The sequence below is a fragment of the Eptesicus fuscus genome, chromosome 9 (genome assembly GCF_027574615.1).
Source record: "Eptesicus fuscus isolate TK198812 chromosome 9, DD_ASM_mEF_20220401, whole genome shotgun sequence".
In the NCBI taxonomy this organism is placed as follows: domain Eukaryota; kingdom Metazoa; phylum Chordata; class Mammalia; order Chiroptera; family Vespertilionidae; genus Eptesicus; species Eptesicus fuscus.
Genome location: NC_072481.1, coordinates 43,850,560 through 43,970,785, shown reverse-complemented (window position 1 = coordinate 43,970,785; position 120,226 = coordinate 43,850,560). Strand labels below are relative to the sequence as shown.

The following is a 120,226-nucleotide window of genomic DNA, read 5'->3' as shown; positions in this document are numbered from 1 at the left end:
AATGCTGCCTTGCAAGGTGTTGGGAAGCTATGTAATGGCACATGGTTATTGTTAACAAATGTAAGGAATTACCTATAATAATAAAAGCGTAATATGCTAATTAGACCAGACAAAGCCGGGGCTGCACCTGCAGGATGGAGGCAGCTGCAGTGGCTTCGAGGGAGGGATCCAGGCAGCCGCAGTGGCTGCGAAGGCCTACTTTTGCATGAATTTCGTGCATCGGGCCTCTAAGTTATAATTATAAAAAATAAAACATCACATTCCTGTGTGTTACCCAAATAGCATTGCCAAGCAATGTAATAATAGCTAAAATGTATTTAAATCTTATTGTATTTTCCGTTTTTACATTATTATTTAATCCAATATACAACCCCCTTAGGTAGGTGCTATTGCTGTTCCCATTGTACAGATATGGAAACAGAAGTTCATAAGAGGTAACTTTCTGAAGAATTTGTAAGTGGCAGAAGCCACATTAGAACTCCAGCCTATTTAATGCTTAATGTATCCAGACTTGGGCCAAATCCTTGCTTCCCCTCTCCCCCGTATTTGTAAGACTTTAAAATGTAAGGTGGAAATATTTTAGATAATATTTGGTGCGACCTCTTTCTCCGGCCTTGTGTTTGTCCTTTCTTCAGTTTTAAACAATACATACAGCTCCAAGCTGATACTACAGAAAGCAAGACATAAAATGTTTTCTGGTTTCTGGTGCTTCCCTTTGACACATGACCAGCCTCACAACACCCCAGGGGCCAGCAGTGTCCCCAATACAGAGGGAATGGAGGCTCAGGCCCATGGAGGGACTTGCCCAAGGCCCCACTGCTTGTTAGTGTTGGAACCAGGAAAGGAGACCAGATCTCTCAACTCCCAAATCAGGTGTGTCCATGTTTCCTCTTGCAAAAGGGGTGAAGGGATGCTGAGAGCCCAATCCTAAATATTAAAAAACAAACAAACAAAAACCTAAAGGGAGGGAAGATGATAATTCAGTTGTATTGAGCATGAAACATTTCTGGGGATTTTAGTGGAGTTTCATATGTTTTAACTTATTTAATAAAGATATTTTGAACAAATAAAATAGCCCATTGATGCTTACCTATACATGCCTGCCACATGCCTAGCACATAGTAGGTGCTCAATATAGTTGTTCAAGGAAGTAAAAGTTGCAGGCTCTCAGAAGAAATTCTGATTTTTTTTTTTTTTTCAGGAAAAAACTAAAAAGAGCACCCAGGATGTTCTCCAAATTATATGAAAATCTTAAAATGTAATGCCGGTAAAAGAAAACATCTGCTTTGTATTAACCTAAACTGGTACTGGTTTTCTAGCCTTCAAGCAACTTCAAACAGAGAAAATGGGCAACAGGGAAGAAAACACAACATACAAGTTTGGAATGGCAAATCTTAGCAAAGATGCTGCCCATGCTTCTATCTTCCAGCGCTTCACCCCGGCAGGCATTGCTAATAGATCATGGCACGATTTCCTGCTGATCCAGGACAGAGCCTCGGGTCCTTAAGCACCTTGCCCCAGGCACTACACTAATCCATCAGAATGGACACTCGTGCTGAAATCTATTTCTCATCCCTGATAGACTTCAAGGCTTTTTCTCTGTGGCCTAGGGGACCGGGGACCCGCTCCGGCTGTTTGTACACCTCTGTGACTTTGCCCAGAGGACAGGAGGGGCGCAATCTATGTTGTTCTTTGGAACCAGGTTTAAAATTTATTGAAGAATTGCTGGCCTGGATTATAGAATCTCTGAATGGGTTACTATGTGAGGCTGTGGAATTTTTAGATACATTTATAAATAAGCTAGATTTCTACTGGTCCAGAATTATTGGGCACAGCCCTGCCTATGGGAAGGATCGAAAGCAAATATCTTCTAGAGATCATCTCTGGTGGTCCTGATATTCTATTTTCTCCCCAGCCAGACTTAATAACGGCATCCCTGAAACAAATGTATGTGTGTTCAAAGGTTCAAAGGAATCTCTAGTTTAAAAATATTCTGACAGGCATTGGAAAAAAATATTTGCCTACAATGAAGGGATATCATACGTGCATTTAAAAATGCTTTCTAAAATATACATTAGTAGCATATCAGAAATTTTAATATGGACTGTTTGTAGTATAAACTGTATAACTCCTGATATGATCCCACATGTCAGGCTCTTAGAAAATACCATAATACATTTCACACCTAGAACTGATTAGTTAACTGATTAAAATTAAATCAAAATCTTATCTTTTTATTAATGCACAATCTAAAGGAAGACAGTTAAAAGGACACTAAAATAGTATGATGGTTAAACCATGTCTCGATTTCATACTGTGTCAAGTTTAAATACAATCATTCATGATTCTGAAATCCATCAAATTTTCCTGAGCAGGTATATACCTAGAAAAAGATGTTTTAATTAAAACTATTAATCAATGTAAGCAGAGCTCTATACCAAAAGCTTGGCTTGGAATGGCAGCAAATTTACATAAGATGTCAATCTAATAAGAGGAGAAGCATCCTACAGGGTCTTGTCCAAGAAAAAGGGGCCTGAAAAATTGAACTGATCCATATGAATTAGGACAGGATGTCACTGTCATTCCACTCGTGGCGAGTGCACGTGAGCAGCACCAATAAGAAAATCAAATGGGAAGGATGTGCTCTGAGGCAGAGCCTAACCCTATGTCAGAAAACCTTCAGTGGGGTAAACAAGGAAAAAAGAGTGAACAGTGAGTTGTTGGTTTTTTAAATACCACACGTACCCAATAAACCAGAATGCTAATAATCTCTGTGAACCCCGAGAATAGAAAAAGTTGTGCTTAGATGAAAATTATATCCGGCATAAATCAAAAGTTTATGAGGCCAATGTATGGGTCATGTTTAACATTTTTGAATGTTTACTCAATGCCAGGCACTTTTTACAAATTTAACCCCACGGTAAGTCTGTGAGGTAAACCCCCCATTTCACAGAGGAAGAAACTAAGGCATAGGAAGGTTGTATAACTTGCCTTAAGTCAGTCAGTGGCAGAGTAGGGGTTCAAACTCAAAGTCCATGGTCTTCATCATCATCCTCTGCTCCTCTTATGTTCACAGATTTTTGTTTTGTTTTGCTTTGTTTTGTTTTGGAAAAGAGAAGAAAGGAAATCATGATCTTTTCCTCTGCCCTTAAGCTGGGATGGGAGGAAATTTTTCATTAGTCTTCTAAAAATCAGATTAAACAATTAGACAATTCTGGTTTTCACACATTTAAAGCAAGGATGGAACTAAACCATCCAGCTGTAATTTTGGAGACTGTATAAATAGAACCTAGTTTTTAAAGAAATCAATTATATATATTTTAATGTCCAAAGTGAAGCCTAGTAATAATGCAGGTGACAAGGAGCCTTACATCATTATTTTGAGGTTGGCTCAAAAAGTGTACAGTCCTATTATAGAAAGAGACACATAAAAAAACAAGTGATGTCTGAAGCCTGGAAGGTCAAGGGCAAGGATCTGACTGTCCCTTCTTCTTATATGGTGGCAGATTCATTCTCCCTGGATGTCTTTACGTTGATTGTTGCTGTCTTGTTTAACTTGTGCCTGCTGGAACTTTTTCTTTGTCAAAAAAACAACAACAACACACCAGCATTTGACTAAATATGGCACAGTGAAGTTTCCATAGTGAAAATTCACACACACACACACACACACACACACACACACCAGACGGGTGTGGACCTCTACCATGAGAACTGCCTGTGTATGTGGTTGGTTTACATATTATTAAACCACCCGTCTGATCTCTAATGGCAGCCCTGCTGACACAGTCTGACCCAGTTTGACAATCTGGATAGAAATCGTAGGGTTGGCTGTTCAATGGCTGTGACTTTTAACAGCACTGCTTTCGGGCCTCAAATCAATTCTCTCTGTTTACAGACCATTTCACAGCCCTTTACCTGCAACATCACTTGTGTCAGTCCCATAAATACTTTGGTGTATATAATGCTTGAATTAGCATAATGGTTTAGGCTCTAAGCTCTTAGGCAAAGAAGGACACGTCAACATGTTCTCTTCACTTAAGCAATTAAGAGCCATTATGCTGCTTCAGTGGAAATATCATCAAGGTTAAAGACAATCCCAAACAGCCCTCTCACCTTTTTATTCTAAGTCTAATAAATGAGGCATAGAAATTGAAATGTTAGTAAACAGTCCGACTTGCAAGCTCTTTTTGCATCATGCTTAATCAGACCCCTATTCACCAGATGTTTGCAAAAAATTCAGAAATGTGTATTAAATTATTCATTTAGTGCAAGGAAATAGTTTGTTGACTTAATTTCAAAGTTATAGTGAGCACTAATTTCTTTTTGCAGATTTGAAAATTTTTAGCATCGCCCTAGCCAGCTTGGCTCAGTGGATAAAGTACCGGCTGGGCCCATGGACTGAAGGGTCCCAGGTTCGATTCTGGTCATAGGTACATACCTCACGGTTGCATGCAGGCCCTGGTCAGGGCACATGCTAGAGGCAACCAATTAATGTTTTCTCTCACATCGATGTTTCTCTCTCTTTGTCTCTCCCCCTCCCTTCCACTCTCTCTAAAAATCAATTGGAAAATATTTTTGGGTGAAGATTAACAACAACAAAAAATGTTAGCATGACCATCATGACTCAGTGGTTGAGCATTGACCTATAAATCAGGAGGTCACAGTTCGATTCCTATTCAGGGTACATGCCCTGCTTGCGGGCTGATCCCCAGTGTGGAGCATGTAGGAGGCAGCTGATCAATGATTCTCTCTTATCATTGATGTTTCTATCTCTCTCTCCCTCTTCCTTCCTCTCTGAACTCAATAAAAATATATTTTTTTTAAATTGTAGCATCAAGTTACATAAAAAATATTTCTATACTTTTATTAATTGATGTGACAAGTTACATGTTGCTGTGACTTCTACATAAAGAGATGGTTCCAAGGTCTTTCTCTATTTTTTTCATTTTAATTTTTTTTAAAATTAGCTTTATAGAAGTATAATCTGCATATAATAAAAATCAATTTCACATATACATTTTGATGAGCTTGGGCAAATGTATGTGCATAACTGCCATTACAATAAAGATGTAGAATCCTATATAATAAAGAGCTAATATGCAAATGGTCATCACACCGTCATGGCTCAGACACTCAACACTGGGGAGAGAGGAATGGGGACCAGCCAGGCACAAATGAGCTCACGAGAGAGGAATAGAGACCAGCCGAGCTGTGGCCCAGGAGAAGGACAAGCCGCCCACCCCGCGGTCTCAGGCACCAGTGGCTGGGGCTGGGGCCCAGGAGATGGACAAGCTGCCTACCCCGCAGTCCCAGGCATCAGCAGCTGTGCCTGCGGTCGAGGCAAAGCCACCCGCCCACGGTCCCCTGCAGCTGGGGCTGGCCTGGGTCCTGGATGCCTACAGCCAGCCAGAGGGAGAGAAGCCTGGGTCCTGAGTGCCTGCAACTGGCTGGAAGAGGAAATCCTGGGTCCCAGGTGCGGGGCGAGGCAGAGGCGGTAAGGAGTGATCAGGCCCGCAGGGGAGCAGTTAGGGGCCATCAGGCCTGTAGGGGAGCAGTTAGGGGTGATCAGGCAGGCAGGCAGAGGTGGTTAGGGGCCATCAGGCAGGCAGGCAGGCAAGCGGTTAGGAGCCAGCAGTCCCGGATTGCGAGAGGCAGTCAGACATCCCCCGAGGGGTGCCGGATTGGAGAGGGTGCAGGCCCAGCTGAAGGACTCTCCCACCCCCACCCCTCACTCTTGTTCCAGAATTTTGTGCACCTAGTACTTCCTCTCGTACTTCCATAACCTGAGAAAGCTCCCTCATGCCCCTTTACAGATAATCCCTCCCCCGCCCCTGACAACCAATCATCTGCTTTTGATCACTAGTTTTGCCTTTTCTAGAACTTCATATAAATAGAATTAGACTATCTGGTCTTTTGTGTTTGGCTTCCCATATTTCTTTATAGCTTTTCCTCTATAGATTAGCAGTGGGAAATACATCGTTTGGGTGGAATTCTGGCTTCACCACTTCTAGCTCAATGACCTTGTGCAAGTTACTTCATTTCTCTGGGCCTTAGTTTCCTCTTCTGCAGAATGGAGATAATACCCACCCCACCCCCCGCCCTGAGGCCTATAGGAGTGTAAAAAAATCTATGCATATACTTCAGTAGGGCATCTAGGAAGTGCTCAATCAATGTTGGTTCCTTAGATTGGCCATGCTTTCCAGCCATTTGATAGCAGGTCACTATAGCTCCCACTACTATGACTGAATCCAGTGACTGCAAAAAGCCCAAGGGGAATTTTTCAGGTTTTGAAAATATTCTATGCCTTTTATTGTTGTTAATACCCAAGGATATTTTTCCATTGATTTTTAGAGAGAGTGGAGGAGAGAGGAGAGAAAAACATCTATGTGAGAGAAACACATCAATTGGTTGCCTCCAGCACATGCCCTGAGAATTGAACCTGAAACCCAGGTACGTGCCCTTGACCAGGAATCAAACAGGTGACCATTCGATGTGCAGGCCAATGCTCTAGTCACTTAGCAACACTGGCTGAGGCTATTCTATACCTTGAATGTAATGGCAATTACACAATTGTATACATTTGTCAAAACTCATCAAGCTGAACACTTAAAATTGAATTTTAGCAATTCAAATTTATATTATAAAAAGCTAACTTTTAAAAATCTAATGATAATAAAGACATATGGAAAGATCTTGGAACTATCTCTTGGTTAAAAGTCACATGGGCCTTAGCTGGTTTGGCTCAGTGGAGAGAGCGTCGGCCTGTGGACTGAAAGGTCCCAGGTTCAATTCCGGTCAAGGGCATGTACCTTGGTTGCAGGCACATCCCCAGTGTGGGGTATGCAGGAGGCAGCTGATTGATATTTCTCTCTCATCGATGTTTCTAACTCTCTATCCCTCTCTCTTCCTCTCTGTAAAAAAAATCAATAAAATATATATTTTTTAAAAGTCACGTGGGATGAGAGATACTCTCAACTCAGAGCTTCACCGTCGGAGTTTGCTGCTTTGGTCAAATAAGGAACACGTTCAAAGCTTTTCCTAAGAACAGCACCTTTGATATTGCCAGCAAAAGCCCTCAAGCAGCAGATGTCTTCACAAACCACTGGCTTTGTGTTGACTTTTTAAGAGAGCAGGTGTTCAATGAGAGAGTAAAAAGTGTGAAAGACAGTGTGTGTGTGTGTGTGTGTGTGTAAGAGAAAAAATGTAGTTAAGTGATAATGTGTTGAACACATTGAACTAACATCTTCAAAATGTCATAAACAGCTTACTGAGTATTGAAAACATACAAGAAAATCTTTACTCAAAATCAATTAATGGAAGTGTCACTTTCTTTGGGGCATTGTCCCCAACTCCCACCAACACCCTCCTGTTTATTCTGAGTTAGGTGCCCCTTCTCTATGTTCTGATATTACTCTGTCCCTACCTCTGTCACATCAGTTATCAGACTGCATTTTAATAATTGGTTTAGGTATTTATTATCTTCACAAGACTATGCAATCCTTGAAGATAAGTACTTTTGGGGGGATATCTTTATATTCCCAACACCCTGACCAGTCCTTAGGAGGGGCTCACTAAATATTTGATGAATAAATGAGGTCTTAATCACATTATCTCCATTGATAACAAACAAAAAACAAACAAACAAAAAACATTTACCCCAGGCTTTCCTTTAATAGTGATTTTAGGTCCAAAGTATAAGAACCTAAAGTAATAGGGGAGCCACTAAAAGGCATGGAGAATATAAGTAATACGAGAGGCCCGGTGCATGAAAATTCATGCACTGGAGAGGGGGATCCCTCAGCCTGGCCTGTCCCCTCTCACAGTCCAGGAGCCCTCAGGAGCGGGAGGCAACCCAGCGATCAGGGGAAGGCGATACTCCATCACAGCTCTGCTGCTGCCACTGCCGGCAGTGCAAGCCTTGGCCAGCCCTGGTTACCCAAGTCTCAGGCAGCCCTGGGTGGCTGGGCAGCCGCCATCCAAGTCTTGCCTGTGCCTCGGGCCAGCCCTGGGCAGCTGGGGAGCGGAGGGAAATGGGGGACTCCTGAGGCAGGCGCAAGGAGCGGCCGGGCCTTGCCGTGTGCCTGCTGCCCCAGCGGGGCTGAGGGGACTGGGTGCCACCATCTTGTGGCTGTTGGCACTGCCATCTTTGAGGGCGTGGCAGCCAATTAGCATATTCCCTCCTTATTGGCTGTGGGCACCGCCATCTTTAAAGGCAGGCAGTCAATTAGCATATTCTCTCCTTATTGGCTGTGGGCGCCGCCATCTTTGAGGGAAGGACAGTCAATTAGCATATTCCCTCCTTATTGGCTGTGGGTGCTGCCATCTTTGCGATGGCATGAGGGTCAATTAGCATATTCTGTCTTTATTAGATAGGATAGTGGGAGAAGAGGGAATAGTTAAGATAAGTGTATTTAGCCCTTCACTCCCAGAATCACTGCTTTGGGCAAACAGTACAGCATGGGAGTTCTGAGTCCTGGTTTCAGAACCAGAGGAGCTGGGTTAGATTCCAGTCTTGCCAAACTGTGTGACCTTGGACTAGTTACTAAACCTTCCTAAGCTTCAGTTCACCTGTGCCTTTGCCTCTCGTCTGTAAAATAGAGGACATAAAAATTATATCTCTTGGCTTTTTGTGAAGAGATACAATTAAATGAGATGATGCATGTATAGCGCTCAGCACAGTGCCTGGCACACTGTGAACACTCACAAAACCTTAATTTTCTAGCATGTTTCAAAAGTGCAGACTCTGGAGTCAAACAGATTAGATTTTCATTTAGCCCATTCTTGTTCAGCCCTCCATTGCCTGTGTGAATCTAAACAGATTACTTATAACCTCAGGTTCCCCAAGTGCAAAATGAGGATAATGAGTGTATCCCCTTCATAGGGCTATTTTGAGAATTAAATGAAATAAAGAGTTTAGCATCATGACTGGCAATAGTAAGTGATCAATAAAAGTTAGTTATTATCCTAGCCTGACAGGATCTAACTCTACTGTTACCATATGAGTCATGCACTTTGGCAAGAAGCCTTCACTTCAATCAAGTAGATTCTCTCATCTGTGTTACCATGGTCATTCCTTTGTCATTCCTTTGTTTATGCTATAGTTACCATAGGGAAGTAGCGGGGGGCGGGCGGAGAACAAAGGTTTGAGGTCAAATGACTTGGGTTTTAAATCTGGCTTTGCCAATCTTCTAATTGTGCACAGTCACCTCACCTCCCTGAATCTATTTTCACCTGTAACATGGAGATGATAATCCTCACCTCACTGGCTTGTTGTGACCATTAAATGAGATCAGATGTAGTAAGGTACCTAATGTATAATAGATATTCTGTTGAATAAATGTTAGTTTCCAATCCACTATATTCTCCCATCAGGCACGCTTGACCTCTCCACACTACCTATTCAGTCATCTTCTATCCTTCAAGACACACCTAAAAATCCCACCTCATTCTGGGAGATGTCTCACACTGACCCACCATGATCTCAGTATTTTACACTGTCCTTGTTTTGTTGATTCTGTAAATTAGTCTTGTCTCTCCAACTGGACCAGTTAATCCTAACCTTGCCTGATAATCAGGTACTTCTTCGACTTATTTCATAGATATTCCCATATATATGCGTGAACATTTGCAAATAATTTCAAGATGCTAATACCCCCTGAAACCTCTGAAACTGATTATGATTTCCCTGAGGGCAGTGAGTGTGTGACATGCTTTGTATCTGCCAGGGAGGAGGATCCAGACTAGGTGACGGGCTGATGGGAGCCTTCTGCCTCAGAAGACAAGTGGTAGCAGCACCTCCACGGGAGAGGGTAGGATGCTGACCAGGACAGAGGGTGAGAAACTCTTCAGCAGCAACTCAGTCTTCAATTTTTCCAGAGCAAAGCAACTTGAAGCTTCATTCTGACCCCTAAGGATGGGATGCAAATATTGGAGCAATAGATAGCAATAGGAACAGGTTATGAAAAAAATTCCATTCCTGCAGCATAGATGTATTCAGACTGAAGAAGCCAAAAGCATCCCCCTCTTCTCTTATCTTCAGACCCACATAATATCATTTCCCGGGGCTTTGCAGCCTCTCATTCCACTCTGGTTGTTTGGGTTGACTGTTTGATTTTTACCTGATGGCCTCTGGGTTTGTGATAAACAGCTCATTTTTGTCCCTGCTCATGCAAAATTCTTTCCTTTTGGTTCACCTGTCATCCCTGATTTCACAAGAGAAGTGCCACATATGGGTATAAGCAAAAGAGCTCTGACCTGAATTCTAGCCATGGCTCTGAGTGACTGCTGTGTGACCTTGAGTAAGTCACCTGTCTTTGTGATCTCAGTTAACTGCTTCAGACAACTTGGTGTTCTCTCCCAGTCCTGACCCTTCATGCTTCTGAGACATTGCAAAGGTTCATGGTTGGAAATAAAGAATTTTCTAAAAGTTTCACTGTCACACACAATAAATATGTAAAGAATGGCTAGGAGGGACAGGTTTCAATGGTTCAATTACTAGAATAAATGATAGTTGCCCTATTTACCCAAAGTTTTCTAAACCATTATACAAAACATAACACTAAACAACAACGAATAGAAGCTTTATTTCTTTGATGGCTCAAAAACCTTATGGATCTTGTAGCCATTATTCAAAGCTAAAAAAAGAAAAATGCAATTTTTCATGCTTCCATGTTGTGGTGATTTGGAAAAATGGGAGTAGTCAGTCTAACCAAAGTGAAATATATTATCTTTAGATCGTCTCTTCTAGCAGCACCTGTATAACAAGGCTAATAAAGAAAGTAAATGACATAATAAAGTCCTTCCTTGCTATGATGGGAGTTCTTTTGGCAGAAAATGATCATCAAAACATCTTAGTGTTCTGATAGTCCAGTAACAACATCAGCCTACAATTTCAAAAACTAGAAGCATGTGAGTAGCTGGCTTCTAATTTTATTCTGCCTACCCGGACTATGCAAGAGGAAAAACGGTGATAAATAGCCAGAGAGATTTTCTTGACATCATGCTTAACTGAAATTTCAAAATAAATCAGTTGGACTCATTTTTAAAGACCTACAACTAAATTATCATTGGGTCGTTTTGTGCGGCTCCCAACTGGGTTTCTGAGGGACTCGGTGGTGAGATACAATGAGATCTGAAAATGGGCCACAGTACGCAAACATTGCAGCTTGGTTTGATTTAGTCTAACTCTTGTGTAATAACTTTCTTTGAAGTGTGGGTTGAGGAGCAGGTTAGAAGCCTGAGGCCACAAGCTCATCTTGTTCTTGTTACAACTCAGATGCCCTGCAGTCCCCACGCTATAGATCAGAGGCCTGGCACTGGAGTCCCCGCTGATCGAGAGTGGAGCCCTCATTCCCTGCACAGCAGAGCGACTGAGAGACAAACAACATGGTTGTGTTTACTTGGGAAAGCCATTCGATAAAAGGACACAGCTGGGTCTTCGAGGAGCCTGTGGGCCAGAGGAAGCCTGCCATTGCTCCCGGGGTAAGGAAAGAGGTTAACAAACCATCCACCTGGTAAAGAGATAAATAGTTCCCCTGACCAAGCAAGAGGCAGAATACAGTTGTGGATTGCTGGCTGGCAATCTTGTCTTTTCCAGCTTTGGGACTGCTACTTCTCTGCCAGTCCTCTGACCCAGGAAAATCTCAAGGCAAGTCCCCTGTCCTCTGTGGTCTGGTTTTCGTCGGCAAAATAAGGGCGATTCTGCCCTGTTGACAGTCTTATAGGCTCCAAAGAATTAACTTTTTTCCTTCCATTGGTTACAACTTTCCCAGCTGCGTGAGTTAGACCCTTAGAGCTGAATTGGACCGAGAATGATTCTAGTAAATAATAATACCTACACAGTTCCTTAGAATGTGTAAAATGAGCCCGGCCAACATGGCTCAGTGGTTGAGCATCGACCTATGAACCAGGAGGTCACAGTTAGATTCCAGGTCAGGGCACATGCCCAGGTTGGGGGATGTGTAGGAGGCAGCCAAGCAATGATTCTCTCTCATCATTGATGTTTCTCCCTCTCCCTTCCTCTCTGAAATCAATAAAAGTACATTTTTAAAAGAATGTGTAAAGTGATTTTACATATAGTATTTCATTGGATCCTTGGAAAAAAAAAAGCCTTTTGAAGAAGGAAAGAATATTATTCTCCGCATTTTATAAAGGAGGGAAGCTACGCTAAGGGAGGTGAAGTCCTAGCTGCCAAGGTGAAAAGGATCTGTAGACTGGGGCCAGGTCTGAACAGAAAAATTTCAAGTGTGAGTTTCTTAGGCTCGATGAAGCAAACACGCTCAATACAAGATGTGATGAGTATCATAGACTGGAGCAGTGAGCATTCTGGAAATCTGCCTCTCGGTCAGGATTATTATAGCCCAATATAGATTCTGCTGTGTGAAGAGGCAGTACTCCAAAAAGAGCAGAGGTTGGAACTGATGTTTGCCTCCAGCACAGGCTCCTGGCCTGACTCTAGGGGACAAGGGTGGTTCTCCAACTCCTTATCCAGCGCTCTGAAAGGCGAGCACAGAGGTGGGATTCCTCTTAGGTAGCTGGTGGAAGAGCATCAGTTCAAGCCAGAGACACTTGGTGGAGGGTTGGTGGGAAGTGATCATTTGGGGTGTGACACTCTGGGCACAGAATACCAAATATATGCCAAACCCTCAACAGAGCAAAGTCCTCACCACTGAAGTGGATTTCAAGTTGAAGCTGGATAATCTTCTGTCTAGAATACTACAGAAATGGTTTGCGCATTCAATAGAAACTTGAACTAAATGACCTCTGAGACTCACTCCAACTCTAAGAGACTGAAATAGAATCCTTGGCCTTGGAAGACAACCATTCAGTTCTGGGCCTGCGGAGTGTACAGTCTGCCATAGCTTTGTTCCTAGAACGCCCCTTCTCAGCAAATAATGAGACTCCAACTTATTTAGAATCTGGGAGTCAGAAATGTACTTTTATGAAGCAAATAGGGTTTTGTTGTCCTCATGCCCCCTAAATGCAATCTATCAAATTAGTTTTGCGTAAGTCTTAAGAATGTCTCAACAGCCCTTTCTTCTTTCCCATCTCCAGTAACCATCTTCCTTAGCCATCGTCCTCTTACCCCAAGATTTTTTCCATAACCTCTTAGTGGTCTCCTTACCTCCACTCTTACCTTCTTCAGTGCACCCTCTAGAGAGCAGGCAGAGTAGTGTTTAGAGCCACACTTCTCTTTTGAAAATCTCCCCACTGGACCACATGGGATAGTACCAGTTCTTAATGTTGCACAGAAACCCTTACAACCGCATGCTCTGGGACTTCCCACACATGTCACCACCCCTAAACACACACACACACACACACACACACACACACACACACACACAGTGCTTCAGTAATACCAAACTATTTGTGATTTTCTGCACACATTATGCTGTTACACATCTTTGTGTCTTTGAATGTGCTGTTCCCTCTATCTAAAATGCCTACCCCTAAAACCGGTTTGGCTCAGTGGATAGAGCGTCGGCCTGCGGACTGAAAGGTCCCAGGTTCGATTCCGGTCAAGGGCATGTACATTGGTTGCGGGCACATCCCCAGTAGGGGGGTGTGCAGGAGGCAGCTGGTCGATGTTTCTCTCTCATCAATGTTTCTGGCTCTCTGTCCCTCTCCCTTCCTCTGTGTAGAAAATCAATAAAATATATTTTTTTAAAAATTAAAAAATAAATAAAATGCCTACCCCTCTCCAGCCTCCAACTTATTTACCAGAATAACTCCTCCAATGACAGCATCTCCCAAAGTTAATCATTCCTTCCTATTTGCTATCTCTATACCTTTGTATATGGTTGTAATACAGCATTTACCACATTGCATTGAAATGCAATTATTTACATATCTGTTTTCTCCACTGTTCTTGGGCTCCTCAAAGACTGAACCAAATAATATCCATCTACAAACCCCTAGCACTTAGCACAGTGCTTGACACATAGCAGATCTTTGTATTTATTAAACTGACCTGTAAAAAGTACCTTCACAAAGGTATCATTTGCTGTGATGTTAAACTTTGTATTACACATGAACTCCAAGTTCTACAATAGAAAACAAAGTTAAACTGTTGAAATTGCCCAATAATTTTAAGTTAAATAAAAAGGACCCAGGGCTAAGAACAAAGACTTAGAATGGAAGAAGGGGAAATGTTAACCTGTAAATTTCTACCTCCCTTGTTGCTTTTGTCTTGAAAAGCTTTATCGGGGAGCTGGTCCCAAAGAACAGTGGATTTCTACTCTTGTCATTCTGTAAGGGAGGTTCTCAGTTCAGAATCTGAACTATTTTTTCATTCAACCAACGTTTACGGAGGATGTTAAAGCAAGGTGCTAAGCACTGTGGTAACCCGAAAGGAATATTTTGAGGCTAAAGTGAAATAACAAACGAGCTTTACTATATAGAGTTACTATTAATATGTACAAGGAGACTCTTTGCTGAGAGCTGTCCTCTACGATGCACAATGACAAGTTTATAATCAGAATAAAATATAGTTTACATTTATTGAGTTCTCATTACATGCTAGGAACTACTTGAAGCACTTCATTCACTCATTCTACAAATGTTTATTGAGGTCTAATATGTTACAGGCACTGATGGAGAATGGAGATAGAGTGAATTGGATGTGAGGGCGTCAGAGAAGACATCAATGGGAAGGTGATGTGTAAGCAAATACCTGAAAGATGCAAGGGAACAAGCTATGAGATTATCCTGTGGAAGGGTTCCAGGCAGAGGACAAAGCAAGTACGGAGACATAAGGCAGGATCCTGCCTGGCATGTTTAAGGAACAAGGAGGCCAAGGTGGCTGAGGAAGACTGAGCAATGGGCAGAGGTGGAGGTGATGAGGTCCGCAGGTAACCAGGGACCAGAATATGAAGGGCCTTGTGAGCCATTGTAAAAACTTTGTTTTCTGCCTGAGTAACTGGGAAACCATATGAGGGTTTTGATGTGATTTTTAAAAGATCACTCTGTTGGCTGTGTTTGAGAATAGACAGTAGGAGGGCAAAGACTGGGGGTCTGGAAGCTATTGCAATAATCCCGGTGTGAAATGACATAGGCTTAGAACAGGATGGTAGCAATGCAGTGTTGAGGAGAGGTATTTTCAACCAACTGTTTTATGTCATTTTCAAAATCAACTCTACCTTTGAGGGAGCATTACCTAGTTAGTAAACTATAAGGCTTTGGGCAGCTGATACTAGTTGATAAGAACTTCTAGGTATCAATCAGTTATTTAAACTTCCAAGACCTCACCCAGAAAATTCGTTCTTCAAATAATCATACTCTGGCTTCTGCCCTGTTATTAGATCTAGAGGCCAAACTCAGTTCTGCTCCATGGATTTATTGTGCATACACATTTGGCAATAATGAGAAATTTATAATAAACTTTATTTTTTATATATTTGTGGGTGGTTTCTTTTAACTTTCACTCTACATGCTGGCTCACTAACTTGGTTACAGTGTTTTGACCACTAGGCAATCTTTGTCAAGCCTGGTTACATCTGAGATTATGCTGATCAGTAGTCTGATATCCCCATACCAATATATAATTAGAACGTATCAGCAGCTCTCTTTGTTCATCTCCCTTTAATCCCCAAATTCCCACAGTTGAATTAACTTTTTATTTTTATTGTAATCAGAGCACCAGACTTCTTACAACCCAAGGGCCACACCACTTGTGGTACTATTCAATTCTCCCTTCATTCCAGGTCATGTCCAAGGCGCGCCCCAATGTTGCCATCTAGGATAAGTGATGACTAGCAACAGACAGAAATGTGAATTTGGTTAGTAGAGATGCTAGGTAGGCACACAGGAAAGGAAGCTTTAGTGAAATATTCTTTCAGGATCTGGCTTTCTTATGCTACCATAGCCAAGTCAGGTTCAGTCGAGGTCATACCCACGTTTTCCTCCAGCTCTACATAGAGGGCCAAGGTGCCATTGTGCCCTTCCAAAAAATCCTTCTTAGGTAATCCTCCTCCCTGTCTCATCGGGCCGAGCATCTGATCGTCAGGATTAAAAACAAACACAAACAAATGCTATCAATGCAAAATTATGTATACTCAGTTTTTCCTTCTTTTATTTTTTAACCATCATGTGTGGGGATAGGAGAAGACAAAAAGCAAATCATGGTCCTAAGGATGTAGCAACAGCTTAATTTTTCCAGATGGATACAAGGCTAGTTCTTATGAACTGGAAAGAAAAATGTGCCCAACAAAAGGAGGGTTCTAATCAGAAGATTATGAACATAAGACTAAATTTCCCTCTGACTAAGGCTCTTTTTTTAGGTTGAAAGGTTTAGAACAGCTTATGGAACATTTCAAAATGATGTCTTCTAAGTATTTTGCCCTTTTAAAATCACACATAGCCCTTAGATATATAAGCAAACAGGCTGGGTGGTTTTAAGTCTGTCCACGGCTGTCAGGAAATGCTGCATTTAGCCACACCCACTGCCACAAAGGTTGACTTCTCCACAAACCTCCCAGCAATACGTGGGTGAACATGTGGACATTTTTTATAAGCAGAGAAGCTTATACACAATCCTATTACTATCCTAGGCACCTATTAAGTATGATTGAAACAATGCCCATTGGAAGTCTTAAAATCTTAACCACCAGTTTTACTTCTAAAATAAAGTAAACTGCCAAAAGTTCTGATAAAAGTGACAATTTATATTTTTAAGTAGTACAACTGGAATTTTCCTATAGCTGTAGACAAAGGAATTCTTACTCGGATAAGTAGAAGAGCACCAATAAATTTAAGGTAGCTTATGCAAGTTAGGCACTAATGAATGTCATCTTCTGTTTTGTCATGAAAAAAGATCTTTCTGCTGCTAAAGGAGACTGATTTAGATTATGAATAGCTGTAGTGATTTGCAAAAATGGCTCCAGAGAGATAGAATGAGACTCCATATACTCATGGCACTTGAGGTTTCTGCCCTTTTTGTTGAAAATTAATTTGTCCTGTGGGTTATTGGATTCTAGCTCAGCCAATGTATATTGCTCAGTCATCACAAATTTACTTAAAATTTAGTGTAGCTGAAGTTCATTCAACAAGACAAAAGTCTACAGTTGAAAGCTTCTAAAAATCTTTTTAAAAAACTGGCTAACAGTGTAATTGAAAGTGCTGGCGTCTAAGTAGATTCACATAATGTTTTGCAGGTATCAATATATACTACATTACCGTGTGAGAAATAGATTTTTCACTTGTTTCCCAAGAAAAAGCAGATCGGGAGGATTTATCATCCTTTGGTAAGAGGACATTTTGGTTGGAGTTTCCATAGTTCCAAAACATATAGAAAGCCTCACATTCAGGCTAGATTCTGTAATACAAACCATATATTCCAATCATTCACACATTTTATTAATTTCAAAGTGAATCTTTTTAAAAAGCAAATAGAGGATACAACTCCTAATACGTTCAAATCCCAAACACATTACAGTAGATAGAAATTAAAAGTACACAAATTCCGGCTCCATGTTTCAGCAACTCTTCCCGCAGGCCCCTCACTTCCTGCCTAGGAAGCTACAGCAGGGAGGCGGGAGAGTCACAGTGGAGAAAGTCATACTCCAGACAGAGCATCAGGATACAAAGCATTTGCTTTGGACAAAAGGAACCCTAGTTTAGTGGCCATGCTCCTTTACCCAACAATAGTGAGAGAAAGAGAAATGGGAGTATTCTTCACAGGGGGCTATTGTGAGATGATACAAAGGAGACATTAAAAATAAAAAAGAGTGAACAACTGATTGTGAGAGCAGTTTTCACTTCATCCTTAAAGTGATTTTCCTTAATATCATCGATAGTTCTCATTTTAATACATTTAAATATGAATATTGAATGCATTAAACAGATTTAAAAATGTGTGTTAGATAGTCTCCCTTCCCTTTGAAAATCTAGATGGATCTGAAAACTTATTTAGAAGTTAAAATCACACTAGAGAACATCATCTGTGATTAGGGCTGCTGGGATAGCTCCTAATTAAATTGATACACAGGAGGCACAAACATTATTTATTCATTTCATTTGTAGTTGAAAGATTACAAGATAAATAAGACCGTTTTCCCCTGCAATGTTATATTACACAGTAATTAAGAGATAAACCTAAATGGTAAAAACATTCGGATATGTCATCCCATGAAGAAAAGAAAGCAAATACATTTGGGGTGACCTAAACCACCGTTTTGGACTCTTTTGATAGAGGCTTTTGTTTTATTCCTTGCATTTAAGATTACAAAAGATAAAGTTCAGACTGAAGCGATCAGCTCTTTGCTTGAGGTACAATTGCACAAAATGAGATACAGAGTGCTAACCAAATCATGACACAATGGACTGGAAATTTTAGATTAATAAGCCGCTTTCAGTGGAGAACTAAATAACTTTTACAGTTTTATCTATGGTTATTTGTTTCTCTGAAGATTTATGGTCCTCGCAACAGATATGCATCTTATCGTTCGCTTTCCAGATTAAAGAGAGATGATTTTAAACAGGCTTCTGACTGGCATAATCCGGAATTGCAGATGATCTCAATTTTTTAAGAAATGCTAAAAGTGAACTTGCAAGTCAAATGAAAATGACTTTGCGCATGTCAGGTGCACAGGGGGAAAAATCTGCATGCATCTTCTGTGACCAATACCAATTCCCTTGCCCTGCCCTGGATCAGCGAGGCGCAATCTATACATGCTTAACCAGGAATTAAAACTCTTCGTGCTGCTGCTGCTTTAATTGATTGATGCTAAAAGTTTAGAAAATAAAACCTAACCAGCTATTACAAAGCGCCTTTAACCAAGCCTTCTCCTTTGAAAGCAGGATCCTCAATTGAAACTGGCAGACCACATTTTTAGGTTTCAAGCAGCTCTGTCATTCTACAAGGAATGTGTCTGCCACTTCACACGATAGCTTGAGCTGAAAGACATGTACTTTGAATCAGAGAATCAATAGAACACTTAATGGACAATTAGGAGAACAGCTGTAGGACTGTCAGAGACCCATCTGTACACGGCTCAAACAGCAAGCCTGGACAGGGCCCGGAAAACAAAGTACACTGCTCCAGGGCACTGGCCCCGGTACAAAACCTCCCTTTCATTTCTCATTTAATGTTAATATAGTGTTCTTTTTCATTACAAATTTTAACACGTGTAGAAAATTATGGAAATTGCTGAAGCCATTTGTCAACTTATATCATGTGAATTGATCAATAAATTTCACTACTTTGTTGTTAATGTAGATAAATTTTGGCATTTAATTAAGCTCCAGTGAAAATGTGGCCACTTTTAATTTCAGCAGATGCTGTCGTTTCATTTGTAATACATAACTACGGGGGTAAATACAACCCAATCATGAATTATCACTAAATATTTATAGACAAACGCAGCAATTCAGAAAGTACACACAAAAGATTTTTACAATGCAACAATTACTGTGGGCAAAACCTGAAATCGGTGGCTGAACGCTAATAGGAGCTGTGAGCAGAATCTCAATATAGCAGCTCCACAGAAGAATCACACGTGTGTATTTGTCTCTCATCATCCCGCTTCCATAGACTGCATCTCTAGTAGGCAGAAATGACTTCACATTCTTTTCACGGAATTGTTCCAAATGTTCAAACACAGCTCCCTAAGTTTGTAGAAGCATATTAGAATTTATCAATTAAAACAACCCATTCGTGTATATTTCTTTTAACTAAAATGATTAGGATACAATTGGGAGGCTTCTCTTATTGGATCAGAGCAAAAATCTAAATGATATGTATTTTACACACATGACTTGGATTTGGGCTATAAGGTTGGTCGAGAGGACATGGGATGGGGAAAGGAGACAGAACACCAGACAATGGAGAAGACAGAATGAACTTTTTCCGCTTCCTCCATGTGGCCTGAGGGGCCCCGAGATGAAATCCTGCTCCTGACAGCCAGAAGCCCTATAGCCTTAACCCTCCCTGGCGCAGGCTGACATGATAAACTGCTGTATCTCATTTGAGAAGGAATAGGCTGCCCTTGGTGATTCCGCTGGTACCTTCAGGGAAAAGGGATTCGAAATCACATCGCTGTCTTTACAGTGAAATCCACTCCCGAACGCCCATCCCCACCGCGGTGTGGATGGAGGTCAGAGGGCCCTGCGGCCTGTGTGGCCACTGCGTTTTCCGCAGAGGAGCAGGCCTGTGCGCTGTGTGTGGTGCCTTCGTGAGTATTACACAAATAAAGTTTAGGGAAATCCAAGCTGATCCCTCATTCCCATTTTTACAACGTCTCCATGTCAAATGGGCCATCGCTGCCGAGGCAGTCTGGCACTTCCTGTGGGTCTGGCAGAAGAGAACGTGGTCAGAGAAGACGATCCTCCAAATTCAGGCTCTATTAGAGAAATCAGAATTAAGCAGCCAACGGGAAAATGAATTGGGTCTTCTTGCCGAACCAAATTACACATCTAAATTTCCAGCCAAATTTCTCCCTTGGCTCACCCTCACAGGTTCATATTTCTTTTTATTTCAAAATTTAAATTTCCTGGGACTGGAGGCCTTATTTTTATACCCCTAAAAAGGTAGAAGCTCTAATACAGATAATTAAAAATCTTTTCATAATCTCTGAAATTTACGATTTCACAAAATCAAAATCTTTGTATTTTCCTGAGTCATGTATGTCTGTGAATTTCTTTGTCTTTGGGGAAAACTGAGGAAAAATACAGGTTATTGCTTGGGCTAAGAAAATACTAGCATTTGTTGAATATTTAATGTGAACATTAAAGTGGCATGAAAGTTAAGAGACAAGATAGAAAGAGAAACAAAAATTGAGATTCTAAAAATTTGAAATTATAGTGGCCACAGTCTTTTCTTTTTTTTTTTTTTTTTTTCCCATTTCTCCCATCTGTCAGTGGAGTCTACCTATGAATCTCGGCTGATCTTATGAGTTATTTTGTCCAATAGAATTTCACGGAAGTGGCTGTGTGAGATCTCAGTCTTCAGAAGGCCTGGAAGCTACTGCTTTGGCTCTCTCCTGGGAGTCAGTTGTCCCGCTGTAAAAAAAATTAGACTAGACCACATAATGATGAGAATTCCCTTGGACAGTGGTCTTGGGAGATAAGAGACCATTTGAATGTTCCAGCCCCAGGCAAACGCCCGACTGAGAGTACTGCAGAAGTGATGCAGCTTCGCCATGTAGAGCAGAAGAACCTCATAGCTGAGCTCAAGCAACCCACTGAACTACCAGAAATAACAAATCCTTATTAGGTTAAGTCATGATGCTTTCAGGTAATATGTTACATGGCAATAGAAACAGATTTTTATCATAAAAATCTCCATTCTTTTTCTTCGCATATCCTACTCTCCTTTTGAAGCTATGCGAACTGGCAATCAAGATTGATTTTCCATGCCCTGACCGGTTTGGCTTAGTGGATAGAGCGTCGGCCTGTGGACTCAAGGGTCCCAGGTTCGATTCCGGTCAAGGACATGTACCTTGGTTGCGGGCATATACCCAGCAGGGAGTGTGCAGGAGGCAGCTGATCGATGTTTCTCTCTCATTGATGTTTCTAGCTCTCTATCTCTCTCCCTTCCTCTCTGTAAAAAATCAATAAAATATTTTTTTTAAAAAAAAAAGATTGATTTTCCAATGCCTCTTGCAAAAGTGACCCAATAACAATAAAACAAAAAGCCAAGGTATAAACTGGCGGGGGTGGCGGGGGTGGTGGTGGGGGGGGTGGGGAAGGGAGGAGGTGGAGGTGTAGAATTATTTTTAAAAGGGAGCTCAGACTCACCTCTGCAATGATTTTTCTATTTTCTCTCTTTAGTTTCACTAATTATCCCAAATCTACATCAATGTTCAAATTGGGCACCAAAGGAAAAGCATTTTCTGTAACAGGAACTCCAACCCTTTCCAGGATTCTACTCTTAAAAGTCAACTGAATGACTCAATTTACTTAAATCTGAATAGATTTTAAAAGACATCAGTAGATATTCTGCTATTTACATTAAAGTTGCCAAACATAAATCCTTTAAATTAAATTTTCTCTCAACTAAACGAATAAACTAGGTTCTAATCATAGCTCTATCGTGTGTAGCTGTGCAACTTGGGCCAGTAATTTTATCTTTTTGGGCCTCAGTTTCCTTATCTGTAAAAAGAAGACAATGGACTATATAATCTTTAAGGTCCCTTAAAACATTGCCACCCTTCAAAGATATATGTCAATATGTCATTTTTCAAGTGATGCCAGCTCACTCTTAATCTCTTATTGTGATTACATTCGTGCCAACTTAAAAAGTCCTTCTCTGTTGCTGAAGGCAGGAATGAATATATCCTTAATCTAATATTCTACCCCTGAATAATTGAGGTGACTGTGTAATTAACTTTCTCTCAGAAAGTATAATCCGAATTTTTTTAACTCCATCATTTTGTAAGAACAAAGAAGTATGACAATTTGTCTTTACCATGCAGGTCTCTAAGTGGCTGCCAATCTTCATAAAGTTCATAAGTAGTTAGTACATATTTAGCTTGTGGCAAAGATCGAGAGGAACTGAGGGTAACAACTTCAAAACTCACTGGTCCCTAGGTTATTTCAGACATTGTAAATGCGGGCACTAAGAAAGCTGTTCTATTTCAGGGGATCTTCATGAACCGTAGCTACCTTCTGGGTTTAGTGACACACAGGATATTAATGTGTCATATAAGTCTAGTTTAAAAACAAACAAGCAAAAATAAAAACTTAGGGCTCTCTAGCTCACTGTATTATTATAGTAAAATGGTAAATATGACAAAGTTAGTTTTCGCTTCTATCTAGAAAAGGAACACTATGGTTCATTAATTCCGCAGACAATTCCAAAATTAAGTGGTTTCAACCATTTATGGAATCAAACAGATCTGCAGTAGAATACCAGCTGGGTAGCCTTGGGCAATTTGATTAATCTCTGAGTCTGAAGTTTCTTCCCTATAAAGCACAGATTTCTGTTTATAGCATAAAAAATGAGATAATGCATATAAAGTGCCTAGAATAATCAGCACTCAGTGAATGGAAGTTACAATTAAATGGGAGCTCCAGGAGAGCAGGAACCTTGCTATCTCATAGACAAGCTGTGAGATTATTACTCTGGCCAACGGCTCCAACTTTTCTCCATGGCCTTGTTACACTGTTTATCAAGTAGAAACCACTTGGTTTGGGCTTTATGGTCTTTAACCTCCTCTGTTCATCACTAATGAAGACTGAACCCTTTAAAAACCAAAACTACATAGATCACCGCTCCCTGGTAAACGAAAAGTCATGAGCATGAACAAAAGAAACCATGGCTCACATGGAATAGCAGAATCCCTGACCACAAAACAGGTACTTGTCAATCTGTGCTCACTACCTTTACAAAGGCCATTACTTCGGTGAGCTTCTGCTTTGGTGAATGTTTTCTCACCAAACAAGAGAACTGGGTTGTGTAGAGCCCCTGTGGAGTGGCCGTAATCCAGTCGGGTAGAGGAATGAAACAGAAAGAGGTTCCAGACAATTTGCTCCAGGTCCATCAGTGACCAAATCAAAATTAGAACTCACATGGCTTTATCTCCCTGTTATTAAAGTATTGACCCCCCTTATTTGCTTCCTATATTGAGAATTTGTTTAGTGGTATGAAGCAAACTCAGAAAACAAGGTATAGAATGTGTGTTCTCAATATTCCTCCAGAGAATTCAGGCTGAATTTGCAGCACACCAGAATAAATCTTAAGAAGATCAATGAGCCGCCCAGGGGTCCTGCTGCCTGGATGGAGAATCAATTCTGGTTCACTTTCATCTGAACACATTCTTTTACTGTGGCAAACAGTGGTTGAGGCTGTTCCATCCCCAAAATTGTACCAAATCTATGCGTCATCAGTTTTCTCCCATGAAATGAGTCAGTTCATTGGGTCTCTACATATGGCAAACACAAAACCATACAAAAAGATTACACCAAAGCACAACTACTGCAGTCCAAGCTTTCTACAGTTACAGAGAGTTAATATAGTTATTGGTAAAGCTAAGGCCAATGAAGACACAAGTATAAAACATAAAAGCAGAAAAGAAGGTTAGAGGAATCTGCCTGAGGGCCAAACTATAAATAAGAAACCTGGTATTCAGTGTTCTAGGTGCCTGATAACTCATGGACGAATAGCAAAACCATACCGATACTTCCATTTTCGCCCACTCCCACTCCTGTGAAAAGAAAGACAGCAGGCAACAGGAAGTGGGAGGAGATCTTTATGAGAAGCATTACCACAGATAAAACTTGGGCTAAAACTTGGGTATCTTGTTCTCTGTACCCAGGGTTGGATATATCGAATTATATAAAACTTCAGACGAGTGGAAACCTTCACCTCTGCTTGCAGCTTTGGATGAGATTTTAAGGTTCTAAGACCTAGTCTATTTAAATATAAACAATGATAAGAATTTTGGCATTTCTTTTCTTTACGTGCCAATATTAAGAAAGCATCCTTGTTTATGCTGTGGAGGGCAGGTAGACCACAGTCAAGGTCTATGTGTGTCTTGAGAAGCTGACTTGAATCAGAAATGTGGGTTTGGGTCCATTTCCAGAGCATACCAATAACTTTAATGGATCACAGCGAGCCCAATCCTAGTTCTTCTTGAGAAGCTGATGTGTACGTGTGCATAAAATATATATTAGAAGTATATTAATACAATTCTATCTCAACAGATTTAATTCTTAAATGCTACATATACTTGTTTAATCTCCCATTTTAAAAGTAGAAAAGGTTAGATTATAACATCAGGTTAGCTCTCTTTGAAGCAGGTAATAATTAAGTTGATTCACTGTTGCAATTACTGTCAAATCCCCCTTAATTACCAGAGATTTTATAGCAGCTTCATTATACGTCTGCTGTAATGCATTGTGGCCCTAAGGAGAAGTGTTGCAGGAAATTCTGCATAGCATGGATAATTCTAACCTGCAGTTACAGCTTCCAGCAAAAGCGCCTGCACTAAATTTATCTTTTTTTGACATTTCTCCCTGTTACTCAAGCAGTTAAATGAGGTAACATTACTAAAATACCTACCTACCTTTAAAAGTTAGAATTGATTTCTCTATAGATATTAAAAACAAAAAAAATAGATGAAGGGATAAATTAGCCTTCAATAATTCCTGAGGATTAAATTATATTTCATAATGAATTTAGATTATGGCATTCAAATAGATATGAGCCTAAATCACAAATATATCTCCTATTTCTTCTTCTTGTGGATATTTCATATACAATAAGCAAGCAAAAATTACTACTGAGTACCAAACAAAAAAATCTTGAAGAGGATAATCAACTGCTTTTTATTTACCAATGATTTTTTTCAAGTACTTTCTGGGGAAAGTAATCATTTTAAAAAGATCATTTTTAAGTCTCCGTATCATCGCTTGTTTTCACTGAAAAGATCTTGACAAATCAGAGCCTATAAACTGAGTAAAGTTCAAAACAGATAACTGAATAATGCCTCTCACAGATCCCTTCTTGAGTGAGGAATTTACTCCATAGAATCTACTTGATTCAGAAAGGGCTGCAGTGTCAATGACACTATTGGCAGCTGTGTTAACAGTTAAGGGCCTGGCTTTGTACAGCAATACTGTTATTAAATTTCTCCAGAGCCCATGACTCATTAATCAAATATTCATACATCTCTGTAAATACACACTGAACAGAGAATACCCTCAGAGCTGAGCATCCCAGTACAAGCGCTCTTTCATGTCACACTGACAAAACCCTGAGAACATGCGGTCATGTTTTGCATTTCTAATGCACTATGTACTCTTTAATACTCCATTTCCTAAAAACAGAACACAAATGATCTTACTGATGGCAAGTGTTAGAAGGTTACAATTAAAATTATTCCACTATTGCTTCATACCATCTTTTTTTAAAAATGAGGACAGTGAATCAATTCTTCTGTTCTTTGTTTACCATCAAACAAGTAATTTTTTCCCAGGCGGATGAAGAAACCCAGGGCCATGCTCCTATTAATACAAGAATTTGTATTAGCATGAAAACAACAAATCACTACTTACACGAGGGAGGCCAAATCACTTAACATATTAGCAGACATGAACTTGCTATATTTTGCAAAGTCCTCCGTCTGTTTTACAGCCCTGGGAGTTTCCCCCCTATTGTACAGCAACAAAAGGTCTTTCTCAATCGCGGTCTCTGGAAAATTGGGGTCTGAAGGCCAGGCAAAGAAGAGAAGGCTCCAAATGCCGCCTCATGAGGCTACTAAGATCAGACTCTTCACCCCAGTGGGGGCAGGATGTACTGTGCAGCGGGAAGAGAGAAAAGGAGCATCTGACATAAACTCCCCATCTATCTGGAACTTTCTGAAACAATGGGAACCTGATTCTCAATGCCAGTGAAGTAGAAATAAGTCTGTGGCATCTCTTCTCTTCTTCAACCTCTCCAGTCTACTAACCAAACTGCCTGTGTCTTTAAGCCTGGTTTTCCAAAATTCTGGTCACAGACTCCCCTTCCACAGCTGCCCCGCTTTCATCCCCACGCAGCTCAGTCCTCCTGCACTCTACGTGCTATTCTGGCCAGTGCCTTTAGAACCTCTAACGCAATGTGATGCAGGGAAAACCAGAAGGGGCTTTGGAATCAGGAGAGGTTTAGATCCCAGACCAGCAAATTGTCAACTGTGCATCTGTAAAATGGGAACTACAAAAAATAGCTATTTTCCCAAGATTTCTTTGAAGATTAAACTAAATAATATTTAAGTACTTAGTAAGTGCCCAATAAATAGCAGTTGTTGCCATTGGTATCATCGTTGCAATCATTAATCCTCTATTTCTTCATGCTGACTCAAATTTTTACTTTTCCTGACAATACTAATTCCCTCCTAAGTTCAACCAGCGAAGACACGCCTTCCATTGAAACCCCTCTGACTCGGAGGAGTAGCTTTGCATGCCCACTGCCACGTGCTGGCTCTATCCTTTTGCACCCTCTCCTGATGCTCTGACCATCTAGTTCCAACACTCAAAATGCCGCGGCTCCTAATGCCAGCCTCAACTTCTTTCTTGCCTACATTCTCACAAGCTTCTATTTCTCCACCTTTCCCACTTTCAATCCTTTGGTGGTCTGGTAAAGTCTACGGACTGATTCTCAATAAAACATATTTAAATGTAAGTGAAAGGCATATGGCTACAAAGGAAACGTCATTTAAATATTTTTATATATTTATATAGTAACTAGAGGCCCGGTGCACGAAATTCGTGCACAGAGGGGGGTTGTCCCTCAGCCCAGCCTGTACCCTCTCCAATCTTGGACCCCTCAAAGGATGTCCAACTGTCCAACTGCAGTCGGACATCCCTCTCATAATCCAGGACTGCTGGCTCCCAACTGCTTGCCTGCCTGCCTTCCTGATTGCCCCTAACTGCTTCTGCCTGCCAGCCTGATCACCCCCTAATCACTCCCATGCCAGCCTGTTTGCCCCCAACTTCCCTCCTCTGCTGGCCTGGTCACCCCTAACTGCCCTCTCCTGCAGGGTTGATCACCTCCAACTGCCCTTCCTTGCAGGCCTGATCCCTCTCAACTGCCCTCCCTTGCAAGCCTGGTCCCTCTCAACTGCCCTCCCTTGCAGGCAGAGTGCCTCCCAACTGCCCTCCCTTGCAGGCCGGGTGCCTCCCAACTGCCCTCTCCTGCTGGCCATCTTGTGGTGGCCATCTTGTGTCCACATGGGGGCAGGATCTTTGACCACATGGGGGCAGCTATATTGTGTGTTGCAGTGATGATCAATCTGCATAGTTCTCTTTTATTAGATAGGATAGAGGCCTGGTATAGGGGTGGAGGCCAGCTGGTTTGCCCTGAAGGGTGTCCCTGATCAGGGTGGGGTTCCCTTGGGGCATGGGGCAGCCTGAGCGAGGGGCCTGTGGTGGTTTGCAGGTGGGCCACGCCCCCTGGGATGCAAGCGGAGACCCTGGTATCTGGAATTTATTTTCCTTCTACAACTGAAACTTTGTAGCCTGGAGCATAGCCAAGCCTGGGGCTCCCTCCGAGGCCCGAATCCATTTGTGTTGGGGTTATAATTGAAAGTTTGTTGCCTTAAGCGGGTGGGCCCGGCCAGGATGTGTGGAAAGCTTTGCTTCCCCTGTTGCCGGCGGCAACCCTGACCTGCTCTCTCAAGCTCCATTCTGCCGCCATTTGTTTGAATTTGTTTACCTTCTATAATTGAAACTTTGTAGCTTGAGTGGAGGCTTAGGCCTGCAACGGCTGGCAGAAAGCTTGGCTTCCTCTGTTACCTAGGGAACCTTGCTCTCTGTGGCTGTAGCCATCTTGGTTTGGGTTAATTTGCATACTCGCTCTGATTGGATGGTGGGCGTGGCTTGTGGGCGTGGCTTCTGGGTGTGTCGGAGGTATGGTCAATTTGCATATTTGTCTATTATTAGATTAGATATATTTGCTTCTTTATGAGTACATTAATAAGTGCTAGCAGCAAGTTCCACCTATAATTTCAATGCAGTGTAAGTATTTTAAGGTAACTGCATTAAGTATGCCATGAAAGTATTTATGATTTTTAGTAATGACAAAATCCTAGGGACTGCTGATAGTGCTATACTTTGGTGCCTGTATTCTTTGTGGAAGGAAATACTATGTTTCAGTTAGCTGTTAGTGAAAATAAAGACGTGATTTTTTTTTCACATTCAAGTTCATGGACCCTTGAATTCTATTCTATTCATGGGTTCATCAGGTTCATCTCCATTAAATGACCGTTCCTCAGCCCCATTTAATTCACTAAGTTCATCCATAGACTCTATAGAATTATATTTAGACAAATCAGACTCTAAGGGTAGTCTGATTGAGAAATCATCTTCCAATTTTAAATCTTCATATTTTAAAATGCTAGAACTAAACCCCAGTAATTCGACTTCGATACCCTTTGTTTCTCCCTTCATGGCATCATTCCTCCTGTGTCTCTTGCCCAGGCATCTACCTACCTATATAAGTATAAATTTCAGTCTGACACTCAGGCCCTCAATAATAAGTGACATACATTTCATCTGTATCACTCATTCCTACCCACATTATTGCAGGATGTTTATCATCATCCCCATATTAAATGCCAGCTGTGCTCCCTAGTCAGTAAAACAACCAAAACCAGACACATGCATTTCAAATGCACCCCAACCCCACTTTCATTTGGGGAACATGGACCCTGTCTCTGGGTTTTTGTGCTGTTTCCTTATTAGCCCAAATACCTAGCTCTTCCCTGCTTATCTATCTACCATCCCAGACTTGGAGGATTCATCTCAGATGCCACCCTCTCCATGAAGACTACCCTAATCCCCATAACCAGATGGGAGCTCTCTTTTGAAAGCAAATATAATTTTATTTTGTACAACTCCTATTATGTCTTCTCTTCCCCTCCCAAGCATGACAGTTTGCGTATTTTCCCCACCATTAAGTAAATTTCTCTGCTCCTTGAGAGAAGTGTCACGTTTTGTGTGTGTGTGTGTGTGTGTGTAAGTTTGTGTGAGTATGTGTGTGTGTTTTAAGTGTCAATTTTTTTTAGATATTTTTAAATATATTTTATTGATTTTTTTACAGAGAGGAAGGGAGAAGGATAGAGAGTTAGAAACATTGATGAGAGAGAAACATCGATCAGCTGCCTCCTGCACACTCCCCAGTGGGTATGTGCCCGCAACCAAGGTACATGCCCTTGACCGGAATCCAACCTGGGACCCTTGAGTCCGCAGGCTGACGCTCTATCCACTGAGCTAAACCGGTTAGGGCTTAAGTGTCAGTTTTTATCACAAAACATTTTAAGAGCCTTGCAGACATTCAATATTGGAATGGAATTAAGAGATTTCATTGTTGTTCTTTTCTTTTTTAATTCTTGTTCTCCAAGGCTAGTTAAAAAAAAAAAAAAAAAGCAAATATTCCCTTAAAGCCTTTTCAAATCTTAAGATAGAGATGAATGAAATTTTGATCATAGTTTTAAGGGCTAAACTTAGTGAGGACTCACGATGTGCCAGGCAACTTTCTAAGTGTTTTTGCATATTTTCTCACTAAATCCTCACAATAGCCCAATGTGATGGTTGCAATATCTGTATTTTATAGATGAAGTTGGTAACTTCTTCAAGCCCATGCAGCTAGTAAGTGCTAACGCGGCTATCCGAGCAGAGCCAGCCTGACTCCACAGGTTAGCCAGTTCACGAATGCCATCTCCACTGTGTGACACTGGAGCTCCACAGAGGAACACTGGTGGTTCCCTAAATGTAAGGATTCATTTTTCCCCCCCAAACTGATAGTACTGAGTGACTATGTAAAGTCTTACCTTTGAAACACTTGTTCAAGCTGATGCGATGGTATAATGTAATATACTATCTAATTTGGTATGTTCTTATAGATTATGACCATTGCAGTACGACCTATGTTTTGCATGTTGTATTCCTTTGGTGTTTGGGGCCAATTTCACACTGTATAAAAATTCAAAAACACTTTATGTTTCAAAAATAAAGACTGACCCTGAATCAAGGCCTGCAATTTGCTTAAGCTGTTAGTTCCAATCAGGAGCCTAAAGAAATGTCTTTCTATGGTCTGTTGGCCATTTCAGGACTTAGGAAATGGAACTGTCAATTCATTTCAAAGAAATATCAAGATAGATAGATAGATAGATAGATAGATAAATAAATAAATACAAAAAATAAAGAAAATTTTTGCAGAATTGACAAGCTGATCTTAAAATACATATTAAAATGCAAGGGATTCAGAATTGGCCAAAATTATCTAGAAAAAGAACAAAGTTGGATGACTCACACTTCCCAATTTCAAAATTTACTGCAAATCTATATAGTAAAAAGTGTGGTACTGGCAAAGGATAGACATATATATGAAATAGAATTGAGAGTCCAGAAATAAAGCCTTACACTTATGGTCAATTGATTTTTGATAAGAAGGTCCCGACCATTCAATGGGGGGAAAAATAGTCTTTTTCAACAAATGGTGCTGGGACAACTAGACTTCCACATGCAAAAGAAGAAATTTGGACACCCATCTCAGACCATCTACAAAAATCAAATCAAAATAAATTTTATTTTATTTTAATTTTTTAATTTTTTTAAATTTATATTTATTGTTGAAAGTATTACAGATATCCCCTTTGGTTTGTTTGTTCTGTGTTTTTTCCCCCATTGATCCCCTCCACCCCACACCCACCCCTCCCCGGCTGTCACCAGACTATTGTCTGTGTCCATGGGCTATGAATATATGGTTAATCTCCCTCCATCCACCCCAAATGAATTTTTAAAAACCTATATGTAAGAGCTAAAGCTATAAAACTCTTAGGAGTAAGTATAAAGTATAAATCTTGGAGACCTCAGATTAAGCAGTAACTTCTTAAATATAATACCAAAAGCATAAGCAAAGAAAGAAAAAATTTAAAAAGTAGACAAATTGGATTTTACCAAAATTAAAACTATTTATGTTTCAAAGGACACCATCAAGAAAGCAAAAAGATAAACCACAGAATAAGAGAAAATGTTTGTGAATCATATAGCTGATAAAAGCCTTATATCCTGAATATGCAAAAAACTCTTACAACTCACTAATATAAAGATAAATAACCCAATTCAAAATGAGGGAAGAATTTGAATACATATTTCTCCAAAGAAGATATACAAATGGCCAACAAGCACATGAAAAGATGCTCAACATAATTTGTCACTAGAAAAATGCACATAAGGTACCACTTTACAAACACTAGATGGCTGAAATAAAAAAGATAATAACCAGGGTTGGTGAGAAAGTAGAAAATTGTAATCCTTATAACATTGATGGTGGATTGTAATATGGTGTAATCACTATGGAAAAGTTTGGCATTTCTTTAAAGGACTAAACACAGAGCTACCATATGACCAGCAATTCCACTCCTAGGTATACAATGAGTGGCCAGATTATTATGATCTCTGAATGCATAATAATCTGGCCACTCAGTGTATATCCTATATAATAAAAAGCTAATATGCAAATTGTCCCCTCGACCAGGAGTTCGACCAGCAGGCAGGCCAGCCAACCGCCCATGTCCCCTCCCCATGGCCAGGCTGGCCGGACCCCACCCATGCACAAATTCATGCACCGAGCCTCTAATATATATATACATACATACACACACACACACACTGAGTGGCCAGATTATTATGCGTTCAGAGATCATAATAATCTGGCCACTCAGTGTATACACAGGAGAAATGAAAACAATGCTCATTACAGAATTATTCAAAACTAGAGGCCCGGTGCACAATTTGTGCGCGAGGGGGGGGGGAAAGAGTGGGGAGGGGGGGCGGACCTCAGCCCGGCCTGCACCCTCTCGCAATCTGGGACCCCTTGGGGGATGTCCGACTGCCAGTTTAGGCCCGATCACACAGGGATTCCGCTGCGAGATTGGGCCTAAACTGGCAGTGGGACATTCCTCTCGCAATCTGGGACCGCTGGCTCCTAACCGCTTGCCTGCCTGATCACCCCCAACTGCTTGCCTGCTTGCCTGATCGCCCCTAACCACTCACCTGCCTGCCTGATCACCCCTACCTGCTTGCCTGCCTGCCTTATTGTCCCTAACTGCCTCTGCCTGCCTACCTGATTGCCCCTAACCACCTCTGCCTGCCTGCCTGCCCCTAACCACTCTGCCTGCTTGCCTGATCACCCCTAACTGCTCGCCTGCCTGCCTGATCACCCCTAACCACCTCTGCCTTGGCCCCCACTGCTGCGGCTTCATCTGGAAGGATGTCTGGAAGGTCGTTCAGCTGTCCGGTCTAATTAGCATATTATGCTATTATTATTATAGATAGCCAAAAAGTGGGAACAACCCATATGTCTATCAACTGATGAATAAAGAGTATGTGGTACGTCCACCTAATGGAATATTATTCAGTTACCCAAAAAAATAAAGTGCTGGTGATACGTGCTATAAATCTTGAAAACATTATGCTAAGTTAAAAGAATCAGACACAAAAGACCACATATTGTGATTCCATTTATATGAAATACCTGGAATCCATGAAAACAGAAAGTAGGTTAATAGATACAGGGTATTTTTTTATTTTATTTTTTTTTTTAGTAATGAAAATGTTCTGGAATTGGACAGTGGTGATCATTGCATAATTCTGTAAAGATATTACAATCCACTGAACTGTAAACTTTAAAAGGATAAATTACAATTCAATAATGCTGTTATTTAAAAAAAAAAACACAAGATACCACTTCACACCCACTAAGATGACTAAAATCAAAGACATTAGAGTTTCAGATGCAATCTGATTTCCTTAAATCACCTTAAATATTATAAAGTTGGGACTTTTGAACATCAGCTGACAAACACTTTGAGCTCTGAGCCGATGCTGCCTGCCAGCAATATCACAATCTTTGTATAGCAGCTTATATACTATTGGGATTTTACACTTCATTTCCCCCTATTTTGTAAACATGACAGAAAAATGGAAAAATGAAAGTGCTAAACCTCATGATAAGAAATGTAGGTCTCATAAATTTAATATAATTAGTATAAAGATAGAAACAATCATTAGTCTCAAAGAAATGCTCACTGGACTGTAAGTCAATAAGCTCTATGACTATAAAAGAACAAAAATAAAGACACCTATGAAATGCCATAACTATATCATCCAAAATCACATCAAGCCTATATAATTTTTTTTAAATTGTAATTAAAAAACATATTTTTAGCCCTGGCTGGTGTGGCTCAGTTGGTTGAGCATCGTCCCATGTACTGAGAGGTCACCAGTTTGATTCCAGGTCAGGGCATAAGCCCAGGTTGTGGATTTGATCCCCAGGAGGGGGCATACAGGAGGCAGCTGCTCAATGTTTCTCTCTAGTTGATGTTTCTCTCTCTCTCAACGTCTCTCTTCCTCTCTCTCTAAAAAAATAAAAATAAAAACATATTTTTAAAAAAATAAACAATAAAGTACCTTTTTAAAAATAGAAGTAAAAAAATAAAATATTTTTATACTCCCTGGGACACTGAAAACAGGTATGGTTCAGTTCCTTCACATTCAACTGTTTTAAGTGTTTCAAAGAACATATTACATATAAAAATAAGAGTCTGTTTAGGTATAGACATGGGCTTGTAGCCACAGAACTGGCCAAGCACAGTAGGTCAGGATTAGGAGCCAGTCATAAGACACAGGAAAAACTACTATGTAAATCAGATGCTTAAGACAATGTCAATATACAAATCAAAATATGAAAGACTGAATGGAAGCCTTCTCCATCAAATAAAATAGCTAAATTTAAACAAGGAGAATCAAAATTCAACCTACTAAGCATGCTTAGAGTAATGTGAACATGAACAAAAAATGGAAGGGAATATAGACAAGGAAAAATAATATGTCGAGGTAGCAGAAATGTGGGGTGGATTTTTTTCTGTACTATCTATTTTAAATATTTTGTAATTAATTAAATAATATATATATATGTATCTCCATTAAAACCCTCTGATTACTAACTAGAATGCTGACCTCAGACTCTCCTTATTTGTTCCATTATGTGTTAATCCAAGTCCCAGGACATATTGTCTCCCTAATCCCATATCCAATTCCCCATCTTAGATTCACTAGCTATAATTTAATAAGTGAATTGATCAGAACAGTGCTAAGTAAGTAACAAGTAGTATGTAAATATTAGTATGCCACACTGTACAACTCCAGGGAGTGACATTCACAGAACACACACTGAAAATTGTGCTCGCTGGCGCTGTGCAACATGGCAGCCCCCTCTCCACTTTCTGGTATTGGTCAGTACTTACTTTCTTCCGATACCTACATCAAATTTTAAATTATCCCAGCCCGCAGCCTTTTTAATTCATATATTTTTATCTGTGTCAGTTTACTAGGGTGTATTTGCCTAGATACACTCAAAACTTGTCAATAATTCTCATCCTTCTGTTATCAGATTTACATTGAAATTCTAACTTTCCTTACCCTTTCTGCTTATAAAGTAACTTATGAATTACTAATTCTTAATGTATATATCTTAGTATAAAATATAAATATAACATGTATATTTATAATTAAATTTTCAATAATTTAAATGAAAAATAATTATTTGCAGAATTTCTTTTTATGAATCACTCTTTTTTTAAAGCATATTTTTAAAATATATTTTATTGAATTTTTTACAGCGAGGAAGGGAGAGGGATGGATAGAGAGTTAGAAACATTGATGAGAGAGAAACCATCGATCAGCTGCCTCCTGCACACCCCCTACTGGGGATGTACCTGCAACCAAGGTACATGCCCTTGACCGGAATCGAACCTGGGACCCTTCAGTCCCCAGGCCGATGCTCTATCCAGTGAACCAAACCAGCTAGGGCTATGAATCACTCTGAGATGACATCTGGTATCTGTATCGTATCATTGACCTAAAATAGGAAAAGACTGAGTTTCTACATTTCTGGAGGAATTGGTTAGAAGATAGCACAGTAATTTTCTACCTAATAACAAACATATACTGTCTACTTTTAACTTATTTTTCTTATTGTGGGAGAATAAGTGAAATTTTATAACTGTAGTTTTGTGAATGTTTTGGGCCATTGCTTGCCACCAACTGTCAAAGAGGATTGTGAAAAAGAAAGGAAAATGCTAATTCAAAAATGTGTCTGCAATACTAACTCTAAATATAATATTTTTCAAAGTTTATAGGCAAGAAGAAAGTCTTTATATAGCCATGAAGAACACACAAAAATGCTTAAGGTTTCTAAATTAATTTAAGACTCAAACGATAAAATAATATAAAATTTATATATTAGAATCAATAAGATATTTCCAATTTTCCTGGTCACATTTTCAATTCATCTCTAGTTTGGTCTTAAAGCTCAATTGAGTAGAGTACTATTGAATTGTGGTTGACTGACAATACTGAGGCTATAATAAATATTACATGATAAATATTCTCCTAAAATTTTTTAAAGGACATTAGCTCTTCTTTTTATAGAAAATAATAATCCCTTATCCTTTCCAAGAAATTGCCTCTATCAATATATTCTGGATATCTTGCTTCTATTTTACTATTATTTTAAATTCTCAGTTTCCTCTTTATGTCTGTTTCAATAGAAATTCTTATCATTATTTAATATTTTTAAATGTTTTTTCACTATTTGTTCTTCCTCTTGTTCCTTCCTTTTTATTTTGAACATCCTTTAAAATGTTTTTCTGGTTGTATAGTTAAAAAGACTTAGATATACAATGTATGCTACAAAGGTGAGCTCTGATAAACCATGAAAATGAAACTTATTCTAGGAGCAAAGTAATTAGCAGATAAAAGAAAAAAAAACAACACCTGGATTAGTATGGTTTGACCAGAAATACAGTGCTTTCTGGCATTGAAAAATAGAAAGAAAATATAGATCTCTAAAAAAGCAGACAGAGATTTCTGACCTAAAATTGGATAGATTAAAGTCATTTTTGTTCCTTTAGTTCTAAAAACAAGAAAGAATTAACATACATACTTTTAGATATGTTTGCCCTTGGACAATGTTAAATCCTAAAGGTTAACAGAACACAAAAGTGACCTAAAATTTTAATCTGCTAAAGTTATATTCTCACTAATACAGATTTAATGTGGTTAGTTTAATGTAAAAAAAGAAAAAAATCAATACTTCAGGGAAATTCTTTTGGACATACTCATACTATAAAGGATCTTTTCATGCACTCATTCGGCAAATGGTAAGTCTCAGGATTGCCTGCTGGTGGTGAATACATTGACAAAAGGGGATTCAAAGTGTCAAGTCTTAGGAAGAAGAGAGAAAAGAAACCTTCACCATCAAAAGTCAGATCAAGCATTTTAAAAATTCATTTCTGAAATGTTAATGGCAAAGTCTATAGTATCTTAATATTGATGTCCAAAAGGAAGATCTGCCTATCCTAAGTCTAACAGAACACCCATCTTTGAAGCTTGTCCTTTTTCACTTTCCTTCATTCCGGGCTCAAAGAGATCCTTAAGCTTTACTGCCCGAGTTTACTGGCTGTCAGAATTTGAAATGAAATCTGTGTTCACAACCAAGTCTGAAACCAGAATACACAGTACCTCTATCCCAATAATAGTGATGCAATTTTGTTGCTGCCTTCCCAAAAGAAGATGATCACAACTTTTTGTCTGGTCCTTAGCTGAAGATGCATTAATAGGCAAGATAAATCCATTAGCCTATCTCTCAATTTTCATGAATGTATACATTCATTCATTCATACATACATATTATTAAATGATTTAAAGGATAATTTCTAATTCTCAACACTTATTCTCAGTCGTGGGGATGATTGTATGGTAGGATTCATTTGTTTTGTCTAGACAATATTCTGAGTATTTTCAATATAATTCAATGGAAAGGAAGTTTCTTCCTCCTCTCACCTCCACTCTGTCTCTGTCCTGGTGTAATTTTATCTCATTCCAATATCCTTCTTAAAAATGATTCCCAAACATGCTGAGGACAGAATGTTATATAAATCGCAGCTTTTACAAAGTTCTTGTAAGAGAACACTTACAATTAGCTCTGATTCACTGGAAGGTATAGGTGCTCTTATTCGATGTGCTTGTAGACTCCTGTGAATTCTGCAGGCATGTAGGAACAACAAATTGCAATAATTTAGATGGGAGGACTGCAGTGTATAAAATCGGGCATACCACTGGCTTCTTGTTCCTGTGCTGCTTTGACCTTCTAGGAAAATTAGTACTGGACTTCATGTGTCCAAATCTTATCTAGGGAAAAGAAAAATTTTAGATTTTAAGCTATTTATTTCAATTCGATAAACTACCCTCACTGGAAAATGCCAAACCTGATTTCTCTCATCAGGCATACGAAAGCAATCTGCCCACCCTCTGTTTCCATTTTGCATGCAACTCCAAACCTAACAAATAGGCTTTCTGATGGGAGAAATCAATGACTTTGAATGATGCACAATTTCCACAGATAAGTCACCTTTCCACAATGAAACATGGAAGCTCCATAAAATAAGTTAATATTTTGCTTTCAGAGCAACAATATTATTTGCCTTATTATAAAGAGAATTCATTAGAGACAATGATTTTTCAAATGAAAGGATTAAAAAAATCCCATTAAAACCAAAACAAAGGCATTTTATGTTCTCACATCTTTATTAAAGTAGTTATTTATAATCCTGGCTCAATAATAACTCGTGTACTTTTATATCACAAATTGGCCTTTAAATAACACATAACACACATAAGGCAGATTTACCTTCTAGATGGCCTCAGCTTCTAAACACCACTACGCTGATTTACACAAATAACAAAAATCACATAGAGGAGCATCTGTTGAAATCTTTCTTGTTACTTATCTTTAGATTTCAAAACTACATAGTAAATAGAGTTCCCCATAAAATTTAATTTTTGAGGTAAGAAACAAATACTATTTCTATCTTAAAATTGCCTTTATCTGATCTGACTAGATGCCATTATTGTGAGTAACATAACCTTTAAGTTTGTGGGGAAAACCAATACTTTATATTTACTCTTCAAAGAAAGCTCAACAGCAAGAAAAACGAGAAGCCATTATAAAATCATATTGCTAAATATTACCTAAATTCACAATTCTGCTTATATAATTGTATGCATATAATAACAGCTAACAATTATTATTTCATGTATCAATATACATCCAATATGGTTGCATTAATATCAGGAGGCCAGGCAGCACAGAAGATGCATTCTCTTGTTCTTCTGGTCATTAGTAGGAACTGAAGCTTTTGAAATCATTTGGTAATCCCAATGTGGGGGCCTGTATCACAAAACCTTCAGGAAACTGGTGGCCTTGGGTGGAAGAATTCAAAAACTGGAAGGCTTAGCAGTTAAGGTGGCATAATTAGAAGGTCTCAGCAGAATAGTGATGCAGCCAGAATCACTTGTTATTTATTAGAAACCAAGACTCATAAATCATTTCTCTCTCAGAAAAATACCTTTAAAACTTGTATATTTCTAAATGTTCTTTTTTTTAAAGAACATATAAAATTAAGATATTTGTGAAAATAAACCAGTTTCGTGTATTCTTGTTTCTCTTCATTTTCCCCCTTCAAAGAGTTCTTCTTATCTTTTAAAGCAAGACAAACTCTTCTGTGCTAAATCTTTTTAATCTTTTATTTTCATCCTCTGAGAAAATGTCTTCCTTATTGGTTGGAGTAGATGTAAAATCATAGTCTCTGGAATGACCATTTACAAAAGTAAATAAGGGATACTTCTCTTTAGAAGAAATTTTCAGCATCTGTAACAGAAAGTACAGAAGAATTCTTTATCCAACAGTGCACAGTAGCACCCCGTGACAAAATCTGATGTTTTAGCCCCGAATCTCTCATTAGCTTTTCTCATTTATATTTATTCAGTGCCAATGCTTTAATGTTCTGGCTAAAAGACAAAACTGTATAGTTTATTTATAGCTAAATAACTGCTTCTCCATTAGGACTCGCCTTCAAAAATTAAGTACCATCTCCCTACCCCCACCAAAGTAAGTCTTCTGGTCACATTAGTTGGAAGGCTTACTCTAAAGGGTTGATATTTATCTCCTTTTAGTAGTAGTAGACAATGACACAAAATGGTTTCATGGACTATAGTCAATATTGTGAAAGACTGCTTGATACTCCAAAAAGAAGCATTAACCTGAGTCAGAAGGTTCATTCTAATAATCCCAGTTCTACAACTTACCTTGATGTCATCTTCAACAAATCACTCTACCTGAGTATCATCTATAAAACAGGTATCCAAGCTCCTTATCTCAGAACATTGTTAAGATGACCAAAATTAAAAATAAAAACTTATTTTAAAAAATTAAGTTTGGTCCTTCTAAAGATCACTATATTTGAAAGAATATTTCTGCAAAAATCTAGTCAAAATAAAAAATAGTAATCTTCTACACAGTAGTAATCCACACTTTACATATTACCTTCTAGAGTTACATTAGATAATTCTGAAGTGAAAAAAGCAATACCTAGAATTTTGTGAGGACAACGGCAACCTTTATAACCTCTATCCATTTGGTATTCGTTGACAAGCCAGCAACACATTCTAAACTATTTTAAATCTTTCTGTTAAACAAGTTTTATTTTAAAAAATATAAACAATTTTCATTTAAAAAATAAATTTAAAATTTTGAATGAAGGATGTTTTAATAGAAACCAATTTTTCTATAGGTAACCTGTAACTATAAGGAAGATTTCAAAACGTTTATGTGAGTCCCAGAGAATGCTGGAAATAATACCAAGAGTACTTATATAGGGTGGTGCAAAAGTAGGCTTACAGCTGCTCATATGGAAAATAATACAATAATTAATAAATAATAATACAAGAGTAAACTCTGTTTCATGTGCTCACAACTGTAAGCCTGCTTTTGCCCCACCTGGTGTATCATTCATCATGATCAATTTAATATAATTTGTTCTTAAAGGATAATTTCTGGGATAAAAACCAAATTCTATCAAATGCCAATATTAAATCAAAGGTTAATCAAATTCTTATGTTACATTTATAGATTCTCTCGAAACCTGGCTAAAATAAATATGTATCCCTGGCATACAGAACAATATTAAATTAAAAGTATTTCAATGAGAGAGTTAATATGAAATACATTTTAATAATACAGCCAAAGATACAGGAAACAGCTTTATTATCTAAAAGGCAAATCATAGATTTCTTTTCAGAAGGTCAAATATTTTATCACATTTTCCCTATGTACTAACTTGACAGGTTTCAGAATTTACAGAGGAGAAAGCTAGAGGACAGAAGTTAAGCAATTTCTTCCATCATAATGCCAGTAGTTGTAAGAACAGAAATAGACCAAGAGATGACCACTTGTCCCCAGGCTGAAACCTTTCCACTAGTCTCTGCCAGCACACATGTAAAACTATACCCAGGACAGAGCAGTCTATACCTATGTGGTCTGTATTCACCATAGTGGAGCTACACTTAATGTAGGGTTTAATTCTAAAGTCAGCCCATAATATGAAAATCAAATAGTCAAAATCAATATAGTCAAAATTAACTTCCATAAGCCTTCAAAATGTTTAAAAAGGTTGTTATGCATAATTTTGTATATACAACCCTATTCAGTACCATGTATAAATGAATAGTACAGTATATAGTAATGTACAGTATATAATAAAGAGTACACATGGAAAAATAATATGTGTTTTATTATGAGTTTGTGTAGTTGAGTTGAAGTTAAATGTGTACGTGATGTTAACTCCACATTATCTCCTATTACTCAATCTTAAATCGCTCTAACCCAACTTTTAACCCTCGCTGTTCTGAAAATTCTCTTCTAGTCCTCAAATAAAAAGGCCTTTTATTAGTTCCTATTCTCTTGATATTTCTATAGCAATCAACACTTCTGGGCATTTCTTTCTTAAAATATTTACTTCCCTTGATTTCTGTAATATTTTGTTTTCCTGTTTCTTCTATTTTCTGGACTATTTCTTCTTTATCTCCTTCATTGACTTCACTTCCTGCATGTAAATATTAATCAATTATTGATCCTTTATCTCCTCTATATATTCTATCTTCTCTCTTAAAAATATTATCTACTCTGAGTTTCAACCACTTCACTATTAGCCTTTATTATCATCCAGGTTTTACAGATGAGGGAACTGAAATATTGAGGGGTTAAGTGACTTGTTATGTTCACATAGTTAGTCAATGATAGAGCCAGAATTTAAGCTTAAGCGGTCTGGTTCTATTATAACCACTGTGTGGGCGAAAAGGGGTCACATGCTGACCTGACTAGCTCATGGAAGGCCTGCATGGCAGCCTTGCAACCACAAAGGATGGGCTGAAATTAAAACTTTTTTAACTATAAAAGCAGCTTATGGTGGGTAGTCATGTCCTATCCTAGGCCGCTATCTTCCCTGACAAAGGTCAATCTTTACCTTAACTGAGCCTGTCTATTGTGTTTTTGCATCTACAATAATATATATTTGGAATGTCAAAGTAATTTTCCTTTCTCCCAACTCCTCAAATCCCTTGAACATTAAACGTCTACCATAAACATCCCATAACATTCTACCCTAATGATTCTGCTCAAGATGTCTCTGTCCTCCATCCACCTCCTCAGGTAAGGATTACAAACATGGACCGTGGATCTTGGACAGTCTCAGTAGAAACCTGGCTGATAACTTACGAGTTGTGTGATCCTGGACAAGTTACTTAACCAGACTGTCTCATTTTTCTTATTGTAAAATGTCAGTATCACAACATCTATTTCACAGTGTTGTTGTGAGGATTAAATCAGTAATATTTGTAAAAATAATTAGAAGATTGCCTGGCATCATACGTGTTGGCTATTATTATTGGCATTATCCTATTAGTCTTCTGGCATTAAGTATACTCTAATTCAGTCATTTTATTATCCATTTCATGTCTTCCCAACTAAATTAGAAGCCCCTGAAGAATTTAAAAGAAATCAGAGTTCCTATCATTAAATCCCAAAGGTAAAAAAAGATCCATATAAATATATATTTATATATATTTAGATCCATATAAATCAATTTCCCTGATTTCACTTGGAAAATACAGATTAGAAGGAGGGGAAATATAATCATGAACATAATAAACGTAAAACACTAAAGTGTTTTGAAAAATACATTTTAGCAAAATAGTGATGGGTATGGGAAATTGTGCACCATTGGAGAAAATGGGACTGTTTGCCCTAGAAGAGGAAGCAAACTTATTCTTTTACTCAATTGAGACAAAGGAGTAAACGCTATGTGCAGACTGATTCCAACTGAATGTGGGGAAGCTTCTTTAATGATAAGGTTCTGTCCAAAATGGAAAAGATTCCCAAGGAAAATAATTCGTTCACCATTACCTGAAATAAAGATTAGATAGCCAACTGTCTAAACCATGGATTGATGTATAAATGGGAGACTGTACAGAATAGTGCTTATAAGCACATGTTCTCAAGTTAAATGTCTGAGGTGTGAATCTCAGCACTACCATTTATTAGTTGTGACCTTTCTGAAAGTTACTAAACCTTTGTAAGTGTAAGATTACTCATCTGTAAAATAAAGATACCTACTTACCTCAGAAGGTTTGTGTAGAATAATTGAGAAAATGTATATATGGTGCTTAATTAGCACAATATGTGACATATGGCAAGGATTCAACAAATGTTAGCTTTGGATTGAAGAATTCCAGATTGGGTGTCTGGAATTCAAGGGCTGTATTATAAATTTTGTTTTATAGCTAGAGGAAACTGGCCATGGGCAATTTGTGTGTGTGTGTGTGTGTTGATATTCATTCTATAATCAAATGATTCGTTTCCTAATACTTACATTTTCATTTCTGGCCTTAAATCCCAGCATTACTAGGTAGTAAGTTTATCACAGGAGTGTTTTATTTGATAACAACCATTAGGCTGGGAACAAGTAAGGTAAGGAAGAAAAGGAGGTGTGAGATCAGACAAAAACAATCAACATCGGGCCCCTTACATTCAGCAGAGCAGAGAAGATACAATCTAAGCTCAGGGGCTGGGAGAGATATGTATCGGAAGAATATCTATGAAAGGTGAGCAAGTTCACCTTGCAGAACTTGGAGAGGAATAATATATAAAGGCACAAAAACAGGGTGAGACACAAAACTGAAAGGGAAAGTGATTGAAAGCCTGCATATAGACTCGATTCCCAGGTCCTTTCTTATAACAACTATCCCTCTTTAGCCTCCCCCACCGGCCATCCCACACATAGGAAAATAAAGATTTATTCTTTGGAAAAAACAAATAAAGCTATAAACTCTAGTACACCAGGCACAGTGATGACTACAGAAGCTGAGGAATTTAGTGACAGTCTAAAATACTGAACTGTAGGGCCCTAGCATCCTTCACTTCCTGCTCCTGGAGCACTGTAGGCAACATATATTCTACAAGCAAATGGCAGAACTTTTCTCTGGAAAAAAATAAAACAACTCTAGAGAAAAGATAACCACTTACCAACATATGGGGGTGGGAGGGGTCACCCAATAAAAAGGCAGGTTTATCACCCAATTACCCTAGGATGAAGGTCACCAGCGAAAAAACCATGCTCAAACACACAGAACCTCCACTCAGCTTTTTAGTCCCTTACTCAAATATAAACAAACACTGAAGAGCACCAGTCATTTGGGGGAAAGCAGCCAGAGGAAAACTGGAAGATTAAAGCAAAAAACAAAAACTAAAACATAACAAAAAGAGTTTGTAATAAATCATATACAGCAAAAGAAGGACAAGAAAACTTCAAAATTACTCTAATTTCCTTTAGGAGAAAAGAAAACTATATTCATATAAAGAAAAAAAGAGAATGTTATGAAAAAGGAGTAATAGAAAAATAAAATAACTCCTAGAAATTTAAATATCATAGTTGAAATTTAAGAACAATAGAAGAGTTAGAAGATAGAGGAAATATCCCATATAAAAATGATAAAGGCATGGAAAATAGAAGGAAAAAAAAGATAGGAAAATTAGTGGAACAATTCAAAAGGTCCAACAACTGTATAATAAGAGTTCCAGAAAGAAAGAATGAAGAAAACAAAAGAGAGGAAATAATGTGGGTTTGTGTTGTTGTTGTTTTTCCTCAAAAAATTTCCCAGAATGGAAGGAAACAGGACAATTGATTAAAAAGAATGTAAACCAAGACACATAATGAAGTGTCAAATACTAGCTACAAGTAACAATAGCTAATACTTTATATCGTACCTACTATAAATTATTCGCCTAGTAAATTGTTTAATCAGACATTCACCTGGTGAATTGTTTAATCTTCATAATGATGCCACAGAGAGAGGTAGCCATTACTATTTTCATTTCTTGAGAAAACTAATGCTCAGAGAAGTTAAGCAATGTGGCTAAGGGTACACAGCAATGGAGTGGTAGTGCTGGGAATCAAACACACAAACTTTTAGAGAGAAAAAAAGTTTACATTTAGAGGAAAAGAAATCAGAATGATATCGAACTTCTCAACAGCAATCCTGGATGTTAGTAGGGAGTAGAGCAATGTCTCCAAAGTTCAGGGATGGGAATTATTTTTAGTCTAGAATTCTATACCAAATCAAATTATCAATAAATTTAAAGATAGAATAAAGATAGTCAGACATGCAAGAATTCAAAACTTTACTGTCTAGCCCTGACCGGTTCGGCTTGGTGGTTAGAGCGTCGGCCTGAGGGACAGAAGGTCCCGGGTTCGATTCCAGTCAAGAGCATGTGCCTTGGTTGCGGGCACATCCCCAGTGGGGGGGGGGGGGGGTGCAGGAGGCAGCTGATCAATGTTTCTCTCTCATTGATGTTTCTAACTCTCCCTTCCTCTCTGTAAAAAATCAATAAAATGTATTTTTTTTAAAACTTTACTGTCTAGGCATCCTTTACTTAGAAAGATACTGAAATCTATGCTTCAGCAAAACAAGAAAATAAACTAAGGAGAGATTTAGAAGACAGGGGGTCCAAGTCAGCAAAGTAGCATTAAGAAGTTCCAAATGGCCGAAACCGGTTTGGCTCAGTGGATAGAGCGTCGGCCTATGGACTGAAGGGTCCCAGGTTCAATTCCGGTCAAGGGCATGAACCTTGGTTAAGGGCACATCCCCAGTTGGGGGGTGTGCAGGAGGCGGCTGATCGATGTTTCTCTCTGATCGATGTTTCTGACTCTCTATCCCTCTCCCTTCCTCTCTGTATAAAATCAATAAAATATATATTTTTTTAAAAAAAGAAGTTTCAAATGAACAACTCTGCATCAGGTCTAGAGAGCAGTTAAGACTGAAGGGAACAGAAAACAGAGAGGAAAGTCTCCAGAAAAGGAGAAAAAAATAGATTTTCTTACATTTGTATTTATGAAAAATTTGCTGCTAGATACGTAACAGATATGAGTCAACATTCGTAAAACTTTTCAATAAGTACAAAGCAAACTAAGGAAATGAAAAGTGGAGAAAGTATTAACTCCGAGAAAATGAAGGCACAGGAAAAAAAGAAATGTAATCATCACACATCATGTGATTAGTAAACAGTATTATGGAGACATAATAATGTGAACACTGAATAGTGATTTAACCAAAATCTGTGAAAGGTGTACAGCTGAGAGAAAGAAAAATGGGGTTAAGAGATATGAGAATAGCTAAATCCTCAAGTATCATTAACAAGAAACTAACAGGTAATGTCTAAAATGGATTATCAAAAAAATGGCAGAATAAACACATTACTTAGAAATGTAGAGGTGAAAACCTAAACAAATAGCTAGAAGAGTTAAAAATGACTACCTCTGAGGAGGTACTCTGTGGAGTGAGGAGTAAGATAACAAGGGACTCCTGTTTTTCAGCATAAGCTTTTTATTATTATTTCATTTTTTAAAATACAAGCATTTATTATATTGATAAAGATGATTTTTTTTTGTCCCAAACAGATATTGAGTTATGTATTAAGTAAATGCACTATTATAAAGTCCTGGCAATTTAAGGAAATTACAATAACAGAAATAGATGAAAATATAATAGATCTGCTATAATTCAATCACTGAACTTCTTGGTAATTTATAAATAAGACAAATTTATAACAAAGTACCTTTAATCCACTTCTTCATTCAACAAGTATTTATTAAACTCCTACAATGTGACAGGCAGCTCTAATCATGGGAGACACAATAATAAACAAAACCAACAAGTATCCCTGCCCTCGTCAAGATTACATTTCAGTGGAGTAGACAGGTGATAAATAAGTTAAATAAGCATAATATGTTTATATATGATATAGCAGCATATATATGTGTGTGTGCGTGCATGCACTTTAATAAACACCCTAGAGAGAAAAATAAAACGGGGGGAGGGGATAATAACAAGTGCAAAAAGGGTGGACAGAGAAGGCCTAAGAAAGAGACACTTGAGTAAAGACCTAAAGGAAGAAAAGGAGAGGGAATCAGGGGAATACCCGCAGGAAGAGACTGCAGGCCCAGGAAACAAAGAGAATCCTTGAAACAGAAGGCACCTAGCATTTTCCAGGAGGAAATTATGTGATTGGCCTTGAGTAAGCTGGGGGAAGAGTGCTAAGGGGTGAGGTCAGAGAGGTCATGGGGCTGAGGGGGTGACGCCATTTAGATAAGAACTTGGGGTAATTTTAAGTATTCTTATATACATTACTAGAGGCCCAGTGCACGAAAATTCGTGCACTTGGGGGATTCCTCAGCTCAGCCTGCGCCCTCTCGCAGTCTGGGAGCCCTCGGGCGATGTCCGACTGACGGCTTAGGCCCGCTCCCTGTGCCGGCAGTCGGACATCTTTAGTGCTGCCGTGGAGACGGGAGAGGCTCACTCCCACCACCGCCGCTGCGCTCGCCAGCTGTAAGCCCAGCTCAGGGCTTCCGGCTCAGGGCGCTCCCCCTGTGGGAGCGCACTGAGCACCAGGGGGAAGCTCCTGCATTGAGCGTCTGCCCCCTGGTGGTCAGTGCACATCATAGCAACCGGTCGTTCCACCATTCGGTCAATTTGCATATTAGCCTCTTATTAGATAGGATTAGTCATTAGAAAATAAAATCAGCTGAATGACCATCAATGAAAGAAAGTTTAAATTGAAAGTAGTATATTATAGAATGTACTACTCACTATTCAGCAGTTTAAATGAATAAGCTAGACCAACATGTATAGAAATAGATAACCTCTAGGTCACTATTACATGAAAACACTAGCTGCAGAGGGGTATATACATCTATATTATAAGCTATATTATAAAGAGGTAATACGCAAATTAAGCTGGGACTCCGTAATGGGTCACGAACAGACAGGAGGAGGTTGCGCGCACAGGTGAGGCCCGGAACGGAGATGGAGACAGAGGCAGCCTTGGAGTGGACACAGGCAGGGGGACCGGGGGACGCTATGAGTCAGGCGAGGGTCCCGGACCCCCGCAGTGCCGGTCCGGCCTCCTGTGGCGCCGATCTGGCCTGACTCCTGCAGCGGCCGGTGCTGCACGAGTCAGGCTTGGGTCCTGGCCCCCCGCGGCACCATCCAACCTGACTCCCACGGTGGCCGGTGCTACGCAAGTCAGGCACAGGTCCCAGCCCCCCGCAGGGTGCCTCTTTGCAGGGCAGGTGGAGTGCCTCCTCACGCAATTGGCCTCTAGTTTTTATATAAATACTAGAGGCCTGGTGCACGAAATTCATGCACTCAGCAGGGTCACTCAACCCGGCTTGCACCCTCTCGCAGTCCAGGAGCCCTCGGGGGATGTCCTACTGATGGCTTAGGCGGACATCTTTAGCACTGCCACCGCTGCTGCGCTCGCCAGCTGTGATCCTGGCTTCTGGCTGAGCGGTGCTCCCTCTGTGGGAGTGCACTGACCACCAGGGGGCAGCCCCTGCGTTGAGCATCTGCCCCTGGTGGTCAGTGCACGTCATAGTGATCAGCCATTCCGCCATTTGGTCAATTTGCATATTAGCCTTTTATTATATAGGATATCATTAATAAAAAGTTTCACAATATCTCAAATAATTTATGTTGTTTATGATTACAGAAGGTACAAGTATTATATAAAATTTAGGATAGTTGTTACTACTGTGAAGAAAGGCCGGGAATAAGATTGGGGATGAATAACACATTCCAATTATACATGTAATTTTTTTTTTCTTAAGCTCAGTGGTAGCACATTATAATAAGGTATTATTATGTTATTCTCTGTATCTCTGTATGCTTGAAATTAATAAAATCAACATATTGTCGAATACAGACTTGGACATTTGTATACCTTTATTTTTGCTGTGTATCCCATCTCTATTATAATTAAGATTTCTCTTTCCACCATTTCAAACTTAAATAGCCTTCTAAAATCAATAATAAATAGGAAATCGCATGTTTGATATTCTGGTTATATTTTTCTAATATGAATATAAATAAATAGTATTAAAATATTTATCCTAGTATTAAAATATTTGTTCCAGTGCCACCTAAAATAATTGAGTATCACACATGGGGTTGCACTGTCTTACACCAGTGGCCCTTGGATTTGATGTGCAAGATTATGTGGGAGACTTGTTAGAAATGGCGAAATCTCCCAGGCCACACCCATACAGATTCAGGCAGCCAGAAGACAGTCCTGCCCTATAGTTATCTTTGGCACCTACCAAAAAGACTATTTGCCATTCCCTTGACAAGCTCTATACTTTCCTTTTCCAATACCTTTCCTCTTTTTATTTCCTCTGCTTGAAACAAATAGCTCTAAAGAAAAATAGGAACACTTTGTGCATTTGGAACACTTTAGTTAGGATTATATTAGGTACACAACATGCATTGCTGTGTCTAACGGTATACATATTTTTAGGTTTGCTAGAATTGTCAAATGTTCTCCTAAGTGATCAGACCAAGTAGTCTGTGGGAATTCCCAATGTTTCACATCCTTATCAACCCTTCCTTCTCCCTAAGCCAACAGAAATTAAGCCTAAACTTTCAAGTTCCAAATTAAATATCACCATCATAATAAAGAACTTTGAGTTGAATGAGACATCCCTCTATTCAACACCCTTTCTTCCCTGTCAACTTATTTCTATTTCTGTATGGACGCTTACAATATTCAATGTAACATACATCTATCCCCACTCCTGAACTACAAATGCTACTTTAGGGCAGAGGCCTTATACTTTGCTCAAAAGCAAGGATTATGTCTTGGTCATTTTATGCTTTCAATGTAATCGTTACCCAGATACTTGCTGAACTGAACTCTCTAAACATAGAATTAATTTAGTAATTTCTATAACATTTTTAAAATCATGTAGTTAAGGCTTTAGAATCTTCATTTATATAGCATTACAAATTCAATATTATAGTTTAGACTCAAAATACATCCTATCTAGAAAAAATAACTTTAAGTTGTTTTTATTTTTAAAGAGAAAAAAATAGCTTTTTTACTAAAAATGCCAAAATCAATTTTTAGGAAGAAAAGGAAAACTGCTTAACTTATAACCTTCCAATCAAAAGTAAATAATCAAATTACTAATTGACAAAGTGAGTTTTTGATACTGCTACAAAATGCTATTAACTTAAGAATAATACTATTAATAAAGCAAAGTTAAATGACTAGCAAAATTCTCAGTACTTCCGAATGATATTTCAATATGGTCTTTTTTTTGCCTCAACATTGTATATTACTCTGATGCATTAAGAGAAATGATTTATAAGTATTTTTCTAATGTAAAAATCCTAATAACTATCAGTATAAAACCACAAAAGAAATCTGTTTTTAATGAGAAAATATCAACATGAAACCCATTTGTGAATCTTGTTTTTCAACTTAGTAATAACAATTTGGTTCGGTTTGCTTTATTATCCTAAACTGACTTGTTTTAACCTGGGTAGAAAAAAAATTAAGAGAAATGGAACTTTTTAATGAAGTATGTTCATTAGTATCAATCTGTATTATAATATCATCTGAATTTGTATATTTTAGCACATATACAATACTTCATAAAGATAGAGAATTGTCAAACTAAAATACACAAATATTTCAAATTTCAAGTAATAAAAGAGGGGGAAATGTAGAATACATATTTTGTTAAGTTCACTTGGCCTTCCAGGTTGAAAACGGAGAGTAAAAAGGCGACAACTATGAGAAATGAAGAATAAGAAGAGGTTCTCACATATCTCATTTTCTCTCCTCATTCATTTTTCTGTCATGGTTTTGTTAAATTTCCTCTTTTACATGGCAGGTCAAGTAAAGTAAACCTAACTTATATGAAACCTTTTATTTAATGTTTTCATTTTATTTTTACAGGATAAAAATAAAATTTCAATCCACTATGTCTATTTTCCTAAAAAAATTAACTGTAAGTCAAGCAGTAATAAGGTATTACTTTATCTGAACTCAAGTTAAGAATTTCCAAAAGTGATCCTAGTATTACCTACCCATAAACTGATAAGCTATAGCTACTGATAGTAATAAACGGTTATGCTTATTTCCCCAATAAGTAAGCTTTTGTATTTCCCAAAGTACTAAATATAGACAATCCATGAGGCTCTATAAATGTTTAGCAGTACTGTACTCAAGGACCAGAAAAATGCAGAAGTTTAAAGGTAATGAGAAGGAGTTAAATAAACCTACTGCACAGATCCTATAAGTCGAATAGACCAGATTAGACAAGCTTATTGGAAGGTAACAACACAGCTCATTTGATAAAGCAGTTCGGAGAAATCCAAAAATACCATTTCTCTTTTTAAAAAAACCAAAGAAGCACTTGGACTAACAAGAAATAATGCACAATTTGGCTTGATCAAATACTTCATTAATTTTTTTCTACCCCCTAAGGTATTGCCCTTTTAAAATCCTCTTCAAATAAAATATAACCTAATTGCTTGCACAGATAACCTAATCCATTTGCAAAGGGATTTTTACTTCAACAGTGCCACCTAGTGGAGCAATCAATACTTTCTACTGTTCACTAGTTGGTTAAGCCAGTATCAAAGCTAGGAATCCCCAAAGTTTTATTTTCTAGTTCAATATTCCTAATAACATTAACATTTGAGAGGCAATTTTACAAAAGTGTAATAATTTACAGATTTTTGTCTTTTCACGGGATATCTCAAATAAAAATTAGGTCATTTACAAATATTATAATAATATTTTAAATAAAAGTACCTTAGTGATTTCTTCAGAAGCTCGTTTGAAGTCCTGAACGTTTCGACAGTAGAATCCTATTGTACAGCTAGGATCCATCTTTCGAAATGACATCTTTTTGGGAGAAGGGCAGTGGAATGTCTGTAATTTTAAAAATTCTTTAGGATTAATTTACTTTTACTGATGGACTTACGTACATACAAGAATATTACTAATTTAAAATTTGTTATCTGGCTTTTCTCAAAACTTAAATATGCTTCTCAAATGGTGTTTTAGTCTATCCAATGCAAAGAGTCCTTCCTACTCTCCAAAGCTGTAAAATATGAGCCAACACTGTGCATATTCAATTCACCAAATCTCCACCTTATGTGGCATTAGTGCCATTCTGCAAAAGAAAGAAAGTGTATCAAAGTGATCTAATTGCGAAAGGGAAGAAAAATGTGCCACTGAAAATGATATAAGCTAATACAAGGTTTAGAATCAAGTTGGCCATTTGGTAAAGCAGTTCACTTTTTCAAATATTCAAAATAAAAATTTCTATTGAAGTGCAATTAAGTCTGTTTTGTTAGAGTTTTTTAATGTTTATAATCCTTTGAATAAGCATATCAAGACTTTTTCAACAAATACATAGATTCATGAATGTTCCATAGTGGTGGGCACACAATGCAATATACACATGATGTATCCTAGAATTGTACATTTGAAACCTATATAATCTTATTAACCAATGTCACCCCAATAAATTTAATTTTTAAAAAATGTTCCACGGTGATATGAAAAGAGGTCAATTTAAGAGTCTTAGCAATTGACACAACCTACACTAATAAGAGAGAAATGTGCTAAATGACCGTACCTTCGCGACACCCATCAGCCAATCAGGAGTGAGTATGCAAATTAACCCAACAAAATTTGAGGGTTAATTTGCATATGCAGGCCCGGAGCAGCTGGGGGTGGGGCGTTCCACACCACCCCCAGCCACTCAGGACCTCTGGGCAGCGTGGGAAGGCAGAAAGGGGGCTCCAGCCAGAGCGAAGACAGTGCTGGCAGCCAGGGGAAGGAAGGCCCATTCTTGCAGGAATCTTTGTGCATCAGGCCTCTAGTTAGTACATAATTGCATATTCTTCCAACCCACTCTTCTACTTGACTTAAGTTCTTGTTTATTCCATAAAAGGCACAGGTGAAAATTGTTCTATTATGGCCCTTGCCTCCTTCTTACCAGTCCTCCTGTCCCTTTAATTCACTTTTCTGAGCAGTCACTGCACCACAGATGTCAATAGGCTGGAGAGACTGCTTTAGCCTCTCTACTCTTGCTAACGGGATGCGGCTATTAGTAGAGAATACAAAAGTAGGAAAGGGATAGAATATAAAGCTAATCATTCCAATCTTTTTCTTCACCACCATATTCTGGTACTTGGTTTAAGATTTTTTTTAAAAAAAAAAAACCTGCTTAAATGCTCTTGCTCTTAAAAATCACTGATGCCACCAATTCCTTTTAGTTGTTGTATATATTTAAAAAGATGTTTCTGGACAAAAGGAAGGCCATAAAATATATATTCATAGTTATTTGTATGTGCATAAATAAATTGTATAAGACATACAAAAATTAGCCCTAACCGGTTTGGCTCAGTGGATAGAGCGTCGGACTGTGGACGGAAGGGTCCCAGGTTCGATTCTGGTCAAGGGCATGTACCTTGGTTGCAGGCACAACCCCAGTGGGGTTGTGCAGGAGGCAGCTGATCGATGTTTCTCTCTCATCGATGTTTCTGGCTCTCTATCCCTCTCCCTTCCTCTCTGTTAAAAAATCAATAAAATATATTTTAAAAAAAAAAAAGACATACAAAAATTACCATGCTAAAGTGAGAGGAAGATGGGACACAGGGGTGGGAATTCTTTGTTGTATATTTTATATTTTTTATTTAATGGTTAAGCTCAATTAAGAAACAAACTATGCTGAATTTGAACTCATAAAATTAAAATTTCCCTATATTTAATGCCTAAAACTAAGGGATTTTACCTTGAAACCATCTCCCAAAATGTGGGGAAATGCAGGCTTTCATATATGTTATGTTCCTGGTAAATCAATCAAAATCCCTCTATTCTTTCCCCCTTCATTTGCATCTACTCAAGCTGCTTTTTTTCCCTTATGAATAGTTCAATCTTATGTAAGATTCAAATACAACATCATGGCAGTAAATACAGACCAAACTATGCCTTTTAAACAATGCTTAGCTAACACTTAACTGTATAGTGAGATCCAATCTAGCTAAACTGGAACTCCCAAGGTACTATCAACACAAGTATTGTCTTAGTTGGACTTCTTCTAACGTTGTTTCATGTGTTTTATTTATAAGGAGACATTAAAAACAGGTCTGGAAAGGCACAGAAGAGCTAAGTAAAAGCTTGTTAGTTAACAATATGCAGGAGTATATAGATATACTAGTGTAAGACACAGAAAGTTCTAGGTCATATTTACAAAAAGTTATTCTACATACAAGGTATCTAAAAATAGTCATATGCCCAACTCCTGCCAACAATAATAATCAAGGTTTGTTTGTTTGTTTGTTTGTTTATTGCTACTTTGGAATAAAGAAGGACCCAAGTTTGTCCAAAGCTCCAAAAAAATATTTTTTAACTCATATACAACAGCGACCTACATTATATTAACGCTTTGATTAAAGTTTTTTTGTTGTTTGTTTTCGTTAATCTTCACCCAAGGATATTTTTCCATTGATTTTTAGGGAGAGTGGAAGAGAGAGGGAAAGAGAAAGAGAAACATCGATATGAGAGAAACATCGATTGGTTGCCTCCTGCACGAGCCCTGACCAGGGCCTGGGCTGGAGAGGAGCCTGCAACCAAGATACGTGCCCTTGACAAGAATCGAACCCAAGACCCTGTCCACAGACCAACGCTCTATCCATTGAGCCAAACTGGCTAGGGCAATTAAAGTTTTTATGTAAGAACCAATAAGACTAAACCAGAATAGACTCAGTGCTATTTCACAATATTGCTTCAATCATCATAGATAATAACACTAAACTGTTATTCATGGCTGTTTTGACATCTGCCAAAAACTAATTATCCACAAAACACTGATATAAATCTCTGATCACTGAAACTGCTATAGGGTGTTACTATATATACATGGACTCATATTACAGTGAGGCATTTTACATCACTTAAATGTAAAATTATATTCTTTTGTTCACCCAAGAGGATTCTGAAGTCAAACCACCATTAATTTATAATTCAGAATCATTTCTGTTTATTGCAGAACAAGATAGATTTTAAAATATTTTCCCAGGTCGTATTGCAAGGCTGTTTATTTTATCATAATTCTTTGAACTATGCACTTATTCTTTTTTTAATTTTTAAAATTCTGACTATTGGTAAGAGTAGCACACACATTTTAGGGAGTGTTCACCTGAAACAATTCTGTGACAATGAAAAATGTTTCTGAAAAAACTGGCCAGGGTGAGTCAATTCTCGTTTATTTAATTTTTTAATACATTATTTATTCATTGCTTCAACAAATATTTATTAGGCATCTACCAAATGCCAGGCACTGTTCTAGGCTTATTATTTGGAATAGTGGATTCTATTACCTAAACATACAAACAATAATGAAACAAATGCTTTTAGGTGAAAATATGCTATTTGGGTGATGTATATGAAGCTTCCCTAGTTAACTAGAGAATACACTTACTAAAAAGCACCTCCTACCAGCTGCAGTTCACATGTGTAATTCATAAAGGGTATATGAGTGATTAATTCACTCATCCGCCTATCTAATCATATCACATCATTCTAATAGCCTTCATACCAGTATTCTCTGAATTACTAGAATAGATTAAACTAGTCACCACTGTATGAACCTAAAACCTGAAACTTGAAGTTGAGGGCCCAGGAATTAAAACAGACTAACATGTGTACTAATATGGTTTTTCTTACCTTATTAATAAAACATTAATATTAAGAAAATAGGATATTCTCTTAATAATAGAATAAGAGTTTGGTATTTATAAGAGTTAGAACTGGTCATTCCAAAAGTATAACATGAAGCTATAGTCTCTGGTTTAGGAAATTTTAACTTACTAAATACACATACATACATACACACACACACACACTCATCCCAACAGTTGAAACTCTTCCCTGAACTAACCATTGACCATGGGAACCCACAATTAAGCATCCCCTCAGTGTCACAAGACCATAATGCAGCAGAAAGAATTACAATGTGCTTCACATAGCACAATTCTCTAGTGCCTCCCCCAGTATCAATTCGTCGACGAGGAATATTTATTAAGGTTTACATACAGATACTGTGAAGGAAGAAAGCAGAAAGCAAACCTGGCTTCAAGAGGCTTGTACTTCAGCTGAGGTAACAGTTTACAAAGGGTGCTAGAATGTTTTATAATGTGTCTTTCTGATCACTGAAAGTTAAAGGTCTTGCCATTTTAATCTTGCAATTGATCAGTTTTCATAATCTTCTCCTTAAATATTTTTAGGTATTATCATTAGCTAGCAAGCTATTACTAAAACAAAGTACTAAACCACATTTGTAACTTGTGGAGCCTTGGAATTAGTGATCCATGCCACTCAAATGATTAAAATTATTTTAAAAGTCTGTAAAAGCATCAACTGGGGAAAAAATATCCAAAACAATGTACTAATTACATGTCTCACTTATGCACTCTCAGATTTTCTGAATTCAAGTGCTGGATCACAAAAGGACTGGCATAAAGGAAAAAAAAGTTGTTGCAAAATCAAACCTAAAACGAAAATTAGAAACCCAACTAAGCTCTTGAAAACTAGAGACTAAGATTTAATTATTAGACTTCAGCAAAATAATTTATCAGGTAGTCTCCTTAAGTCACCTTGTCATTCTCACCCTACTCCATCATCTTCTTTTCCTTTTTTCCCCTTTTTCTTTCTTTGTTTTAAACATGCCTAACATGTTTATGCTTCAGTACTGTTCTGCTGTATATTTACCGAGTTACTGGAGGCTTGCTCAATTATTGTGGCAGGGCTAGGGTGTCTAACAAGTTAGAGACAAGATAAATGAAAACAAAGGTATATCATAAATTAATATTCAGTAAGAAATTATTTAACCTTTGACTATGGTGTGGGTTATGGTTTTATAAATCAGTAAAATATGTATTATTAAGCTGTAATTGTAATACCATAAAAGCTTAGCTGCCTAGTACATCTCTAAATAATTAGAGTTTTCTTCATATAGTAAGAAAACAGCTCTTAATCCATAGTACCTCAAGAGGGAAATCCTTTATGCTGACATCTACAAAAGACTGGCAGTAATGAGGATCCATGTAAATCAAACTGTCATCTACAAGGACAAAACAGAAGACAAGTAATTCAAAAAACACCTTATTATTACACTGCTTACAATCCAATTTCTATGTAGAATAGCTGAAAAAAACCTGGGAGTAACAGCTTGCCAGACTGATATTCATTGACTGAAACATAGGTTTGCACAGGACAGATTAACTTTCGCATAATCAAATATGCTTGTATAAGCAGAATTTTTATAAAGTGATGAGATTGTCATTTAATTTTTGGTGATAAAATTACTTTCACAAACACACAATTATATTCTACAGTTTGCACATGAAAAATGTATCGCACTACTTTATTCTGACAGGAAGAACATATTGCTTGTCATTTTATCATCAACTAGCACCACTAACCCTGGTAAAAAGTAAATATGTAAATAGCAACTGCCAGAATGTGAAAGCAATGTCTTCTGAAGTTTAGTGAAACCAATAAATTATGCCTTGTTTATGCAATAACAGAAATTAAACATACATTTTGCAGAATCCAATTATGTTGTGGACCAAATGACAAATGAGTGGCTATGGTAGGACTGATGAATTTATAAGGTACTCATTTTGCTCTGTTAATCATCCTGCTTCCAGAGGATCTGATATTAACTTACTGACTTTCAAAAGAAAACAAGGAAGAAATACACTTTACTAAATCACTAACCTTGAAATCCAGCAAAGTAATATGACTGTTTTGGTTTGCCACCAATAATCCCCACACAATATTCAAGACTTAAAATACCCTGCCAAAAGAAATTAATTCAGATTTAGAGTCAAGAAACAAATGGTAATTATTCAAAACAACTAAATTTGTATTACCAATATTAGGGTTCCCAAATTTTTCACCACCAGTTTTATTTTTATTACATTTGTCCTCATGTTCTCAAATCATTCTGTCTAAAAAAACTATCTTCCCTTTTCTTTAAATCACTCAACATTAACATGACTAAATCAAGTATTCTGACCAGCATGTCACTCAACAACATGGAACAACTACTGTGTGCCAAATACAGGGACGGACAACGTCACCACGTAAAGACAATAACATTTCCTGCCAAAGCCAGAACACCTTTCTATTGCTGGTGCAGCCTTATTGCAATCAATGTCTTTCCATCGGACTTTTGGAAAGGCTAGAAATTTTTCTTAGATCTTGTTGCTGTTTTCGTTGAACCGTGAATCCCAAACTAAAACCCATTTTCTAACCAATGGCACTTACTTGACAGATATTTTTATACTACTTCATTTGGAATAAATACAATGACTAATGGAAACGTTTTAATCTAAGGAAAATAGTAATTACTATTTTATTTAAAGCTAAATTATTTTACTAACTATAAAATAACCGAGATACCTGAATAAATAATTTGATATGCCCCTCAGCATCTATTCTGAGAACTCTATTTAAGCTGGGCCAAATAACTCTATACCTTAAAAAAAAAAAAAAAGTCCTGTGGGATCAGTTAAAAATATGTCCAGTGGGATCAATAATGTCTTCTCAATAGTTCCTGCATTAATTTTAGCATCTAAAATACTAATACGTTATTTTAAAAAAAGAAAAACAACCCCAAAGTATTAAACAACAGTTAAACTTTCCTTCTCATAAATGAGATGTTTTGAAATCTAGAAGATATAAAAATAAAGAATAAACAAATGCTTCTTTCTCTTTAACAAGTAATCAAACCATAGCATTTTTTAAGCTTAATTATTTTCTTAAAAATATATGGTCATTGTAATAAAAACATACAGTAAAAATTTCCCAAAACCCTTCCACTTAAAGCTCATCTTAATTAACATTTTGGGGGAAATCTTCTTGACATCTATCTATATGACATATATTCACATGTAGATTTACAAATAAAATTTTTATATGTGGCATCATACAATGTATACTGTTATAACTATTGTCTCTCATTATGTCATAAATATTATTTCCTATCAATAAATATAGACCTATATTATTTTTAATGACTACAAAATATTTTATTTCGCCGAAACCGGTTTGGCTCAGTGTATAGAGCATCGGCCTGCGGACTAAAGGGTCCCGGGTTCGATTCCGGTCAACGGGCATGTACCTTGGTTGCAGGCACATCCCCAGTGGGGGGTGTGCAGGAGGCAGCTGATCGATGTTTCTCTCTCATCAATGTTTCTAACTCTCTATCCCTCTCCCTTCCTCTCTGTAAAAAATCAATAAAATATATATTTTTTTTAAATAAATTTTTAATATTTTATTTTATGAAGATAACAAAATGTGCTTTAAAACCCCCATTATGAATATTTAAATTGTTTTCAGGTTCTCACTGTTATAAATAACCTTTTCAGTCTTGTGAAAATATAGAGGATTTTTGGGAAAGGAAAACTATAACTAAAAAATTTAAATATACTAGAGAATGCATATTGGGTTAAAATGTTAGAGCTAACTATAAAATAAGTTAGGATGAAATTATAAAAAAAAAAAAACCAACTTGACAATAATAGTTATTTATCATTAATGAGTCCACTGCTTTCCCTTAAATAAAAATCCTAACACAATTAGATAGTGTCTTACTTTAACTTGAGATCACCTGATCAGCTGAAACACAATGCTATGACATAGGGACCCACGAGGGAGTGGAAGTTCTAAGTCCCTCAGAGCTGAGAAAAAGAAAGAGAAAATATATATAGCAGGACTCATTACCAATTCTTCTCAGAAGAAGAATGAGTCCAAGTAATGGAAGAAAGACTTTGGTTCCTGACATCTATATTCCCTTTACAACATACTGGAGCAGATTTAGCTATTAACACTTAGAAGCAGATTAAGGAGCTCGAATGCCATTACATATAAGGGGCTGTATTTCTGGAAACTTGAAACACTTTTCAGTTCCTAAAAAAACTTCATAGTTATCTAGTGCTGTGAATTTATTGAGCTGTATCCCTGGAGCAATAAATAAGACTGAAGTAATCAGTCAAAAAGGAAAGTCCTAATTTGTCTTGCTGAATAAAGAGAACATATTAGATTTTCCTCATTCCTGGTCCCTTAGAAAATATAAATGAATGAATGAATGAATGAATGAATGAATGAATATAGATGATAGGTAGGTGGGTGGATGGATGGATAGATAGATGATAGATAGATGATAGATAGATAGATAGATAGATAGATAGATAGATAGATAGATAGATAGATAGATAGACAGACAGGCAGGCAGGCAGACTGACTTCCCGTGGTAAGAGCTGATAAAGCACCACACCAAATTTCTTTCTCCTTACAGAATAGTAAAGGAGAAGGTACCATCTCTGAAATACTGTGGAATTACTAATGAAAACATTTGAAAAACACAACTGAATGGCGAATTTTAGAGGGCAAACTATACAATGGCCTGCTAGGAAAAAATACAACTGCTGATGAAGAAGGAAGAGGAAGCAGAGGGGGAGGGAAGGGAAGGCAAAAGATGAATACAGGTGGAAGAGGAGGTAGAGGAAAAGAAAGGAGAAGAAGAGGAAGATAATTTTTCTTTTAGGGCTATTAGGTACTTTTTTTCAATTGTAAGTGAATGCCTCTTTACATGATTTCATTTTGGCTTCTGACCCAACCACCCGCTCTGATCAAGCATAAAACCTAGCATATGATCTACTTCACTTGGCCACTTCAGCTCTTTTTACCTGATAATTGAAAAATTAAAATGTGTCAATAGTCACTGCTCTCTCATTTTAGTGGACTATAGTATGAATTAATTTAGTAAAAACTCAAAAAACTGTTACACTTTTAAAAGTCCATGTTTTAAGGAAAACCAACCAAAAGTTCTAGTCTCTCTTACCAATTTGCTATCTGAATTTGACCATAGCACTTAACTTCTGTCTTTTCTGTTTTATAAAGACAATCCAGTTCCTGACTGTGAGGGCAAAATGAGATTAACCTGTATTGAAAGTGTTATACAAATAGGAGAGTTTACAAATATTTGTTGAGCAACTCCTATATGCCAACCAGGGTTCATTTCACCACAATTCAGGCTCCAATGAATCACTCAGGAACATTAGGCAGTCCCGCCATCTGAGAGATACTGTCAATACCTCTAAGTAGCAAAGCCCTCGGCCAGAGATAACATTCCTCAAAGCCAACTGCAGCCCACTCCACCAGCAATGGGGTTGTGGCTAAAGGAGTCAGTTCTAAGATTGGATCAGTTTCTAATCTTTTCATGGTAGTGGGAAAAGGAGAGGGAATCCAGTTCAGATTTTGTTAGAACCTACTGAGACATGACAAGATGCCCCAAGTCTTAAAATCTTCAAAGGACTCTCTAAATAAAATGGTTTATAACTTCGCACATTCTACCAATAACTCCATTAAAGAACCCACATGTTAGAAATCAAAACCCCATTTCTACCTAAAGGATTAATATGTTATTAATATATGATATTATTGGCATTATTAGTAACAAGTGTACCTACAAAATTTTAGTAACTGTTAGGAGAGCCAATATGCCAGCTAAAAGATTTCCATATACCACATACTGAAAAGAATTGGTCTAGGTTTTTAGAATCAGTACAATTTAACCTGAAGATATATTTCCCAACATATACTTAGGGACCACAATATGGGATTAATGCTTCATGTGGGGGAAAAATTATTATGAGTCATAAAACACAAATCTAGACTTTATTTCAAGATCACTATATCTCATAACACTCCATTCAAAAAGGAATTTGATCTCTGCCTTTGGAAAAATGAGAAAATTTATTAAAACTATGCAAATAATATAAATATAATACTAACCAGCAACTAAGTATTTCAAAAGTTAAAGTTGGTGCCCAAATAAAGATTAGGTTATTTAGGAAAAAAGAATTATGAAATAGAACAGATTTTTAACTGGTTATTATGAAGAAAACAAAGTTGGAACCTCTCTACAGTGTATCTTCATCATTTCTGTCTATATAAATAATCATCCTAACTTCTTATGGACCTCATGGTGACACAGGAAACAAATTAATAGATAATGCAGCCATAATAGAAAAGTCAGTTTATTTCAATAACTACTTGACATAATTTAATGTGGGTTTTATGAATAAATAAAGGTACATACCTTTAAAAATCACAAATAACAATAATGAGAAATGTAGACATATTACAAATTAGAGGCCCAGTGCACGAATTTGTGCACCAGTGGGGTCCCTCAGCCTGGTCTGCGGGACTGGGCCAAAACCAACTCTCTAACATCCCCCGAGGGTTCCCGGATTGCAAAAGGGCGCAGGCCAGGCAGAGGGACCCCACTGGTGCATGATCAGGGCCGGGGAGAGATGCGGGAGATTGGCTAGCCGGGGAGGGACCGCGGGAGGGCTCCGGGGCATGTCCAGACCATCTCGCTCAGTCCTGATCAGCCAGACCCCAACAGCAAGCTAACCTACCGGTTGGAGCATCTGCCACCTGGTGGTCAGTGCACGTCATAGCAAGCAGTTGAGTGGCCTTAGCATATCATACTTTGATTGGTTGAACGGCCAACCAGTCGACCAGACCCTTAGCATATTAGGCTTTTATTACATAGAATTATGATTTTTGCTGCATCTGTGTCTCCTTGACTAGCTACACAGATTAAAAGGCTTTTCATCTTGTCATAGAACACTGCCCCCTTCAAATCACATCTGATCTTTAATGAAATTTGAAATCTCTGTCAGCCCTGGCCCGTGTGGCTCAGTTGTTTGGGCGTCATCCATGCACCGAAACACTGAAAGGCTGTCAATTCAATTCCCAATCAGGGCACATGCCAGTTTGCAGGCTTGATCCCTGGTAGGGTGCATGCAGGAGGCAGACTATTCATGTTTTGCTCTCACATTGATGTTTCTCTCTCTCCTCCTCCCATCCTCTTTCTTTAAAACTTAATTTTTTAATATTTTTTTTAAATATCTAATGTCAAACTTTATGATCTACAACTATAAAATCATCACTATTCATTTCATAGAAAAATATTGCAAACCTTCTATATTTTTCATATGAGCTATTATTGCCTTAAAAAAATAAACAGCTCTCATCTCTTACCTTTATAAACTCTAAGTAGTCGGTGTTGGTTCTTTCTCCACCAAGTCTAACAGGAACTAGAATAATAACAGCTTTGTCATCTGTATTACCAGAGGCCACGGAAGCACACTGTTTATCAATTACATCTGAACTGTAAACTGAAAAAAAACACACAATGAATATGTATTAAATGGCCCTAACCGGTTTGGCTCAGTGGATAGAGCGTTGGCCTGCGGACTCAAGGGTCCCAGGTTCGATTCCAGTCAAGGGCATGTACCTTGGTTGCGGGCACATCCCCAGTAGGGAGTGTGCAGGAGGCAGCTGATTGATGTTTCTCTCTCATCGATGTTTCTAACTCTCTATCCCTCTCTCTTCCTCTCTGTAAAAAAACAATAAAATATATATTTTTTAAAAATATGTATTAAATGTTCTCAGAAACATTTTTACCCTAATTCCCCCACACTGGCCAGTCACCTGATCTCTGACGTCACTATCAAAGTCTCAATGAGTTAAAAATACCTACCTCATTTATGCACTCAACAGATACTTATTGAGTAGCTACTACATCGCACTGGGGCTTCAAGAGTGAGCAAAATGGAGAAAAGTCCCTCTAAAAGAGCATACACTCTATACAGGGAAATGGGCAATAAATAAATAAAATATATGTCAGATGGTGCTTCAAAGAAAAACAAGGGGAGAAAGATGGATAGGAAATGCTGGGGGCAGGGTCAATTTAAAATCAGATGGTGGGCAAGATCTTGTGAGAAACTTAAAGTAAGAAACCAAGTAATGCAGATACCTAGGAGAAGAGCATTCCAGGCAGAAAGATCACCAAGTGCAAATGCCTTAGGGTAGAAGCACAGCTAGCATGTACCAGGAATAAGAGGCGGGTGCCTCTGAAGGGAAGTGAGCAAGGGGTACAGGAGATAAAGCATGAGGTAAGGAGATAAAGTTACCGACTAGGAGAGAGTGAAGACAGACTGTGTGCACTCTTAAAGGCCACTGTAAAGACTTCAGCTTTTACTTGAAATGAGATGGGAAGCCATTGAGGAGTTTTTTTAGGAAAGGAATGTCCTGCTCTGACTTACACTTCACCAGTCTGGTTCACGTGTTGAAGGCAGACTATAGGCAAGGGCTGAAGCCCAGAGAACAGCTAGAAAGCCCCTGCAGTAATTCAGCAAGAGAGGATGATGGCTTGAACAAAGGCAGTAATTATGAAGACTGGGGATGGTGACAGCATGGTCCTGTGGAGGCAGGGAAAAGTGATCAGTTTGAAGATAAATAATTCTCTAATACATTAAACGTAAAGTGTGAGAGATGAAAACGGAGTCATGGGTGATTTGAAGGTATCAGCAAGGGGAGGGAGGCAAATATAAGAGGGAGGATTGGAAACTCGGTTTTTAGACACGCTAAGTTTGAGATGCCTATTAGACATGCAAGCAAAGAGGAAGGCAGTCATGGACACAAAAGCCTGGATTTGGGGAGAGGCCCAGGGTAGACCTATAAATTCGGGTACTGACCGCAGACAGATGGTCCTGTAAAGCCAAACCCATGTTCACGGAAAAAGACATGGAGTCTAAAGGCTGAGCACAGCACACCAACTATTTTAGAGATCGGGGACATAAGGAAAAACCAGCAAAGGAGACGGAGGAGTTGGATGGACAGGAGATAGAGGGAACCTGAGAGTAGTGTTCTGGAAACTAAGCAAACAAAATGTTACAAAGAAAAGGAGCGCCGAAACCGGTTTGGTTCAGTGGATAGAGCGTCGGCCTGCGGACTCAAGGGTCCCAGGTTCGATTCCGGTCAAGGGCATGTACCTTGGTTGCGGGCACATCCCCAGTAGGGAGTGTGCAAGAGGCAGCTGATCGATGTTTCTAACTCTCTATCCCTCTCCCTTCCTCTCTGTAAAAAATCAATAAAAAATATATATTAAAAAAAAAAAAAAAAAAAGGAGCAAGTGGTCGACAGTGTCAGCTGCTACTGACAGACTGTGTGATGTAAAGACTGAGAAGGGACCACTGGATTCAGCAAGATTAAATTATTGATAAGGGTAGTTTTGGTGGAATGATGGGTGGGAGAGCCTAAGTGGAATAATTCAAGAGAAAATGAGAGAATTCGGTAGAAGCAAATACAGACAAAACTTTATTTTGTTTTGTCCAACATAAAATAGTTTTATTCAAAACTTACTTACACCCACACTCCCTGTCAGTTTAACCAAACTCTTCTGCTCTTCCAGTGAACTGCTTAACAAATTCTGTCTCTTGTGCCCCAGTTCTTCCCTTTAAATTCCAAATTTAGACTTATGAGCTATCAGAATCTTTGGACGCAAGCTTCCCAATTTCCACTAGTCAGTCTAAATCAGCGATTTTGAACCTTTTTGTCTTATGGTACATATAAACTAATTACTCACATTCTGTGGCACACCAAAAATATATACTTTTTTGGCCAATCTGACCAAAAAAAAAAAAAACAACAACAAAAAAACAGGTATAATTTTGAATAATTCACAGTGGACAGCTATTATTATGTTGGCTGTTGTTATTTTTTATTTAACAATCTAAGGGAAAAGAAGTCACTGCCCCTAACTAAATAGTCAGGTATTGCATGTTTTAAAAATTCTCGCCCTAGCTGGTTTGCTCAGTGGATAGAGCATTGGACTGTGGACTGGAAGGACCCAGGTTCGATTCTGGTCAAGGGCACATGCTCGGATTGCGGGCTCGATCCCCAGTAGGGGGCGTGCAGGAGGCAGCTGATCAATGATACTCTCTCATCATTGACGTTTCTATCTCTCTCTCCCTCTCCCTTCCTCTCTGAAATCAATAAAAATTTATTTTAAAAAAAAATAACAAAATAAAAAATTCTTGCAGCACACTGGTTGAAAGTCACTGGTTGAAACCAAAGCTACAAAAATGCCACAACAGTTCTTTCCATTTGTTTCAATGGAAACAACTTTCTCCAAACAACTCAGTAGTGGCTTCTGACTATAGACCTTTAAATTCTCTCACTTTTCTAAGGCAGTGTACACATGACCATCTCCTATCTCTCACTTCTCTGAACTAATACACACGCGATTCAAATGAAGTTTCCCTTCAGAGAGGTCTACTTCCTCCAGAAGCAAATATTGCCACAGTAAGACAAAGTAATAATATTTCCACTGGCCTGTAAAACAACTCCTCCCTTATCAAATGCCTCTTACCCGTCATTTTTTGAGGGCCTCCTACTTACTGAGGTGTTCAATGCTAGAGGGGTATAATAGCAAATAAGACCCTGATTTCAGCGTGTCTGGTTCAATCGTCCAGATGTTTTTCCACCACTTCTAACATATGTAAGGACTATGAAATAGTCTAATTCCATAACAAGCTCACTCCAGCAGATTCCCAACCAAATAATTCGGATGCCTTTCCCCTACCCCTGCTACCTTAACAATCATTGATCTACGGGGAGAAACAGATCATCATAAGGTGATATTACAAGTGATTTCAAGTGCAACATTTAATAGAGATATTTCCAAAATGTTATAGAGCACAGAAAAATCAACTAACTCTGCCTGACGGGAGTAGGAAAGACTTCACCGAAGATGTAAACTTTGAGAATGTTCTTAAAGAATAAGTTAAACAAGAGGCCTTTTAATAATAAGGGACATTCTAAGCAGAGGCAATATGTGCAAAGGCATGAGAAAACATAATAGTATGTGCAAGGAATGGCCTGAAGGTTGAAAGAACTCTGGTGTATCAACATGGAAGACAGTGTTGGGAGGTGATGCTGGAAATGCAGGTCAGAACAAATTTATAAAGGACGTCGTGTGCTTCATATGCTAAATAATGAGGCCAGAGTAAATGGAGAGTCATAGGTTTTTAAATTAAGGGACATGATCAGTTTCTGTTGATCAGATAGATCGAAAAGAGGAGAGACACAAGGAAATCAAGTTAAAGTCCAAGTTATAGATAAGGGTCTGATCTAAATCAATGAGAGTAGAGAAGTGAGAAGAGATTTCAGAAAGAAATTTTTTAAGTGCAATTGGTAAGCTTTGGTTGAGGAGAGTCAAGAATAAGTAAGTGTATGCATATGGACATGATACTATTAGTAAAGTAAAAATAGAAAGGAAGGAGTGGGGTAGAGGGAAGTGATGAGTTTAATCTTAAACATGCTGAATTTGAAGTGTTTGAAAACATCTAGGTAGAAATATTTGAAGGGCAGAAGAAAACATAAGTTACCTCATATTAGCACAAGCAACATTGAAAATGTAGTTTCAAACGTCCAATTTATAAAGGACATTGTACTGTAGTATATACAGTGCAGAGTCTTAACTACTTTAAGCCATAGAAAGAGATGCAATTACAAATGAAGAGAATACCGAATAAGAAGAGGATGAAATGAAAGGAAAATGGAGCCTTTTAAAATACTAATGATGGCAGAGGGGGGAAATTATTGATAAAATCTGGCTTCACCTAATTCCTAACCCTATAATTTATCAAAATACACTACACTAATATAAACTCTTCCTTTAGGATTCTGAAACATCAGTGTTAAAGATTTTAAAAACTACTTGAAAATAAACAAACCATTTACTAGTATATAATGAGGAACTTTGTGTTGTTTAATTAACAATATGTAACATTTAAAGACCAAGGCTGTTTGTTAGCAATAAAAGCACAAAAGGCAAATTCATAAATTTATTTAATGATTAACTATTTAAGTACATCCTTTGGCTAATTAGCACTCATAACACATCAAATTTTATTTGCAAGTATTCCTAGCTAAAACAAATATATAGTACCTGCAAAAATCATACTCATCTGAAAATTTACAATTTTCATTTTCATATGGCTATCAGCCTTTCTTAAAAACAACAATTAACCTTAACAAAAAAACAAAGTGCATGTGTACTTAGTTACCATTCTTTCCACATTATAAACACTACTTAGTTATTAGGGTATCCTTTACAAAATAAAGCATTTTGCAAATACCTTCATATTAAACTAGAGGCCCAGTGCACAAAAATATGTGCACGGAGGTGGGGGGGGGGGGGCTAAGTCCAGCCTGACCCCTCTCAGAGTCCAGGAGCCCTCAGGGGATGGCCTCCCTCTGCTGGAGATGACCGGCCAATCAGGGGAAGGCAACGCCCCCGTCACGCCTCTGCTGCTGCCACTGTTGGCCACCATGGCTGCCTGAACCTCAGCCCTCGCAGCCACCACGGCTTGCCTGAGCCTCGGGCCGGCCCTGGCAGTGGCAGCCACCATCATCAGCTTGCCTGAGACTCAAGCAGCCGCTGCGGCTTTGTCCGGAAGGACGTCCGGAAAATATCCGCTCTAATTAGCATATTACCCTTTTATTAGTATAGATATGATTGAAGTACATTTAACTTTCCCCAAACATTAACATATTTTATCCTGATAATAGCATTTCTATAAAAAGTAAATTTAACAGTATGTGATGGCTTATTTAAAGGCACTTTTATTTTATCAGCAAATTAAAGTCTCTATTTTACTCCCAACAGAGTTTAACATTATTATAGATATTGGTGCCCTGGCCAGTGTGGCTGAGTTGGTTGGAGCATCATCCCCAACACTGAAAGGTGGCGGGTCCAATTCCTGGTCAGGGCACATGCCCAGGTTTCAGTTTCAATCCTGGTCAAAGCACATTCGGTAGATAGCCGGTCAATATTTCTCTCTCTCATTGATGTTTCTCTCTCTCTCTCCCTTCCTCTAAAATCAATAATACATACATACATACATACATACATACATACATACATAAATATTGGTCATTAAACAGAAGAACCAAAACAATAAAACAAGGCAAAATTCTGGACAATAGCTGCAACATTAGATGATGTACTGAAGCACTATTGCAAAACAAATCCAAACGAAGAATTTTACCTCCTGGAAACATAACCATTGATGAGAAGGTACTTGGCACACACTCGGCCCAAATATATATCTTTGTTAAATTTTCCCATCTAGCTTTTTCTAAAGTAGTCATTTTAAATATTGGAATTTTCTTTAATAGCTTATTTTAGTATTGCAACTAAGAATTCATAGTATATTAAGAAATATTTAATAAGTGCCTACTATGTGTAGGGGGTTATATAGGAATACAAATGTGTAAGACATGGTCCCTACCTTCATAATCATCTATACTAATAATAGAGGAATATGCAAATTGGCTGGGACGCCGTAACATAACGACCGAACAGCAGGGACCTGAGGCTGCATGGCTCCTGGCCGGGGCAAAGGACCTCAGGTCGCGCCCCCTACCCTGGTACCGGGCCTGGGGACCTGAGGCTGTGCCCCCCCACCCAGCGGAGCTTGACGGGGGACCTCAGGCTGTGCCCCCTGCCCTGGCACCAGGTTGAGGGACCTGAAGCTGCACCAAGGGACTTGAGGCTGCACCCCCCCACCCAGCGGGGCTTGACAGGGGACCTGAGGCTGCACCCCCGGCCCGGCGGGGCTTGACGGGGGTGGGGCCAGCTGGGTCTGAGTCTCACCCAATGGGGGTGGGGCCAGCCAGGTCTGGGTCTCACCCAATGGGGTTGGGGCCAGCCGGGTCTGGGTCTCCTGCATTTTCAAAGTGCGTGCACAGCTGCGCCGAAACTGGTTTGGCTCAGTGGATAGAGCGTCGGCCTGAGGACTCAAGGGTCCCAGGTTCGATTCTGGTCAAGGGCATGTACCTTGGTTGCGGGCACATCCCCAGTAGGGGGTGTGCAAGAGGCAGCTGATCGATGTTTCTCTCTCATCGATGTTTCTAACTCTCTATCCCTCTCTCTTCCTCTCTGTAAAAAATCAATAAAATATATTTTAAAAAAACAAAAAAAAAAACAAAGTGTGTGCAGGTGGTGGGCAGGGGCTTGACTCTAAGTCCCACAGTGCACCCCAGATTCTGACAGGAGGGAGATTTTCATATACATTTTAATAATTTTCTTTCATCTCTGACACTTCTATTATAGAGAAAGGGCAAATAGCAATATTAAAATATTTCCTCTAATTAATTCCCTTTTAATGTGCACGAATTTCATGCACCAGGCCACTAGTTTAGAATATAATTGGGATAACCTAAACACATATGAAAAAGTCTGAACAACTGAACAGTTGAAAATTAAAATTATTTATATTCCTTACCTGTACAATCTTGCGCAACATAAATAGTTATTCCTCGTAAATCAGGGTGTTTTGCTTCTTCAACTGCTTTTCTAAGAAATAACAAGTACATCCTTTAAAATCCTAGCTGTTCTTTTCAGTTGGTAAGTAAAGAGTTACGAGGAAAGAAATCCATCATTTCCCTGACATTCTCTTAACTTGTAATGTCTGCTTTCAAAACTATCCTCTGAGTGGTATCAAAAATCAGTTCAATTTTTTCAAAGTTGATTATTACACTAAATTACTCTAAGAACATTAAACACTTGCTAACCAATGGTATTACAATATGCTTCAAGGTTTGCTTCATATTAACTTACAATACTGACTAGCAGTGAATTTCTATTTGTCCACTGGTACACTTATGAAAGTCTTTTTCTTTTCTTTAAACAATAGCATGACTTTTTTTTCTTCATTCAAAAACCTGTATGGCATGAACAAATAAATTTCCTAATTTCAAGTCTTAGAATTCTATAGACCTAACTGAAAATTGAAATATATTTCTAAGTGAGTATAATGTTCTCAAAGGTGCACAATATAGCCCTGGTTGTTGTGGCTCAGTTGGTTGAGTGTCATTCCATGCACCAAAAGGTCATCAGTTCGATTCCCGGTCAGGACACATGCCTGGGTTGCAGGCTCAGCTCAATCCCCAGTAGGGGGCATGAAGCAGGAGGCAGTGGATCCCATGTTTCTCTTTCCCTATTCCTTCATCTCTAAAATTAATAAAAGCATTTTTTTTAAAGGTGCATGATAGTTTTTAAAAATCACAATATCTTGCCCTAGCTGGTTTTGCTCAGTGGATAGAGCATCAGCCTGAGGACTGAAGGGTCCCAGGTTCAATTCCGGTCAGGGGCACATGCCCAGGTTGCATGCTAGATCCCCAGTGGAGGGCGTGCAGGAGGCAGCTGGTCAATGACTCTCTCTCATCATTGATGTTTCTAGCTATCACTCTCCATTTCTTTCTGAAATAAATAAAAATATATTTTTTTAAAAATCACAATATCTTGTAAAAGGAAATTACACAAGTTATAAAAATATAAATATTTTTACTTAACTATATCTTTATAATCTTTAACTTAACATGCATGTTAACTTATTATACATGTTTGTTTAATAGTACAGAAGGGTCAATAACTATAGGCCATAAGACAAGTATGACCTACGGTCTGGGTTTGTTTTTTTTTATAAGAATGGTTTTTACCGTGTAAAGGCTTGTTTTTAAAAAGAAAGCAAGAAAGAAAAAAATAGAAAAGAAAAATGAGCAATAGAGACCTTATAAGGCCTGCAAAGACTAAAATATTTACTATCAGGCCTTTTACAAAAAAGTCTTCTGCACCTTGAAGAGTAGAAGCTAAGCATTTATGCTTATGCTTTTATAAATGCCATACCAAGCTGAACTTGATATTATTAACAATCCATTTAATAACATTATGCAAATACTTTTTCAATTGTAAGCATCTGACCTATAAAATATAACAGTAATTTAATATAGTATGCAAAAAATTTGGTAATAATTTCCAAATTTATATATGACTGTAAATGGAATAAATTTACTACAACATACTATACCTGGATGACATATTAATAATTCCATTTATCTACACTAATAAAAGCATAAGATGCAAATTGACCATACCTTCGCGATGCCCACCAGCCAATCAGGAGTGAGTATGCAAATTAACACAACAAAGATGGTGTGTTAATTTGTATACACAGGCGCCGAGTGGCTGGGGGTGGGGTGGGGCGGGATGCTTGCGTAGTCGGCAACGACACAGGCGTTCCACACCGCCCCAGCCGCTCCAGGCCTCTGGGCAGTGTGGGAAGGCGGAAAGGCGGCTCCAGCCAGAGCGAAGGCGGTGCCGGCAGCCAGGGGAAGGAAGGCCCATTCTTGCACGAATCTTCGTGCATCGGGCCTCTAGTAGTAATAATAATGGGACATACAACAAATAAGACTATTTTTAAAAAACTTAAGTAGTATCCAAATAAATGGCACACAAAAAAATGAGGTATAGAGAAATTTGACCTTAGACTTTTTTTTTTTTTTTTTTTTTTCAGAGAGGAAGGAAGAGGGAGAGAGAGAAACACAGATGATGAGAGAGAATCACTGATCAGCTGCCTCCTGCATGCCCCCTATTGGGGGATCAAGCCCGCAACCTGGGCAGTGCCCTTGACCAGAATTGAACCTGGGACTCTTCAGTCCACAGGTCGACACTCTATCCACTGAGCCAAACTGGCTAAGGCGACTTTCGATTTTTTTCTAACTATTCTGTCACAAACTATTTTACTAAGATAAAATTATAATATTAATAGTCCCATACAAGAATTTGATAAATGCAAAGAAATGCTGAAAACATCCATTTTAGTTCTTGACATTTCATTACACTATCAGTACATTACAGCCCCCAAGTTATACTAAAAAAAAAACACACAAAAAACCTGTAATGTTATGTATGTTCCAAAGTTTAGTTGTTAGTATTTAGAATAATTCAATAAGGTAGTTTAATGAAAACCTGGTTAGAAAGAGACTTAGATATCTATATCTGTGAGCAAATTAAGAAAACTGTCAGTAAATGAAATGTAACTACAGTTGCAAAATGTTTCAAATAAAAGCTCCTTTATGAATATTCACACATAGTTAGACTTTAAAAGTTCTAATGACGTATATACCCTGCAAAAATCAGTATCTCTGAGCCTGAGAACCTCTGCCATGAGATCAAAGATTGTAAGACATTTTACCTTAAAATGTGAGCCACCACAGCTGGTCCATACCAATCTCCAGCTTTTTTCCCAGACTTCTTTCCATATTCTATCAGTCGATGTAAGCCAAAGAGAGCCAAGGGGGAGTCACCAAACCAAGAGACGATTTTCCTGTGATAAATTTCATTTCGCATTTCATGATCATCAGAGTACCTCCCAATTGTGTCCTTCAGAGAAATTGTTGGGGTTTTGAGTTCTCTTTCCCCTGACAGCGATGCTTCAAATGATGCAGTAAATTTTTTTACAGTGTGGGAAGTCCATGATTCAGAGTCTGAATTTTCAATGTTCAAAGCATCAGGCCAGGTCCAAGCTATAGTAGTTCCAAAGCAAGGTGTTCAGATCTTTTAAATAGTTAGACTTTAACAATTCTACTAAAATAAGTATGCAGCATTTAAACTCAGATGGGTTACTAAACTAAAATAGTAAGCTCAGAAGAGGTAAATTTATAGAGACAGAAAGTAGATTAATAATTGCTTATGGAACAGGAGTGTATTGGGAGTAAATACTAATAGATATGAGGTTTCTTTTGGGGATGATGAAATTATCCTAAAATTAGATTATGGTGATGGTTACAGAACTTTGTAAATATACTAAAAATCACTGAATTGTTCACTTTAAATGAGTGAGTTTATGATATGTAGATTATATCTCAATAAAGTTGATTTAAAAAAGAGAGGGCAATGGAGGAAAAAAAGGGATATATGTAATACTTTCAAATAAAGATTTAAAAAAAAAAAAGCAAATAAAATGCAGCCAGTTTGGCTCAGGTCTTGAGTGTTAGTTAACCTATGAACCAGAAGGTCATGATTAGATTCCCAGTCAGGGCACATGATCAGGGCACATGCCCCAGGATGCGGGCTTGATCGATCCCCAGTAGGGGGCGTGCAGGAGGCATCCGATCAATGATTCTCTCTCATCATTGATGTTTCTATCTCTCTCCCTTTCCTTTCCTCTCTGAAATCAATAAAAATATATTATAAATAAATAAATAAGTACACTTTTTTTAAAAAAAAGAAGCAAATAAAGGTATGAGTGGAGAAATAGGTCAATATATCGATAATGCTTACTTTTGAGTAGCAATATTATTCTCTGGACTCTTCTATAGTTTCTATAATTTCTAAAATTGGACTGTATTACATAAAAACAGGGGGGAAAATCACAAAATGAAAGACCCCCTCCAAAAAAAGAAAGTGAGAGAGAGAGAGAAATAGCAAACTCAGGCACACATAGACTATTCTGGATATGCTTTTTTTCTTTTCTTTGACAGCACTGAGATGGGATAAAGTCTTTTGTATTCCATTACCTGTACTGCTTATCAGATATCCAGTCTTGACCACCCAAAGGCACAGTGAACATATTCACTAACATTCAGAGGATTTATGAGAGAATAACTTCAGAAAACAAGTTTGTTTTGGTTATGTGTTAAAATAGAAGTCTGACTATGGCAATTTTAAATATTTTTAAATGTTTTTTTCTCATACAATCCTTTCAGAATAACATAATCATTGTTTAAGGAGTAATATGAATTTGCTAGTAAATGAAAAGGTATAATAAAGTCATTATAGATCAGAGTTCTTTAAAAAAGTCAATTTTTCCACAATGTCACTGTTTTTAATAACAATACAGTCCCCAAACATAGATGTAATTTCAAGTTAACAAAATGAGTCCTAGATTCAGAGATCTAGTCAAGACTATGAAAAATATTCCAATTCTTGCCCCTGATTTCACAAGACTACAAATAAATCCATCCCAGAGTTTAAAAATTCTCCTTCCTTGCATTATTAACACTACTTTTGAATAAACATTCTCTACATGATCTCATCAATAATCCCTATAGAAAGGTTACTAAATATTTGCCATGCATTCAGAAAAACTAACAAAAAATGACAGCACTTAGTAACCATATATGATAGCGTAAAATGATAAACTAAAACCCTCCTACAAATGTACATATTATTAAAAAATGTACTAATAGGAAGGGTAAGGAAGGTAGCAAACTAGAAAAAAAAGATATATGTAAGTTAGGTATCAATGACATTTTTGAGAGTCTAAAAGACTAAGTATGATGACCTTATTAAGAAATGCCTAATCAGCCGAAACCGGTTTGGCTCAGTGGATAGAGCGTTGGCCTGCGGACTGAAAGGTCCCAGGTTCAATTCTGGTCAAGGGCATGTACCTTGGTTGTGGGCACATCCCCATTAGGGGGTGTGCAGGAGGCAGCTGATCAGTGTTTCTCTCTCATTGATATTTCTAACTCTCTATCCCTCTCCCTTCCCCTCTGTAAAAAATCAATAAAATATATTTTTAAAAAAAAGAAATGCCTAATCAGTTTAACTGATTACAGTCATATCTATAAAGATAAAAATAATTTTAAAGCATTATTGATATGTAGAGAGAAAATAAAGAAAGCAGTGTAAAATTTGTTACAATAATGTAAATTTAAATAATGTAAAAATATTAACTATCTGCTCAAAGTCACTGCTATTGACCTGCCCAGGATTTACTGAACTGGAGATAATCCAGAGAGTTCAATAAAATATATATATATATATATATACCTAAGCAACTGGCTGACAGGCCAACCAGCCAGTAGCTATGACACGCACTGACCACCAGGGGGCAGACACTTAATGCAGGAGCGGAAACCACAGGCATGGAAACATGGAACAGACTGATGAATCTCAGAGGGAAAGGGGGAGAGGGGAGGGCGGAAAGAGATTAACCAAAGGTCTTATATGCTAACTAAAGGCCCAGTGCACGGATTCATGCACCGGTGGGGTCCCTCGTCCTGACCTGTGGGGATTGGGCTGAAACCAGCTCTCTGACATCCCCCGAGGGGTCCTGGATTGCAAGAGGGTGCAGGCCAGGCCAAGGGATCCCACTGGTAAATGAATCCGTGCACCGGGCCTCTAGTAAATAAGTAATAACCACACCAAAACAAAGGCTACTAAAAACTGAACTTACTTAATTCATGGTAGTAGCCAAGAATAATAGGTTATGTGTCACATGTGTTTTTGAAAGGGGAATCATGAAAGTTTATATATAAGTCATACCTGACCCAATTCAATAAGGATGCAATATGTTAGATTAGTTTCAACTTTAGAAGACATTAGGGAGTCAAGAAATTAACCACAGGGAATTATATGCAGTTTAAAAGCTGGCGTTCAAATTTAAAAAAAAGACAACAGAGATTTGATTTACCTCTACCAAGAAAGTGTAGTATGAGTCCTTGAGCCAATAGCATCTGGCTAGTTCGTAATGTACAGCCCCAACCACAGTCTGTTGTCAGAGATGAGCCTTCTATTTGAGGAAATTCTTCCCTGTAGGTCAGCCATATTCTTGAAATAAAATCTTTACGAAATTCGTCTACATTTCCCGAAATCACATGATCTTCTATTGTACATCCAGATCTTGCAGGTAACATTTTATTTTCATCTACAAAATAAAAATATAAATTATAGTCTAAATATATGCTGAGTATGTCACAATTTTCCTAATCTTTTTTTCTATTTAAATGAAGATAAATCTTATTCATCCTAATCAGACTATTCTGAAAATCAAATGAGAATGAACTTTGAATGTTTTGTATACTCTAGCACTAATATAAGATATTATCAGTAATATTTTTGTTAATAATAATATCCTATAGTCCAAACATAATTGACTCTTTTATGAGGGGATAATATAAATATATCTTTTCTTTTTGCCTCATTTGGCTCAGGAAATAGATATTAGTACTCTCTAAATTGAGATCTGCAATAAAAATATCATCATTATCAATACATAAAAATGTATTTGAACTTAAAATCAAATAAAATGTGCACACTGTATTCATTGTCATGAATATTTAACTCAAATTATAAAATCAAAACCAAGATAAAGAGTAAAAATATAAAATTCTTATAGTTATCCTTTTATGTGGAAATAAAAATTTTTAAAAATTATTGCAACCCATATATATCATTTTTAAAAACTTTTTCAAATTGATTACCTCTAATATAATTTCTATGTGAAAACTATGGTCACTGTTTTCCCAATCTATACTAATAAAAGGGTAATATGCTAATTAGACTGGATCAACCAGCCATCTTCCAGACTCCAACTTCCTTCCGGACAAAGCCATGGTGATGGGGGCCAAGGCAGAGGCAGTTAGGGGCGAAATCAGGCCGCAGGGGAGGGCAGTTGGGGACAAGATCAGGCCAGCAGGGGAGGGCTGTTGGGGCAAGATCAGGCCGGCTGGGGAGGGCAGTTGTGGGCAAGATCAGGCTGGCAGGGGAAGTAGTTAGGGGCGATCAGGCAAGCAGAGGCAGTTAGGGGTGATCAGGCCAGCAGGGGAGGGCCGTTGGGGGCAAGATAACCAGCAGAGGAGGGCAGTTGGGGGCGAGATCAAGCTGGCAGGGGAGGGCAGTTAGGGGCGATCAGGCAGGCAGGCAGAGGGGTTAGGGGCAATCAGGCAGGCAGAGGATCAGGCAGGCAGGCAGGTGAGCGGTTGGGAGCCAGCAGTCCCAGATTGTGAGAGGGATATCCAACTGGAGAGGGTGCAGGCTGGGCTGAGGGAACCTTCCTTCCCCCCCCCCCACCGTGCACGAATTTCATGCACCGAGCCACTAGTATTTTATAAAACACTAGTGCTAAAAATGAACTAACATCCCTTGATTACTCCGAGAGAGGGTCTTAATAATCTTTACAACCTCAAAATGCAGCACAATACCTAACATAAGTAGATCCTAATAAATGTTGGTTGGTTTGGGTGGGTGGATGGTGGGTAGGTAAATCTGCCTACAACTCTCAATTCCAAGAAGTTCAATTTCTAATACCCTTCGAGAGGATGCTCAAGCAGTTTTATCATGCTTTTATTCCTCATCCTTCCTGCACCTATTCTTCTTCAAGGCCATTTTGAAAAAATTACAATCACCCAACAATAAAAGCCCAGCGACCAAACAGCGGAATGACCAAAACAACTGGTCAACCAGTCGCTATGATGCGCACTGACCACCAAGGGGCAGAAGCTCAACACAGGAGCTGCCCCCTGGTGTCAGTGCGCTCCCACAGTGGGAGCACCACTCAGCTGACAGGGATGAGCAGCGCTACCACAGCGGACAGATCCCCACAGGCCACACCCACCACCAGTGCACAAATCCCGTGCAATGGGCCTCTAGTATATCCTATCTAATAAAGAGCTAATATGCCAATTAGACCAAACAGCAGAACAAGCGTCCAGACGACCTTCCAGACAACCTTCCAGACAAAGCCGGGGCTGCAAGGCCGGCCAAGGCAGCCAGGGCTGTGAGGGCTGAGCCTCTTGCACGAATTTCATGCATCAGGCCTCTAATATATATGTATTCAGCTTATTGGAGCTAAGTTGCAGCATATAGTTTCAACAATAATAAAAAGAATAAAAGCCAAGCCCCATTATCAATGAATATCTCTCAATGTTAGAGGTTAAAGTTAATTAAAAATAAAATGCCTGGAAATTGAACATAGCACTAAAAATATGTCCAAAACTTCCACTTTAGAGACATTTAACTTTAAAACTTGATATAATAGTTTCTAGTAACTCTCACACCTCATCCTGTGGCTTGCCAAACATATAGTTCCTAACCTCCTACTTAGAAGTAGTTATTTCCTTATTATCTTAAGATCTAGACTCCTCTTAATATTTACTCTAAATATTATTGGAAAACTGCTAGTACTAAATGAACTTAGTTGTCCTGTTAACTTCCCACTATCTGACTGATTTGCCTTTGTCAAAACTTTAATTAATTATATCTGCAGTCGTGCATGGAACACATTCTTAGAAGTGTGTTGTTAGGTGATTTTGTAGTTGTGCAAACATCAGAGTACACTTACACAAACCTAGATGATATAGCCTACTACATACCTAGGCTAAATGGTATAGCCCAGTGGTCAGCAAACTCATTAGTCAACAGAGCCAAATATCAACAGTACAACGATTGAAATTTCTTTTGAGAGCCAAACTTTTTAAACTTAAACTTCTTCTAACGCCACTTCTTCAAAATAGACTTGCCCAGGCCTTGGTATTTTGTGGAAGAGCCACACTGTGGCTCACAAGCCACAGTTTGCTGACCATGGGTATAGCCTATTGCTCCTTGGCTACAAACTTGTACAGCACATTACTTTACAAAACTACACATGAGGTCAAATCAAGCATGAGAAAATAATGCAATCAAGAGATGTATATAAGCATAACCAATGGACGCAAAACACTGGGGTGTGAGGGCATGCATGGGAGTGGGGTGGGGGGGCAATGGTAAGATATGTACACGTATAATACCTTAATAAAAAAATGGAAAAAAAAAGAGAGAGATGTAGTAAACACAAGATGTATAAGGCTTCTGGTAGCCTAACATGATATCGTTTTACAGCAAAAAATTTTTATAAGTAGAAAGAGTATTCTCTAAAATAACAAAAATATAATACAGGAAATACAGAAACCAGTAACATAGTCATTTATTATCACTATCAAGTATTCTGTATTGTACATAATGGTATGTTATACTTTAATACAATTTACAATAGGGATTTTTCAGTTCCATTATAATCTTACTAGTGGCCTGGTGCAAGAAATTTGTGCACATTAAAAGGGGATTAATTAGAGGAAATATTTTAATATTGCTATTTGCCCTTTCTCTATAATAGAAGTGTCAGAGATTAAAGAAAATTAGTAAAATGTATATGAAAATCTTCCTCCTGTCAGAGTCTGGGGCACACCGCGGGACTCAGAGTCAAGTCCCCGCCCACCCGCAGCGCCTCAAAATCGCACGGACCCAGACCCAGCTGGCCCCACCCCCATTGGGCGAGACCCAGACCCGGCCGGCCCCACCCTAGTCAAGCCCCGCCAGGCAGGGGGCGCAGCCTCAGGTCCCGTCAAGCCCCACTGGGTGGGGTGCGCAGCCTCTGGGCCCCCGTCAAGCCCTGCAGGGTGGGGGGCGCAGCCTCAAGTCCTCTGGCACACACCAGGCAGGGGGTCGCAGCCTCAGGTCCCCCAGCGCACCCTCAAGTCCCCCGGCCCAGCACCGAGGCAGGGGGCACGGCCTGAAGTTCATCGGCCTGGCACCAGGGCGGGCGGCATGGCCTGAGGTCCCCCAGCCCGGTACCAGGGTGGGGGCATGGCCTGAGGTCCCCTGGCCTGGCTCCAGGGCCGGGGGCACAGCCTGAGGTCCCCCAGCCTGAGCCGGGGCGGGGGACATGCCTTGAGGTCCCCCATCAAGCCCCACCAGGTGGGGGACGCGGCCTGAGATCCCGTCAACCTCCGCCAGGCAGGGGGGCACGGCCTGAGGTCCCCCGTCAAGCCCCACCGGGCAGAGGGTGCAGTCTGAGATCCCCTGTCAAGCACTGCCGGGTGGGGGCGGCGCAGCCTCAGGTCCCCCGGCCCGGCGCCAGGAGGGGGGCGCAGCCTCAGGTCCCCTATCAAGCCCTGCCAGGTGAGGGGCACGGCCTGAGGTCCCCCGGCCTGGCATTGGGGCGGGGGACACAGTCTGAGATCCCCTGTCAAGCCCCATCAGTCGGTGGGGCGCAGCCTCACGTCCCTGCTGATTGCTCATTAAGGCTCGTTATGGGAACTCGGCCTCTGCTATGGGTGCAGCCATCTTGTGTTACGGAAACCCTGCCTCCGCTGTGGGCGCCGCCATCTTTGTGATGGCATGACGGTCAATTTGCATATTCCCTCTTTATTAGATAGGAAAAGGGACCACCATGTTCTAGGTATATGAGGTCCATCACTGACTGGAACATCATTATGCAAGGCATAACTATATACTGTTTTTTTAAATCTACTTCAGCATCCCTCCAGATTTCAAGTACACTAGAATAGAAGGAATATATATTTTTAAATTTTTTATGTATTGATTTGAGAGAGAAATTTGTTGTTCCACTTATTTAGGCATTCACTAGTTGTTTTCTGTATGTGCCTTGATCAGATTTCAAACCCACAACCTTGGCTTATCGGGACAATGCTCTAACCAACTGAGCTACCTGGCCAGGGCCAAAGAGAAGGAGTATGTTTATTTTGTGCTGCCCTGAATCTTCAGCACCTGCCACAGAGTTCAGTCCATAGTAGATGTGCAATAAACATTTGTCAGATGAATGTAAAATATATGGAACCAAAAGAAAAACCCATTTTTTTTGTTTGCTTTGTTTTTGTTTTTTTTGTTTTTTATGACAGAAGAGACTGGAGAACTTTATGAAGGATAAGAATGTCTGACAAAAATCTATTACAAAAAAACTGGAAAGTTGATAAAGCAAATAGAAGAGAATTTCTGGTAATATTGAGGGCTTAGTCAAGGCTGATTATCACAATCAGAAATCACAACTAGACAAGCTAATATGAGAAATAATCAGAATTTAAGCAAATTACAAAACAAAACCTCAGGAGCACAGTTATTTAGCAGATGTGGGGTAAATTAAATATGCATATGTTTAAAAAATGGGAAGGTATTAAAAGTTGGACAAATAACAGAAAAGATACTATTAAAACTGACCAGGCACATAGGAAAGAAAACCCAATGGAATTACTAGAAATGAAAAAATATAATAACTATAATAACTAAAAACAGGAGCTTAGTGTAGGATTAATTACACACAGCTCAGGAGATAATTAAAGAACCAGAAGTAAGAACTAAATAAATTATTCAAGACATAGCACTGAGAGACAAAGTAATAGTAAATATGACCAAAAGAATTTCAGAGACATGAGAAAAATCTAACAGAGCGATTTATCAGAGATACAAAAAGAGAGAATAGAAAGAATGGGGATGGCTGTAATTAAAAGTGCTGAAAATTTTTCAGATTTTAGAAAAAATATGTCAAAGCAATCACTTCTATACCCATGGCTTCAATAACTTTTTTATATACTCTAATAACAATACAACTTTAAATGTTTTTATTTAACAGTTTTATTTTACATAAAATGCCTCATTTACTAAAACCAGATTCCAAATTGCTCTGTGAAAACAATCACAAAAAAATGTGATATTAGTATGTTAACTTTAAGACATTTCTCTAATTGCTTTATTTGTGTGTTTGATTTAATGTGTGCTGTTTTTGAAAATGTAAGTTGGGATGTCACCTAACAAACTTAGCCAAAATAAATTTATAACAAACTTTCAACCAGCAAGCTCCACTTGGATGTTCCACATAACAGAGCCAAAAGTCACCTTCCTCCACAAACCTACTCCTCCTGCTGCGTTCCCCCTCCAGGAGGAAGTCAGTGCTCTCTAACCACTCGGGATCCTTGCCTGCAGCTGGCTTTCCCAGGGCAGGGCCAGGGACCAACACAGGCTATGCCTGGCATTCCCACCCCTAATTCCTTCCCCGCCATGTCTAGCCAGTTTCTTAACTACCTGAAAGCCCAGTTCTTTTCCCTATTTTCATTTTTCAAACCTGCCTGAGACCCTCCAGTCCTCAGTCTTTCCTATTTATAGCTCTATTTAAGGTCTTGTGGGACTATATGACGACTTTGGGGTATATATTTTTTCCTTTCTCAATAAAAACTTTAATATCCCAACATTGGAGTATTTATCCATTGTTACCTATCCAGATGGTACCTAAGTGAAGGAATCAAGTTAAGGGCTTGGTGGTACCCGTGCTCCCGCCTGTTAAGCGAGTCGATAGGACAATTCACGTGAAAACAATTTAGGGTTTGTAATTTAAGTTCAAAATAGAGACTGACATGGGAGAGGCTGTATGGCGTTCAGTGAGCTGCTTTCAGAGTCTCAGACGGAAGCTGCCTATTTGTTCCAACTATAATTTGAACACAGAAGGAAAGAAAATTGTGGGAAAGAAAACATAAAGTAACTGAACGATGTGACATGTGCCTGCCAGTGCTGCAGAACATAGTTTTTTGTTTGCTTGCTTGTTTTTTACCCAAAGGAGAACCCACAGAGTTCTGATTACTTTAAAATTTCCACTTTTAAACAAGTATGTTTTAGTCTTACTTCAGTGATTTAACAGACTCCTCTTTTACATTCACCGTTCTAAAAGAGAGGTGTTGTAAAAAATAAATAAATAAATAAATAAATAAATAAATAAATAAATAAATAAAATAAAAGAGAGGTGTTGTGTTCATGAGACTATTGGTGTAAAAAAAATTTTTTTTTCAAAAAAGAAAACAAATTTAGACTTTAATTTGTAGTATAAAGTTTGGGGCATTAAGATGCCAGATCCTGCACAAGAATGCTTGTCTCCATGGCTCCCTCTCTCCTCTCCCCTCCTGTTGATAGAATCCTGTTCAACTTCAAGAGTGTTGAGGTAAGCCCAGCCGGTTTGGCTCAAGGCGACAACCTATGAACCAAGAGGTCACAGTTTGATTCCCGGTCAGGGCACATGCCTGGTTTGCGGGCTTGATCCCCAGTAGGGGGCGTGCAAGAGGCAGCCAGTCAATGATTCTCTCTCACCATTGATGTTTCTTTCTCTTCTCTCTCTCTCTCTCTCTCTCTCTCTCTCTCTCTCTCTCTCTCTCTCTCCTTCTGCCATCCTCTCTCTCAAATCAGTAAAAAAAAAATTTTTTTTAAAAAAGAGTGTTGAGGTAAAAGTTCTAAAGTGTTGGGGGGGAGAAGAGAGAAGAGAGGGAGGAGAGAGGAAAAAGAGAGGAAATGTTTGATTAAAATAATTATGGGTAACAACGTGGCTAATGAAGACTGTGTTCTTTTAAGTAAAAAACATTCTGTCATAAAGATGTTAAAGCCCCATTTGTCTCACTTAAATGCCAGAGATTATTTGATTTCATAGAGGAAATGTATTATAGTTCTTATTCTATTTAAACTTTAGTTAAGCTCTTCATTTCATTAAAAGTTAGATTAAGCCTATGAGTTCACCCAGATGGGACGTGGCTTTGTAAATGGGAAGTACTCTTTTTTTCAGAATTTTTTAAGACAGTATTGTGAAAAAATAAACAAATTATGAGAATTAATTGTGCCTTTAAACAAAAAGCAAATAATTATTTGTAAAAACTTCTGCTCTGCGTGGTTCTGTACGGTAAGCCTCTGAGTGATTTTACAAACCAGTTAGTAGATGATAGTGATAAAAACCAAAATAGGGCCTTTATATAATTTTTTAAAAAGATTTACAACTCACTTTCATGTATATCTCATTTGGCCCTTCTAACTACAAATAAGGCCCATGTATATTCTCCCTCTATTGCTAATGAAGAAGCCGAGACTTAGAGATAGATCTCAAATGACTGTGTAACACAGCTACTGAACAGAAGCTGACATGGAGGTGATAGATATGCCAAATTCAGTTCTTGTGATGCTTTAAAAGCTCTTTAGAATGCAGCTCATGTTTTACAATTCCTCCACAAAGTGGGTCTATCTTAACTTACCCCGATTTTGAACATTTCCATTCAAAATTATTGTATATACCTCAGAGGCAACACCTACCTCTCAATCCTATGTCCATAAATTCATTATAATGAGTAAGAATAAAAAACGACGTCATAAAATAGCATGAATTTACCAGGCAAACAAGCTGATATATGTTAAAGAGTTTGTCCCAATGACTTTGAATTGCCCTGGACAGAACTTTAGGAGAAGCTGGTAAGAAAGCAGGTAAGGATTAAGCATTCTGATAAGAAGTGTTAAATCAGAATAGTTAACAGAGTTTGTGAGTACATAATTTACCTTTTTATGTTCAACATGATAGTAAAACTTTCATTTCAATTTGTTTTTAATTTGGGGGAGACATTCAATAAAGGGATATAAGAAACCTCAATTTCAGCATTTGCCTATTATCAAGTTTCCATAGAAACAAGGTCATAGCACTAAAATATAAAGTACAAGCACAATGAAAGTTTGCTTTTAATGTCTTTATTTCAGACAATTTTCTATCAGTTATCCTGGAAACTAAGAAATACCTACTTATGTGTAAAACATTTTGGCTTTTCTATAATGGAGAATTGAATTATTTGGTTACACAAAATTATATATGAATGATGCTCTGCCTTGTTCTTCTAAGACTGCAACATGATTTCTTCTAAGTCATTTTAAAGAGCTATTCCTAAGAACCTAGTATAGATTTCAGTCAAACTTAAAAGGAGTTTTCTACTACCTTGCCTTTACCTATCAATATATCTAACTGATGGTAGTATCCATAACACAATAAAGACACTAAAGTACTGTGATACAATTTTATGATTGCTCATCAACTTCATACAACCTTTTATGTTATGACCCTATGAGCTTTCCTAATTTTCTGGCTAAAGATTCTCTCTCAAGTTACCCCTTCCTCCCCCTCCCCCTAAGGAGTGAGTAGGGAAGGAATTGGCAATATTATGTGGAAAAATCTCTGAGCAACATCTTTCCTCTGCTTTTTCTGGTAAGAATGTTAATAATCATTTGATGGAAAAGATTTAGAAAATATAGAAAAGTCATAAAGAGAAGTAATGACATAAAACTCCTGAAACTGTGCTTGACATCTAGCGAGCGCTCCAGGATGTACTTCCATGCACTGCATGGAGCTCTACTGCATGACTCTGGTAGCTGTTCAGTGAACCATCAAATGGTTGGAGCATCATTCATTTACCCACCCTTTATGGTTGGCCCTCTTCTAAAGTGAAACTGTATATAACCCTATATAAGAAAAGACTAATATGCTAAGTGTCCGGTCGTCAGGCCGTCCGTTCAATCAATCAAAGCGTAATATGCTAATGATATGCTAAGGCCGCTCAACCATTCGCTATGACATGCACTGACCATCAGGGGCAGACAGGTGACCAGCCGACCAGTCACTATGATATGCACTGACCACCGGGGGCAGACACTTCAACCAGTAGGTTAACTTGCTGCTAGGGTCCGGCCGATGGGGACTGAGTGAGACGGGCTGGACACACCCTGGAGCCTTCCCACAGTCCCTCCCCGGCCCCGATCGTGCACTGGTGGGGTCCCTCAGCCTGGCCTGCACCCTCTTGCAATCCAGGACCCCTCGGGGGATGTCAAAGGGCCAGTTTCGGCCCCATGGCAGAACGACCAGTCGCTATGATGTGCACTGATCACCAGGGGGCAGATGCTCAATGCAGGAGCTGCCCCCTGCTTAGCCAGAGGTCTGGCTCACAGCTGGCAAGCATAGAAGCATGGCGGTAGCCTCTCCCACCTCCGTGGCAGCACTAAGGATGTCCAACTGAAGGCTTAGGCCCGTCAGTCGGACATCCCCCGAGGGCTCCCAGACTGCGAGAAGGCGCAGGCCAGGCTGAGGAGCCACCCCGAGTTCATGAATTTCGTGCACTGAGCCTCTAGTCCCATTATAATGTGTTATTCTAAGGACTCATAAAAACGGATGCATTGTACCTCCCTATGGAATTTAGGATGTCATTTCATAGTTAAAGTATTTTAACATTAAATGTTCTTATCCCAAATTAAAGTTGCTATTGGTTTCTCACTGAACATTACAACGCATCTTTTAAATTATTTTTGTTTGTTTTTGTTTAAAGTATTACATATGTCTCCTTTTTCCCCCATTGACCCCTCCCCAGCCACTCCCACCCCCCAGGACAAGCCCCCATCGCCCCAGTGTCCGTGTCCATGGGTTATGCTAATATGCATGCATACAAGTCCTTTGGTTGATCTCTTACACCACCCCCCACACACACACCCTCCCCTTCCTTCCCTCTGAGGTTTGATGGTCTGTTCAGTGTTTCTCTGTCTCTGGATCTATTTTTGTTCATCCATTTAAGTTGTTCATTATATTCCACATCCTCTTTTAAATTTTTGTGGTTCTGGTGTCTTTAATTTGGAATTACTACTCCAAGATCTGAAAGTAATGCTGATCTTGGATGACAATTCAGAAGATATCATTAGAGGTGAAGGAATTAGCCAAAGAACACATAAGCATAGCCCGAGGACACAGACAATAGTGTGGTGAGGGCCAGGGAGGGGTGATGGAGGTTGGGTGGAGGTGGGCAAAGGGGGAGAAACGGGGGATTCCTGCAATAGTATCAACAATAAATTACCATCAAGGTGCAGCAAGCATCACTGCAGTGCTCACTGAGAAAGAGAAGAATAAAACAATATACATCTTAAATGCCACCTAAGTAATTAAAATTTAAATGTGGATCCATTTTCTCCCTCTATCCAAACTGCAGAGCAGACAGAGGAAGAAGCCAGTCCTGATGCTGACTCTGGGCCAGGGGCTTGAGAAGCTTCGCAGCACCTGGGTAGGAAGCTCAGCCTTGGAGCCCAGCTTGTCCTTGGAGATAGGATCAAGGTGTCACAGGAACCGTGCGTTCCCTTTCCTCTTCTAAAGAGGTCGGTTTTAAAATGAGATAACTTTTTCATAAAACATGTTACATCTTTTAAAAGCAAAATCTTTGCATTAGAGACTTCTCAGAAATACCCATTTTGCATCAGATGTGACTTTTTGTGATTTGCCACCTATGTATTGGCCAAGTGATCTTTTAATTGCATCAGAATCTTCGGGTGCCTATGAACTGGGTAACTCGGGAACTACTTGGTTTTCTGGTTGTCCATGGTTCCTGTTCCACGCCCTTGCTAATCAATGCCTGTACCTGCCCATCTCCCACTGAAGGGCGGTCACTTGAGCCAGCCCCTTCCTGGCTGCAAGCTCAGTAGGTGTGTCTGGGGCCTGGAGTTGAGCTGCCCACACTTGACCTTTCAAGTAGAATTGCAACTGCATGTAATTAGCATCTGTTCATTACTGCTAGGACTAGAAGACTCTTTTTTTGCTATTTTCACAGTAGTATTTTTTCGGTGATGCATCAGACATTGCAGTAAAAAACAAATCTGAGTTGACTGAAGTTTTACTGAAGTTTGCTCTCTTAAGCATATTTTAACTCAGGAACAACATCCATCGCCTGATCTCTCCACCACTGTGTTGTCAACATCCCAAGATGGTCTCTTAGGAAACCTGCCTTGATTGTTGATTGAAGCATCAAGTGGGAACACATAGTATGTTTTTACTGTCCCTTCCCCTGATGGGATGATGATTGAGATGCTTGTGTAATGCATTACTTTTTCTTCCCGTGGATCCAACATTTTACTAAGCTTTTTAGGGAGCAGAGAAAATGCATCTGAGAGCAATTTTTTCTACAAACCTGCCCTAATCTATAAACAGACTGCCTACATTTTCCCATGTGACCTTCTGAGGGGTTGGGAGTTGTGGGAATGGTAGAAAGGGGCACTGTTTACCCCAAGGGTTACTTCTCTGCTCTCATCTTTCAAGGATGGGGCGACAAAGCCATTCCTGTCCTGAGATGTAAAGAAGCACTTTTAGTTCCACATGATACTGATATGTGGCATTGGAAGCTCTGTCCATTGTGCTTTGCGGTGTGTCTCTGTCCATGTGTACCAGAGCGTCCGGGATGCTGAAAACCTCCTGCTTTTTGTGGACTTCCTGAAGTCTCTCACTTCATTTCTCCAGGACACACGGGGTCCCATTGACTGCCGTGGGGACACCATGTACATACCACAGACTGTCCTGGTATTGACTACTCATGCTACATTGTTGTAGTTATTAAACTGATTATTATTCTTATGTTATAAATAAATAAAAAATAACGTTCCATTTGGGATAAAAGTATTTGAGTGAATTTTCATCTTTATGCTGTATTTGTTTTTTGAGATCAAAAGGTTAAATTGCATGTTTACTGCACAGCTTAAGAATCATTTCAGAGTTTTAGCTACAGTTAAAATATTTCTAGCTTGGAAAATTTAGTCCTCAAAATAATTACACTTTTCAAAAATATACCATCTTGATCTTCAACTTTTTAATAAAGATTAAGTGCATTTGCAGTAAAACACCAGAAAAATGCAAAATGGTGTTTTATACAGGGGTGGGCAAAAGTAGGTTTACAGTTGTGCATATGGAAAAACATGTAATACAAGAATAAATAATAATATAAGAATAGACTGTGTTTCATATATTCACAACTGTAACCTACTTTTGCCTACCCCCTGTATAATATATAGATATTTATGATTATTGGCTACTGGAAATTTATGTGTTATGTATTTTAAAAGGCATCAAGTAGGTTTTCTCTCTCTCCATCTTTTGTGTATTAGTGAGGGATCCTGATAGGAAAGTGTGACAGATAGCATGATGAAACTATTTTATATTAGTATGAGGAAGGAAGGCTGATCTGAATTAGTTTTAAAAATACAACAAAACCTAGCATGTTAAAATTGTTGAACCCTGGCTGTGTGTGTCCCATGCACTGAAAGGTTGCTGGTTCGATTCCTGATCAGGGCACATGCCTGGATTATGGGCTTAATCCCTCGCAAGAGGCATGTTTGCTCTCACATCAGTGTTTCTCTCTCCCTCTCCCCTCCTTTCTCTCTAAAAAACCTATTAAAAATATTTGGTTTTAATAGTTAGTATTCTGTGATATTCAAAAATGCTTCTATTTCTTTCAACTACTTATAGTGACTGGGATTAATTATTGGCCTTAAGGAAGAGAATTGTCCTAACATAGTTTAGGCTATTTCAATATTTGATTATTGCTATATTGTTAGGCTCTTTACAAATCAATTAATACTTCAAAAATAAAAGACTACTTCTAAAGTGTGTTAGTTTATTCTCTAGAACAATGATTTTCAACCACTTTCATCTCATGGCACACAAAAACCAATTACTAAAATTCTGTACTACACCAAAAATATATTTTTTTGCCAATCTGACAAAAACTATGTATATTTTTATTGATTTACAAAAAAAAGTAATAATAATAGTATATATCATCCCCTTTTGCTCCAAAGTGACATTTTTTAAAAGTAGGTGTCTATAGTTGTATATAATGATTTCTGGTACTAAGAATTAACCAATCAAATGCAACCTTATTATACAACATGACCAATAAGATGTAACTCTATTATATGACCTACTAGAGGCTCAGTGCACGAAATTCATGCACGGGGGGGCGGAGGGGAGGGGAGGGGGCCCCTCAGCCCGGCCCGCACCCTCTCGCAATCCCAGACCCCTCGGGGGATGTCAGGCCTAAACCGGCAGTCGGACATCTCTCTTGCAATCCAGGACGCTGCACCAGTGACCATATTTTTCATACAGGTGAAAGGTATCTTGCTGTTGTCTGTACGGCTACATTTTTTTGCCTCGATTATAAAAAGTAGTACATAACATGATCCTTCTGAGGCAATAGTACCATTTTCCCCATCTGATGGGTGGAAAAACTGAAGCAGAGAGAAGTTAAGTAATTGGCTTTGTCACACAGTTATAAGTGTCAGAATCAGGGCTGACCACAAAATGTGCAAGCCAGAGTCCATGCATGTCATCGCTGCATCATCCTGTCTTTTCAGTGTTAGAGTTAGCCTTGCCAAGTTTTAATTTTTAAATCTAAGAGATTGTTACCAAAATACAGGGTAGGGTCTCTAGGTCTGGCCAGTGATCTGTGGAGCAACCAGCAGGGCGATGGCGGGGGGGGGGGGGGGGGGGGAGGGGGGGGTCCACTGGCACCCACCTTAGCTGATGGCCTGGTGCCACCCGCTTGCCAGCCCCGCCCCCCCCATCACCCCACCACCACCGCCAGCCCCGCCCCCGCCACTGCTGCCAGTTGCCTGCCCCACCCCCGCCACTCTGCCCACTGACACCTGCCTTGGCTGGCTTGGCGCCGCCTGCTCGCCAGCTCGGCCCTCCCCCGCGCCCCCCTTCCCGCCAACGGGTCATTCCACAGGTCGTTCTGCTGTTCGGTCAATTTGATTATTAGGGTTTTATATAGATAGATATATTTTTAAGACAGGGTCTTCACACCAGAAGGGTATTGTTGTGTTGGCTATGGTCATTTTTTTAATTTGACAATCTAAGGGAAAAGAAGTCAGTGCCCCTGACTAGTCAGGTATTTTTTAAAAATTCCTGTAGCACACTGGTTGAAAATCGCTGCTCTCAAAAAGGGTCTCAAAAAAAGTTCACTGTCACCACTCCAATACCACTGCAGATAAATTTGAATTTGTTTCTGTAGTAAAATTTACCTTCCAGCTGTAACTGATTTTAAATCATTTGTCAAACACTCACTGACAGCTGTGAGTGCTCAGCAGCTGGAGGTAGGAGAGAAGTGAGAGTCCTCCCTTCCCTGGAGAAGCTTACTTTTTTGTGAGGGGGATGCCCTGTAAGCAGTTGATACCTTGTAACAAGTGGCAGCTATGTGACTGTACAGAAAGGGAGAAGTTTTATAGTGTGGCTACTGGCAAAGATATCCTGGAGGTAAATTGGGAGGGATTTGGGGGGAGGAGCAGCAGGAGTGAGACAGGGTGATGATGAGTATTAAATAACTTAGAGAATAAAATTAATAACATTTAAAAATGAATAAAATGTATTCTCTGAGGTTCTCCCTTGAGTAGTGTAATGATAACCTTATTTAAACATGAAGTGAGAGTTAACTTGTTAAAGCTGTTTTATCTGTTTCTTTGGATCTGAATCTTATAAAACTCTTTTATTCTCCAGATGAGGAAACTGGGGCCCAGAGAGACCTTTGGCCCCTCCAGCTTGTTAGTGAGTGGGCAGCCCAGCACTCACACACCTCTGCCTCGAGCACATTTGTTTTGTCACTCTGTCTCCCAAACAAATTCTCATTATTGGCTTTCATTTACTGCAATAAAATGCTCTTCCTTCAATATTATAGAAAGCATTACATTTTATTGTAGTAAGTGAATAGTAGAAATAGAAAATTGCAGCTGTTTTTTATTGCTTAAGAAAATAAAATACTAAAATCTTATTCTAAACTTCTCACAATATTACATAGGATATTTATAATAGGTGTCTGCCAGGTTTGATTATAGGTGCTATATCAAGGGCAGCATTTTATAACCCATTCCTCAAATCTCATCTGTGGAAGTTAGAGTATCTAATGGGTTTACTATAGAGCTGCACATGATATCACATTCAAGCAGTTCATGGAGCATAAGAAAAATTACAATGCTTAATCGATTGACATTTTAACTAAGGAAAAACCACACTTTTATAGGTTTAACTTACTGTGACATTTTCTTCTATTTCCCTTCCCCTTCATGTATCTCCTGGGAGTCTTACTAAAAAGTATAGCTCATGCTCAACAGTATTTCTGGATGACAGCACAGCCAGCCAGCCTAAACTTAGAACCACAGTCCAATGGTGAATACAACTAGGTTGACAAGGGATGAGTAACAGACCCCCTTATGCTAAAGGCATTCTAGCCATACCTAATTTCAGTCAACTAATTGTCTTCTTCAGTGATCAGGTTAAGAAACTGGTGTCCATTATATATTAATTTCAAGGACCTAAATATGAATTTATAATGTCAGAATGAGTATATGAAGGAAAGGCCAGTTAGCAAATAAGAAATCCCAGAAAAAAGCATTTGTCTTTATTTGCTTGATTTCTGTTGTTAAAACATTGTGGAATATAATGAAAAGGAGAGGTGCTTTTTTCTGGTGTTTCTAGAAAAACAAAAAGTATGCTTTTATGAGATAGAGTCCTAAAATGATGCATACTACTTTGGAACTTACTAATGGAAGAAGTAACAGCTTGTCCCCTACTTGCATTGGAGTGTATCTGCACTTAAATTTAATTGATTTTTGTCAGATTTCCCCCATCATATATTTTTTCCTGCATTATTTTTGTATATAATTCATTCTCCTTCCTATCCCCCAAAAAAGGGGGAAAATGCATCACACCAGTCTTAAGGAACAAGTTTTCAAGCTAATTTCTTCGTGGATAAAATTTTTTTCAACTCAGGTTTTAGTTTCATAGATATATTTAATTTAAGTATACACACACACACACACACACACACACACACACACACACACACAAACACGCGGGGGAGGGGAGGACAAAATAAATTTACAAAATTTACAATTGTGGGTACATAAAACAGAGTTTATTCTTGTTATTATTTATTCATTATTGTATTACTAGAGGCCTGGTGCACAAATTCGTGCACAGGTGGGGTCCGGCCAGCCCTGCTGGGGGGAAGGGGCCATGGGCAGTTGGCCAACCAGCCCCGCCCCCTAGTCGAACTCCCGGTTGAACTCCCAGTAGAATTCCCGGTCAAGGGGACAATTTGCATATTAGCCTTTTATTATATAGGATATTTCATATGAACAACTATAAACCTACTTTTGCCCCACCCTGTAGGTATATTTGTGGAGACCCAGAAGGAGAGAGAAGAGAGAGGAAAACAGACTAAGTATTTTAAGACAACATGGCTAAATTTGATGAAAACTATAAACCAACAAGCCCAAGAAGTTCAACAAAATCCAAGCACAAGAAACATGAATAATGCCAAAACCGGTTTGGCTCAGTGGATAGAACGTCGGCCTGCGGACTCAAGGGTCCCAGGTTCGATTCCAGTCAAGGGCATGTACCTTGGTTGCGGGCACATCCCCAGTAGGGGGTGTGCAAGAGGCAGCTGATCAATGTTTCTCTCTCATCGATGTTTCTAACTCTCTATCCCTCTCTCTTCCTCTCTGTAAAAAATCAATAAAATATATTTTTTTAAAAAAAAGAGAAAGAAACATGAATAAAACTACACCAATGCACATCATAATCAAATTGTTCCAAACTAGTGATAAAAAAATCTTAAAAGCAGTCAAGAAAAAAAAAGGACATTATGTACAAAGAAAGATAAGGATGACATCAGATTTCTCTAATGCAAACAAAACAAGCAAGAAGATAGTGAGGCAACATCTTCAAAACTACTGCAAGAAAAAAAACATCAACCCAGAATTCTATACCCAGCAAAAATATCTTTCAAAAGTGAAAGTAATATACTTTTTCAGAGACATAAAAGCTGGAAAAATACATCACCAGCACACCTATACTATACAAAACATGGTGGTTGTTAGGGATTGAGGGTAGGGGGAATGAGTTACTGTTTAATAGGTATGGAGTTTCATATTTTACAAATGAAGAGTTCTGGAGATTAATGGTATCACAACCTTAAGAAAGTATTAATACCACTAAACTTAAAAATAATTAAGAGGTAAATTTTATGTTATATTTTACCACAATTTTTAAAATAGAGGTAAAAAACAACAGAAATGTGCCAGAAATAGATTAATCTAGAAATAAAATAGTGAAAACAGTTACACAATGAATTTCTACATATTTTTAAATGGGTTACAAATCTAGCACTTACCTTCACATTTAAAATGATAACATTTTCCAAGTAATAATACAGGAGAATTTCTACTAAAATACGTCTTTGTTTTCAACACCCAACCTAAATGAGAAAAAAATTGATTCGCAATTAAAGGGTTACACACTAAAAGTCTAGCAACATTTTCTTTTATTTAATTTCAAATCATCAATTATCAACTATAGATATGCATTTTTTGCAAAAGTAGCAAAATATTTGGACAATGAACTGAAAATATGTATTTTAATTACATTCACTCCACTTAAAGAACATAAGAGAGAAAAAATAATTTTAATTTACTTTCAAACAGGTAACAATGTTCTTATGGTATAAAAGAATTTTTAATCCTTACCCAAGGATATGTTTTTATTGATTTTAGAGAGGGAGGAAGGAAGAGAGAAGAAAATATTTACAAATCATATATTTGCTAAGGGATGTTTTATCTAGAGTATATAAAGAACTCTTATAATTCAATAACAAAATGACAACCCAATTAAAATGCACAAAGAATCTGAATATATACTCCAAAGAATATATACATGTAAGGCCAATAAGTACATGAAAAGATGCTTAACATCATTGTTCATCAAAGAAATGCAAACCAAACTCACAGTAAGATACTTCACAACCACTAGGATGGCTCTAATAAAAGGATGGACAAGGTACTGGTGAGGATGTGGAGTAATTGAAACCCTCAAACGTTAAGGGTGGGAATGTAAAATGGTGTAGCCACTTTGGAAAAGTATGGCAGTTCCTCAAAAAGTTAAACTTAGAGTTAACATATGATCCAGAAATTCTACTCCGAGACAACAGAAAACATATTCACACAAAACCTTGTACACAATGTTCAGAGCAACACTATTCATATTTCAAAAAGTAGAAATAACCTAAAGGTCCATCAACTGATGAATGGGTAAAGAAATGTGGTATAGTCAAACAATGAAATATTATTCAGCCATATAAAGGAATAAAGTACTGATATACACATGCTACCACATGGGTGAACTTGGAAAACATTAAGTGAAAAGGGTCAGATACAAAAGGCCACAGGTTATATGATTTCATTTACATGAAATGTCCAGAATAGGGAAATCCATAGATATAGAAAATAGACTGGTGGTTGCCAGGGGCTGGAGGAAGGTGTAGAGGAATAGGGAGTAGCTACTAATGGGCATGGGGTTGCTTTTTGGGCTAAAAATATATTCTGGAATTAGATAGTGATGATGGTTGCACAACCTAGTGAATATACTAAAAACCACTGACTCATACACTTTAAAAGGGTGCATTTAATAGTATATAAATTATACCAGAAGCCCAGTGCATGGATACTAGAGGTCCCTCGGCCTGGCCTGAACCCTCTTGCAATCCAGGACTCCTAAGGGGATGTCAGACTGCTGGTTTCAGCCCAATCCCCGCAGGTCATGCCAAGAGACCCCACCAGTGCACAAATCTGTGCACCAGGCCTCTAGTATGCATATAAGATCTTTGGTTAATCTCTTCCCGCCCTCCCCTCTCCCCCCTTCCCTCTGAGATTCATCAGTCTGTTCCATGTTTCCATACCTGTGCATTGAGCGTCTGCCCCCTGGTGGTCAGTGCACGTCATAGCTACAGGTCGAATGGTCGCTTAGACTTGTATATATATAGATCTCAACTTTAAAAATTAATGTTCATAATTTTCAGAATGCAATGTCATGTTATTATCAAATTATAACTGTCTAAATAGCTAGCTGGCCATGACTTCCAGTGAACCAGGAGTCAACTGCCAACAGATTTTACCTGAATTTGCAGTATCAAGGAATTTCACTAAATTTTATCATTTTTATTTTATGGCTATGAACTTCTTCCTGTTGAAACTGGTTCTGCTGAGTATTTCTCCATTTCTGAAGGCTTCTTCACCTCCTATTTGTTTTTAGTCTGAAGTGAGCTTCAAAAATACCATAAGATTGGTTGCCCGATGGGAGAGGGTTAGGGGGTTGGGTGAAAAAGGTAAAGGGAGTAAGAAGTACAAATTGGCAGTAACAAAATAGTCATGGGGATGTAAAGAACAGCAGAGGGAATATAGTCAATAATATTGTAAACTATGGATGGTACTATACTTACTGGGGGATTGCTTCATAAGTTATGTAAACATCTAGCCACTATGCTGTACACCTGAAACTAATATAATATTGCAAGTCAACTGTAACTGAAAAAAATTAAAACAAAAAGGAATAAACTATAAAACAAAACAAATTTAAAAAAACAAAAAACACGCAATATGATCCTTCCCTCTTGGATTTGTTTGCAAAACAAGATTAACTAGGTTAAAAATAAGGGTCTGAGGGTACTTCCAGGAGAAATTCATAGGTATCGGTGCATGAACTTTATACTGTCTGTTTTGTGTGTTCAGAGGTCTATTTTGCTTACTTCCTGGTTCATAAGGTTGCCTGAAAGTAAGTCTAAAAACAGAGGTATTACCATCACCTGAATAAATTCTGTTTGGAATTTAAAAAAAAAAAAAAAAAAAGAGGGCACATAAGTATGCTTTAGTTTCTAAGCATTGTTTATGATGATATTTGGTTCTTTCTTCAGAATACATTCTTATCTACATTCCTTACAGAAATATGTCATTCAATGAGAACCTTAAGCAATTGTCAGTGATTTAATAAGGAAGATGATACACATCTTCAAATATATCTTTGAATTTATACAATTTTTAAATCAAAATACTTACTATATTTCATATTGTTCCAAGCAGATATAAATTTAGTTTTTAGCTTGTCAACTTCTTCTGTTCCCGTGGCCTCCATATTCAAATTCTAAAGAAATAGCCATCACTTGATTTCATTCTTCTACAGAGTTTAATCTTTTGTACTGACCAAAAGAAAAAAAGTTAAAGAAAAACAGTAAGTTCATGTTATATGGTACAATACCTGCTAAAGTTATTTGAGTGATTAAATAAAATTTGAATTTGAAATGAGCAAACCAATTTCTCATTTTATAGAACAGACTATAATATATTCAATAAATACTTTAAATTTAGAAAACACTTAATACCAAATATACAACAATAAATTAGCACACAAAACTAGACAATAATCTCTCCCAGATACTCACAATTAAAAACAGTAAGTTAACTTAGTAACACAGCTCAGCATTGGTTCTTGTGCAACTATTCAAGATTTGTTTTATTTGTAATTAGAGAAGGTGATTTGAAATCTTATGAAAAATGATGACTATCTTCAGAATGGAGGCTTCCACTCATATTAAGTCACTGCTTTCATATAAAGCCTACATTTTTGTTTTATTTTAAATTAAGGCATTTCCTACAATTATTGCCTATCTTAATACTGCAGCATTAAAAAAAAAAACAGAATGGCTTAAATTTACAACAGGAAATGTTTTCTTACTTTAAAATAAGAATAAATGTAGCTCATAAGTGTTTGTTTTTTAACTAACTTGAGGGGAAAATAGAAATGTGTGATATAATCTGAAAGAGGAACAAATTATAATTCAAAGTGTTGGGCTTATTTGCAATAATTCACAGACAGTTTACTTTTCAAGAAAATGCTGCACAGAACATTACACTTTTAGGGTTATAAATATCTACTCAAAAGTACTGATACATTCATTTCTGTAACAATAGACATTCCATTTTATAACACGTATTAAAAGCTACTAATTATACATCATAGTTGAGGCAGGAGAAAACATAGTCCATTGGAAAAATTTAAAAAGCCAAGGTGAAGAGAGCACAGAAAGTCCAAAAAAGTAACACAAGATGTGGCTACAGGGCTGGACAGGGGCCAGAGCACACAGGGCCTTGTAGACTATGTTAAGAATTTTGTTCTTTATCCTAGCACCTGGTTTCAAACAGAAATATCAGAATCAGATTCTGTGGGTTTATTTGACTTCAATAGCAGCAAAGAGAATAGACTGAAAAGAGATAAGAGTAGATGGTGAGAGTATACTACTATTGTACAAGACTATAAGTGAAATAATAGTAGGTTGGACTGGAGCTGTGGAGATGGAGAGATGTAGATATATGAGAAAAGGTGCCAAAAATTCACTAAGTCTTGGTGATAAAATGGATGTGGAAGGTGAGAAACAGGGATATGTCAAGGATAAACTCAGCCAGGTTACTGGCTTATAAAACTATATAGATGCTGCCAATCACTGAAATAGGGAATATTAGGAGAGGGGCAGGTTAGAGGGAAATCATGAATTTGATTTATGTGGAGTGTGAGATCCTCTGAGAGAAACAGTACAGAATCATTACTTATTTAATCATTTGGTAAATTATTGTCAGGCACTATTCTAGGCAATACAGATAAAGCTTAGAACAAGGGCAGTGAAATATAACAGGTTCTTGAATAAAGTCATTTCGTTCAACATCATTTAGTTATATAATGTTGGTGAAATGTCATAGGAACTTAATTCTTGTTTGTATCAATTAACCTATGGGGCAATTGCTTTAATTACATATCATTTCACTTAAAGTTGCAGAGCCTATCAACAACATGAAGTGCAGACTACTATACTTCTGTCACGAGCTTACATTCTATATTTTAGAGAGGACAACAAGGCCATTGGTTTATATTGATCTGGAGCTCAAGCATGAGGTCTAGGCTTGAACTACTAATTTGAGGACTGCTAATATAGAAGTGAGAATTACAGCTACAAACATGTGCCTCCAGGCCTTTGCCTTGCTCATGTTTGTACCCCCAGCCCTGAGGATGATAGTCAAGGCCTTTCATGAAATGACATCTGTCCCCTTACTCATTTCCTCTTTTGCCACTCCCTCACATGCACCATATCCTGACGGTATCCTATATAATAAAAGGCTAATACGCAAATCGACCGAACGGCAGAACGACCGGTCGCTATGACGCACACTGACCACCAGAGGACAGACGCTCAATGCAGGAGCTGCCCCCTAGTGGTCAGTGCGCTCCCACAGGGGGAGCGCCACTCAGCCAGAAGCCCTGAGCAGTGCTAAGGATGTCTGACTGCCGGCTTATCCCCCGAGGGCTCCCGGACTGCAAGAGGGTGCAGGCCGGGCTGAGGAACCCCCTTCCCCCAAGTGCATGAATTTCATGCACCGGGCCTGTAGTTCTTAATACTATTGGACAGATGCCCCTCCTCTTTCCTCATAGAATACTTCCTCTATCACAGCACTCATCACACTGTATTGTAATTATTTGTTTCTTACCCGTCACTTACACTAGACCAGCAATTTTCAACTTTTTTTATATCATGGCACACATAAACTAATTACTAAAAGTCTGTGGCATACCAAAAAATATTTTTGTCAATCTGACAAAAAAGGCCCTAGCTGGTTTGGCTCAGTGATAGACTGTCAGCCTGCGGACTAAAGGGTCCCGGGTTAGATTCTGATCAAGAGCACATGCATAGGTTGTGGGCTCAATCCCCAGTGGGATATGCAGAAGGCAGTCAACCAATGATTCTCTCTCATCATTGATGTTTCTATCTCTTTCCCGCTTCCTTTCTCACTGAAATCAATAAAAACATATTTTTTTTAAATCTGACCAAAAAACAATAGGTATAATTTTATTGATTTATTTAAAATAATAATAGTAATTTCCTGCCCTTTTTGCTTCAAAGTGACTTTTTTTAAAATATATTTTTATTGATTTCAGAGAGGGATGGAGTCAGCAACCCAGGCATGTGCCCTGACCAGGAACTGAACCAGCGACCCCCCGGTGCATGGGATGACGCTCAACCAACTGAGCCACACTCGCTGGGCTCCAAAGAGACTTCTTAAAAAATAAGGTGCCTATACTTGTATATAAAGATTTCTGGAACCGAGAATTAACCAATCAGATGCAACCTTATTATGCAACATGACCAATAAGATGCGACTCTATTGTATGACCTATATATTTATGGCTCAAGACAGGACATTCACACCCAACAACTATTGTTGTGTTGGCTGTTGTCATTTTTTAATTTGACAATCTAAGGGAAAAGAGGTCAGTGTCCCTGACTAAAAAGTCAGGTATTGCATGTTTTAAAAACTGTTGCAGCATGAGGGATTGAGGGGAAAAAGAGAGAGAGAGAGAGAGAGAGAGAGAGAGAGAGAGAACTAATGGACATGGGCAACAGTGTGATGATTGCGGGATCCGGGGTGATGGAGGAGGTGGAAGAGCGCATAGCGGGGATAAATGATGATGGAAAAAAATAAATTTAAAAAATTACTGTGGCACACTGATTGGAAATTGCTGCATTAGTCAGTAAACTTTTTAAAAAAATATACTTTATTGATTTTCCACAGAGAGGAAGGGAGAGGGATAGAGAGCCAGAAACATCGATCGCCTCCTGCACACTCTCTGCCGGGGATGCACCCGCAACCAAGGCACACGCCCCTGACCGGAATCGAACCCGGGACCCCCCCAGTCCGCAGGCCGACGCTCCATTCACTGAGCCAAACAGGCCAGGGCAGTCAGTAAACTTTTTTAAGATCCTTAATGTCTGCCTGGCATGTGATTGGGCTTAAAAATATGTTTATTAAATGAATCAGTGAACCGAGAAATTAATGAAATGTGGTTGCGGGCACATCCCCGGTGGGGAGTGTGCAGGAGGCAGCTGATCGATGTTTCTCTCTCATCGATGTTTCTTTTTTTCTTTTTTTAATATATTTCATTGATTTTTCACAGAGAGGAGGAGAGAGGGACAGAGAGCCAGAAACATCGATGAGAGAGAAACACCCATCAGCCGCCTCCCGCACACCCCCCACCGGGGATGCGCCGGCAACCAAGGCACATGCCCTCGACCGGAATCGAACCCGGGACCCCCAGTCCACAGGCCGACGCTCTATCCACTGAGCCAAACCGGTCTCGGCTCATCGATGTTTCTAACTCTCTATCCCTCTCCCTTCCTCTCTGTAAAAAATCAATAAAAAATATTTTTAAAAAATTATTTCCTCCAGAAAACTGCATAATTTAACAAAATTTGGAAAAGGAAAAAGCTTATAAAATGTGTGAATTATATATAGTGCATCCACATGATGGGTTATATAGCCATTTAAAATGTCTCCAAAGAGTTTGTAAAAATGGAGAAACACTCAGCAGTGTCTAAAACTTTATGTATCACATGATATTGGCACAGGAAGCGGGGGAGGTTAGAAAGAAATATTGACAATAGTTTCCCTAAAAGTAAAATCATGTGGTTATTTTTATATCACTATTATCAACCTTTTCCAAATCTTACAGAAAGAATATATGTAATTTATACAATTTTAAATGTTTATTTTTAAAAAGCCACTATGAATCTTCTAAATCTAAAATGTTTAAAATAAGAGTCTATACATGTATGTATGTTCTTCCTAAGTTAGGAAAAAAGTTGGCCACAGGGAAGACTTTGGTTCAAACTGTTCCCAACACCAGCTACCAGAAACCTCTGGACAGTCCTTATCAAGAGTGTGAAAGTCAAGATGCCATAAAGTGGAAGGGAGGGGGAGGGGACGGGACACAAGACAAAGTGAGGAATTTTGTGTGGGGAAAGCTGTTATCTTAGATAATGACTCCTAAATAAATAAATAACCAAGGTCAGATGCTGTGAAAGAAACAGAAATTAATGAGACAAATATTCTTGACTATTCTATAAGAATACGTTTATTGTCATTATTATAGAGAGTAGATGAAAATAAAATTATCATAAGGTAAAACTAGTTAAGCTCTTGATAATTTAATAATTCAGTGTTGTTTTACTTTTCACATAACTAAAATTGAATTTCAATCTTCTATAAAGACAGAAACCCATTTTATTTCTACAACAAAAATTTAAATGACTATTTCTAAGAATCCTAACTTTAAAGCAGGGTCAAATTTGAAAAGTGATCCCTTGAACCATCTTGGAAAGTTTTATAAATCAAAACACTTTAAAAAAGGAATAACCGAACATTCCAAATGAGAAGATTTGTCTTACTGCATATTAAAACACTTATAAAACTACAGTAATTCAAGTTTAGTAAATACTTAAATTTATTTTTATTAGCAAACGATGACACTGAATAAAACATGATAGGGAGTAGGGAAATAAATCCAAGCACATTTGAGAATTTAGTACCTGCTATGAGATATATTTCATATCAGTGAGAAAAGATGGCTAATTTAATAAATAATACTAGAATAATAAGCTAGCCAGTTTTAAAAAAATAAAGCTACTTCACATTATAAATTCTAGATGAGTCAAACACATGACATGTATGCATCTACTACAAAGAAATATTTATTAAAATTGCTTTAACAATCTTGTAGAAAAGGCCTTTCTTAGCATGGTATGCAAAACTAAAAATCCAAAAGAAAAATGTAATTACATAAAAATAAAAATTTCTATACAGGAAGAAGAAAAAGAATGTTAATAAGGGTGAGTTACAATTCAATAATTAGGAAAAATTCAATACCTATTATATATGGACAAAGTATTAATGTCCCTAATATAAAAAGAGCTCTTCTATATCAAAAACAAAAAGAAAAACCCAAATAGAACGCAAGACAGCCATTGTAAAAGAAAATATTTTGACCCTTACTAGTACTAGATCAAAGTAATTCACATTAAAAGAATTTCATATTATCATCACAAGAGATGAAATTGGTGAGCCTGAGGAAGCAAGCATTTTACATACTTACTTCTCAAATAATAAACTCCTTCAAGGCAGAGAATGAGTCTTGTTCAATACTATATCCTCACATCTAGCACATCGGTATGCTAATAGATACAATTATTTGCTGATGAATAAATTATGACACATACATATTATAATGATATAAATTTACATTTATCACTATAAAAATCTATCCAGGGAACACATGTGAGGCAAAACTGATAAAACTGAAGAAGACATACATCAATCCACTATGATAGTTGGAGACCTTAACAACCCTCTATCAGAAATCAGTAGATGCAGCAGGCAGAAAATCAGTGAAGACATAGTTGAACTCAACAGCACCTCAATCAACTGGATATAATTGGCATCTACAGACTATTTCACCCAAAAACAGCAGATTAAGTCTCCTTAATTTCACATAGAATATTCACCAAGATAGACCATATTCTAGGCCATAAAACAACCCTTAACAAATTTAAAAGAGTAGAAATCATACAACATCTGCTCTTTCCACAATGGAATTAAACTGAAAATCAGTGAAAAGATAGATGGAAATTCCCAAAATACTTGAAGATTAAATATTATAAACAACTCTATGCTCAAAAATTTGATTATCTAGATTAAATAAACCAATTCCTTGAAAGACATAGTCCACCAAAACTCACACAAGAAAAACTAGGCAATCTGAATAGGACTATATCTATTAAAGATACTGAATGAATAATTAATAACCTTCCAAAACAGAAAGCATCAGGCCCAGATAGCTTCACTAGTGAATTCTACCAAACATTTAAGAAAGAAATTATTACCAATTCTCTATAATCTCTTCCAGAAGAGAGAAGCAGAGGGAATACTTCCTAACTCGAACAACAAAGGCACAACCCCTGAAAGAAATAACTGACAAGCTGGACTTCATTAAAATGAAAAACTTCTGCTCTGAGAAAGGCAATGTCAAGAAAATGAAAAGACAAGCCACAGACTGGGAGGAAATCTCTGCAAAAGACACAATTGATAAATGATTACTATCCAAAATATACAAAAAACTTCTAAAACTCAAAAAAAAAACAAACATGAACTACAACCAATTTAAATATGAGCCAAAGATCTCACCGAAGGAGATATTCAGAAGGCAAGTAGGCATATGAATATATGCTCCACATCAAATGTTATCAAGAAAATCAAATTAAACAATAATGAACTACCACTACAAACTATTAGAATGGTCAAAGTGCAAAACACTGATAGCACCAAATGCTGACAAGCTTGTGGAGCAATATGATACTCTCTTTCATTGCTCATAGAAATTATTTTGAATTTGAGGTACAGATACTTTGGAAGACAGTTTGGCAGTTTCTTACAAAACTGAACACTCTCTTACGATATGATCTAGCTAGCAATTGCATTCTTGGTATTTACCCAAATGAAATAAAAACTTGTATCTAAACCAAAACCTGTATACAGATGTTTATAGCAGTTTTATTCATAACTGCCAAACCTGGTAACAACCAGATGTCCTTCAGTAATGGATAAAAACTGTGGTATATCCAGACAATGGAATATTATTCAGCACTAAAAAGAAATGAGTTAGCCCTAGCTGGTTTGGCTCGGTGGATAGAGCGTCGGCCTTAGGATTGAAGGGTCCCGGGTTCGATTCCAGTCAAGGGCACATGCCTGGGTTGCGGGCTCGATCCCCAGTGTGGGGCATGCAGAGGGCGGCCGATCAGTAGTTCTCTCTCAACATTGATGTTTCTATCTCTCTCTCCCTCTCCCTTCATCTCTGAAATCAATAAAAATATATTTAAAAAAAAAAAAGAAATGAGTTATCAAATCATGAAAATATATCAAGAAAAACCAAATGCATTATTTCTAAGTGAAAGAAGCCAATTTTTAAAAGCTACATACTGTATGATTCCAACTGTATGACATTCAGGAAAAGGCAAAATTATGAAAACACTGAAATGATCAGTGGTTGTCAGAGTTTGGGGGCATGTGGGAAGAGGATGAATAGGCAGAACACAGAGGATTTTGAGAATAGAGAAACTGTGTATGATACTATAACTGTGGATACATGTCATTATACATTTATCCAAACTCTTAAAATGTACAGCAGCAAATCTGAATCTTACTGTCAACTATGGACTTTGGATGATAATGATGTGTCAATGTAATAAATGAAACATTTGTTGACAGTGATGTAGATAGTAGAGGAAGTTGTGTGTGCTGGAAGGAAACTCTGTATACTTTCAATTTTGCTGTGAACATAAAATTGCTCTAAAAATAAAGTATATTAATTATTTTTAAAAGGAGGTATCCAAGGCATAGAGTGAGAAGAAAAAACAGCATGAATATGATTTATGCATCAATCTGCATATATATTTTGCATGACACACATATACATGCATAAAACAATGTCTAGAAGTCCATGATGTTCAAAGTGGAATCTCTAAGAGATGAAATACCATTTCTACTTTCTTTTTTATACTTTACTATCGAAATTGTTTACATTGAGCCTCTTTTAAAATAAATTATTAAAAATAAATTACTCAAATGAAAAATTGAATACACAAAATTACAAATGTGTGCAGGTTATATTAAATTCTAACAAAATGACTAAAACTGCTTGACTAAGAAACCTGACGAGAAGACATTCTGTTACGAAATTCCTAAACAGTCTATAAGAAAGATAAAAATGCTGACACAAAGTGATTTTTCCTTTTTAAGATAAACAACTTCATTCTTGTGGTTCTTAAAAACATCGGATTCAGCTATTTAGTCATGTAGAAAACTTTAACTTCCTCAATGTAACTCCCCAGGGCAGCGTTGGCTAAATAAAATGACTTGACGAATATTCCTTAATTCATAATTTTTTTTTCTCCTAAACATAAATGTGGTGAGCTTGGAAAGAGGAAAAAGAATAAAGTAATACTTGAGTCCATTCAGTCTATTAAAATGTTTTCTTTATATTTGTATGAAATAAATCAAAGAATAGCCAAGGTAAACAGTACTTTTAATTTAACTACAAATGAGCAAAAACACAAATGAAGAAACCACAATGAACTTTAAGAGTAGTAGTCTCCCTGCAAAATTCTAAATTATTTTCACCTACAATTTCACTTTCCAAAAGCCTTCTTAGTTAAAAAAAAAAATTAAAATTCATTGCCTATCAAGTATAACGTGCAGTGATAATTTACTCATGATCCAGCATATGTAAATCTGCTATGGAACCTAAAATAGCTGGCTTGACTGTCCCAGTGATCAAACTCAAACGTCAAAATTCCTGTTTATTTTATGTAGTGTTTTCAGAGCCTCAGTCTGGAAAATCACCAGAATAACATTCTTCACAATATCCAAACACTTTTTAAATAGGTTTATAGCTTATTTCTTAAAACTTTGGGAAACTAATAACCTTTTTCAAGTAAACTTTCGTCACTAATGCATATTACAACAAATCTTTCCATCACCATTTCCATATTTGTTTCCTGTTTACATTGTGACAAAATCCATTTTTAATTAAAAGATAACAGCATTAAAAAGGAGAAAACTTTTATCTCAGTAAACATAGATAAAGCTACCAGATGAGGTTATTACTAAACTTTATTGTTAATGATGTGAAAAGCAGAGTGAAGACCAAGCAGAGTCCTTTTGGAAGGCAGGGCTACAACATTTGATATGAAAATCATCGATTGAGACCCAGATGTCATTTTTAGAGTCACTTTTCTAACCGTAACCATGCATTAAGACAGTCGATAAATTATAAACTGATAAGTGTAAAACGGTACTCAAACCAATGTCCTTGAAGGGCAGATGAAGGTAATCAGCCTCTCCCATATGGCAATAGATAGAATATTTTACCCACTGAGGATTTAAAGCCAAGTAAAAGCTCCTGGCAGACAGAACTTTAGGGCATGATTCTACACAATATATCTTAGCCACATAGTATGACCAATAAAAACACTGCAGACTTCCAGTACTTGTGTATGCTTGAGCATCTTCCCCAAATAATATTCTGCAACAAGATAAAATATAGATATTGATTTCGAATTTTTGATGTGCTTTTAGCTGCACAATCAAATAAAATGAAGTGTGAGGTCCGCTCTAAGTTGTTCATCTACTACAACCTTTTCTACCTGCTTGCATTTTTAGTAACAAATAGCAATCCCTTGTCTGACCTTAAATGTCTTTCAATATGTTGATCTGTCATCTCTGCTCTCTTATTTCTTATCCCCATCTCAGTTCTTTGTTTATAGAAACATCAATTATTGTATCCCTCTCTTTACTTATACTTGCCAGTCCTCTATTCTCATGCACTGAACTTTGTGTTCAGGTTATAAACTTAGCGTGCTTATTGCTTTTAAGTGGCAAATATGAAGAAAAGGAGAACAATGTATTATTTATTTGGACTGTCCCCTTTCAGAGCTAAGGACTAGGTAAAGTAGATGACAGTGAGATAAAGACAAAAGACTGAGAAAAGGAAAGGCAACATGATAAGGGCAGGGCACACCTATTCAGAAACTTGATTTTAAAATAAGAATAAAGATCTTATAGCAAAAAGACAAATAAGGTTGTTTTGTCTCAAGGATATATCTTATAAACATTGTTAGGACTCCTCAGGATCACCTCCTCCAGTTAAAAACACTCCTTGCACAGCAAATTTATAATGATGACATCAATAAAATGTTCTATTTATGTGTTCTTTTCTTAAACTAAAAAAAGTAAAAACATTTAAGGAAGAAACTAAGTACTGAGCAGACATTCATTTACCCTCACACATGACTTGGATCAAGTTCCAACCGGCAAAATTCTGCACTTGGGCAGCACTGAGCATTATATGTTCACAGACTGTAAAGTCGTCATCATAACCAACCTAAATGGGGTATTAAAGAGTTGAAATTACTTCAACCACTTGCTCAAAGACTACAGCAATAATTTTTAATGATATCTGAGCTATCGTGAGCATATGTCTTAAACATTACATCTAAGAAGAACATTGTTTACTACAGTTTGATAAACAAAATTTAATTATGTCAGGACCTTAGTAACATCTGATGAGTCCAAGGTAACTATGAATATGCAGTCTACATATAAGAAGTAACATACTTAGCAATGAGTCAAATCAATTAATCAACAAAATAATTAATTACTTTTGGTGAGGAAAAGGTACATCCATATTATTGAGACCAGTAATTAATTACATGTCATCCTATATAATAAAAGCCTAACATGCTAAGTGTCCGGTCATCCGTTCAACCAATCAAAGCGTAATATGTTAATGACTAGAGGCCCAGTGCATGATTGAATCATGCATGTGTAGGGTCCCCTACACGCTTTCGCTTTTCGCGGTGGAGCTGGGTGCCTGTCCGCTGGTGCACCAGGCCTTTCAGAAGCCTCCACCGAGCCAGACAGGCACCCAGCTCCCCCACTTTTGATGGTCCGCGGCCGCTGAGGGGGGCTACCCTGCTGTTGAGAGGCGCAGGGGGCGGGACTCCCGCCCCCTGCGCCTCTCAACGGCCGCTGAGGGGGGCTGCAGTGGACACCTGGCTACCCTGCTGTTGAGAGGCGCAGCTGGGTGTCCAAGGCAGGCCCCCTCAGTGGCCGCGGATTTGGCTGTTGAGAGGCACAGGGGGCAGGAGTCCCGCCCCCTGTGCCTCTCAACAGCAGGGTAGCCCCCCTCAGTGGCAGCGGATCCATGCCTCTCAATGGCCGGATAGGCCACCCCGAGTCCCGCCCCCCAGCCTCCCGCCGCCCAATCGTGGGCGTAGCAGAGTGATGGTAATTTACATGTTACTCTATTATTAGATAGGATATGCTAAGGCCACTCAACTGCTTGCTATGACATGCACTGACCACCAGGGGGCAGACAGTCAACCGGTCAACCAGTCGCTATGATGTGCACTGACCACCAGGGGGCAGATGCTCCGACTGGTAGGTTAGCTTGCTGCTGGGGTCTGGCCGATCGGGACTGAGCAAGACAGGCCTGGATCCTTCCTGCGGTCCCTCCCTGGCCTCGACTGTGCAGCAGTGGGGTCCCTCAACCTGGCCTTCTGGCAATCCGGGACCCCTCAGAGGATGTCAGAGAGCCGGTTTCAGCCCGATCCCGCAGGACAGTCCGAGGGACCCCACTGGTGCACGAATTCAGGCACCGGGCCTCTAGTTTAAATATAAAACATCAAATTTACTTATTCATCAAGTATTTGAGTGGTTACTTCTGTAAGGCACTATGAAAGATACAATGAACCATGAAACCCAATTTCTGTCCTCATTAACCTTACATTCTAATAAGCAAGATGTTTATAACTAACCAAAACTCAAGACTGTTTATGGTTATGTCTCACAATAGAAATAATAAGTGTTATAATTTGTAAGAGAAATAGTTTCCCTTGTCCAATGAAAATATTTACACATGAAAAATGTGCGAATATGTTACAGGGTAACACACAGTCACAACTGGCATTCTTCAAATACAAAGAACTTACAAATAACATAAATCTTTTTATTCTGGGTGTGAATACAGAAAAACAATTATGTCTATTGTTAAAGATTAATGCTTGAATTGTATCATCAGTCAAAAGAAGAGCATTGTTTAAAATGTTCCCAATCACAGTTGTTTTGGCTTTCAAATGGCATTGTTTGATGTAATTTTTCTAATCACTTCTAACTTTAAGTAATATTCTATTAATTTGAAAATAGAGCTATAAGTTTAAAGCCTTACAAAGATTAAAAACTGCATATGCTCTATTTGATGTAACTATTCTGGAGTTCCCCATAATTATATACTATGATGAAGTTTTAAAATATTACGTTTACTTTAGTTTTACAGATAACTGATTTTATAAAAAGAGTCTATTAAAAAGTTTAGTAGACACTTAACTACATTTTATTTATTTTTATTATTAAATATATTGGGATAACATTGGTTAATAAGATCATATAGGTTTCAAGTGCACATTTCTATGATACATGATCTGTATACTGTACTGTGTGCCTACCACCCACAAATATCTTCCATAACCATGTATTTGGCCACCTTTATCCTATACTACCCCCTTCCCTCTGGTAACCACCATACTGTTGTCTGTCTGTGAGTTTCAATTTTATATCCCACATATAAGTGAAATCATATGGCTCTTAGCTTTTTCTGACTTATTTCGCTTAGCATAATATTATCAAAGACTATTTCAAATTGATAACATAATCACATAGAAAAAAATAATACAAATAACTTTAAACACCTACTTTTACTATACATGTTTAGTGGGATATATTATAATGACATAAAATGGCAAAGAAATCTTTACTTGGTAAATCTGTTATTGGAGGGTATATCAATATAGTAATTCCAAAACTAACTTATGTGTATTGTTGTAGGACAGATTCGATGAGTAAATATAATGATGTGGTTGAGAATCAGAATTCTCCCTGTATAAAAAGGGATATACCACATAAACTAAGACAAGGTGAAAATGAACTCCATGGCCCTAACTGGTTTGGCTCAGTGAATAGAGCGTCGGCCTGCGGACTGAAGAGTCCCAGGTTCGATTGCGGTCAAGGGCATGTACCTTGGTTGCGGGCACATCCCCAGTAGGGGGTGTGCAGGAGGCAGCTGATTGATGTTTCTCTCTCATTGATTTTTCTAACTCTCTATCCCTCTCCCTTCCTCTCTGTAAAAAATCAATAAAATATATTTTTTAAATAAAAATAATAATAATAATAAAAGAAAAGAAAATAAAAAAGAAAATGAACTCCATGGTTTTGAATTTGAATTGAAGGTATCCTATAAACTCATTTCTTCAAAAAACAGTGTGGTTGTGTGCGTGTGCGTGTGCATGTGCGTGTGTGTATGTCCATTGACAGAGCCTAGAAACAGTGATATTCCAGTAGCCATGAGAACAGTTGGTCCTTGAACAACACGGGTTTGAACTATGTCAATCTATTTGTACATGAAGGTTTTCCAATAAATATTTGTAAATGTACTTTCTCTTCATTATGGTTTTCTTAATAACATTTTTTTTCTTTAGCTTACTTTATTGTAAGAATAAAGTATCCTGCCCTAACCAGTTTGGATCAGTGGGTAGAGCGTCGGCCTGTGGACTCAAGGGTCCCAGGTTCGATTCCTGTCAAGGGCATGTACCTTGGTTGCGGGCACATCCCCAGTAGGGAGTGTGCAGGAGGCAGCTGATAGATGTTTCTCTCTCATCGATGTTTCTAACTATCTATCCCTCTCTCTTCCTCTCTGTAAAAAATAAATAAAATATATTTTTAAAAAAAGAATAAACTATCCTATATAATAAAGAGGTGATATGCAAATTGACCATCATTCCAACACAAAAGATGGCCACCCCCATGTGGACACAAGATGGCTGCCACAAGATGGCCGGCAGGGGAGGGTGGTTGAGAGGGACCAGGCCTGAAAGGGAGGGCAGTTGGGGGCAATCAGACCTGCAGGGGAGGGCAGTTCTGGGGGACCAGCCCTGCAGGGAAGGACAGTTGGGGGGGACCCAGGCCTGCAGGGGAGGGCAGTTAGGGGGCAACCATGCCTGCAGGGGAGGACAGTTGGGGGGGATCAGCCCTGCAGGGGAGGACAGCTGGGGGGAACCAGGCCTGCAGGGGAGGGCAGTTGCAGGGGACCAGCCCTGCAGGGAAGGGTAGTTGGGGGGGGACCAGGCCTGCAGGGAAGGGCAGTTGGGGGCCACCAGGCCTGCAGGGGAGGGCAGTTAGGGGCAATCAGGCCAGCAGGGGAGCAGTTAGGTGTCCATCAGGCTGGCAGGGGAGTGGTTAGGGGGCGATCAGGCTGGCAGGCAGAAGCGGTTAAGGGCAATCAGGCAAGCAGGCAGGCGAGCGGTTGGGAGCCAGCAGTCCTGGATTGTGAGAGGGATCCCAGATTGAAGAGGGTGCAGGATGGGCTGAGGGACACCCCACCCCTGCGTGCATGAATTTCATGCACCAGGCCTCTAGTATATATATAATACAAAATATTTGCTGATTGACTGTGTTTTCGGTATGGTTTCCAGTCAACAGTAAGCTATTAAGTGGTTAAGTTTTGGGGGATGTCAAAAACTATATGCACACTTTCAACTGCATAGGGGTCAGCACCCCTAACTACTGCATTGTTCAAGGGTTAACTGTATAGTCAATGCCCAAACCTTGGTTTCTAAGTACCATTTCCCACTAAAATAAACCAGGTCCCCATGGTAAAATGGCTGATTCCCGGTCTCAAGCAGGGAATATACAAGGTGAGCCGGGAATATCTTATTGTACAAAAGGTAAGAATTCACCCAAACATCAATGTGGACATAAACAAAGGTCATAGAAACCAGCTTGAAGAGACTAACCGAATTTGAGATAATTTAATCATCAATAAGAATAACAGGTTATAACACACTGAATTAATTTTTTTAAAAAATCTTTAGCTATATAGTGATACTAAAATAAAAGGAAAGATGAGAAATAGCTCTTCTTTAGAGAAGATAGCCAGCAAACATAGGAAGACTGAGAGAATTGGAAAATCACTATTTGGAAACCGCCAATGCAATGATCAGGCAAGGATCATCAACAGCTACTAAAACCACTAACTAGAAAAACAATTGTTGGAAAACAAAATATCCAATGATCTCAAGTATTACCCCTGCAGATTAATTATTAAGTATAAAAGGGGAAAGATATTGTTTGAATATACAAATCTGGTTAGCTCAAGTGATTAAATTTAACATCACAATAATGGGACAAATTATCATTATATTACTCCTGATGTGATGCTATGGAAAATTTACATCTCCTATGTAATTAACAGTCTTGAAAAAAGCTATTTAACTTGAAACTGTGAGGAAACAATTAGACAAATTCATTTTGTGAGGCATTCTACAAAACAACTGGCCTGGACTCTTTAAAAATGTCAATGTCTTGCCCTGGCCAGTGTGGCTCAGTTGAGCATCATCCTGTGCACCAAAAGGTCACTGGTTTGATTCTCAGTCAGGGCACATGCCTGAGGTGCAGGCTCAATCCCCAGTAGGGGGCAGCTGATTGATAATTCTCATCATTGATGTTTCTATCTCTCTCCCTTCCTCTCTCAGAAACCAATTTTTAAAAATATTTTTAGCCAGAGCCAGTTTGGCGCAGTGGATAGAGCGTCGGCCTGCAGACTGAAGGGTCCCAGGTTCGATTGCGGTCAAGGGCACGTGCCTTGGTTGCGGGCACATCCCCAGTGGGGGGTGTGCAGGAGGCAGCTGATCAATGTTTCTCTCTCATTGATGTTTCTAACTCTCTGTCCCTCTCCCTCCCTCTCTGTAAAAAATGAATAAAATATATTTTTTAAAAATATATTTTTTAAATAAAAATGAATAAATAAAAGTAATAATCTTTTTTTAATATATTTTTATTGACTTCAGAGAGAAAGGGAGAGAGAGAGGGAGATAGAAACATCAATGATGAGAGAGCATCATTGATTGGCTGCTTCCTGCACGCCCCGCACTGGGGATCGAGCCTGCAACCTGGGCATGTGCCCTGACAGGGAATTGAACCCGTGACCTCTTGGTTCCTGGGTCGACGCTCAACCGCTGAGCTATACCTAGCAGGGCAAAGTAATAATCTTAAATAATAAGTAATTACAAACTAATCTAACATTAATTTCCTATTATAGCTGTAGGCTAAACATAACCTCTGATAAGAATCTGCGAAAGATGACATGTGATGGCTCATCTAGTATGACTGTGAAGAAGCAAAGCATCTTATAAAACATTTTCTCCAAACCCAATTTTTTCCAGTTAAAATCTATTAGCTATAAGGAACTCTAAAATTAAAATGTTGTCACAGAAGTCTAGATAATATGAGACCCCATATCACTATAAAAAAATAATATTAAATACAAACTCTGCACCAGAAGTTTTGTAAACTTACGCATATATATATTATATCATCTCATTTAATCCTCACAACAACTCCATAAGGCAGGTATTATTATCTTCATTTTATAGATTAAAAATAAAAACGGCTTAAAACAACAAAATAACTTCTGCAAGGTCATACTACTAGTAAATAGCAAAACACACCTTTGATCCATGCAGTCTGACTCCAGAGCCAAACTCTATATGTTTTACTGCTCTACTATGAAATGTAAAATTTAAATAATAAACTGATTGTATTGATTCCATATCTGTCAAAAATTACACAAATGAGCCGAAACCGGTTTGGCTCAGTGGATAGAGCGTCGGCCTGCGGACTGAAAGGTCCCAGGTTCAATTCCGGTCAAGGGCATGTACCTTGGTTGCGGGCACATCCCCAGTAGGGGGTGTGCAGGAGGCAGCTGATCGATGTTTCTCTCTCATCGATGTTTCTAGCTCTCTATTCCTCTCTCTTCCTCTCTATAAAAAAATCAATAAAATATATTTTTTAAAAAAAATTACACAAATGGGCCGAAATTGGTTTGGCTCAGTGGATAGAGCGTCGGCCTGCGGACTGAAGGGTCCCGGGTTCAATTCCGGTCAAGGGCATGTACCTTGGTTGCGGGCACATCCCCTGTAGGGGGTGTGCAGGAGGCAGCTGGTCGATGTTTCTCTCTCATCGATGTTTCTAGCTCTCTATCCGTCTCCCTTCCTCTCTGTAAAAAATCAATAAAGTATATTTTTTTAAAAAATTACACAAATGGGATATTTCGAAGGAAATTCAAAACATGTCTTTTTTCCCTACTACATATTTACATATACACCAACTGCATAAAGTTAAAGTTTAACCAGATTCCCAATTTAATGCCAAATCTTAAGTGAAAATAAATATGATGTATAACTGCATTACTCAGTTACCTATTCATATATATGGCTGAATATGTTACATATAAATTCAAAACAAATACCAAGATATTTCCAAATGCTTTCACCCAGAACTTTATCCCTGCTCACGCAAGGGAAAAAAAAACAAACTTATTTCAGCTACACCATTCCTTAAATATTCTATGTAATAAAAGGCTAATATGCAAATAGACTGAACGGCGGAACAATCGAACAACCAGTCGCTATGACGTGCACTGACCACCATGGGGCGTGTGCAGAACTTGGCGGGCATTGGCAGCAGGTGGCAGAGTACGGAACATGGCAGACGTTGGCTGCGGTGAGATGGTGGAGTGGGATGGAGCAGGTGAGCAGTGGTGCCAGACCAAGAGGAGGCGCCGGTAGCTGTCATTGGGGCGAGCCTCTAGTGGTTACTGAAAATTCTTTGCTCCCACGTGCCGCAGTCCCGCACAGCACTTGCACCTGCTGCTGGCGCTGGCCCTGCTCACACCTGCTGCCGGCACCCGACGCCAGTCCTGATCACTCGGTAACATCAGCGGGTGCAAGAGGTGGCTGCCAGCCCCGATCGCCCCTGAGGGCTTCTCCACCTCCCCCTGCTCCTGATGGGTGATGGGGGCAGCAGCCGCTACTTGCACCCACTGACAGTGCCAGCCCCACTCACACCCGCTGATGGCACCGACCCCAATCGCTCCATGCCGTCAGCGGGTGCGAGCGGCAGCAGAGGGAGCAGGGCTGCTGGCAGGCAGGGGACTGGGGGCTGCGGTGGGAGGGGCCAGGCGGGGGCACAGAAGATGGGCTGAGACCCGCCCCTGTGCCCACCGCAGCCTCGCAGTTCACAGTTCCTTTCAAGGTGCACGAATTCGTGCACTGGGTCCCTAGTACTTAAATAAAACAATGACATAAGGGGTGGGGGATAAGAAATTAACCTTGAACACTGATGCCACAATAAAAAACTAACAAAGCATGTCCTGCCAAACCTGCTCATCTTACAATGTTCCCTATCTCAGTGAACTGATTATACTACAACCCATCCAGTTACATAAGCCAAAAAGCTAGTGGTAGGCGATGGCACCTTCCTCTCCCTCATTCCTCATATCCAATCCATCACCCAGTTCTACCTCCTAAATCTCTCTAAAATCCATCCACTTCTATCTATTTTCATCACTACTATGTCCAAGATATTATCATCATCTGTCATCTGGCCTCTCCCATCCACACTCTTATCTCCTCCGTAATCAGTTTTTCTTCTGTATTACATCAAGTGCTTTTTCATAGCACTACAATAGCTGCAACTTTAAATTTCTTTGATGGAATCTTTGATTTATGTCTGCCTCCCCCTGCTACACAAAAAGTTCTATGAGGGTAGAGACTGTCGTTACTGACCACTATATCACTGTGGCCTAGAAGAGTGCCTAGTTAATAAGTAAATGCTAAATGATTGAATGCATGTCTAAGATTACAAATTGATTTATAAATAGTCCTCAAAAAATAAAAATAAAGTGGTTATAAGGCTCACTAACCATCTTATTTCATCATTTCTAGATCACACATTTTTACACTTTAACTCTGAAACTGAATATATTTTAGAGTTGGCAATCTTTGATTAATTGGCAATATTTTTTCATAGTGGCTCATAAAATAATGATGCATCTTGGAATTTTTTTTAAATCTCATGATTTGAGCCTGACCAGTGTGACTGTATGTGGTTGAGCATTGACCCATGCACCAAGAGGTCACCAGTTCCATTCCCTTTAAGGGCACATGCTCTCATGGATGTTTCTAACTCTCTCTCCCTTCCTCTCTCTAAAAATCAATAAAAATATATATTAAAAAAAAAAAAAACTATTGTGGCCCTGGCCGGTGTGGCTCAGTGGATGGTGTGTCAGCCCTTGCACCGAAGGGTCTCAGTGACGATTCCCAGTCAAGGGCAAGTGCCTGGGTTGCAGGTTCCATCCGAGACCCTGGTCAGGGTGCATGCGGAAGGCAACCAATGGATGTGTCTCTCTCACATCCGTGTTTCTCTCTCTTCTCTTCCCCTCCTTACCTCCTTTCCACTCTCTCTAAAAATCAATGGAAAAAGAAAAAAAATCTCATAATTTGATGAAATAGGAAAATCAGTTCAAGCCTAATAATCTAGTCTCCTTTCTCCTTCGGTTACCACACTACTACAAACATTCCATAATTAACAGAGCCAACAGCTGTTAAATCCATCCCTTTCTTCCATTCCCACTACGATAATACTAGATCTAATTCCTCATTACCTCGTACCTGCACTCTTGTTCTAACTTCATTCATTTAAACATTTGTTTCTAATTCAACCAACACTGTGCACCTATGTACAAGAAACTGAAGATACAAAGCAGTCCAGTTACCTATCCCTTCTAATCTCTCTCCCCTATAATTCAGAATTTTGTTCATTTAATGCCTCAAGCTAGAATTACTGTCCTCCCAATTTCTACCTACTAAATTCCTACTTACTGTTTAAGTTATATATCAAATCTCATATACTTCATGAAATCTTCCCTAGTTAATCTCTTTTCAACTTTAACATTCTAAAACACGTACAATCTCATGTATATTGGCTATATTCTCTGCTTCTTGAAGGCAAGGTTTACATTTCATACATTCTGTTAGCTCCCTATGAGTGGGGCTTTCATCTGTTTTGCTTACTGTTATTTCCAGTACCTGAAAGAGTATCTGGTACATAATAGCTCCTCAGCAAATATTTACTGAATTAATGCTCTTTATATATTCCGGGGAAGAGAACAAATCTTTGCAGCTGTGTAAGCCAATCTTTACAGTTGGGAAAGAAAAGAACTAGACTAAATAACTTAAACTATTAGAGCTCCAGTTTCTTCCTCGGCTAAATGTAAATAATGTTCAACAGCTCAATGAATTAAAACAATTAAGTGCAATTTAATACAGACCTGAGGACAAGAGCAACACTCTCAATTAATGTTTTGATGATTTGGGATTAATAGTAAAAAGTATTAATAAATGCCCACTAAATGGATAAAGTCTCAGGAAAAATATTAAAAGTTTACTTAATATTGAGCCTCTTATCAGTTACCCAAAAAGAATTCCATGAGTGAGTTATGAAATATTTCCACTTAGCCATGAATAGTATGGCTGAAACCATTTCTGATTAATTAGAAATAATTCCAATTTGACAGGGTACAAGTATTAATATTTGTATTTTATTGACACATAAAGATTACATTTGACTGCTTAAAGAAATGGTAACTTTATTGTCATAATTTCTGTAGTGCAATAATTAGAATAGAAAAGCTGCAAACTCATTTGGGTTACATGGCCCCCAAAAAGTCAGAATCGACAATAATATCTGTCTACATCAGTGAATAGTATACAGCGCTGTTTTACCAGATCTGTCAAAATATAAAGAAATACCTCATAAGCAATTACAACAAATAAATTTTTCAATATATTTGCATTCATTTTACAGGAAAAGAACATCAGCTTCTTTTTCCTTTTTTTTTTTTACTTTTTACTAAATCATACAAATCCATATACTGGCTACTTTTTAACTTTAAACTGTTCTCAAAAGCTCTACAGTGAATGAACTGATAATTAATTCAACATAGCATCAGATTATTGGATTAATTATAAACTCTTCCTTATTCAAGGAAGGAAGCTTTATTAATGTGTAAATTGGACCATACACAGTCTTTGCCTTTCAAACCTTTTCCAATCCCTCTGGGTACTTTCAATGATTCATAATCTAAATACAATCACTAGCAACCAAGGAAGAAAGAGTATTCCCTTGAGTCTATCTTCTATTAATTGACATAAAATAATTGCAAAAATTCCACAAGGGGCATGTGTTCCAGGTAGGCAAAGAAAAAAAAAAATCCATCTAAATACCTAATTCAGATATAAAGAGATGTACGGTTATGTATTCTCCTCTAACTTACAGGGTAGCAATGAACTCCCTGTGGGAAAATAATCAATACACAACAAAAATGTAAGCCAAAGAAACCTTAAGAAATAGAAACTCAATAAGCAGAAGACATGCTGATTGACCACTGACATCTTTCTCATTCATTAGTCATCATAAGAATCTATTCTCCAACCTAAAGCCCTCACATGTGGATGGAGGCAGAAGAGTGGAGGGTGAAGTGAGAACCAGATCAAGCCATTGAAAGTTTGTCTGGATGCAAAAGCATTCAGATATTCAGAGGAGTATGTTAAGGTCTGAAGCAATAACAAAGGCCAAATATGGGGGGGGGGGGGGATTTAGGAATGAGAAGATTGCGATCTCAGGAATCCGATTTGGGGGTGGGTTTTTTGTTGATTTCCACCCCCACCCCCCTTTCTTTTACCTTCTTCCATGGGGAGAAAAGGGAGAGGAATTCAATGGATGCGATAGGGCAGGGGAGAAGAGGTCGTGCCTGGAACACATAAGGAAAGCCACAAGGAGAGAGGGACCGGGAAGGCTTACTAAGGTTTGTTAGCTCTGAGTCCCAGGAAGGGCAAGAAGTCAGAAGACAAATGACACTAGAAAGGAGACATGAGGGAGGAGCCAAAACCCTCAAAGCCCAAACTGCTGGACACAGGGTCTCCACTGAGGGCAGGGCCCCCTAAGGATCCCCGCCAATCGGGGACCCAGACAGTAACTCCCGACCTTTTCCTGACTCCCTTCGCCTCAAGTCGAATCCCTCACCGAATCAGAACGGGAGAAGTGTACAAAATGTGCAGGAGCCACCAACCCGGGACACGTTCCAGCTCTAGCGTCAGCCGCCAACAGAAACAGCCCGCACGGCAGCCGCTCCGACCTCAGCACCGCTCGCAGGCACCTCCAGTTCCCGGCCACCGTAGTACGAGGAACGGCCTCCCTTTCAAACCCAATAGATCAGCCACTTCCGGGGTACCAACTTCCTTCAATTGGCGGCAGCAGTAACAGCCGCCTACGAACTCCTGCTCCGCTAACTTCATCCGTCCCTTTGTCCGCCTCCCCAGCCCCTGAAGTCACCGTACGGCAAGCGCAGAACCAAGGGAAAGGATCCATCTAGAAGCGGTGTCTCTAATAGACAAACCACATTCTGCCTGCCGTGAGTTCCGGTTGAACAATTGGACTTCAACTCCCAGCATGCCATGCAACACCGCGCCCTGTCTGGTCGCAGGAACTACAAGATCCAGGATGCACTGTGCCCCTCATTCTTCACTCTGTCCTCGACCGCCCCCGTATCCCAAATGCGATTTCAGAGTACTAGTTAAGTCCCGCAGACTAATGTAGACCTTCCTACCAAGCCCCGCTTTGGTAAAAATAGCCGTATTCCCTCTTTCATCGGTTTTGAAGGCACTCTAAACGAAGCTATAGTTGAGACTATAGGTAAATACGTTAAGAAATGTATGCACTCGTTTTCCACATTCAGGTTATTTTCAAGGATTTGAAACACAGCAATCTGCAAAGGCTTTTTATTTTATATATATATAAAATATATTTTTTTAATATATATATAAAATTGATTTTTTACAGAGAGGAAGAGAGAGGGATAGAGAGTTAGAAACATCGATGAGAGAGAAACATCGATCAGCTGCCTCTTACACACCCCCTATTGGGGATGTGCCCGCAACCAAACAAGGTACATGCCCTTGACCGGAATCGAACCTGGGACCCTTGAGTCCACAGGCCAACGCTCTATCCATTGAGCCAAACCGGTTTCGGGAAAGGCTTTTTATGAAATGAAAATTTTTATCTTCACTCATAAGGGATGTTGAGAGAAATCCTAAATTACTGCAAAGTGTAATCCTATGTCATGTAGCAGTACTGCAAGATTGTGTTGGAACAAGGACTACCAGAGATGCTCCTGAATTGCATGGAAAGTTGTAATGACGGTTAGAAGTAAAAAAGTAACAGGCTGTATTACATGACTATGAAACCACATGGGAAAGAAAACCTTTCAGAATGCAGAGTTTAAAAGTTCAAAATTAAATTTGAAATGTTTTTCCATTTTTAATGTGTTAAATGATATGAACTATCTTATTTTTTTATTTTTT

At 38.6% G+C, this 120,226-nt stretch overlaps 1 protein-coding gene and 1 non-coding gene across 3 annotated transcripts; one reads left to right on the top strand and one right to left on the bottom strand.

Moving 5' to 3' along the window:
- The first annotated feature begins 30,436 nt into the window (after positions 1–30,436).
- Positions 30,437–30,573, top strand: LOC114230828 (small nucleolar RNA SNORA2/SNORA34 family). Its single transcript, XR_003616803.2, has one exon. It is a non-coding gene; the product is annotated as a small nucleolar RNA SNORA2/SNORA34 family (small nucleolar RNA).
- A 7,493-nt stretch (positions 30,574–38,066) lies between these two features.
- ATG4C (autophagy related 4C cysteine peptidase) lies at positions 38,067–119,281 on the bottom strand. 2 transcript variants are annotated; one of them, XM_054721303.1, is made up of 11 exons: positions 118,890–119,281; positions 96,537–96,676; positions 93,824–93,907; positions 75,931–76,164; positions 72,709–73,039; positions 69,958–70,028; positions 62,861–62,997; positions 57,521–57,599; positions 56,785–56,861; positions 51,539–51,658; positions 38,067–39,196 (listed from the first exon to the last, which is right to left on the bottom strand). In XM_054721303.1, the coding sequence occupies exons 2-11, from the start codon at positions 96,610–96,612 to the stop codon at positions 39,029–39,031; spliced, it is 1,377 nt and encodes a 458-aa protein (XP_054577278.1). In that variant the 5' UTR covers positions 96,613–96,676; positions 118,890–119,281; the 3' UTR covers positions 38,067–39,028. The 2 variants fall into 2 exon arrangements, with proteins under 2 accessions (XP_054577278.1, XP_054577279.1); XM_054721304.1 differs by having other exon boundaries at positions 118,936–119,281.
- Between the last annotated feature and the right edge of the window lie 945 nt (positions 119,282–120,226).

Bases quoted from the DNA above. Each gene is read 5' to 3' on its own strand.
- ATG4C (XM_054721303.1), bottom strand. From the start codon at position 96,612: ATGGAGGCCACGGGAACAGAAGAAGTTGACAAGCTAAAAACTAAATTT. The intron at 57,600-62,860 runs GTAAGAGATGAG...TTCTTTTGGCAG, and splicing joins ACTACTTAGAGTTTATAAAG to GGTATTTTAAGTCTTGAATA. The intron at 56,862-57,520 runs GTTAGTGATTTA...TTGTCCTTGTAG, and splicing joins TTACTTTGCTGGATTTCAAG to ATGACAGTTTGATTTACATG.